Raw genomic sequence first — 144,179 nt, forward strand, 5'->3', positions numbered from 1 at the left:
TGCAAATGGCACTAAAATTGATGGTATTGTAAATAGAGAAGAAGGAAAGCCTTAGATTACAGGACGATATAGATGTGCTGGTGAGATAGGCGGAGCAGTGGCAAATGGAGTTTAATCCTGAAAAGCTGATGCATAGGAGGGCTAACAAGGCAAGTAAATATAAAATGGATGGTAGGACCCTGGGAAATAAAGGGTCAGAGGGACCTTGGTGTACTTGTCCATAGATCATTGAAGGCAGCAGCAAAGGTAGATAAGGTGGTTAGGAAGGCACATGGGATACTTGCCTTTTTTAGCCCACGCATAGAATATAAGAGCAGGGAAGTTATGACGGAGCTGTATAAAATATAAGTTAGGCCACAGTTAGGGTGCTGTGTACAGTTCTAGCCTTCACCTTATCTGAAGGATGTAATAGTACTGGAGCGATTGCAGAGGGGATTCACCAGGATGTTGCCTGTGCTGGAGTATTTCAGATATGAAGAGAGACTGAAAAGGCTCGGGTTGTTTTCCATAGAGCAGAGAAATCTGAGGGGGTACGTGATTGAGGTATACAATATTCTGAGGGCATTTATAGGTTAGATAGAAAGAAACGTATTCCTTCAGCTGAGGGATCAATAACCAGGGGGCATAGATTTAAAGTAAGGGGCAGGGAGTTTAGAGGGGATTTGAGGAAAATAATTTTAACTCAGAGGGTCGTTGGTGTCTGGAACGAACTGCCTGAAGATGTGGTAGAGGCAGGAACCCTCACGACATTTAGGAATTATGTAGATGAGCATTTGAAACGCCATAGCATACAATGGTCCGGGCCAAGTACTGGAAAGTGGGATTAGAATAGTTAGGTGCTTGATGGCCAGCAAAGACACGTTGGGCCAAAGGGCCTGTTTCCGTGCTGTATTACTCCATGGCTCTCTGATTGACCACTGCACAGTCCCTCTGGAGCCAAGGTCCTGTCTTGACATTGAGGTATACTCACCATTGTAGTGTGTGGCACTGCCACCATGCTATTTGGCAGAGATTGCAAACAGATCGAGCAACTCTAAACTGGGTATCCACGAGACGCTTTGTGCCATAGGCAACAGAAGCAACAGCAGAACTATATTCAGCCACAATGTGTAACTTCATGGCACGGCATATCCCCCACTCTACCATTACCATCAAGCCGTGGGATCAACCCTGGTACAATAAGAATGTAGGAGGGCTTTCCAGGAGCAGCACCAAGCATACCTTAAAATGAGGTGTCAGCCTGGTGAAGTTACAACACGGAACTACTTGCATGCCCAGCAGAGGAAGCAACATGTGATAGACAGAGTTAAACAATTCCACAACACACAGATCAGCTCCCAACCCGATGCCTTCCCCACCCGTATTGCCAACCATCCTGACTCCCAGGCCATCTCCAAAAGGATTGAAAAATCCAGCCTGTTGAATCAGGCAAGGCGTCCAGCCACATGACACACCAGATAAAATAACTTGTAGAGAAAACAGGTGAGTCCTTTGGTCGATGAACTCCATTTTCCCCATAGTTCATATAAAAATCCTCCTTCCCCCTCCCACAAGCTTTGTGTACGCTCTTAAACCTACAAGCTAACAGTTAAAAAATCATTTTTCATACTGTCCCCACTCACTTGCCTGGATGAGTGCAGGTCCAATAACACTGAAACAGATCTGCAGTCCTGCCGCATCCAGTCGCGAATGGTGGTGGACAAATGATCAACTAACAGGAGGAAGAGGTTCCACAAATATCCACATCCTCACTAATAGTGGAGCCCAGCACATCAGTGCAAAAGATAAGGCTGCAATATATACATCCATCTTCAGCCAGAAGTGCAGAGTGGAAGATCCATCTCGGCCTCCTGCTGAGGTCGCCAGCATCCCAGATGTCAGTCTTCAGCCAATCTTATTCACTCCACCTGATATCAAGAAATAGCTGAAGGCACTGGATACTGTAATTTCTCTGGACCCTGACAATATTCTGGCAATAGTACTGATAACTTGTGTTCTAGAGCTAGCCATACGCCGAACCAGGCTGTTGCATTACGGCTACAACATTGACATCTATCTGGCGATGTGGAAAGTTGCCCAGGTATGTCCTGTGCACAAAAAGCAGGACAAATCCAACCTGGCCAATTGCCACCTTATCAGGCTACTCTTGATCATCAGCAAAGAGATGGGAGGGTTGATCAATCGTGTTTTCAAGCAGCACTTGCTCAGCAATAATATGCTCACTGACGCTCAGTTTAGTTTCCGCCAGGGCCACTCTGCTCCTGATCTCATTACAGCCTTGGTCCAAACATGAGCAAAAGCGCTGAATGCTAGAGGTGAGGGGAGCGTGACTGCTCTTGACATCACGGCAACATTTGACTGAGCATGGCATTAAGAAACCCGAGCAAAACTGGAACCAAAGGACATCAGAGGGAAAGCTCTCCACTGGTTAGAGTATTACCGAGCACAAAGGAAGTTGGTTGTGGTTGTTGGAGGTCAATTATCTCAGCCCTAGGACATCAGTGCAGAAGTTCCTCAGGGCAGTGTGCTCGGCTCAACCATCTTCAGCTGCTTTATCAATACCATCCCTCCATTATAAGGTCAGAAGTGCGGATATTTGCTGCTGATTGCACAATGTTCAACCCCATTTGTGACTCATAATATACTGAAGCAGCCTGTGTTCATATGCAGCAAGACATGGAGAACATCAAGCCTTGTGCTAATGAGTTGCAAGTGACATTCGCACCAGACAAGTGCTGGTCCGTGACCATCTCAAACAAGAGGTAATCTAACCATTTCCCCTTGATGTTCACTGGTATTAGAATTGTTGAATCCCACACTATAAATACCCAGTGCGTAACCGTTGACCAGAAACTGAACTGGACCAGCCAGGTAAACACTGTGGCTACAGACACAAGTCTGCTGTTAAGGAATTCTGCCGCAAGTAACTCATATCCAGTCTCCCCAGTGCCTGTCCACCATCTGCAAGGCACATGTCAGAAGTATGATGGAATACTCGACACTTGCCTGGATGGGTGCTGTTCCAACAACACTCAAGAAGCTCGACACCATCCAGGAAAGCAGTCCGCTTGATTGGCACCCTATTCACAACCTCCAACATTCACTCCCTCCACCACCGACACACAGTGGAAGCAATGTGTATCAAGAACAAGGTACACTGTGGCAACACACCAAGCGCATAGCAAAGCCGCTACCCATATTACTTAGAAGAACAAGGGCAGCAGATGCATATGAACACCACCACCTTAATATTCCCCTCCAAGCCATTCACCATCCTGACTAAGAACAAGACCGTCGTTCCTTCAATGTCGCTGGATTAAAATTCTGGCACTCCCTTCCTTACAGCACTGTTGGGTGTAGCTACACCCCAAGGACTGCAGCAATTAAAGAAGGCAACTCACACCATCGCAAAGGCAATCAAGTATGGTCAATAAATGCTGGTCACGCCAGGGTCGCCCACTCCCCATGAATGAATAATAACAACAAAAAATCTCTCCTGCCCTCCGTCCGATCATACATCTAAATTTTATTTCTGCTTGCCGCCTTCTTTTCACTTTGTAAAAAAAACTATGACATTTCTAACCTTTTCCAGTTCTGATGAAAGGTCACAGACCTGAAATGCTAACTCTGTCTCCACAAATGCTGTCAGATCTGCTGAGTATTTCCAGCACTTTCTAATTTAAGGTCAGTGTTTATTAGGTTGCCTGAGTGTCACATTATTAACAGGGATCCCAGAAAATGACAGTGTTGGCAGAGAGATCCTCAGATCTCTACTTTCATACTGCATTCTCTTAAGTATTTGAAAAAGTCTGAGGAGATCTTGCATGTGTAACATAATTTATCTAGGTTCTTTGCTGAGTATCAATGCTGACTGCAATTTCCTTGGTTAGTGTGACCATTTCTCAGGATGTTCATGTGGAAGTGCCACTGTTTTCAGGATCGATTAGCTCCTCACAGAAACAAGAGATTGACCCAAATATCTTCAATCCCCACCATTCTGTGCGTGTGTTTCAAGTTTCTCTGACAACCAGTTGCTGTCAACACCCTTGGCTCATACTGAAATTGTCAGTCTGTGATATCTGCAAAACACACCTCAGGGGGACAAGTCTATCAGATTGGGAAAGTACCGGACACATCCTCAGAAACCAATGAGTGTGTGGCAGTGTTAAGGGGGATTTACCTCGTTTCAAATCATTTTTGTCTAGATTGACAATGCAGTTTGTGGAATTCTTTTATTAAATGTCCATTTCTGGGGAGTTTTTGTTTCATTCTATGTGAGATCTAGAGGAATTAATCATTTGAACATTTTCTACCTGTGATAACTCTATAGTGGCTGCTCAGCTGTGTTCATTTATTGATCTGTTTTAGTTCTTCAGACTCTTTTCATTACCCAGATTTACTTTCATTCCCAGAGAAATCAGGCTGACATTAAATGTTATTTATTGGGGCACAGTGGACAGTTTATTGAAGCAACTGTCTACCTTCAGATACCCTCTTTGAATTGAATCACAGCAAGTTAACTACTGACATTGACACAGGCTGCATTTACAGTGATCGGATCACAGCGAGTTAACACTTTACATTAACACAGGCTCAATCCTCCTGATTGTATTTGATTCTTAACAGTATTCCTGCTTCATTAACCTTTACAGGAAACAGCCTCAACATCTCATGGCATCTTCTATTTTAAATAAAAACCACAGCGAGAATTGATGCATTGGTTTATCTGACTTTGCTGTTTGATTTGGACTCAGAGTGATTTATCATGGCCTGTTGATATTGTGTGTTATACATTTGGAAATTGTACACAGATTACAGATATTCTGTGCTGTGATTCAGTTTTTGTGATAAGAGGTACGTTTATTTGCAGACACTAAGCTGTCAAATATTTCCAATGAATTAATGATATTGCCCAGAAATTCTTCCCCCGATACTTTGTCCTTTTGGATTTTAAACAACGTAATTTCAAATTCCGAGTTGAAATATGCTGCTGCAGTATCTTGACATTACAGAGCAGCAGGCAAGAAAAACGGAAGCAGAGAAATCACCACAACGCCAGGTGCTTCCTCTCATTTCAACAGAACAGAAAAACACGCAGTGGCTGTTCTGAGGCTTTGCAGACTGTGAGCTGCTTTTCACATATTTCGGCAATGGAAAGCCGTTCTTGACTCCAAGTGATCACCTTCCAGATAACAGATTCCTTTGTTTTGGAGGAAACACATCACATCCCTCCCTGCATAGTTCAACGATGGAGAATATTCACAACTTATGATGACCAGTCAGTGTCTCATTGTGTTCTGCGTCTCTCGACAGTCTCAATTAGAGATCACATTTCCTCAGATATTTGGCAGTTTTCCCAATAAAGCTGCACAGTCCTTATATGGAGTGCAGAAGTTTTGAGAGGAATGTCTCAGATACACTCTGCTGTTCTACAGTGGGCAAATACAGCAAAACTGAGCAGAAAAGCAGTGATTGCTGTATTGCTGGTAATGGTGGTAATGGTAATCGAGGTGACTGCCCTGGGCAACAAGTCAACATTTGACCAAGTGTGTGCCGAAGAAGATTACTTTCCTGATCCCATCATATTCCCATTTGCCACTCTCTCCGAAGTTATTTATCTATTGTGTGTATGTATTTACATTCAATTGCAACCTCACCACATTTCTCTATGACATCAACTTCTTTAAAAAGTCAAAATACTGCAGATGCTGGAAATCTAAATCATGAACTGAAAATGTTGGAACTACTTAGTAGGCGAGGCAGCATTTTGAGAAAGAGAATTTTCTTCAGAACAGGAAAGGTTTGTGCTGCAACAGTGTTTCAGTAAGGACAGAGGCTGGGAAAATGGGAACAGAGCAAGGAGATAAAGAGAGAAACTGTGATGGGGTGGAAGGCAGTAGTGATTAAATGAAGAACAGAATCATTACCAGAACCTGCTGTCAAAAACAAATGGGGGGCAGTAGTTCCCACGTGTTTATTTTTGAAGTTGATGCTGAGTCAGAAAAGTTGGAACAATGTCGGAGGCTGAGTACAGAGAGGTCAGCTGTGAGTGGGACAGCGAATTATAATGGCAAGTGAATGGAAGCTAAGGGACTTAAAGGAAGTACTCAGCAAAGTAATTGCAGAAGATATGCTTCATCTCCACGGTGTCGAGGACAATTGTTAAGAATTAATACATTGATTAAACAAAAAGAAAAATACAAATAAATCACTGTTTGTGGGCCTGACAGTTGAAGGAGAGAAGGTGAAAGGGCAGGTCATGCATCACCAACACTTGCATGGGGAGTTGACATTGGAAGAGTCGTGGGTGTTTTGAGTGAAGGAAGAGTGGGTCAAGCTGTACCTTCAGAATGCTGAAAATGGAGTAGCGGATGTCTGGTGGTAGCATTGTGGTGAAGTTGGCAGAAGTGATGGAGGATATTTCATTGAATGTAGAGTCTGGTGGAGTGAAAGTTGAGGGTAAGGGCAACTTCATTACAGTTAAGGAAGGATGGAAGGAATGATAGTGGAACTGGAATGGAGAGGTTCAAAGGCCCTTTCAGCCACCGTGGCAAAGAGCTAAATACACTTCATTCTGAAGCACACTTCTAACTGGAGAAGAGTAAAGGAGAAGGTGGAAAACAAGATCAACAACTTCTCATTTATGAGGTGTCCTTACATAGTTAAAATTTCCAAGTCATATTATCAAACACAATTTGATAGCGAGCAGCGTTAACAGATATTATGGCAGATGACCAAATGCTTCATCAAGGTGGTATGTTTTAAGCAGCATCTTAAAGGAGGAAAAAGATGTAGAGAGGCAGAGGTTTATGGAGAGAATTCCAGAATTTCGGATCTAGGCAGATGCAAATAAGACCACCAGCGGTGGAGCAATTAAATTTGGGAATGCTCAGGTATCCGGAATTGAAGGAGGACAAATATCTGATAGGGCTGAAAGAGATTACAGAGATAGGGAGAGAAGAGCTCATGGGGAGATTATAAAATAAACGTGGGAATTTCAATATTGTTAAGGTGCATGACTAGAAGCTAATGCGAGTGCAGAGGTGATGGATGGACGTCTCCTTGCGAGAGTTGTATATAGGCAGCAGAGGTTTGGATGTCCTCAGGATGACTGAGGATGCAAACAGGGAGGTTGGCCAGGAATGCATTGGAATACTCAAATCTGGAGGTGAAGATGGGGAATTAAATGCTGCACTCTCTGGATGAAAAATGAATTGTCAGTTCAAGGAAAAGAGAAAGGAGGGATTCATTACAAATTCCAAATCAAGCATATCATCTCAAACCAAATAGAAAGCAGAGTGTACAGGGAGAATTGGAAAAGAATACGAGAAGGACAAAGGGAAAGCATAGAAAAGATTAGCAGCTAACAGTAAAGGGGATCAGAAATCTTGTAAAACATATACAAGTAAAAATAAAGGAACGGTGCAGCCGATTATGGAGAAGCAAATAAATATTCCTGTCGAGGCAGAGGGCGTGACTGAGGTACAGAATGAGTAATTTGCAACTGCCTTCAAAGAAGAAGAGGCTGAAATTAATGTCCCAATCGAGGAGAGGGATGTAGATATCCTGCATAGGATAAAATAGATGGGAACGCGTTGCTAAACAGTTTGTCACTAAATGTCGACAACACCCCTGGTCCAGATGGGAAGCATTCTGGGAGATAAAGGAAGCTGGGTAGAGATAAGATCAGCCCTGACCACAATGTTTCAATCCTCCTTGTATACCGCAGTGGGGCCAAAGGACTGGAATTTGGCAAACGTTAGACTCCTTTTCAAAACGAGAGGAGAGGGTAAACCATGTGACTACACGCTAATCTGTCGAACCACAGTGAAAGTTGAGAGATCTACTAGAGGCCTTCATCAAGGACAAAATTAATTCTCACTTGCAGAAGCATGAGGTTAGATGAGAAAAACATCTCGGATTTGTTAAAGGCCAATCACGTGTAACTTAACTGATTGAGTTCTTTAATCAAGTCAGAGACTGAAGTAGGCCTTGTGTATTTGGGCATCCAAGGCTGACGAAGTACCTCATAACAGACTTATTCAGAAAATGGGAATGCATATTATTAAAGGGACGATGTCAGCTCGAGTAGTCGATTGGGTAAGAGATAGGACGTAGAGAACAGTGGTGAATGGATGCTCTTCTGACAGGCGAGAGTGGCTGTTGCCCGGGGGTTGGTTTTAAGACTGCTGTTTTTTCCTTCTGCATACAAATTACATAGACTTGGGTTTAGAATGTATAATTTTTACGTTTGTGGATGGTGAAAAACATGGCTCTGCATTAAATCGTGAATATTATAATAGCAGACTTCAGGGTAGACAGTCTGTTGAAATGGGCAGATCAACGGTAGATGCAACTTATTGTGGTCAAGTCAGAAGTGATGTTCATTGTGAAAACATCATGTCAATATAACATAAATAGTACCATTTTCAGGAGGTGCAAGAACAGAGGGACAGGGGAATGCATGTTCATAAATCTTTAAGGATTGCAGGGCAAGTAGAGAAGCTGATTGAGAAAGTGTACGAGATATTTGCTTTGAAAATGGGGTTATTGAATTCAAACATAACGGGCATCAAGCTACTACTTTATAGATCAATTGTTATGACTCAGCAGGCGTCCACTGTGCAATTCCAGGCATGAATACCTTGGAAGAACTTAAAGGCCCTGCAAAACGTACAGATGAGGATTGTCAAGAAGGCACCACGGGTGAGGGAATTCAATTCCATGGAGAGAATTCAGGAGCTTGGATTTTTCTTATTGGAGCAGGGAAAGTTCAGTGGGATAGAAACATAGAAAATAGGAGCAGGAGTAGACCATTCGGCCCTTCGAACTTGCTCCGCCATTCATTATGATCATGGCTGATCATCCAACTCAGTAACCTATTCCCGCTTTCGGCCCATGCCCTTTGAACCCTTTAGACCCAAGAGCTGTATCTCACTCCTTCTTGAAAACATACAATGTTTTGGCCACAACTGCTTTCTCTGCTAGCAAATTCCACAGGCTCACCACTCTCTGGGTGAAGAAATTTCTCCTTAACTCTGTCTTGAAAGGCTTACCTGCATCCTTAGACTGTGACCCCTGGTTCTGGAATCCCCCAACATCGGGAACATCCTTCCTGCATCTGCCCTGTCGAGTCCTGTTAGAATTTTGTAGGCGTCCATGAGATCCCCCCTCTCTCTTCTGAACTCCAGCGAATATAATCCTAACCGACTCAATCTCTCCTCATACGACAGTCCCGCCATCCCTGATCTAACAGAGTTCAAAATAATGAGGGGTCATGGTAGAGTAAGAATGCGGACATTATTTCCCATAATGACTACGTTTGGCATCAGGGATCATGGCCAGGATTTTACTGGCCCCCAGAGGCGAGATTGGAAGCCAGGAGGGGTGGGGAGGGGGCACAGGGAAAAGCGGTGTGTGGCAAGGGACTTGGCAGGATGGGGATCCCAGCGCCTCCCCATCGTCCAGTGATCCCAGAGGCAGGATAGGCCGACAACAGCCTTCTCGCCCAATGGCAGATTGAGGATCTTAAGTGGCCTATTAAGGGACAATTATGGGATCATTCCACCGCCGCTGGTATCTTACCAGCAGCGATGTCCTCCACCATTTGGGGAGGACACCTTGTAAAAGGAAGCATTCTCCCTGTGGCCTTGCGGGTGGGATGGGGCGTTGCCTCCTTCATGGCCAATGTGTGACGCACTGAGCACCCCCACCAGGAACCAGTTCATTCCCCGGCACCTCCCTCCTCCCGCACCACATGAAAACCACCCAGGCCCTCTCACCGGGGCCTTGCGTACTGGCTGTGGTGACCCTGCCTCACCTACCTCTTCTCTGCAGTTCCAGAGATGGGCCTGGGTCCAAGACCTTCTGGAGAACCGGCAGAATAACTAGAAAGGTAGTGAAGAGACATTTCTTCACACTGAGGCTTTTTTAGATCTGGAAAGCACGACCCGAAAGAGTGATGAATTCAGATTCCAGAGGAATTTATGAAGACAATGAAACAAGTGCTTGCAATGGAATAATTTGCAGGGTTACGAGAAAAAGCTACATATGTGACAACAAATTAGACAGCTCTTTCAAAGGGACGATTCTGACTAAAGTAGCCGAATGGCCTTTCCTGTGCATCTATGATTCTGTGATCTGGACGCCAGATCAGTGATTCATTTACTTTTCACACTGTCACACGTCATTATCCTCGCAGGATTGGCTGGTAGTTGGAACCTGGGTTCATTTTATCCATTAATGGTCACATTTCTTCTCATTGGTTTATTTTACCAGCTTGTAATTCACGGTTCATGCAAGTCAAAATTTATTGGTTATTTGGAAGGAAATATTGGTTTCTGTAGAAACTTCTCTCAAAGAATTAATTTCCACAACTGCCAGAGTATCAGAAGCTGCTGTAAGGAGCTCTTAGTGTCTGAGAACAGCGTTCGGTTAATGTTCTGTTCTCATCGCTGTACCCAGCGCCAGAACGATGATGCAAACCTTCCTGCCCCTGTCTCTGCTGCAGCTTTTGAACTGTAAGTTACAGATTATTGAATGCATTATGTTATTTACTGATACACTGATTATTATTACAAGATGTATATTATTAATCTAATTATCATCTTTAATACAGAACCCATTCAGGAGATGTAGAAAGTAAATAATGCTTTATACATTTTAATTTTCTTGTGTCGAGTTTAATGAAATATCAGCACTTCTTTATTGCCATCCACCAGCCGCTCGTACAGAGCAGACCGGCGTTGAAAATCTCATGGGTCGATTTAAGTAGGGGCTGTTAGAAAAAGAGCCACTTCGCTGTTAGAATAGAATATGTCAGTGTCTGAGATCAATTTACGGAAAACGGATCTATTTTATTTACAGTTGTCATTCATTGGGATGGGATGAAATGGATACTGTGTAATATAATGTGTAGTAGTTTCATTTGCTACAAACTTTGGATTGAATGTTTCAATATTAAGTCCTTTCAACTACAAATAGGAAGAAACCTCCATTTATATTAAAATACCTTGCGCTTATATAGCGCATTTTACGACGTCAGGACATCCCAAAGGGCTTTTCTGTCAATTCGATATTGTTTTGTAGTGTTGTCCATACTGTAATATAGGAAACGTGGCTGCTAATTTACACACAGCAAGCGCCGACAAACAGCAATGTGATAATGACCAGAATACAATTTTTGTGTGTCTGACATGTTGATTGAGGGATCAACATTCGCCAGAGCACTGGGGCTAATTCCCCTGCCCTTCCTCCAAATAGTGTACCTGAAAGGGCTGACGGAGCCTCGGTTTAACTTCTCCTCCGATGGAAAGCATTTGGGAAGTGCAGCACACGCTCAGTGCTGCATTGGAGTGGCAGCCTAGATTCTGTGCTCAAGTCTCTGGAATTAGACTTGAACCCACCCTCTCCTGACTCAGAGGCGAGAGTGCGAGCAATTGAGCTATTGCGAACAGTAATATTGTTTTGGTTACAGTAAACGAGTTTGGAATATTCTACATCTAATTAACAGGTATTTTAAATTCCCAGTTGAATTTGTGTCGAACACAAAGACTGCAGGAGTTTGTTTCATATTTCCCCCTGTGTTTCTTATACTGACACAGCCAGCTGGAATTGAAATTCTAATCTGATTATTTAAAGCGAGTCTGATAGAAGTCGAGCGCCGACTTTGTTTCAATCGGGTGCATCAGAGTCAGGTGTAAGTTATCTCACTGAGTGTAGATCACCAGTCAAAACTGCATCTACTGCCGCCATGAACCGCCACACACAATTCTGTCACAGATGTTTCTCAACACAAGTGTTGTCTGCTCTCCTAGTGATACAGTTCATGAAACTAAATATTTTAAAATAATTTGTTCAATGCTGAAGTGTTACCTTCAATCTATAATAACCACTCAACTGGAGGTGGAACCAATATTTTTCAATTCGTTTTCATGATTAGTACAATTATCAAGAGCACTCTGCAAAAAATGATGTTACGAAAACTTCGTGAATCGTTGGGGAATTTACTCTGTATTATTGATCAGTTGGTGATGATCTGCAAAATTAGTATCTTTTATATTAAATTAATTATTCTAATGCCTCCATTTTTTGTACAGTGCCTAAAGATAGTTAAGTTTTCCTAATCACATATTTTCACACAGTGTCATGTTGTGTTTAAAGAGTTAGCGATATTGTTCTTTTTGATTGTTCCGTTCTTTTTGATTGTTCCAACGGCTCGATATTTGTTGTTTTATTCCATTGATGATTCCATTCTGTTTCTCACTATTTCCCGTGTGTGTTTGGTTACATTTATTAATCTCTGTCTGTTACAAACTTTATTGGTTTACTGACAGGCCAGCTTAGTCCCAGTGTTATCAGATACTTTATGTGTTTAACGAATTGAATTTCCGTGAATATTGACTAATTGGATCGTAAAAGCCTGTTTTGTGGATTATTTAAAGAAATTTCTATTCAAGAAACATGAAAAGATAAACAATGAATTGCACATGACTCCCTGTATCCTTTTCTCCAATCGCTGGTTGCTCAGAATCATTTTTAAAAAGCAGGCATGCTTCATGACAAAAAACACTGTGATTCATTGCTATCATATGAAGCGAATATTGAAATAGTTTATCTCATTTGTAGAATTCACGTTGAATACGAATCTTGGGCTGTTGGTTTGATTGTACATTCCATCAATATTAAATAGGGAACAATTATCCATTCTTTCGCACTCAGAAAACATTGTTTTTATAATATCTTGCATCTGATTTACACGTCTTCTAAATTGCCAGGTGGCACATGTGCAAAACTTTGATTTAAATGCAAAATTGAAAACAAATACTGTGGCAATTTGTTGTATTTGGTCCTGTGCGGCTCTTGTAACAATGACACATCCCACCCGCCACCCACTTTTACCATCTTCTCTGTTCTTACTGAAACATCTAAATCCTGGAACCTGCAACATCCATTCCTGCCCCTGCTCTACCCATGTGTCCGAAATGGCCACTACATCGAGATCCGAGGTACCAACCCATGCTGCAAGCTCACCCACCTTATTCCGGATGCTCCCGGCGTTGAAGTAGACACACTTTAAACCAAGTTCTTGCTTGCCATTGCCCTCTTGCGTCCTTGTAACCTTATCCCTGACCTCACTACTCTCAACATCCTGTACACTGGAACTACAATTTAGGTTCCCATTCCCCTGCTGAATTAGTTTAAACCCCCCCCGAAGAGCACTAGCAAATCTCCCCTCAGGATATTGGTACCCCTCTGGTTCAGATGAAGACCATCCTGTTTGCAGAGGTCTCACCTACCCCAGAAAGAGCCCCAATTATCCAGGAAGCCAAAACCCTCCCTCCTACACCTTCCCTGCAGCCACGTATTCAACTCCTCTCTCTCTCCCTATTCCTCGTTTAAAAGCGAGGGAGATACCCCTCTATGCATAAAATGGAGGGAGCTTACCCTCTACATATAAAATGGAGGGAGATACCCTTCTACGTTCAAAATGGAGGGAGTTCCTCCTCGATATACAAAATGGAGAGAGATATTTCGCTACGTATAAAATGGAGGGAGTTACCGCTCTACATATGACGTGGAGGGTGATGCTCTTCTGTGTATGAAATGGCGCGGGATCACTGTTTTTATAACAAATGAAGGGGGCTTCCTCGCTATATATAAAATGGCGAGAGCTCCACCTGTAAAGATAAATTGAGGGGATCCCATTTCAAAACACTTTATTCCATTTTATACCAGAGACAGTGGCCAGGATAACATAAACCGAGGGATGGACAAATACTGTCTTAACATTGGGGTGAGGGGCAGAGAGAGTGAACCGGACAAAGGAGAGATATACAAGGTTAGGTGGGAATGTGAGCAGTGAGGAGGACTGAAATAGACTACAAAGGGAGATGGACGGAGACAGAGGGAGATGGATAGGGCCAGACAGCGACAAAGGGAGACAGGGTGAGAGAGAGAGCTCGAGGGGGAGAGATACAGAGTAAGAGGTAGAGGCAGAGAAAGTGAGACAGTAAGGGAGAGGCAGAGAGAGAGACAGAGAGAGAGAGAAATGGTGTGGGAGAGACACAGAGTCATGCACAGAGAGATAGAGGGAGAGAGAGAGAGAGAGAGACTTATATGTGTAAAATGGAGGGAGACCCTTGTCTGTAGAAAAAAATTGAGGGAGCTCACTTTCTACGTGTGAAATAGAGGGCGCTCCCCCTCTACATGTGAAATAGTGGGCAATCCCCCTCTACAAATTACATGCAGGGAGCTTCCCCTCTACATCTAACATGGAGGGAGCTCCCTCTCTCACTATAAAATGGAGGGTGTTCCCCTCTATATATAAAATGGAGGGTGTTCCCCTCTACATATAAAATGGAGGGTGCTGCCCCTCTACAGATAAAATAGAGGGCGCTTCCCCTCTACATATAAAATGGAGGGAGCTCCCTGTCTGCATCTAAAATGGAGGGCGTTCCCCCTCGACATATAAAATTGAAGGCGTTCCCTCTCTACATATGAAATGGAGGGCGCTCCCCCGTACATATGAACTGGAGGGCGCTCCCCCTCTGCACATAAAATGGAGGGCGCTCCACTCTCCATATAAAATGGAGGGAACTCCCCCTCTACATATAAAATGGAAGGCGCGGCCGCGCCTTCTCTGTCTTACTGTCTCAATGGCTTTCTCTGTCCTTCTCTCTCTCAATCTCTCTGTAATTCTCTGCGTGTCGTTCTCACTGGCTTTCTGTCTGTCGCTTTACTGCCTGCAATTTCTTTGTGTCTCTGCTCTTTCAATCCCCTTTTTCCCTCCTCTTTTTCTTTGGCTCTTTCTGTCCTTTCTCTATTTCTCACTCTCTCTGTCTTTTTTCTATTTCTCTGAATTTCTGTCTTTTCTCTCTTTCTGTCTTTTCTCTATTTCTCTGACTTCCTGTCTTTTCTCTATTACTGACTTTGTTTTTTTTTCTATTTGTCTGACTTTCTCTTTCTTTTCTGTTTCTCTGTCTCTTTCTGTCTTTTCTCTTTCTTTGCTTTTATTTCTGACTTTCATTTTCTCTTACTTTTGCTAACCCTAACCCCCACCCCCCAACAATTTATCCCCACCTCAATTTATATCCCCCCACAATTTATATCCCCTCTGCAATTTATTCACGACCGTGAATAACTCCCCAACCACCATATAAATACCCCTCGTCCACAGACCGCTATCTGATCTATCATGAAAAGTCATTGGCAAACAGGATTGAGGAAAATCCCAAGGCTTTTTAAACATATATAAAGAACAAGAGGGTAAGGGTAGGCCCACTCAAGGACAGAGATTGGAATCTATCTGTGGAGCCAGAGGAAATGAGCGTGGAGCGATATGAGTACTTTGCATCTGTATTCACCAAAGAGAAGGACTTGGTGGATGATGCGCCTAAGGAAGGGAGAGTCTCAGTCATCTCAGTACCAAAAAGGAGGTGATGTTGGGTGTCCTGCAATGTATTAAGGTAGATACGTCCCCAAGGGCTGGTGGGATCTACCCTAGAATACTGAGGGAGGCAAGGGAAGAAATTGCTGGGGCCTTGACAGAAATCTTTGCATCCTCATTGGCGACAGGTGAGCTCCCGGAGTACTGGAGAATAGCCAATGTTGTGCATTTGTTTAAGAAGGGTGGCAAGGGCAATCCAGGAAATTATAGGCCGGTGGGCCTTACATCAGTGGAAGGGAAACTATTAGAGAAGCTTATTCGGGACAGGATTTACTCCCATTTGGAAACAAACGAACTTATTAGCGCGAGACAGCATGGTTTAGTGAAGGGGTGGTCGTGTCTTACCAATTTGATTGAGCTTTTTGAGGAAGTGACGAAGATGATTGATGAAGGAAGGGCAGTGGATGTTATCTATATGGACTTTAGTAAAGCCTTTGACAAGGTCCCGCATGGTAGATTGGTGCAAAAGGTGAAGTCACACGGAATCAGAGGTGAGCTGGCAAGATGGATACAGAATTGGCTCGGTCACAGAAGACAGAGGGTATCAGTGGATGGGTGTTTTTCTGAATGGAGGGATGTGACCAGTGGTGTTCTGCAGGGATCAGTGCTGGAACCTTTGCTGTTTGTAGTATATATAAATGATTTGGAGGAAAATGTAGCTGGTCTAATTAGCAAGTTTGCGGACGACACAAAGGTTGGTGGAGTTGCGGATAATGATGAGGATTGTCAGAGGATACAGCAGGATATAGATCGGTTGGAGACTTGGGTGGAGAAATGGCAGATAGAGTTTAATCTGTAACAATTGTGAGGTAATGCATTTTAGAAGGTCTAATGCAGGTGGGAAGCATACAGTAAATGGCAGAACCCTGAGGAGTATTGACGGGCAGAGAGATCTGGGCGTACAGGTCCACAGGTCACTGAAAGTGGCAACGCAGGTGGATAAGGTACTCAAGAAGGCATACGGCATGCTTGCCTTCATCGGTCGGGGCATAGAGTATAAAAATTGGCCATCATGTTGCAACTGTACAGAACCTTAGTTGGGCCATACTTAGAACATTGCGTGCAATTCTGGTTGCCACACTACCAGAAGGACGCGGAGGCTTTGGAGAGGGTACAGAGGAGGTTTCCCAGGATGTTACCTGGTCTGGAGGTCATTAGTTATGAGGAGAGGTTGGAAAAACTCGGCTTGTTTTCAGTGGAACGACTGAGGTGGAGGGGCGACATGACAGAGGTTTACAAAGTTATGAGTGGCATGGACAGAGTGGATTGTCAGAAGCATTTTCCTAGGGTGGAAGAGTCAGTTACTAGGGGACACAGGTTTACGGTGCGAGGGGCAAAGTTTAGTGAGGATGCACGAGGCAAGTTTTTTACACAGAGGATGGTGTGTGCCTGGAACTTGCTGCCACTGGAGGTGGTGGATGCAGATACGATAGCGACGTTTAAGAGACATCTTGACAAATACATGAATAGGAAGGGAATAGAGGGATATGGGCCCAAGAAGTGCAAAAGGTGTTAGTTTAGGCAGGCATCAAGATCGGCGCAGGCTTGGAGGGCCGAATGGCCTGTTCCTGTGCTGTACTGGTCTTTGTTCTTTGTTCTTTGATATCCCCATGTCAACACACCTCCTTCTAATACCTTCCTCTGAAGAGACTCCCATCTAAATATCACTCCTTTGAACAGACTCCAATCTAATAACATTCGTGTGAACAGACTGCCATCTAAATACGCCTCCTGTGAACAGAATCCCATTTAAATACCCCCTGGAGCAGACCGCACTTTGAATAACCCCTGTGAACAGACTCTCATCTAAATACCCCCCAGGGTCAGACGCCCATCTAAATACCCCCAGGAACAGACTCCCATCTCAATACCCCCTGTGTACAGACTCCCAACTAAATACCCTACCTGTGACCAGACCCCCATCTGAGTACCAGCAGGAACAGACTCCCATTTAAATACCCCTCCTGGGAACAGACTCCCATTTAAATGCTCCTCCTGTGACCAGACCCCCATCGAATTAACCCCAGGAGCGGACCCTCATCTAAATACCCCTGCTGTGAATAGATCCCCATCTAATATCCCCAGGAACAGACCCCCATCTAATATCCCTCCTGTGAACACTGCTAACCACCATGTGAACAGCACCCCAAGTAATTTGCCCCAATCCCCCTGTGAACAGTCCCACATATAAACCCTCCTCATGAACGGACTAGAGAATCCCCACTGCCCCCTCCCATTTAAACCTGCAGAATCTCACTGCCCCTCCCATTTTAAACATGGAGAATCCCACTGCCCCTCCCATTTTAAACCTGGAGAATCCCTACTGCCCCCTCCCATATTAAACCTGGAGAATCCCACTGCCCATCCCATTTTCAACCTGGAGAATCCCCACTGCCCCCACTGAGAGAGAGAGAGAGAGAGAGAGAGAGAGATCCACACGCAAAAAGTTGGTAAACTGAATGTTGAAGGTTCACCGTTGCTGGGATCTTGCTGTGCAAAGCTTGCCTGCAGAATTCCCTGCATTGTAACAGTGACTGCATTTTAGATGTGAAGTCATTGTGTGTAAAGCTCTCCTGAAGGCCTGGAATTAAAGTCCTGAGCTTGGAACCGGTATAATTCCCAAATAATGCTGGTGTTTCGGGCAGTGCCGTCAATTTGAGGGTGAAATGAAATGTGCAGCAGCCATTTGAACTGAGAGTGACGTTCTGAGAGCGGATTTCTCTGTCTGTCTCTCTCTCTCTCTCCATCTGTCTCTCTGAATGAGAGTAACAGGAGAGAGAGAGACGCAGGAGAGTGAGGGAACATGGAGGGAATGGGAGGGGGAGAGGAGGGGTAGCCGGCTGTCATCTCACTGCTGCTTGTGGGATCTTGCTATGCACCATTAGCCTACAGCATTTCCAACATTACCGACCACTTTAAAAATTAATTCATTGAGTGTCAAATACTTCTGTGAATCAGCAATGAAATGGCTGAAATGTGACGGTTTATAAAGGCTTGTTCTCATTCCCGAATATTGCTGGTGTTTTTGGCTGTGGGCTGAATTTGATAGTGTAATGAAACGCCTGGGGGCCATTTGAATTCAGATTTTCAGGGATGGGAATGTGGATTTCTCTCTCTATCATTCTCCGGGAGAGGGGATGGTGGTCAGCAGTGTGTGTGTGTTTTTACAATGAGGCAGAAACAGATGTCGAGAGACACACAGTGAAATAGACAGACAGAGAGCAGGAAATGACAGGGTAAACACATCCAAACTTCCCAGTCTCTGGCTCTGTGTAGGGGGATGTGTTTGCAAGACGGGGAGTCACTGAGAGATTGTTTTATATCAGTGATTGAGAGAAAGAGCCCTGGGCTCTTGCTGTGTTTTATTTCTGTTAAAAAATGCTTTGCTTTGTTTGAATCATTTTTATTTCTCTTATTCCCAAGGAGAATCTTTCGCAAGCTGCAGCTGTGATGATGCAGAGGAAGAATCTTTTGTCCACGTGGAACGCTCAGACAAGAGCTTGAACCAGAGAGAAAAATAATAATAAATATATATGTGTCATTGTCAAATTCATTTCGAAATACAGAGAAGACGACTGTGTGTTTTCGGGGCTGATAGAAATGCTCAGTATTTCCAGCACGGTTTTTATTTCAGATTTCCAGCATCCACAGTATTTTGATTTTGTGTTTTCGGGGTCTGTGGATTTTTTACCACAAGGGAGGGGGCTGGAGGGTGCTCCGAAGGGAATAGTTTGGGAAGCGCTGCTCCAGAACAGTCAATGCAATCCTTTAGATTTCCCTCTCTCCATCTCTTGCTGCAACTTGAACCCTGCACCTTCCTCCTTGTTCCTAACTTCTGTTTCTTCACATCTTTAAATCTCTATCCCTGTATCTCACAACATCCGTTCTATCTCTGCCTCATTCTAGCGTCTCACAAGTTTCCATTTTCACTCTCTTTCTGTTACACTCTGCATCTTTATGTCTTCCAAATCCCAGAATCATTCCATCTCTGCTGCTCCTTTCCTGCAAAATTATGTCTGCAATTCCCCCATCCCCCTGTCTCGGGACACCCCTCTCTATTTTGTAAACGCATCTTACTTTGTACCACTGCCCCTCCACGTTTTTCTGACTCTGCATCTCTCTCTTTGTTGGTGATCTTTCTCAATATCAGCATCTCTCTGTATATGTCTCAATTTTTCTCTCTCTCTCCCTGCATCTCATTCTCCATCTCCCTTCCCATTTATTTCTTTATCTCTCTCTCTGTTCTGTCCTAATCCTGGGATCTGTTTGCTGTGTCTCTGTCCCTCTGTCTCGGGGTGGATTTGATCTCGCTGCCTTGGTGTTGTACAATGATTTGCACCATTGGCACCAAGTCCGAGTCCAGCCCAGTGTTTCTTTGCCTCTCTGTGTATCTGCTCCCGACTGTCTTTGCCTGTCTCCTTATGGCTCAAAGGGGAAAGGGACAGATCAGACATGATCTAACATCGTCCCTGTGACAGGCAGTGTGTGTGTGTTTGTGTGTGTCTCCCCCGGATTGATTTCCTGAAGCCAATGGGGTGAACAGGTGAAACACCTTTCTGCAGAGAGGGATGTGTCTGGCACTGGGATCTTCCTGTGCGTTAAAGGCGCAGAATGCCAGTTAGCCTCTGGAGAGCCTTGCTCTATGCCCAGCCCTGTGCTTGATCGGACAGGAGTTAATGTGCCAGGGGTCTGGGATCCAGTTGATGGAATTCCAGTGGCTTATCCAGACCAGGAATTAAAGTGAATGAACGATTGTCAGGAGATGGAGCCAAACACAGGAAAGTGATGGAGGTGGGAATAACATGGGGGGTGGGAAGGGGGCTGTTCATGGGGGAGATGTTACAGGGTGGGAATTTGTAGAGGGGGTTTTTTACAAGACAGGGAGGGTATTTATAAAGGGGGAGTGTTTACAGTGGAGGGCGGGGGAGAATTAGATTGGGTCAGTTGATGGGGGGTATTTAGATGGGCGTCTGTTCACAGGAGGGGGGTATTTAGAAGGGAGCTTGTTCCCGGGGGTATTTAGATCGAAGTCTGCTCTTGGTGTGGCATTTAGATGGGAGCCTGTTCACAGAGAGGGGGGTATTTTGATTGGGTTCTGTTCCTGGGGGGGGGGGTATTCAGATGGGAGTATGCTCCCGGGGGTATTTAAATGGAAGTCTGTTCCTGGGGGGGGTACTTAGATGGGAGTTTGTTCCTGGGGGGGGGGGTATTTAGATGTGAGTTTGTTCCTGGGGGTTATTTAGATTGTAGCCTGTTCCCGGGGGTATTTAGATGGTAGGCTGTTCCTGGGAGGCTATTTCATAGGGAGTTTGTTCCTGGAGGTCTATTCAGATGGGCGCCTGTTCTCAGGGGGTATTTAGATGAGGGTCTATTCCTGGGGGGTTATTTAGATGGGAGTTTCTTCCTGGGGGGTATTTAGATGGGAATTTGATCCCAGGGGGTACTTAGATGCGGATCTGTTCCCGGGGGTATTTAGATGGGTGTCTGTTTCGGGAGTGGGGGGTATTTAGATGGGATTCTGTTCCTGGGGCTATTTAGATGGGTGTCTGTTTGGGGGGGGGCGGGTATTTAGATTGGAGTTTGTCCCTGGGGTATTTAAATGGGAGTCTGTTCCTGGGGGGGGGGGGGGTTGTATTTAGATGGGAGTCTGTTTTTGGGGGTGGTTATATAGCTGAGAGTCTGTTCTGGGGGGGGGTTTAAGATGATTGTCTTGTAACTGGGGAAGGGGATAATTAGATGGTGGTCTTTTATAGTGACTGTATTAGATGGGTGTCATTTAACAGGGAGATATCAGATAGGGGGCTGCAGACGTGGATTATTTCGGTTGTAGGGGTCTGTGCAAGGGGGATGTCTTCGGGTGGGGAAATAATGCAGAGATAAAAATTTGGGTGGTGGATAAAAATTGCACGGGGAGCAAATTTTGCAGGGGAGATAAATTGGTGGGGAGAATTGTGGGGGGGGAGATAACTTGCGGGTGGTGATAAATTGCGGGGGGGATAAATTGTGGGGGGATATAAATTGCGGCGGGTATAAATTGCGGAGGGGGAAATGGGGTTAGAAAAAGAAAACGAGAGAAAAAGAAAGAGAGAAAAGATAGAAAGAGAAAGAGACAAAGAAAGAGAGAGAAAGAAGTGGAGAAAAGATGGAAAGAGCAAGAAAGAAGATAGACAGAGAGAAATAAAGAGAGAATGAAGAAAGAGACAAAGAATGGAGAGAAAAAGAATGAGAGAAAAGATAGAACCAGACAGAGAAATAGAGAAAAGACAGAAAGTCAGAAAAAGTGAGAAAAGACAGAAAGTCAGTGAAATAGAGAAAAGACACAATGTCAAAAATAGAGAAAAGACAGAAAGTCAGAGAAATAGAGAAAAGACAAGAAAGTCAAAAATAGAGAAAAGACAGAAAGTCAGAGAAAGAGAGAAAAGACAGAAAGCCAGGGAAGTCGAGAAAAGACAGAAAGTCAGAAATAGAGGAAAGACAGAAAGTAAGTGAAATAGTGAAAATGCAGAAAGTCAAAAATAGGGAAAAGACTGAAAGTCAGAGAAGTCGAGAAAAGACAGAAAGTCAGAAATAGAGAAAAGACAGTAAGTCAAAAATAGAGAAAGGGCAGAAAGTCAAAAATAGAGAAAAGACAGTAAGTCAGAAATAGAGAAAAGATCGAAAGTCAGAAATAGAGAAAAGACAGAAAGTCAGAAATAGAGAAGAGGCAGAAAGTCAGAAAGAGAGAAAAGACAGAAAGCCAGGGAAGTCGAGAAAAGAAAGAAAGTCAGAAATAGAGAAATGACAGAAAGTCATAAATGCAGAAATGACAGAAAGTCATAAATGCAGAAAAGACAGAAAGTCAGAAATATAGAAAAGACAAAGTCAGATAAATAGAGAAAAGACAAAGTCAGAAATAGAGTAGACAGAAAGTTAGAGAAATTGAGGAAAGGCAGAAAGAGACATAGAAAAGAGGAGGGAAAAAAGTGGAGGGAAAGAACTGTGACACAAAGTAATTGCAGGCAGCAACGAGACAGACAGAAAGCCAGTGAGAAAGGCACACAGAGAATCACAGAGAGATTTAGAGAGAGAAGGACACAGAAATCCATTGAGACAGAAAGACACACAATCACTCTGAGAGAAACAGAGAGATAGAGAGAAACACAAAGTGAGAGAGAGAGAGAGATGGAGGAACACAGAGGGAGAGAGAGAACCAGAGAGAGAGAAAAAATAACAGAAAGAGAGAGAAAAACAGAGAGCGAGAGAGAGAAACACACGGAGACACAACACAGAGAGAGAGAGAAACACAGGGAGAGAGAGAGAAAGAGAAAGAAACAGAGAGAGAGTGAGTTTGAGAGAGAGAGATTGAGGAACAGAGAGAGTGAGAGACAGAGAGAGAGAGAGAGAGAGAGAGAGAGAGAGAAACAGAGAGAGAGAGAGTAAAACAGAGAGAAATAGACAGAGAAATTGAGAAAGAGATTGAGAAAGAGATTGAAAGAGAGAGATTGAGAGAGAGAGAGATTGAGTAAGAGAGATTGAGAGAGAGAAATTGAGTCAAAAGGAGAGAGAAAGGCAGAGAGAGACAATAAAGATGTGGGACTCACCATCCCTCACGGTCTGCGCTCCATCGTTGGACTCGAACACATTCCTTCCATCAGTTCATCCATAGGGAAAAGATCCTGGAGAGGGAGATAGAGGTGGGAATTGGAGTCAAGGGTCAGGACAGTGAGAGGGGGATTCAGACTGGACTGTCTCTCACACACACACATTGTAATCAGCTTGCAATTCACCAGGGCACAGAGACACAGAGACTGAGACACAAAAACTCATCTTCAAAAACCAGCCACATGGAAAGAAAGAATGGAGGTTGATGTTGCCCTAATGTATCCCAGAACCTGTCACTCAAAACAGACAGTCCACCGAAAATACAGCTCATCCAACCAGCTCTCAGCTTCCTCCATCTGGACAATGCCTCCCAGGTTTGGAACTGTCCAAGGTGAGTCTCTGTGTAATCAGGGAGTGGGGGAGAGAGGGAAATTCCAAACATATCCCAAATGGACCATTCCAGACAGAAACCTTTATGTTTGTCTGTCTCTCTCACTCCCTCCCCCATAAACCTCATTAACAGAGCAGAAAACTTCTGTAATTTAAAACCTGGAGGAGCCGGTTTGGATAATGGCCATTTAACACGAATTGTATTAAATCTCTTTCACTATTCACCTCAAGTTAACAGAAAGTTTTGAAAATGACTGAAAATGTCTCACTGCAGTTACCTTCAAATTCTGAAAAAGTTTTTGTCGGAGAGGCCGGTTTGACTGCAGTCTAAATAAGCAGTTTTTATTCGGATTTTCAATTCCACTGTGTGACAAAGACTGAAATTGGAGCCAGGTTAATGATGTAGCCGAGAGAACTTTAGCAACTGGTGACATTTCACACAACAATTCTCACCTATATTTACAGTTATATTTCTCAGTGATTCTTTGTACTTTATTTGCTGCTGCTGTATTTATGCATTAGCCTGTATTCAATCAAAAAAACCTTCTTAACATTTACCAGTTTAATGCTACAAGGGTTTATAAAGCTGGAAAACCGACATTTAGCACAAATTGTATTAAAGATCTTCCACTTTTAACTTCCAGTTTATATTAAGCTTCGCGATACCGACCTCCACATTCTGACAAAGAGTTTTTGCTGCTGTAATAAAGTGTCACTTGTTTCCATTTGCTTCCTGACTGTTTCTATCCTCTGTTCTCCTTGGGGATTCAGAGATGATTTTTGTCCATCGCTTGTCCACATTCAGGAGGTTCCAGCTCCTCTGCAGCTGCTGTCCTGCAGAAACTAATTGTATTCAAAATCTTTCCCGCAGTTTCGAGACGGGAGGAGAGACAGTTTATGCTAGCAGAAGAGAGATACAAATGGTCAGGGAGTTGTTCTGGTCTGGAATTCACTGTCTGACATGTTTCTGAAAGCAGATTCAATATTAACTTACAAAAGACAATCGGATCAAAACTTCAATTGCACTGAATTATAGTAGAGAAGATACCAGCATAGAGAAGTGAGGGCGAGAGAGAGATGTCATAAAGTTCGTGATGAAGAATTCAATACAACTTATCTAGAGAGTTTTTATTTGTAAATGATTCAGTTTAATTTGATGCTGTTGTTTTATTTATGCATAGCCTTTAATCATAGAAAATAATTTTCCAAACACCAATCATTTTAATGTTACAAGTGCTTACATAGTAGAAAATAGGCATTTAACACAAACTGTATTGAAATCATTTTATTCAGCATCACAAGTTTACAGAAAGTAAATTCCTCAAACTTGTAAAAACTTTAAAATTCCCAGTAACACAGATTCTCCCAGCAGAAATGGCTCACCATCGCCATCTGCTGGTGTGCCTCGCTCACTGCAGTTACTGTGCACTCTCACCATCTCGATCTGCTGGTGTTCCTGTCTCACTGCAGTTTCTGTCCCGCTCTCACCATCTCTATCGACTGGTGTCCCTGTCTCACTGCAGTTACTGGCCACTTTCACCATCTCCATCTGCTGGTGTCCCTGTCTCACTGCAGTTACTGTCCCCTCTCAACATCTCCATCTGCTGGTGGCCCTGTCTCACTAAAATTACTGTCCCCCTCTCACCATCTCCATCTGCTGGTGGCATTGTCTCACTAAAATTACTGTCCCCCTCTCACCATCTCCATCTGCTGGTGCCCCTGTCTCACTGCAGTTACTGTCCCTCCCTCACCATCTCCATCTGCTGGTGCATCTGAAACACTGCAGTTACTGTCCCCTTCTCACCATCTCCATCTGCTGGTGCCCCAGTCACACTGCAGTTGCTGTCCCCTCTCACCATCTCCATCTGCTGATGTCCCTGTCTCACTGAAGTTAATGCCCCATTCTCACCATCTCCATCTGCTGGTGTCCCTGTCTCACAGCAGTTACTGACTTCCTCTCCATCTCCATCTGCTGGTGTCCCTGTTTCACTACAATTTTGCCCCCTCTCACCATCTCCATCTGCTGGTGTCCCTGGCGCACTGCGGTTGATGTTCCCGTCTCACCATCTCCATCTGCTGGTGCCCCTGTCTCAATGCAGTTACTGTCCCCCTCTCACCAGCTCCCTCTGCTGGTGCCCCTGACACACTTCAGTTACTGTCCCCCCCCCCTCACCATCTCCATCTGCTGGTGTCCCTGTCTCACTGCAGGTTTTGCCCCCTCCCACCATCTCCATCTGCTGTTGTCCCTGGCACACTGCAGTTACTATCCCCCTCTCACCACCTCACAATCGCTGCGATTTGCAGATTTGCCCACTGGCTGCCTTCGTTGACAACTCAACCACTAGGTGGCGCTGTACTAGCACATGCGCAAATGCAGCCTGTTGCGGCGAAACGTCTTGGACTGCCACGTTCAGGCAGCTGCCAGGACTAAAGATGGCGCCGGTAAAATAATCAAAGGCGGGTGGGGCGGAGGGGAGGAGGGTGGTGGAGCGGGGCGGGGGTGGGGTGTTGGTGGGGGGGCGAAATTGGATTTACTTCCAATGTTTGAAACCATTCAGCTCTTTCTGTGATTTCACTAATTTAACAATGAGATTGAAAGGGTATTTCACCGCCTTTTTCAGCTCCAGTCTGAATTTAGTCTGGGTCACAGTGTAAATACATGTGTTGGTGCAGGAACTGAGAATCTGCAGCATCTTTGATGTCTGATCTGTGATAAAGAGAGGGTTAGTGTCGGAGAAATAATACTGAATATCTACAATTCGCCTATAAATGACAAATACAACCCAGGTCACCCATAACAGTATAAAACTGCCGGATATACTGAACAGTAAAATAATTGATTTCCTGCGATTCTCCATCTCTGGGTCCTTGTGATTCTCTGCATTGCTATGGTGCCGGAATCCCCTGCGGACTTTACTGGAGAATAAAATTCGTCTGGCTGTCAGAACATTCAGCAGCAAAATCAGAAAGACCGGGACACAAGGGGTTAAAATGAGGTCAAACATTTGAAATGCCCCTCATATGGGGGAAGTAAAGAAGCTCAGTTTATAATCACAACCCATGGGAACATTATCAACAATGTAATGTTGTTCCAGTGTAAAGTACCAGGGGAGAGACTCTAAACAGCCCAGCACACTTACTGTTCCCACAACCACAGCTGCCGTTTTCTGGCTGCAATATTTTGCTTTCAGTTTCTTACAACAAATGGTCACAAATCGATCAAAGGTGAAAGTGACTGTGAGCCAAACAGAAACAATTGTGGATGCAGAACGCAGAACGGCATTGAGAATACACACAGGAGTAAAGTTCAGCAATGAATCTGCTAAATAAATGAAAGCAATCCATCCCAATATGGGATCAGTGATAACGACCAGGAAATCAGACACTGCCATTCCTAACAGGTAGACAGTGATACATTTGGAGAGACCGCACTTTCCTCGGGACAGGATCACAATCGCCACCAAGTTAACTGGAAGAGAGAGAAAAGGAAGCAGAGAATTTACTGATCAGACCTGGAGACAAAGCAGCAGTTTGACAGGATCAGGGCTGAAATTTCCAGCTTTGTTGCTGCATCTTGCAGTGAAAACTGATTCATTGACCTGGGCAGTGCTTTGACACAGTGAAATGTTTGAAAACACAATTATTAATAATGAATTGGAAATTGATACAGAAAGTGAAAAAAGTCAGCAGCGGATCTGCTGGAAGAACTGAATGAGGATACAGTGCCAGTGGGGAAATGAGAAAGGGGTTTTACAGAGATGGAACCCAATGGGTTAATTGGGAATTTCTCTCCAGACTGTTGGTTGGTAAGGTTTGTAGAGAGTGGGATGTGTAGCCAGTTTGTTGCTCTGGGTTCAGGGAACCGGAGGGAATGTTACCAAACGGGAAAAAACTGAAAACTGCATCGCTGAGTTAAGCATCAGCCATGATCTAGAATGGTGGAGCAGGCTAGAAGAGCTGAATGGCCTCCTCCATCTCATTTGCTCCTGTATTCCTATCAGGTTGGACGAGGCAGCTACAGGTGGAGCCAGTGAGTGAGATTGGGAGGGAGAGAAGGTCAAGGACATGTAGGAGCAGGAGGGGATACTGGAGCAGATAGTTTGGGAAAGTGAAAAAACTGAAGCAACGGATGAGGAGACTGAGGATTCAAAACAGTGAGAGGAGAGGCTGAGATTCACAAGGAGAGTCTGCAGAAGAGTGTTAGAGGAAATCGAATCGAAAGATCCCAGTAATACAACTCAATTCATACATTTAAACAATAATCCCTGTGGTTATTGGTGTTGGAGAACAGTTCATTGTTTATCCAATATAGTCAATATATTTAGTTTATACAATCAATTAAATATAAATTTTAATATATTTATGATATCAGCCTCGCTCTTTATTGAATTCAGCAGACACAGAGATTTTAAGATGCAGTATTTAAATACTGAATTACCATGCATAGAAATGCAGCAAGACCTGGGCAATATCCAGGCTTGGGCTGATAAGTCGCAAGTAACATTTGCGCCACACAAGTGCCAGGCAATGACCATCTCCAACAATAGAGAATCTAACCATCTCCCCTTGACATTCAACGGCATTACCATCGCCGAATCCCCATGAGCAACATCCTAGGAGCTACCATTGATCAGAAACTGCACTGGAGCCATATAAATACCGTGGCTACAAGAGCAGGTCAAAGGCCAGGAAACCTGAGGCGAGTAACACACCTCCTGACTCTTCAAAGCCTGTCCACCATCTACAAGGCACAAGTCAGGAGTGCGTTGGAGTAGTCTCTACTTGTCTGGATGGGTGCAGCTCCAGCAACACTCAAGAAGCTCGACACCATCCCGGTCAAAGCAGTCCGCTTAATTGGCACCCCATCTACAAACATTCACTCCCTCCACCACAGACGCACAGTGACAGCAGTGTGTACCATCTACCAGATGCACTGCAGAAACGCTCCAAGACTCCTTCAACAGCACCTTCCAAACCCGCGACCTCTACCACCTCGAAGGACAAGAGCAGCAGATGCATGGGAACATCACCACCTGCAAGTTCCCCTCCAAGTCACACACCATTCTGACTTGGAACCATATCGCCGTTCCTTCACTGTCGCATGGACAAAATCCTGGAACTCCCTTCCTAACAGCACTGTGGGTGTAACTACCCCAAATGGACTGCAGCGGTTCAAGAAGGCAGCTCACCACCATCTTCTCAAGAACAATTAATGATGGGCAACAAATGCTGGCATAGCCAGTGACGCCCACATCCCATGAATGAATTATAAAAACAGTGAAGAACGGATTCTATTCTGTTTCTCCAATCACTTAGTAAGGAATAGGAACTTTCCCCAAAATAAAATGAGGAGCTGACAGAAATCAACACAGAAGATCAGGTCCAACAGGAAAATGAGCACAATCTGACAACTTCAGCTCCCAGTTTCTCTCACTATTTGTTTTGGACATTCCAGCACTTGATGACAGAGAATTATTCACACTGCTGCTTCTTTCTCTTTCTCTTTACTTTGGCTTACCTCTTTCCCTTGGTTTCATTCTTCCTGCTCCTTTTCTCCTTCCCTATCTCTCTGGAGTACTTACAACCTGCAAACTGTTACTTAATGCTACTTTTCACAGACAGTTTATTCCTAACATTCTGCGCCTCTGTTCTTGTCACCAGCCCCAGGTTCAATGGTTCTATTCTCAGGGCCAGCTTGTTCAATGGTGAAACCTCTGTGAATAAGTTAATATATCTACGGAATACACAAGTCTCCACCTGTTCACCTGTACTCTTCACTTCATCTACAATGCATGGAATAAACAAGATCGAAAGCTTCTTCCTGACAAACCTCACAAACATTGAAATTCCTTCTCCTGGAATTATAAAGTAATCCGCTGGAATGTGGGATTGTTCAATTCATAAAACACCAACATCAGCGCTGCAGCTGATAATCTACAGATAAATGGAAAGACTCTTGATTCCAACTGATAGAGTGTAAACCAATAAAACATCACATTAGTACTTTCTATTTTACAATGTAGTCCAGTGACAGTGAAGGTCCACGGTGAAGCAGAGAAGGAGATGTGAAAGTGTCAGCACCAAACTCAGTTCAATAGCCAGACCTCCGATGCAGTGTCAGACACACACAGAATGAAATAATATTTGATAACATATATACAAATTGAAATCCCAGTTAAACTGAGCCATGTTATTGGGGAGGGATGACATTGTGCTGTCTCCTTGTAACACCGAGACTGTGAGATGTCTCATTATCAATCACTCAAAAAAAATCATAAAAATGTTCACGGACCGGTTAGATCCACATCATGAAACTGTTAAAAGCTCTTTGATGGTCTGATCTTGATCCTAGCCGAGATGCTTGATTTGAATACACTCAATATACACAGAATAATCCAGTAACAAAGCAACAGTTACCGAAACCACTATCATTAAAGACATAATACGCCTCCTGCAAGACTGAAAGTGTAGACAATGAGGAGATTCCATCAGTAAATTTCTGGAAAAGAAAAGGTGGCTGTGTAACACATACAGTGAGAAATAATACCGAGTACAGGAGCACAGTTAATATCGATTGACACCATGAAAAACTGAGATACAGGCTTACCAGGAATTCCAATTGCTGCAAGTACAGGATAGTAAATCAAGATGAACTGAATGATTACTGGATATCCCATTTCTGTGAGAAGCAGAGACTTCTGTTAGCCTGGAACCCACAGCTCCACCAGGCACTGTGAGCTGATCCATTCCAATGGGTCCTGATTTTCAGGGGATAAGTCTCCACTGACACGGTTATAGCCCTGATCATTGTTATTAGTTACACTCTCCTGAACAAACACATTATTTCAGCAGCTTTGACTCTGATGTAAATAATGTCAATGACATTTTCGAAGTAAGACCTGTCTCTGGAATAAAGCTGAAATCGGTACTCATTCGGGATAGATGCTACAATTATAAGTGGCAACATTTATATTTTCCATATTATTGTATTGACCTTGTTCACTCTCAGGTTTCTATTGTAAATGTAACTGATCTGTCTGCAGTTTGCACTGAATCCAGGGACAAAAGCAAACCCGTTTCACTCTGTTCCTGACTTTTCCCAGTTAAATGTGAATTTTGAGGAACCGATTCGAGACCATGTTCAGGGTTACAGCCTAGAAACTACTGTGGGTGACATTGGGAGACAGACACTGTTCACGGCCATTGCAGAGGCTGTCGCACGGTGATAATATCACTCGTCAAGGAATGCAGAGGCCCAAATTGATGGTCTGGGTAGAGGGGTTCAAATCTCACCATGACAGCTGCATAAAATAGAGAGAGCTTCCTCTGTACGTATAATGTGGAGGGAGCACTGTCTCTATGTATAAAGTGGAGGGAGCTCCCTCTCTATGTATTAAGTGGAGGGAGCTCCATCACGACGATTACTGTGGAATGACTTCCCTCTCAATGTATAATGTGGAGTGAGCACCCTCTCTACGTATTCAGTGGAGTGAGCTCCCTCTCTGCGCAAAACGTGGAGGGATCTCTCTCTATAAATATAAATTGGAGGGAGCTCCCGTTCTGTATATAAAGTGGAGGGAGCTGCCTCGCTATGTATAAAATGGAGCGAGCTCCCTCTGTGTATATAAAGTGGAGGGAGCTCCAGTTCTGTTTATAAAGTGGAGTGAGCTTCCTCGAAGTATAACTTGCAGGATGCTCCCTCTCTATGTGTAAAGTGGAGGGATCTCCCTCTCTATGTATAAAGTGGAGTGAGCACACTCTCTATGTATAAAGTGGAGGGAGCTCCCTCTCTATGTATAAAGTGGACCGAGCTCCCTCTCTATATATCAAGTGAAGGGAGCTCCCTCTCTATGTATAAAGTGGAGTGAGCTCCCTCTCTATGTATAAAGTGCAGCGAGCTCCCTCTCTATAATTAATGTGGAGGGAACTCCCTCTCTGTGCATGAAGTGGAGCCAGCTCCCTCTCCATATACAAAGTTGAGGGAGCACCCGCTCTATGTATAATGTGGAGGGAGGGAACTCGATGTACATAGTGGAGGGAGCTCCCTCTCTATGTATAAAGTGGAGGGAGCTCGCTCGATGTATAACGTGGATGGAGCTCCGTCTCGATATACAAAGTGGAGTGAGCTGCCTCTCAATGTATACAATGGAGTGGGTTCCTTCTCTATGTATATAAAGTGGTGGATTCTCCCTCTCTTTGTAAGAAGTGGACGGAGCTCCCTTTCTGTGCATAACGTGGAGGGAGATCCATCTCTATATATAAAGTTAAGGGAGCTCCCGCTATATGTATAAAGTGGAGCGAGCTCCCTCTCTCTCGATAAAGTGGAGCGAGCACCCTCTCTATATATAAAGTGGAGCGAGCACCCTCTCTATGCATAAAGTGGAGGGATCTCACTCTCTATGTATAAAGTGGAAGGAGCTCCCTCTCTTTGCAAACATTGAGAATGCTCCCTCTCTATGTATAAAGTGGAGGACGCTTCCTCACTGCGTATACTGTGGAGTGAGCTCCATCTCAATGTATACTGTGGAGTGAGCACCCGCTCTACGTATATAGTAGAGGGTGCTCCCTCTCTACGTGTAAAGGGGAGGGAGCCCTCTCTCTGTATATCAAGTGGAAGGAGCTCCCGTTCTGTATATAAAGTGGAGGGAGCTCCCGTTCAGCATAAAAAGTGGAGGGAGCTCCCGTTCTGTATATAAAGTGTAGGGAGCTTCCTCGATGTATAATTTGGAGGATGATCCCCCTCTATGTGAAATGTGGAGGCACTTCCTCTCCATGTATTAAGTGGAGGGAGCTCCCTCTCTATGTGTAAAGTGGAGGGAGCTCCCTCTCCACATATCAAGTGGAGGGAGCTCCCGCTATTTGTATAAAGTGGAGGGAGCTCCCTCTGTATGTATATAAAGTGGAGGGATCTCCCTCTCTATGTATAAAGTAGAGGGAGCTCCCCCTCTTTGCATAAAGGGGAGGGAGCTCCCTCGATGTATAAAGTGGAGGGAGCTCCCTATCTATTAATAAAGTGGAGCGAGCTCCCTCGAAGCATAAAGTGCAGGGAGTTCCCTCTCTATGTATAAAGTGGAGGGAGCACCCTCTCTATGTGTGAAATGGTGGGAGCCCCCTCTCTATGTTTTAAGTGGAGCGAGCTCCCTCTCTGTGCATAAAGTGGAGGGAGCTCCCTCTCTATATATAGAGTGGTGGGAGCCCCCTCTCTCTGTTTAAAGTGGAGCGAGCTCCCTCTCTATATATAAAGTGGAGCGAGCTCCCTCACTCTGCATAAAGTGGAGGGAGTGCCCTCTCTATATATAAAGTGGAGGGAGCTCCCTCACTCTGCATAAAGTGGAGCGAGCTCCCTCACTCTGCATAAAGTGGAGGGAGTGCCCTCTCTATATATAAAGTGGAGCAATCATTTCTGTGTCAATGACATTTTCTGAGTCAGAACTCTCTGGGGAATTCACCTGAAATCTGTACTCATACAGGGATGGATGCTACAATTATGAGTAGCGTCATTTGCATTTTTCATATTATTGTATTGGCCTTGCTCATTCTTGGCGTTTCTGTTGTAAATGTACCTGATCTGTCTGCAGTGGACACTGAATCCAGGGACAAAAGCAATCCCATCTCATTCTGTTCCTGCATTTTCCAAGTTAAAATGTGAACTTTGAGGAACCGAATCGAGACCATGTTTTGGTTACAGCCTGGAACGTTTTGGTTACAGCCCAGAAACTACTGTGGCTAATATTAGGGGCACATAGTGTCCACGTCTATTGGGGAGGCAGTAACGTAGTGATAATATCATGGCGCTTGTAATCTAGTGGCCCAACCTAATGTCCTGGGGACAGGGAGACATCGAGTGACAGGGTGACTGACAGAGAAAGAAGGCCAAACCAGTGTTTTACACAGGTCTGGCATAGCCCCCTTGCTTTTGTACTCTCTGTCTCTATTTATAAACCCCAGGACTCTTTCTACCTCTTAACCACTTTCTCAAGCTGCCCTGCCACCTTCAGTGATGTGTGTATAAATGCCCTTGGGTATGTGGCACTCTACCCCATCATCTTAAATCGTTAATAAATACAGCAAAACTGAGACACACACGGACTTTGCACTCGTAGACAGGTTTTTAAATTCCAGATTTATGTTTTTTTTAGAAGGAACAGAATTCAAATTCACAACAGCCCGGTGTGGGATTTGAACTCCTGCTTTTTCAATCATCAGTTCAGGCCTTCAAATTAAAACCCATAAAAAGAGATTCATTTTCCTACTGCTGTTGTCTGACTGTCTCAGGTTTTGTATATTTCTCCCTTCTCCTCTTCTCCCATGTGTCTGAACTCTTTGACGATTATCAGACATTGGTAAACTACTTTATGTGGTGTCCTGCAAATACCTTCAATTCTGTGTATCTGCAAGGGACACAATTAAAATTCTCCTCTTATTGTATCAACCAAAACCTGCAGGTCCATTCAAACACCCCTATTTCCTGTCTCTGCAAAGATAGTTCACACTTCCACAATGCAGGAATGTCTGAATGGAAACAGCTTTTGACACATTTCCCAACACGTTTACTAACACTTTTCAGGATGAAGCTAAATTCATCTGACAAGATTGCAAACCCCAAATTGAATCTTTAAGATATGAAAAGTGTCGCAAATGAAATCCCAGATCTCTCTGTCCCTGCACCCATTTTAACATTGTAACATTTAGTTTAAATCGCTTCTCCTCAGCCCTCCTTCCAAAATGCATGATTTTCCATTCCTCAGCATTGAAGTTAACCTGCCATGTGTCTGACCATTTCACCAGACTGCCTCTATCCTCCTGAAGTCTACTACTATTCAATTCCCTGTTTATCACACTGCAGATGGCACAATGTTGAAGTTATGCCCTGTAAACCCAAGTCCAAGTCATTAATGTAGATCAAAAAGATCAGTGGTCCGAATCCAAAGCCCTGGGGAATACACCTGAACAACAATGTGCACTGTATACAGTGAGTACAAAAGCAGGGAGGTTATGCTGAACATTTATAAAGCTCTGGTTGGGTGACAGAGAGGGAGAGACTGGGATTCAGAGGGTAACAGAGAGGGAGAGACTGGGATTCAGAGAGTTACACAGAGGGAGAGACTGGGATTCAGAGGCTAACAGCGAGGGAGAGACTGGGATTCAGAGGGCAACGGAGAGGGAGAGACAGGGATTCAGAGGGTAACACAGAGTGAGAGACTGGGATTCTGATGTTAAAGGAGAGGGAGAGAGTACCAGCGAGAAAGAGGGAGAGATTGGGATGGAGAGTGTTGGTCAGTGTTCCTGCAAAGCTCTGTGCAGCAGCCTGGAAGGTATGACACAGTGAGAGATTGGGATTGAGAGGGTACATAGGGAGATAGATATAGACAGAGAAGAGGAGAGAGATAAACATGGAGGGAGTAGTAGAGAGCGGAACTAGTGATTGAGTGAGTAAGAGAGGGGGGAAGACAGAGATGGAGAGAGATCACCAATAAGAGTAGTCTTTGATGGTTTGGTGCTCAACGCAATTCGATTACAGAAGGCATCACACAGGTCTTGCAGCTGTGGGGCAGCAACCAGTCTGCTCAGGACTCATATCAGCAACTACAGCAGGCAACAGGAACCACACACTGGTTGCCGGAATTTATCAGCGACAGGAAGCAAGAGGAATCTGCCACCTTTCAAATTCAGGATTTCTTTTCATGAGATGCAGGTTTCCTTTACAGAGAGAGGTCATTTTCTCCAGCCTTCCAGGCAGGTCAGATTTAAATGCCTGGTCTTTGTCCAATTCACTGATTTTTATAAGTTCAAAGAGAAATTAAAAAGCCTTTGTGAGCTGATCACGTGACCAGACCGTCTTTCCTGTCATTCAAAGTGTTGCTCTTAGAGGTCAGAACCCCTTGCTGTTTCCTTGAACCTGCTTGCTTTTCCTATTTTTGTGTGCAAATTCATCATCTAAAATTCCAGCTATTTGCAGGTGTCCAAGTCCACTGAAAATTCTTTTTTCAGTTTTTAAAACACACAGAATTTGAAGTTTTTATTGCAAAAATAAAACCTATCTTAACACCTCTGCCCTTGGTGAAATGAAACGCCATTCTTGAATGCATTTCATTGCAATGTCAAAACAGAAGATGAAAACCTTTTAAACATTTGTTTGCACTCATGCCCCTAACTCACTCGACTGGTAGTTAATACAATTTTGCTTTGTACCGTTGAACCATAGAACAATTATGGCAAGAAGGAGGCCATTCAGCCCATGCTGTCTGTGATGGCCGAAGAAACTAGCCGCCCAATTTAATCCCACCGTCCGACACCTGGTCCATAGCCTTGCAGGTTACAGAACTTCAGGTGCATTACCAGGTACCTTATTAAAATAATTGAGGGTTTCTGCCTCTGCCACCATTCCTGCTAACGAATTCCAGACACCCACTACCCTCTGGGTGTAAAGGGTTTTCCTAATTTCCCTTCCAATTCTTCTACCAATCGCCTTAAACCTGTGCCCACTGGTAATTGACCTCTCCGCTAGGGGAGCCAGGTTCTTCCTGTCTAATCTATCTAGGCGCCTCATAATTTTGTACACCTCAATTAAGTCACCTCTCAGCCTCCTGTGTGTTAAGGAAAACAACCCTAGCCTATCCAATCTTTATTCATAACTGAAACTTTCACGCCCTGGCAACAGTCTTGTTAAACTCCTCCATAGTCTCTCCAGAGCAATAATGTCCTTTTTGCAATGCGGTGACCACAACTGTACACATTACTCCAGCTGTGGCCCAACTAGCATTTTATACGGTTCCAGCATTACATCCCAGCTTTTGTATTCTATACCACGGCAAATGAAGGAAAGAATTCCATATGTCTTCTTCACCACTCTATCTACCTGTCCTGCCAGCTTCAGGGATCTGTGAACATGCACTCTAAAGTGTCTCACTTCTTCTACCCTTCTTTTTCTCAAAATGGAGACGTGTGACCAGTGGTGTTCCACAGGGATCCGTGCTGGGACCACTGTTGTTTGTGATATACGTTAATGATTTGGAGGAAAGTATAGGTGGACTGATTAGCAAGTTTGCAGACGACACTAAGATTGGTGGAGTAGCAGATAGTGAAGGGGACTGTAAGAGAATACAGGAGAATATAGATAGATTGGAGAGTTGGGCAGAGAAATGGCAGATGGAGTTCAATCAGGGCAAATGCGAGGTGATGCATTTTGGAAGATCCAATTCAAGAGTGAACTATACAGTAAATGGAAAAGTCCTGGGGAAAATTGATGTCCAGAGAGATTTGGGTGTTCAGGTCCACTGTTCCCTGAAGGTGGCAACGCAGGTAAATAGAGTGGTCAAGAAGGCATACGGCATGCTTTCCTTCATCGGACGGGGTATTGAGTACAAGAGTTGGCAGGTCATGTTACAGTTGGAGAGAACTTTGGTTCGGCCACATTTGGAATACTGCGTGCAGTTCTGGTCGCCACATTACCAAAAGGATGTGGATGCTTTGGAGAGGGTGCAGAGGAGGTTCACCAGGATGTTGCGTGGTTTGGAGGGCGCTAGCTATGAAGAGAGGTTGAGTCGATTAGGATTATTTTCATTAGAAAGACGGAGGTTGAGGGGGGACCTGATTGAGGTGTACAAAATCATGAGAGGTATAGACAGGGTGGATAGCAAGAGGCTTTTTCCCAGAGTGGCGGATTCAATTACTAGAGGACACGAGTTCAAAGTGAAAGGGGAAAAGTTTAGGGGGGGGATATGCATGGAAAGTTCTTTACGCAGAGGGTGGTGGGTGCCTGGAACGCGTTGCCAGTGGAGGTGGTAGTTGCGGGCACGATGGCGTCTTTTAAGATGTATCTAGACAGATACATGAATGGGCAGGAAGTAAAGAGATACAGACCCTTAGAAAATAGGCGACATGTTTAGATAGAGGATCTGGATCAGCGCAGGCTTGGAGGGCCGAAGGGCCTGTTCCTGTGCTGTAATTTTCTTTGTTCTTTGTTCTCAATATTCTCCCCTTTTATTGTGTATTCCCTCACTTTATTTGCCCTCCCCAAAAGCATTACCTCACACTTCTCTGGACTGAATTCCATTTGCCACTTTTCTGCCCACTCAACCAAACCATGGATATCTTTCTGGAGTCCACTGCTATCCTTTTCACTATCAAGTGCACAGCCAATTTTTATGTCATTGACAAATTTATCAATCATGCCTCCTACATTTATGTCCAAATCATTAATATATGCCACAGAAAGCAAGGGACCCATCAGTGCGCCCTGTGGAACAGCAGTGGAAACAGCAATCCTTTCGCAAAAACATTCGTCGACAGAGAGATGCGGGAGGGAGAGAGAGAGAGATTAGGGGAGGGAGAGAGAGATATATGGGGATGGAAAGAGATAAATGGTTGGGAGGGAGAGAGACAGAGATGGGGGAAGGAGAGAGAGAGAAATGCCACGAGAGTTTCACCAAATGATTGTACAGGTTTTATTCCTTTCGAATTGGTTTACGGACATGTGATGAGGGGTCCTCTAAAACTAATGAAAGACAGGTTCTTAGAACAAAGGAGTTAATCTTCGATACTAGACTATGTATCTGTGTTCCGGGAAGGGCTCACTAAAGCTTAAAATATGGCTCAGGAACACCTCAAAGCATCCCAAACCACTATGAAACATGGTCAGACAAGAATACAAAGAACCAAACATTTCAACCAGAGGATGAAGTATTAGCATTATTAACTTCACAGGGTGAACTATTAAAAGTATGGTCCATATAAAGTGGTCAAAAGAGTGGGTAAAGTAAATTATTTGATTGACACCACAGATCGGTGGAAAGGAAATCAGCTGTGTCAGATCAAAATGTGAAAGCAATATCATCGCAGTCTCCCCTGTCATTCAAATTGTTGCTCTTAGGAAGTCAAAATCCCTTGCTGTTTCTTTGAAATTGCTTGTTTTTCCTACCCTTGTATGCAAAGTCAACATCCAAAAATTCCCGCTCTTTGCAGGTGTCCAAGTCCACTGAAAATCCTTTTTTCTGTTTTTAAAACACATCGAATACGAAGATTTTAGTACAAAAATAAAGCCTCTTGTAATACTACTCTCTGTTTCATGTCAGCTAGTCAATCTTCTATGCATGCCAAAACGTTACCCCCTACGCATGAAGTTGTTATTTTCCACAATAAACTTTGATGTGGCACCTCATGAAATGCCTTCTGGAAGTCTAAGTCCAGTGCATCCACCAGTTTCCCTTTATCCACAGTACGTTACTTCTTCAAAGTACTCCAATAAATTAGTTAAGCATGATTTCCCTTTAATAAAACCAAACTGACTCTGTCTGGCTACCTTGATTTTTTCTAAGTGCCCTGCTATAACGTCTTTCAAAATTGCTTCCAACATTTTCCCTATGACAGATGTTAAGCTAACTCGCCTGTCGTTTCCTGCTTTCTGTCTCCCTCACTTTTTGAGTATATGAGTTACATTGGCTATTTTCCAGTCTCATGAAATCTTCCACAATTCGAGGGAATTTTGGAAAATTAAAACTAACGCATCAACTATCTCGCCAGCCACTTCTTTTAAGACCCGAGGATGAAGTCCATTAGAGCCCGAGGACTTGGCATCCAGCAGCTCTAACAATTGGCTCAGTACTACATTCCTGGTCATTGTAATTTTCTTGAGTTCCCCCCTTCCTTCCATTTCCTGATTTAGAGCTATTTCTGGGATGTTACTTGTATCCATTATAGTGCAGACCGATGCAAAATACCAGTTCAATTCATCTGCCATCTCCTTATTTTCCCTTATTAATTCCCCAGACTCACTTACTATTGGACCAATACTCACTTTATTAAATTCGTTTTTTTTAAAATATCTATAGAAATTCTTTCAATCTGTTTTTATATTTCTAGCCATTATTCTCTTGTGCTCCAACTTTTCCCTCCTCATTACTCTTTTAATCGTTCTTTGCTCCTTTTTATATTCTGCCCAATCTTCAGGCCTGCCATCTATCTTTGTGCAACTATATGCTTTCTCATTAAGTTTGATACCATCTTTAACCTTTTTAGTTAACCACAGATAGTGGGTCCTCCCCTTGGAATTTTTCTTCCTTATTGGAATGTATCTATTCTGTGTATTCTGGAATATTCCCTTAAATGTCTGCCACTGCATCTCTATTGATCTATCCGTTAACATACTTTGCTAGTTGACTTTTACCAGCTCTGCTTTCATGTCTTGATAATTACCCTTATTTAAGTTTCAGACCCACTCTTTTCTCCCTCAAACTGAATGTAAAATTCAACCATATTATGATTGTTGCTGCCTAGGGGCGTCTTCACTATTCCGACATTAATTAATCCTATCTCGTTGCACAGTACCAGGTCTGGTATAGCCTGCTCTCTGGTTGGCTCCAGAACATGCTGCTCTCAGAAACTATCCTGAAAACATTTTATGCACTCTTTATCTTGGCTACATTTGCCAATCTAATTTTCCCGTTTATATGCAGATTAAAATCCCCAATGATTATCGCTGCACCTTTCTGACAAAAGCACCCATTATTTATTCCTTAATATCTATCATGTGCTTACGATTAGGGGGCCTGTATATCACTTCCACATGTGACTTCTTGCCTTTATCATTTCTCATTTCAATCCAAATCACTTCTCCATCCTGGTTTCCTGAACTTAAGTCATCCCTTTCTATTGTGTTAATACCATCGTTAATTGACAGAGCCACACCTCCACCTTTTCCCACCTTCCTTTTCCTTCCTAAATGTCATATACCTTTCAATATTCAGGTCCCAATCAATGGCATCCTGCAGCCATGTTTCTATCAGATGGTACTTATTTATTTCTATTTGCGCCATCTGTTTATCTGTTTTGTTTTGAATGCGACATGCATTCAGATACAGGGCCTTTAGTTTTGTCCTTTTATTATTTTTGTAACCTCTAGTCTGTCTGCTGATTTACTCTTCGATTTGTACTCACTGTCCCTTCCTGTCTTGGTGTGTATTTATCTTTTCCCATTTTCATAACTTTATCTCTGGCCTTGTCTCAACTGTTTGATTAACTGCATCTACCTAAATTTGATCCCTTGCTTCAAACCCTCGCTACTTCTCCAGTTTTGTGGCGAGCTAGAACACTGGTCCAAGCACAGTTCAGATGTTGACCGTCCCAACGGTATAACCCCCACTTTCACTAGTACTGGTGCCACTGCCTCACAAACCGAAACCCACTTATACCACGCGAGTCTTTGAGCCACAGATTCATTTCTCTAATCTGATTTGCCCTACTTCAATTTCCACGTGGCTCCGGTAATAATCCAGAGATTATTAACTTTGCCGTTCTGCTTCTTAATTTGGTGCCTAGCTCCACATACTGACTATGCAGAACCTCTTTCCTTGTCCTCCCTATGCCATTGGTACCTACATGGACCATGAAGGCAGGATCATCCCCATCCCATTGTAAGTTCCTCTCTAGCCCCAAGCAGATGTCCTGCACCCTGGCACGAGGCAGGCAACACAGCCTTCTGGACTCTCGCAGTTTGCTGCAGAGAACAGTGTCATTCCCCCTCACTATACTGTCTCCTACTACCACTACATTCTTTTTTCTCCCCCCACTTGAACTGTTTCCTGTGCCATGGTACCACAGTCAGTCTGTTCATCCACACGATAGCCCTCGCTCTTGTCCATGCAAGCCACAAGAACATCAAACTTGCTGCTCAATTGCAAGGGCTGAAGCTCTTCCACTCCCACCTTCTCGATCCCCTTCCCTGCTTCATTCGCAGTCACACCCTCCTGACCCTGACCAGTGATCAAAACAAAAGACCCTGTCCTAAGGGGTGTGACTACCTTCTGGAACAAAGTGTTCAGCTAACTTACCCCGTCCCTGATGCATCATAGTATCTACAGCTCCGGCTCAAACTCAACTACTCTGAGCCGAGGCTCCTCAAGCAAAAGACACTTACCCCAGACATGGTTGCCATGGATTGCCGTGGCATTCCGGAGCTTCCACATACTATATCCGTGACTCATAACCTTTCCTGCCATCATTATTGTGTTACTTTAATTTATTTTTTCTCAATTAATTTATCGTTCCCCTCCTTTCCGAACTCCCTTCTTCACACTCTGTGCCCTCCAGCAGTATTCAGTGCAGACCAGGAAGATTCCAGATTCAATTTGCATTCTGTGCTATGTTAGTTAATCTCAGCTGGCATGTTGGTGGGATTACCACAATTGGCCTCACCTACTCTTTAACAAGGGAGAGGTAAATGATCATGGCCCTTGCTCCTGATTGCTCTCTGATGTTTGTATGACACGAGTTTGGATTCGGTCGGGTTGCTGATCTCTCTCTTGCTTCCCCCTCTGCTCTCGGTGCGGTCAGTTAGGCTGCGAGCATTCACTGTCCTGGCTCAAACACAAATGGCTGCTTTGGAGAAGTGCCTCAAAGCGACAGGTACATGGAACCGTGCCACAGAAGGGGTTAACTTTTAAAAGAACACAGAACATAGAACATTACAGCGCAGTACAGGCCCTACAGCCCTCGATGTTGCGCCGACCTGTGTAACCTTCTGTCCTACACTATTCCATTTTCATCCATATGTCTATCCAATGACCACTTCAATGCCCTAAAAGTTGGCGAGTCTACTACTGTTGCAGGCAGGGCGTTCCACGCCCCAACTACTCTCTGTGTAAAGAAACTACATCTGACATCTGTCCTATATCTATCACCCCTCAACTTAAAGCTATGTCCCCTCGTGTTTGCCATCACCATCCGAGGAATAAGGCTCTCACTATCCACCCTGTCCAACCCTCTGATTATCTTATAAGTCTCTATTAAGTCACCTCTTCTCCTCCTTCTCTCCAACGAAAACAACCTCAAGTCACTCAGCCTTTCCTCGTAAGACCTTTCCTCCATACCAGGCAACATCCTGGTAAATCACCTCTGCACCTTTTCCAAAGCTTCCACATCCTTCCGATAATGCGGTGACCAGAACTGCACGCAATACTCCAGGTGCGGCCGCACCAGAGTTCTGTACAGCTGCAGCATGACCTCGTGGCTCCTAAACTCGATCCCCCTACTAATAATAGGTAACACACCATATGCCTTCTTAACAGCTCTATTAACCTGGGTGGCAACTTTCAGGGATTTATGTACCTGGACACCAAGATCTCTCTGCTCATCAACACTACCAAGAATCTTCCCATTAGCCCTGTATTCTGCAATCCTGTTACTCCTTCTGAAGTGAATCACCTCACACTTCTCCGCATTAAACTCCATTTGCCATCTCTCAACCTGGCTCTGCAGCCTATCTGTGTCCCTCTGTTAACTACAACATCCTTCGGAACTATCCAAAACTCCACCGACCTTAGTGTCATCCGCAAATTTACTAATCCACCCTTCTACACATTCATTCAGGTCATTTATAAAAATGACAAACAGCAGTGGCCCCAAAACAGATCCTTGCGGTACACCACTAGAAACTATACTCCAGGATGAACATTTACCATCAACCACCACCCTCTGTCTTATTTCAGCTGGCCAATTTCTGATCGAAAGCACGAATTCACCTTCAATCCCATACTTCTGTATTTTCTGCAATAGCCTACCGTGGGGAACTTTATCGACCGCCTTACTAAAATCCATATAGACCACATCCACGGCTTTACCCTCATCCACCTGTTTGGTCACCTTGTCAAAAAACTCAATAAGGTTTGTGAGCCATTACCTACCCTTCACAAAACCGTGCTGACTATCTCGAATGAACTTATTCTTTTCAAGATGATTATAAATCCTATCTCTAATAACCTTTTCCAACATTTTACCCACAACCGAAGTAAGGCTCACAGGTCTATAATTACCAGGGCTGTCTCTATTCTCCTTCTTGAACAAGGGGACAACATTTGCTATCCTCCAGTCTTCCGGCACTATTACTGTCGACAATGACGACTTAAAAATCACGGACAAAGGCTCTGCAATCCCCTCACTGGCTTCCCAGAGAATCCTAGGATAAATCCCATCTGGCCCAGGGGACTTATCTATTTTCACTTTTTCCAAAATTGCTAACACCTCCTCCTTGTGAACCTCAATCCCATCTAGCCTAGTAGTCTGTATCCCAGTATTCTCCTCGACAACATTTTCTTTCTCCACTGTAAATACTGACGAAAAATATTCATTTAACACTTCCCCTATCTCCTCCGATTCCACACACAACTTTCCACTACTATCCTTGATTGGCCCTAACCTATCTCTAGTCATTCTTTTATTCCTGATATACCTATAGAAAGCCTTAGGGTTTTCCTTGATCCTATCCGCCAATGTCTTCTCGTGTCCTCTCCTTGCTCTTCTTAGCTCTCCCTTTAGATCCTTCCTGGCTAGCTTGTAACTCTCAAGCGCCCTAACTGAGCCTTCACGTCTCATCCTAACATAAGCCTTCTTCTTCCTTTTGACAAGCTCTTCAACTTCTTTAGTAAACCACGGCTCCCTCGCTCGACAACTTCCTCCCTGCCTGACAGGTACATACTTATCAAGGACACGCAGTAGCTGCTCCTTGAATAAGCTCCACATTTCGATTGTGCCCATCCCCTGCAGTTTCCTTCCCCATCCTATGCATCCTAAATTTTGCCTAATCGCATCATAATTTCCTTTCCCCCAGCTATAATTCTTGCCCTGCGGTATATACCTGTCCCTGCCCATATCTCAGGTAAACCTAACCGAATTGTGATCACTATCACCAAAGTGCTCACCAACTTCTAAATCTCACACTTGGCCAGGTTCATTACCCAGTACCAAATCAAATGTGGCATCGCCCCTGGTTGGCTTGTGTACATACTGTGTCAGGAAACCCTCCTGCACACACTGGACAAAAACAGACCCATCTAAAGTACTCGAACTGTGGTATTTCCAGTCAATATTTGGAAAGTTAAAGTCCCCCATAACCACTACCCTGTTACTCTCGCTCCTGTCAAGAATCATCTTAGCTATCCTTTCCTCTACATCTCTGGAACTATTTGGAGGTCTATAGAATACTCCCAGCAGGGTGACCTCTCCTCTCCTGTTTCTAACCTCGGCCCATGCTACCTCAGTAGACGAGTCCTCAAACGTCCTTTCTGCCGCCATAATACTCTCCTTGATTAACAATGCCACACCGCCCCCCCCCCCCCTCTTTTACCATCTTCTCTCTTCTTAGTGAAACATCTAAATCCCGGAACCCGCAACATCCATTCCTGTCCCAGCTCTACCCATGTCTCTGAAATGGCCACAACATCGAGATCCCAGGTACCAACCCATGCTGCAAGCTCACCCACCTTATTCCAGATGCTCCTGGCGTTGAAGTAGACTCATTTTAAACCAAGCTCTTGCTTGCCAGTGCCCTCTTGTGTCCTTATAACCTTATCCCTGACCTCACCACTCTCAAGATCCTGCACACTGGAACTACAATTTAGGTTCCCATCCCCCTGCTGAATTTGTTTAAACCACCCCGCAGAGCACTAGCAAATCTCCACCCCAGGATATTGGTACCCTTCTCGTTCAGGTGAAGACCATCCTGTTTGTAGAGGTCCCACCTACCCCAGAAAGAGCCCCAATTATCCAGGAAACCAAAACCCTCCCTCCTACACCATCCCTGCAGCCACGTGTTCAACTCCTCTCTCTCCCTATTCCTCACTTCGCTAGCACGTGGCACGGGCAACAACCCAGAGATAACAACTCTGTTTGTTCTCGCTCTAAGCTTCCACCCTAGCTCCCTGAATTTCTACCTTAACTCACCATCTGTCTTCCTACCTATGTCGTTGGTGCCTATGTGTACCACGACTTGGGGCTGCTCCCCCTCCCCCTTGAGGATCCCAAAAACACGATCCGAGACATCACGTACCCTGGCACCTGGGAGGCAACACACCAACCGTGAGTCTCTCTCGTTCCCACAAAACCTCCTATCTGTTACCCTGACTATGGTGTCCCCAATGAATAATGCTCTGCTCCTCTTACCCCTTCCCTTCTGAGCAACAGGGACAGACTCTGCACCAGAGACCTGTATCCCATTGCCTACCCCTGGTAAGTCGTCTCCCCCAACAGTATCCAAAACGGTATACCTGTTGTTGAGGGAAACGGCCACAGGGGATCCCTGCACTGCCTGCTGGTTCCCTCTCCTTCCCCTGACGGTAACCCATCTACCTTCTTCTTTTACCTGAGGTGTGACTGCCTCCCGATAACTCCTCTCAATAATCCCCTCCGCCTCCCGAATGATCCGAAGTTCCTCCAGCTCCAGCTCCAGTTCCATAACGCGGTCCTCGAGGAGCTGGAGCTGGGTGCACTTCCCGCAGATGCAGTCAGCAGGGACACCCTTGGCTCAATGTGGCTCATTCTGCAGGAGGAACATTCAACTGCCTTAACCTCCATTCCCACTATTCTAAATTCCCAAGTTTTTAACCAATCACACGATAAAACAAGAAGAGAAATAGAAAAAGCCTTACCTTACCTACACACAACCGAGTCCTTTTTTTGGTAAGAGGAGGAGGACGGGTGGGAGACACTACAAGAGTAGTGTCTCGGGTTCAGAAACAGCCGAAATATATAGGTTTCTACTTACCCATCAGTCCCTGCTCCACCGAAGCTCCCGATGAAATTGACTTCCCAGCTGTTCCCTCCTCGCTCGCAATGCCTGTGCTCCTGGAAAAGCTGCACAACAAAAAAGAGAGTGGAGGGAGGAAAATGGGCAGGAACGGAAGAAAAAATAATCTATTATCAAAGTTTTGAACCGGATATCTTCTGCTTTGGAAAATGACTTCCCTGCATTAGAAGTTTGTATGACAACGAAAAGTCACCTTCATGTTACTGGTACAGGCAGAATAATCGTGATAAACAGCTGGCATCATGTTGGGATTGTCCGCCTCCTCGTTACCCCACCCCTCCATCCCAACCCACACTTACCCCTCCACCAAACGCATGCTGCTCTCCATCCCCAACTGATTCTGCTAACGGTAATGCACCTCCAGTTTTCTTAGAATCATACAGCGCAGGAAGAGGGGAATTGGCTGTGCACTTGAAAAGGAAAAACCTGCAGGGCTACGGGGAAAGAATAGGGAATTAGACTAATTGGTTATTTCTCTCAAAATGCTGGCACTGCTCCGATGGGCCTCTTCTTGCACTGTTTGATTCTAAGAAAACTGGAGGTGCATTACCTTTAGCGGAGTCATGTGGGGATGGAGAGCAGCAAGGGCTTGGTGGTGGGGTAAGGATGGTTTGGGGGTGGGGGCAGGGCGGGAGCCAGGAGGCGGACAACAGCATCAAATAAATCTCAACAATCATTTACAAATAAAAACTCTCTAAATAAGTTGTGTTGAGTTCTTCATCACTAACGTTATGACATCTCTCTCGCTCTCACTTCTCTCTCTGTGCTGGTATCTTCTCCACTCTAACTCAGAGTAATTGAAGTTTTGATCAGATTGTCTTTTGAAAGTTAATATTGAATCTGCTTTCAGAAACCTTTCAGACCAGAACAACTCCCTGCCTATTTGTTTCTCCCCTCTGCTACTGGAAACAGTCTCTCCTCACGTCTCCAAACTGCGGGAACGATTTTGAATACAATGAATTTCTGCAGGACAGCAGCTGCAGAGGAGCTGGAACCTGCTGAATGTGGACAAGCGATGAACAAAAATATTCTCTGAATCCCCCAGGAGAGCAGAGGAAAGAAACATTCAGGAAGCAAATGGAAACACGTGACTCTTTTTTGCAGCAGCAAAAAACTCTTTGTCAGAATGTAGAGGTCGTTATCGCTGAGCTTTATATAAGCTGATGGTGAAAAGTGGAAAATCTTTAATACAATTTGTATTAAATTTCCGTTTCACAGCTTTATACACTGGTGAATGTTAAGATGTTTTTTTGGATTGAGTACAGGATAATGCATAAATACAGCAGCAGCAAATTAAGTACAAAGGATCACTGAGAAATATAACTGTAAATATAGGTGAGAATTGTTGTGTGAAATGTCACCAGTTGTTAAAATTTTCTTGGCTGCATCATTAACCTGGATCTAATTTCAGTCTTTGTCACACAGTGGAATTGAAAATCTGAATAAAAACCGCCTGTTTCTACTGCAGTCAAACAGGCCTCTCCAGCAAAAACTCAGAATTTCAAGATAACTGTAGTGAGTCATTTTCTGAACTTTCTGTTAACTGATAAAAAATGATTAAAACACTAATTAACTAATTAGTAAGTAGAGTAAATAAACCAGAGGGAGGACATTACTGTATTTAGTTCGCATTCAGTATTTATTGTAGAAATCTAGCACGAGGGACCATATAGTTAAGTGTATCATAATTTACTAAGGATTTAATAAGTATTCATTTATTTTATATTAATTAACTAATTAGTGCTAGAAATGACTGTTAGAGGGGTGAAGTGCTTCACCTGTGAGATGTGGGAGGTCCGTGACGCTTCCAGCGTTCCGGCCGACCACATCTGCAGGAAGTGTACCCAGATGCAGCTCCTCACAGACCGCATGGATCGGTTGGAGCGGCAACTGGATGCACTTCGGAGCATGCATGTGGCATAAAGTGTCATAGACACGAGTTTTAGAGAAATGGTTACACCCAAGATGCAGGCAGAGAGATGGGTGACCGCGAGAAGGGGCACGCAGTCAGTGCAGGAATCTCCTGTGGCTATACCCCTCTCTAACAAGTATACAGTTTTGGATACTGTTGGGGGGATGGCCGATCAGGGGAAAACAACAGCAGCAGCCAGAGCAGTGGCACCACGGCTGGCACTGTTGTTCAGCAGGGAGGGACAAAGCGCAGAAGAGCAATAATTATAGGGGACTCTATAGTCAGGGGCACAGATAGGCGCTTCTGTGGGCGTGAAAGAGACTCCCGGATGGTATGTTACCTCTCTGGTGCCAGGGTCAAGGATGCTTATGAACGGACAGGGGGCATTCTGAAGGAGGAGGGTGAACAGCCAGAGGTTGTGGTACACATCTGTACCAATGACATAGGCAGGAAGAGTGATGAGGTCCTGCAGGGGGAGTTTAGGGACTTCGGAGTAAGTTAAAAAAAAATCAGGACCTCCAGGCATGTAATTTCTGTATTCCTCCCTGTGCCACGTGCCAGTGAGGCTAGAAATAGGAAGATACTGCAGCTAAACACGTGGCTGAGCAGCTGGTGTAGAATGGAGGGTTTCAGATATATGGACCATTGGGCTCTCTTCAGGGACAGATGGGACCTGTACAAGAAGGACGGGTTGCATCTAAACTGGAAGGGCACTAATATCCTGGCTGCAAGGTTTGATGGCGTCACTCGGGAGGGTTTAAACTAGTGTGGCAGGGCGGTGGGAACCAGAGCGGTAGGACAGCTAGTCAAATAAATGAGGAGGACATCGTAAATAAGGCCAGTAGGACTAAGAGAAAGAGCAGGCAGGGAGATGTTGCTCAGCACAGCGGGACTGGTGGTCTGAAGTGCATTTGTTTCAATGCGAGATGTATAACAGGGAAGGCAGATGAACTTAGAGCTTGGATTAGTACTTGGAAATATGATGTTGTTGCTAGTACAGAGACTTGGTTGAGGGAAGGGCAGGATTGGCAGCGAAATGTTCCAGGCTTTGCAAGCTTCAGGCGGGATAGAGGGGGATGTAAAAGGGGTGGGGGAGGTGCATTGCTGGTTAAGGAGAATATCACAGCTGTACTGCCAGAGGACACCTCAGAGGGGTGATGCAACGAGGCAATACGGGTGGAGCTCAGGAGTAGGAAGGGTGCAGTCACGATGTTAGGTGTTTACTGCAGGCCTCCCAACAGCCAGCTGGAGGCAGAAGAGCAAACATGCAGACAGATTTTGGAAAGATGTAAAGGTAACAGGGTTGTGGTGGTGGATGATTTTAACTTCCCCAATATTGACTGGGACTCACTTAGTGCTAGGGGCTTGGATGGGGCAGTATTTGTGAGGAGCATCCAGGAGGGCTTCTTGAAACATTACGTAGATAGTCCAACTAGGGATGGGGCCCTTCTGGACCTGGTATTGGGGAATGAGCCTGGCCAGGTGTTCGAAGTTTCAGTGGGGGAGCATTTCGGGAGCAGTGACCATAATTCCATAAGTTTTAAGGTACTTGTGGATAAGGATAAGAGTAGTCCTCGGGTGAAGGTGTTAAATTGGGGGAAGGCTAATGATAACAATATTGGGCAGGAACTGAAGAGTTTAGATTGGGGGCGGCTGTTTGAGGGTAAATCAACATCAGACATGTGGGATTCTTTTAAGCGTCAGCTGATTGGAATCCAGGACCAGCATGTTCCTGTGAGGAAGAAAGACAAGTTTGGCAAGTTTCGGGATGCTTGGATAACACGGGATATTGTGAGCCTAGTCAAAAAGCAAAAGCAAGCATTTGTCAGGGCTGGAAGGCTAGGATCAGATGAATCACTTGAGGAATATAAAGACAGCAGGAAGGAAATTAAGCAAGGAATGAGGAGGGCGAAAAGGGGTCATGAAAAGTCATTGGCAAACAGGATTAAGGAAAATCCCAAGGCTTTTAATACGCATATAAAGAGCAAGAGGGTAACCAGGGAAAGGGTTGGCCCCCTTAAGGACAGAGATGGGAATCTATGCGTGGAGCCAGAGGAAATGGACGAGGTGCTAAATGAGTACTTTGCATCATTATTCACCAAAGAGAAGAACTTGGTGGATGATGAGCCAAGGGAAGGGTGTGCAGATAGTCTCAGTCATCTCATTATCAAAAAGGTGGAGGTGTCGGGTGTCTTGCAAAGCATTAAGGTAGATACGTCCCCAGGACCTGATGGGATCTACCCTAGAATACTGAGGGAGGCAAGGGGAGAAATTGCTCGGGCTTTGACAGAAATCTTTGCATCCTCATTTGCTATAGGTGAGGTCCCAGAGGACTGGAGAATAGCCAACGTTGTGCCTTTGTTTAAGAAGGGTGGTAAGGATAATCCAGGAAATTATAGGCCGGTGAGCCTTTGCTCAGTGGTAGGGAAACTATTGGAGAGGATTATTCGGGACGGGATTTACTCTCATTTGGAAACAAACGAACGTTTTGACGAGAGACAGCATGGTTTAGTGAAGGGAAGGTCATGTCTTACTAATTTGATTGAGTTTTTTGAGGATGTGACGAAGATGATTGATGAATGAAGGACAGTGGATGTTACCTATATGGACTTTAGTAACGCCTTTGACAAGTTCCCGCATGGCAGATTGGTACAAAATGTGAAGTCACACGAGATCGGAGGTGAGCTGGCATGATGGATACAGAACTGCCTCGGTCATAGAAGACAGAGTGTATCAGTGGATGGGTGCTTTTCTGAATGGAAGGATGTGACTAGTGGTGTTCTGCAGGGATCAGTGCTGGGACCTTTGCTGTTTGTAGTCGATATAAATGATTTGGAGGAAAATGTAGCTGGTCTGATGAGTACGTTTGTAGACGACACAAAGGTTGTTGGATTTGCGGATAATGATGAGGATTGTCGGAGGATACAGCAGGATATTGATCGGTTGGAGACTTGGGCGGAGAAGTGGAAGATGGAGTTTAATCTAGACAAATGTGAGGTAATTCATTTCTGAAGGTCTAATGCAGGAGGGATGTATACAGTAAATGGCAGAACCCGTAGGAGTATTGACAGGCAGAGAGATATGGGAGTACAGGTCCACAGGTCACTGAAAGTGGCAACGCAGGTGGATAAGGTAGTCAAGAAAGAATACAGCATGCTTGCCTTCATTGGTCAGGGCACAGAGTATAAAAATTGGCAAGTTATGTTGCGGCTGTACAGAACCTTAGTTCGGCCACACTGAGAACATTGCATGCAATTCTGGTTGCCACACTACCAGAAGGCTTTGGAGAGGGTACAGAGGAGTTTACCAGGATGTTGCCTGGTCTGGAGGGCATTAGCTATGAGGAGAGGCGGAGGTGGAGGGGCGACATGATAGAGGTTTACAATGTTACGAGCGGCAAGGACAGAGTGGATAGTCAGAAGCTTTTTCCCAGGGTGGAAGTGTCAGTTACTAGGGGACATCGGCTTAAGGTGCGAGGGGCAAACTTTAGAGGGGATGTGCGAAGCAAATGTTTTACACAGAGGGTGGTGAGTGCCTGGAACTTGCTGTCAGGGGAGGTGGTAGAAGCGGATACGATAGCGACGTTTAAGAGGCATCTTAAATATATGAATATATATTTAACAATAGGAGCGGAATAGAGGGATATGGGCCCCGGAAGTGCAGAAGGTGTTAGTTCAGGCAGGCACCAAGATTGGCGCACGCTTGGAGGGCCGAATGGCCTGTTCCTGTGCTGTACTGTTCTTTGTTCTTTGTTCTTTGTTCTTGGAGATGAATAGTGAAAGACATTTAATACAATTAGTGTTAATTGGCCGTTATCCAAACCGGCCCCTCCAGGTTTTAAATAACAGCAGCTTTTCCGCTCTGTTAGTAAGGTTTTTGGGAGAGAGTGAGAGAGACAGACAGACTGCCAGGTTTCTGTCCGGAATGGTCCATTTTGGATATGGTTGGAATATCCCTCTCTCCCCCACTCCCTGTTTGCGCAGAGCCTCACCTTGGACAGTCCTATACCTGGGAGGCAGTGTCCAGATGGAGGAAGCTGAGAGCTGGTTGGGTGAACTGTATTTTCGGTGGACTGTCTGTTTTGAGTGAGAGGTTCTGAGATATATGAGGACAGCATCAGCCTCCATTCATTCTTTCCATGCAGCTGGTTTGTGAAGGTGAGCTTCTGTGTCGCAGTCTCTGTGCCCAGGTAAATTTCAAGCTGATTGCAGTGTGTGTCTGTGATAGAGAGTCCAGTCTGAATCCACCTCTCTCTGTCCCAGTCCTGACCCTTTTCTCCAATTCCCACCGCAATCTCCCACTCCAGGATCCTTTCCCCGTGGACGAGCTGATGGAGGGAAGGTGTTAGAGTCCACCGATTGAGTGCAGACCGTGTGGGATGGTGAGGATTACATCTTTATTGTCTCTCTCTCTGCCTTTCTCTCTCCTTCTGACTCAATCTCTCGCCCTCAATCTCTGTGTCTATTTCTCTTTGTTTCTCTCTCAATCTCTTTCTCAATCTCTCTCTCTCTCTGATTTTCTCTCTATCTACAGTTCTTTTTCTCTGTTCCTCAATCTCTCTCTCTGTCTCTCTCTGTGTTTCTCTCTCTCTCTCTGTTTTCTCTCGCTCTCTCTCTGTTTTTTTCTGTCTCTCTGTTTCTCTCTCTCTGTGTTTCCTTCTCTCTGTGTTTGTCTCTCTCTTTCTCTCTCTCTGTGTTTCTCTGTCTTTCTCCCTCTCTGTGTTTCTATATCTCTGTTTTTTTTATCTCTCTCTCTCTGTTTTTCTTCCCTCTCCCGCTGTGTTCCTTCATCACTCTCTCTCTCTTTTTTTTAGATTAGAGATACAGCACTGAAACAGTCCCTTCGGCCCACCGAGTCTGTGCCTACCATCAACCACCCATTTATACGAATCCTACACTAATCCCATATTCCTAGCAAACATCCACACCTGTCCCTATATTTCCCTACCACCTACCTATACTAGTGACAATTTATAATGGCCAATTTACCTATCAACCTGCAAGTCTTTTGGCTTGTGGGAGGAAACCGGAGCACCCGGAGAAAACCCACGCAGACACAGGGAGAACTTGCAAACTTCACACAGGCAGTACCGGGAATCGAACCCTGGTCCCTGGAGCTGTGAGGCTGCGGTGCTAGCCACTGCGCCACTGTGCCGCCCTACTTTGTGTTTCTCTCCCGCAATTTATCCCTCCCCCCGCAAATTATCCACCAACCCCCCGCAATTTATATCCCCCCATCCCGCCCACCGCCGCAATGTTTCCCCCCCCGGAAAAACATCCTCCCCTTGTACAGACCTCCCCAATCTAAATTCTGCTCGTCTGCAGAGCCCTATCTGATATCTCCTGTTAACTGACCCCCATCTAATACCCTCACTATGAACTGACTCCCATCTAATTATTGCCTTCCCCCTATTACAAGGCAACCCATCTAAATACACCCCCGGGAAAAAAAACTCCCATCTAAATACGCTCCCAGGAACAGACTCCCATCTAAATATCCCCCTGGAACAAATCCCCATCTAAATACCCCCCGTGAACAGACTTCCATCTAAATGCACCCCCCCCCCGGAACAAACTCCCATCTAAATAAGCCCCAGGAACAGAGTCCCATCTAATTACCCTCCGTGAACAAACTCCCATCCAAATATCCCCCGTGAACAGACTCCCATCTAAATACCCTCCCGGGAACAAACTCCCATCTAAATACCCTCCGGGAACAGACTCAGATCTGAATACCACCCCCCCCCCCCCCCGAGGAACAACTCCCATCTAAATACAACCCCCACCCCCGGAACAGACCCCCATCTAAATACCCCCAGGAACAGACTCCCATCGAAATAACCTCCCCTCCGGAATAAACACCCATCTAAATGCCGCCCCCCCAGGAACAGATTCTCATCTAAACAACCCCAGGAACAAACTCCCATCTAAATACCCCCAGGAACAAACTCCCATATAAATACCCCACCCCAGGAACAAACTCCCATCTAAATACCCCCCCCAGGAACAAGTTCCCATCTAAATACCCCCGTGAACAAACTCCCAGCTCGACACCCCCAGGGAATAACTCCCATCTGAATAACCGCCCAGGAACAAACGCCCATTTAAATACCCCCCGGGAAGAAACTCCCATCTAAACACCCCCCTGGAACAAACTCCCATCTGAATAACCCCCAGGAACAAGCTCCCATCTAAATACCCACCCCACCCCCCCAGGATCAAACTCTCATCTAAATACACCCCCAGGAACAAACACCCATCTAAATACCTCCCGGGAACAAACTCCCATCGAAAAACACCCCCCCAGGAACAAACTCCCATCTAAATACCCTCCCAATAACACAAAAATAGGCAGCAATGTAAGCAGTGTAGCTGGAGGCATCAAGTTACAAAGAGATATTAATGTCTTAAATAAATGGGCAAAACTATGGCAGATAGATTTCAATGTCAGTAAAAAAAAAGAGTAGAACAGAATACTTTATAAATGGTGAAAAACTACAAACACTGGAAGTCGAAAGAGACTTGAGGGTCCATGTCCATTTGAGTGCAGTGTAGATGTACCAGAATGATAACTGGACTCCAAGGGTTAAATTACGAGGTGATATTGCACAAACTAGGGATGTATTCCCTGGAATGCAGGAGGATCAAGGTGATTTGCTCAAAGATGTTGAGATTTTAAGGGGAACCGTGCCTACAAATGCCAGCTCCATACTCACATTCCCTTTTTGATCCCGAATACTTTATCCTTAGTTATCCTCTTGTTCTTCATGTATTGAGAAAACATCTTTGTGTTTTCCTTGATTTTTCTTGGGAATATTATTTTCTGACTGTCTCTTTGCTTTCCTAATTTGCTTTTTAATTTCACCACTGCATTTTCTTCACTCCTCCTGCTTCCTAATGTGTGGTGACCAGAACTGGATGCAATATTCTAGTTGTGGCCGAACCAGAGCTTTGCAAAGGTTCAGCATAACTTCCGTGATTTTGTGCTCAACACCTCTATTTATGAAGCCAGGATTCCATTGGCTTTACTGACTACTCTCTCAATATGGCCTGCCGCCTTCAAAGATGTATGTACATGTACACTCAGGTCCCTCTGTCCCTGCACACTCTCGAGAACTGTGCCATTACGTCTATACTGCCTCTCCCAATCACTTCTGCCAAAATACAATAGGTCACATTTCACTGTATTAAATTCCATCTGCCACTTGCCTGCCCATTCTGCTCAACTATCTATGTCCTGTTGCAGTCGATTGGTACCACCCTCACTCTTTGCATCTCCTCCAAGTTTGAAATCATCGCTAAATATTGAAAATTTACTCAAACACTAAAACATTCCAAAATGCGAGGTTCACAAATTTAACACAAGTTTCCTTTTCTGAGTCTCGCTGGTCTGTTCTGATTTTCTGTTGGGTGGCATCAGATTGTGTTTTGTGTTCTGACCTGAACCCAAAAACGTATAACTCAGAGGCAGGATTATTACCCACGGAGCCACAGCTGTCTCCAATGTTCCCAGAAAATTCAATTGTTGCGCAGGGCCTGTTATTTTGTCGTGTGTTGTGCCTTTAAATCTTTGAAGAATCTTTGAAGACGGCTTTCTAAATAAAGGCTTAGAGTATAAAAGCAAGGAGGTTATGATGAAGCTTTAGAAAGCACTGGTTCATCCTCAACTAATATTGTGTCCAATTCTGGACAAGGTACTTTAGGAAGGATATGGGGGCATTAGAGAGGGTGCAGAAAAGATTCACGAGCAAGGTTCCAGGGATGAGGGACTTCAGTTACGTGGATAGATTGGAGAAGCTGGGGTTGTTCTCCACAGAGAAGAGAAACTGAGATTAGATTTGATGGAGGTGTTTAAAATCATGAGGGGTCTGGACAGAGTAGATTTCGGAGTAGAAATACAACACATAGGACATTCCAGACGCATTTCTGTTCAGTGCTTACTTGTACAAGTAAATTGACAATTTAATATTGTTAACTTACTGAACCCTTGTGTTCCCAGAAAGATAAAGCTAGCAAATTCAACAGTGTCCACTTTGACTTCACCCCATCGTGTCTTATGTACATTCTCACAGGACGGCAGGTATAACTGTTGTCATAGTATTCAGCTGAAAATTGATCAGTTACATTATGATTTCAGTCATTTCAATCCATATTTGCAGTACACACGGTACCTCACTGTTGTAATAAAGTCATATAGTATCTATTCATCCCACTGGGGCAAAATTTCACTGGCTCAACATTCTCACCAAACACTAAAACATTCCACAATACAAAGCTCACAAATTCAACACAAGTATCCTTTTCTGAGTCTCGCTGGTCTGTTCTGAATCTCTGAGGGATTACTGATGCTTATCCTCCACATGAGCAGTCGTCCTCATCCCGTGTGTCTGTCCTGCTCCCAAACCCGATATCTGCTTACATTAAGGCAAGTGATGCAGGAGCGTCTCAGTGACTGAAGCAGGTGAGTCTTGAGCCTGAGCCGGGCACAGTGAGTAACCCGGGTTAATCCGGCACTCCAGGGAATGTTTAAACGGAGCTGTACTCCGTACCTAACCCATGCTGTACCTTCTCTGAGATTGTTCGATGGGGCAGTGCAGGTGTGGAGAGTTATTCCTGAACCACTTTAAATATGGAGAAGTTATTCTTTCAAGTACATATTCAAGAGATTGTTTTAAATGTGGTGAGGGTTTCTGCCTCGACCATCGTTTAGAGTCATAGAGCCACAGAGAGATACAGCACTGAAACAGGCCCTTCGGCCCACTCAGTCTGTGCAGGCCATCACCCACCCATTTTATAATAATCCTTTCAGGCAGTGAGTTGCAGACACCCACCAGCCACTGGGTGAAGAAACTATTGATGTGCTTCGTTCAGTTAAGTTTGATGTCAATGTTTCCCCAGGATGTTGATGCTGGGGGATTCAGCGACAGGATAATGCGTCGAATGCCAAGGGGAGGTGGTTGGATTCTCTCTTTTTGCAGATGGTCATTGCCTGGCACTTGTGTGACGTGAATGTTACTTGTCACTGGTCGGCCCTAGCCTGAATGTTGTCCAGGTCTTGTGCTTGTGGCGATGGATTGTTTCATTATCTGAGGCAAAGTACCTATGGATGCTGTAAATCTAGAAACCATCGAGCTGAATCACTAACTCTATTTCTCCCTCCACAGATGCTGCCTGACCTGTTCAGTATTTCCAGCATTTCCTGCTGGGATTTCATTATCTGAGGAGGTGTCAATGGAGTTGAACACTGTGCAATCATCAGTGAACATCCCCTCTTCTGACCTTGCGATGAAGGGCAGGTCATTGAGGAAGCAGCTGCAGATGCTTGGGCTGAGGACACTACCCTGAGGAACTCCTGCAGTGATGTCCTGGGACTGAGATGATTAACCTCAAACAAACACAACCATCTTCCTTCGTGCTCGGTATGACTCCAAACAGCGGATTCCTACTGGCTTCATTTTTACTCGAGCTCCTCGATGCCACACTCAGTCAAACGCTGCCTTGATGTTAAGGTCAGTCTCTCTTCCCAGTAGCAGACAGGAGTGAATCGTTCCCTTTGACCCGTTGTGTACTGAACATGCTATGTTCAGGGCGGCACAGTGGCGCAGTGGTTAGCACTGCAGCCTCACAGCTCCAGGGACCCGGGTTCGATTCTGGGTACTGCCTGTGTGGAGTTTGCAAGTTCTCCCTGTGTCTGCGTGGGTTTTCTCCGGGTGCTCCGGTTTCCTCCCACAAGCCAAAAGACTTGCAGGTTGATAGGTAAATTGGCCATTATAAATTGTCACTAGTATAGGTAGGTGGTAGGGAAATATAGGGACAGGTGGGGATGTTTGGTAGGAATATGGGATTAGTGTAGGATTAGTATAAATGGGTGGTTGATGTTCGGCACAGACTCGGTGGGCCGAAGGGCCTGTTTCAGTGCTGTATCTCTAATCTAAATCTAATCTATGCTTCTTCACAGCCCGATACAGGACTGTACACAGCCGATTAATGTAGCCCATCAAACACTCCGAGAGCAGGTTCAGCACAGCTTCGGAACAGAGTACAGTTCCTTCAACATTCTAACCAAACTTCCTCCCTCCGTCTCTCCCTCTGCTATCTCTGACACTAGGAGTGAGACAGAGGGAGAGAGGGTTAGATATGCAGACAGAGAGAGGGCTGCGGAGAGGGACAGCGTTGGCGAGAGGGATTGTTGGGGTGGATTGAAAGGGAGAATGCAAGATATATTAATTTGATATAATCCTTCACTGCTGTGTGCACAGACATATAGGAGATAGGTACGGAGAGTGAAACATCAGGAGAGACTCAGAGGAAATATCCTCCATTTTAAACATCCATCAAGCTATTCTACTGTGGGAGCCATCACCCCACCATGATATAGGTTGTGGAAATTTTGAAATCTATGTCCCTGCTTATGAACCTCTGTGCTCAGGGAAATAAGTCCTTCCTACCCAATCTATCGACGCCCCTCATAATTTTATACACCTCAACTCAATTTCCCCTCAGCCTCCTCTGTTCCAAAAAAACAACCCCCAGCCTGTCCAATCATTCCTTTGGATTTCTTTGCAGTTTTGGAACGCTGTTCTGCAAATAGGAATTCATGCTGGCTTAATTGTTAATTTTTTAATCTGTGATTGATAGATTCTTGTTAACCAAAGGGATTAAGAGATATGGGACAAAAGTGGGATATATGGCATTAGTTAGATCACAGATCAGCCCTGATCTCATTGAATGCTGGAACAGGGTTGAGGGGTTGAATTGCCTCCTCATTTTCCTATGTCCGATGTTAAATATCCTTCTTTCACTCCCAGTCATCATGCCTGGCTCGCTGTCGTTCTCTCTGTCTTTCTCTCTCTGTTTCGGACAGTGTAGAGTGAGGTTCACTCTGTATCCACCCCATGATGTTCCTGCCCTGGGAGTCGTCTTTGCTTATGCTGCGTTTCATACGGTCTCAGTTTGTACAGCACAACGCCATTTCTCTGTTTATAATATAATGGGCCCTGCCTTTCCTCTGTATCTAACCCCATGCTGCCCCTGCCCTGGGAGTGTGTGATGGGACAGTGCAGAGGGAAACTTACTGTGTGTCTAACCTCACACTATTCTTGGCTTGGGAGTGTAAATTGGGACAGTGTAGATGGAGCTTCACTCTGAATCCCTGGAATTTGGAAGGTTAAGGGGTGATTTGATCAAAGTTTCCAGAATAATAAGGGAAAGTGACAGCATGGAATGTCCAACATTGGATTCAAGGACTCTTTGTGAAACAGAGAGTAACAATTCGCACTGGCTGCGGAGTCTAGAACTTGTGGGCATATTCTAAAAATCTAAACATAGTCCAAAACCAATCAGGAGTGAAATGAAGAAACGCTTCAACACACCAGGTGTGGTATCAGTTTGGAACTCTCTTCCACAAGCAGTAATTACTGCTGAAACACTTGTTAATTTTTAAATCTGAGATTGATAGATTTTTTTTTGTTAAAGGTATGAAGAGAGATAGGGCCAACACGGGTTGATGGAGTTCGATCGCAGATCAGCCATGATCGTTTTGAATGACAGAACAGGGTTGAGGGGCCAAATGGCCTCCTCCTCTTCCAATGTCCTCCGACAAATATCCTGCTATCAATCTCTGTGTCTCGGTCACCCTCTCGGTTTGTGTCTCCCTCTTTGTTTCTCTTTCCGTCTGTCTGTCTCTCTCTCTCCCGCTTCTCTCAGAACATCTTTAGAAATCCACAAACATCAGTCAGCCATTTTAGGTTTGTTCACGGTGGCCATTTTATGTTACCACAGCACTGGGACATTTATTTCAGAGACTGATTCCTCACTAATGTACTGTTAGCGCTTTAAACGTGACAGAGACACAGACATGGAGACACTGAGACACACAGAACCAGAAAGGAGTGAATCAGTCCCTTGTACCCATTGTGAACTGTATGTATACAGGCGCTGACACTGTATTAAATTCATTCCTAGGATCTGGGCATCACTGACAAGACAAGCATTTATTGTCTGATTTCCCTGAGAATGTGGTGATGAGCTGCTCCCCTCATCGACCCGCCTAGTTACCCCCACAAAAAATACAGTCAAGCTAGTCTGACACGATCTTCACTTAACAAATCCATGCTGACTATGCTTGATTAATCTGCATCTTTCTAAATGACCATGACTACTATTTATCAGAATTAATCCCAATTATTTGCCCTCCACTAGGGTTAGGCTGAGTGGCGGTATTACTGTCTATCCTTTTCTCCCTTTTTAATCAATGGTACCACGTTAGCAGTCCTCCAGTCCTTTCCTTCTTTAATTCTCACTGGTCTCTCCATCTCTCTCACACTCCCTCTCTTTGTCTCACTCTCCTTCCTTCTCTGTCTATCTCTCTCTCTCTCTCTGTCTTTCTCTCTCTGACTCTCCCTATCTGTTTCTCTCTATCTCCCTCCCTCTCTGTTTCTGTCTCTCTCTCTCTCTCTGTCTCTCCCTCTCTCTTTCTTTGCCTCTGTACATTACTCTGTGTCTCTCTAACGCCAACTCTCCCTCTCTCTCTGTCTCTCCATCTCTCTCCCTTTTGCTCTCTCTCTGTGTCTCTCTGTTTGTCTCTGTCTCTTCCTCTATCACTGTCTCTCTCTATCTCTGCCTCTGTCTGTGATTCTCTCCCCTCTCTCAATCTCTTTTGCTCTCTCTTTGCAGTGCCCCACTAGTCACAGCTTGCCAACCTGAAAATGACCCATTTAGTCCTACCCTCTGTTTCCTGTCAATTAACCAGTTCTCAATCCATGCCAGTATATACCCCCCAATCCCATGTGCTCTAATTTTGATTACTAATCTCTTGTGTGGGACCTTAACAAAAGCTTTTTGAAAATCTATATCTACCACATCCACCGGTTCCCCCTTATCTATTTCGCTAGTTAATCCTCAAAACACTCCAACAGCTTTGTTAAGGATGATTTCCCTTTCATAAATCCATGTTTACTCTGCCCAATCCGACCATTATTTTGCAAGTGTCCGGTAATCACATCTTTTATTATTGATTCGAGCATTTTACCTTTGACTGATGTTAGACGAACAGGTCCGTAGTACCCTATTTTCTCTCTCCCTCCTTTTGTAAATAGTGGGGTTCCATTTGCTACCTTCCAGTCTGCAGGAACCATTCCAGAGTCTATCGAATTTTCAAGGATGACCAGCAATGCATCAACTATCTCTACAGCCACCTCTTTCAACACTCTGGGATGTAGATCATCAGGTCCAGGGGATTTATTTACTTTAAGTCCCATTCATTAGTCTAGTACTTCTTTTTACTGATATTTATATTTTGCAGTTCGTCATTTACACTAGATCCTTGATTCTCCATTATTTCTGGGAGGTTTTTCGTATTTTCCTCTGTGAAGACAGACACAAAGTATTTGTTTAGTTTCTCTGTCATTGTCCTGTGATGAGAGGCTGAGTAAATTGGACCTGTATTCTCTGGAGTTTAGAAGAATGAGCGGTGATCGCATTGAAACATATCAGATTCTAAAGGGACTGGATAGGGTCGACACTGAGAGTTTATTTCCGCTGGTCGGGAACTGAAAGTCTCCCTTATCCCTTCCTAACCAGCTTATCCACCTGTCCTGTCAGCCTCAGGAATCAGTGAACATTCACTCCTCTGTTCACAGACACAGAGATAATGTTGGAGACGGTCACGTTGTTAGGTTAGATCGAAAGGGCAAATGTCAAATATAATCATAGTTTCATGGAATCCTGCATACACAGACGTGCAAGAAATAGGCATAGAGTGTGAAATATCAGGAGAGAAGGAAAATATAGATGACGAGAGGGTAACAGTGAGAAAGGGAGAGAAAGGCGTGGAGAGAGAAGTGGAGAGCGACTCTTACTGGTAATCTCTCTCCATCTCCGTCTTCCCCTCTCTCTTACTCACACAATCACTAGTTCCCCTTTCTGCGACTATCTCCATGTTTATCAAATTCCTCTTCTCTCTCTATCTCTATGTCACTCTCTACTCTCTCTATCCCAATCTCCCGCTGTGTCATACCTTACAGTCTACTGCACTCAGATTTGCAGGAACACTGACCGACACTCTCCATCCCAATCTTTTCCCCTTTCTCATTGGTACTGTCTCCCCATTGCTATCCTTCCCTCTCTCTGTTATACTCTCTCTATATCTATCCCTGTCTCTCTGACTGTTACTCTCTCCATCTGGATGGAGGAAAAGAAAGAGAGGCACATATAGAGTCAGCTTTACTCTGTATCTAATCCCACACTGTACCTGCCCTGGGAGTGTCTGATAGAACAGAGAAGACAGAGCTTTACTCAATAGCTCACTAATACCTTGGCAGCATTTGATGGGACATTGTAGATGGAGCTTTACTCTGCATCCCTGGAATTTAGAAGGTTAAGGGGTGATCTGATCAAAGTTTAAAGTGGTGGATGGGGTGCCAATCAAGTAGGCTGCTTTGTCCTAAATGGTGTCGAGCATCTGGTGCTGCATTCATCTCGGCAAGTGGAGAGACACCATTACACACCTGACTCGTGTCTTGCAGGTGGTGGAAAGGCTTTGGGGAATCAGGGGGAGAGTCACTTGTATCCACAGTATTGATGTGATTTATTCAGTTCAGTTCCTGATCAATGTCTCCCCAGGATGTTGATTCTGGGGGATTCAGCGATGGGATAATGCTTTGAAGGCCAAGGGGCGGTGGTTGGATTCTCTCTTGCTGCAGATGCTCATTGCCTGTCTGTGTGTTTCTTTTTTATATGTCTGTGTTCTTCAGTGCTCTGGGACCAATTTTCTCATGGGGACGTCATAATGGTGCCTCATAATTGACCAGTTAGCAAAATGAATGCTCAGGGAATGAACGGGACAGGGACAGAGTAGATACGACATTGGATAAGGGACAGAACACAGAGAGTAGTGGTGAATGGTTGGTTCAGACTGGAGGACGGTACCTATGACTGACATAATCTTATACACTTCTATTCAATCTCCCCTCAATCTGCTTTGTTATAAGGAGACAAAACCCAGCTTTTCCAACCTAACTATGTAGCTAAAATCCCTCATCTCTGGAACCATTCTGGTAAATCTCCTCTGCACCCTCTCAAGGACCCGCACCTCCTTCCTAAAGTGTGGTGACCAGAACTGGACACAATTCTCCTGTTGGGGCCTAATTAGAGCTTTATAAATGTTCAGCATAACCTCCCTGCTTTTTAACTCACTGTATACAGTGTACATTGTGGGACTGCGATATTCCCCAGGGGTTTGGATTGGGACCACTGATCTTTTTGATATATATTAATGACTTGGACTTGAGCTTACAGGGCATAACTTCAACATTGTGCCATCTGCAATGCAATAAACAGGGAAGGGAATAGTAGTAGACTTCAGGAGGATAGAGGCAGTCTGGTGAACTGGTCAGACACATGGCAGGTTAACTTCAATGCTGAGAAATGTAAAATGATGCATTTTGGAAGGAAGGCTGAGGAGACGTGACATTAAGGAAATTGTACAATGTTAAAATGGGTGCCAGGACACAGAGATCTGGGATTGCATTTGTGTCACTTTTTATATCTGAAAGATTCAATTTGGGGCTTGGAATCTTGTCAGTTGAATTTAGTTTCATCCTGAAAAGTGTTAGTAAACGTGTTGGAACATGTGTCAAAAGCTGTTTCCATTCAGACATTCCTGCATTGTGGAAGTGTGAGCTATCTTTGCAGAGACAGGAAATAGGGATGTTTGAATGGACCTGCAGCTTTTGGTTGATGCAATAAGGTGAGAATTTTAATTGTGTCCCTTGCAGATACACAGAATTGAAGGTATTTACAGAACACCACAAAGATTTCAGACACATGGAAGAAGAGGAGAAGGGAACAATATACAAAACCCGAGATGGTCAGACAACAGCAGTAGGAAAATGAATCTCTTTTTATGGGTTTTATTTTGAAGGCCTGAGCTGATGATTGAAAATCCAGGAGTTCAAATCCCACACTGGGCTGTTGTGCATTTGAATTCTGTTATTTTCTTAAAAGAAAGACTTGGGGGGTGGGGGTTTCCATGTCCATTTGAGTGCAGTGTAGATTTACCAGTATGATAACTGGACTCCAAGGGTTAAATTACGTGGTGATATTACACAAACTAGGGATGTATTCCCTGGGATTAAGGAGGATCAAGGTGATTTGATCAAAGTTGTTGTGATTTTAAGGGGAACCGTGCCCACAAATCCCACCTCCATACTCACATTCCCTTTTTGATCCCTAATACTCTATCCTTAGTTATCCTCTTGTTCTTCATGTATTTATCAAACATCTGTGTGTTTTCCTTGATTTCACTTGGGAATATTATTTTCTGGCTATCTCTTTGCTTTCCTAATTTGCTTTTTAATTGCACCCCTGCACTTTATTCACTCCTCTCGGCATTCTGTGGCATTGCGCTCTCGGTATCTGACATAAGCTTCCCTGTTGTGCCTTCTCCCACCCGGTTTGATCCTTGACATCCAAAGGGCTCTAGATTTGGGAGTCTCGCCCTGTTTGTATTTGTGTGAAAATATTTGTTCTCAACCGTAACTAACTCTCACTGCTCTGACATTCATTTACCTTCAGGTAGCTGTTTCCAGTCCACTTTGCTTCACCCTCCCCTCCCTGAAACTACCATCTTCTCTGATCCCCTGAAGGACCCTCACATCCTTCCTCCTGTGTGGTGACCAGAACTGGATGCTATATTCTTGTTGTGGCCTAACCAGAGCTTTGTAAAGGTTCAGCATAACTTCCGTGATTTTGTGCTCAACACCTCTATTTCTGAAGCCCAGGATCCCATTGGCTTGACTGTATACTTCCTCAATATGTCCTGCCACCGTCAAAGATGTATTTACTTGTACCCCCAGGTCCCTCTGTCCCTGAACACTCTCTAGAACTGTGCCATTAAGTCTATATTTTCTCTCCCAATCACTTCTGCCAAAATACAGTCCCTCACATCTCCCAGTATTAAATTCCAACTGCCAGTTGCCTGTCCATTCTGCTCAACTATCTCTGTCCTGTTGCAGTCGATTGGTATCATCCTCACTCTTTGCATCTCCTCCAAGTTTGAGATCATCAGTAAATATTAAAAATTTACTCAAACACTAAAACATTCCAAAGTGCGAGGATCACAAATTTAACACAAGTTTCCTTTGTTGAGTCTGGCTGGTCTGTTCTGATTTTCTGTTGGGTGGCATCTGCCTAGGTTTTGTGTTCTGACCGGGTTATCATTAGGGGTCGAGTTAAATCACAGACAAAATAAACACTTCACCTTTCTGCCCCGAAATGAACAGCAACATTTGTGGCTATTTTATGTTTGTATTCGGGCAATATAGACAGCAAAGTATGTTATATGATGGGATGCTGCAAATCAATTTACACTAGTACGTTAGGACAAACAACTTCAAAACAATTATTCACAAGTCTCATCCAACTTAACAGCAGATTCGACCCGATAAGGTAATAAATGCCAACACTCTTGAGTTTGTTGGAGTACCTTAAGCTTTACTCTGTATGGATTTCAGAAATTACACATGCACTCCAAGATTGAAGATTACACGTTGGTTAGGTTATATAGAATCCCAGTAAAATAGCACTAAAATCCGAGTGAATATTCCTGGAAAAATCAATGCTGCAAATGTTCCCCACAGACTCTCACCTTGTCTGTGTCTTTAATATCACCAAGTTCCCACTGATCGATGACCAGGAGGGATCTTCTTCCAATAGCTGGCCTGGCTATCCGGACTGCAGTGTCAGATAAAGGAAAGGGACCCCCTTATATCCGGGACTGACCCTCACTCTCCCCTCGTGCACCATGTCACTGGGCTCAGTGTTAGGGTCTTTCCCTGCATGATCAATCACTGTGTGTGATCTATATCTTTACTGCCTGGATCACCCCACACACACACATTGCATTTGCTTCTACATTCCAAGCCTCACCCGTACCTTATTTCTTGTCATTAAAAGACTCCGTATTATTATCCATATCCTGCCTTCTTGTAATTCCAGGTCTTTGGTCATTTACTGTCCATATCTTGTCCTAGGAATGCAGCACATAGGACATTCCAGACCCATTTCTGTTGAGTGTTTATTTGTACAAGTGAACTGACCATTTAATATTTTTAACTACTTAACCCTTGTGTTCCCACAAAGATCAAGTTAGCAAATTCAACAAAGCCAATTTGACTTCATCACATAGTGTCTGATGTACAGTCTCACAGGTTAGCAGGTATAACTGACCAGTGTTGCACTGCAGGGATCGGTGCTGCGACCCTTGCTGTTAATAGTGTACATTAATGATTTAGATGTGAATATAGGAGGCATGATCATTAAGTTTGCAGATGACACGAAAGTTGGTGGTGTCGTAAATAGTGAGGAGGAAAGCTTTGGATTGCAGAGCGATATAGATGGGCTGGTAGGATGGGTGGAGCAGTGGCAAATGGTATTTAATCCTGATAATTGTGAGGTGATGCACTTTGGGAGGACTAACAAGGCAAGGGAATAAACAATGGATAATAGGACCCTCGGAAGTACAGACGGTCAGAGAGACCTTGGTGTACATGTCCATAGATCACTGAACGCAGCAGCAAAGATAGATAGGGTGGTTAGGAAGGCGTATAGGATACTTGCCTTTATTAGCCGAGGCATAGAATATAAGAGCAGGGAAGTTATGATGGAGCTGTATAAACCAGCTGGAATACTGTGGACAGTTCTGGGCACCACACTATAGGAAGGATGTGATTGCACTGGAGAGGGTGCAGAGGAGATTCACCAGGATGCTGCCTGGGCTGGAGCATTTCAGCTATGAATTGAGACTGGATAGGCTAGTGTTGTTTTCCTTACAGCAGAGAAGGCTGAGGGGAGACCTGATTGAGGTGCACAAAATTATGAGGGGACTTGATAGGTTAGATAGGAACAAACGTTTTCCCTTAGCGGATGGGTCAATAAAAGGCGTGCATAGATTTAAGGTAAGGGTCAGGAGGTTTAGAGGGGATTTGAGGAAAATATTCTTCACCCAGAGGGTGGTTGGCAACTGCAACACACTGCCTGAAGAGGTGGTAGAGGCTGGAACCATCAAAACAGTTAAGAAGTATTTAGATGAGCAATTGAAATGTAATTACATACAAGGCGACGGGCCAAGTGCTGTAAAATGGGACTAGAATAGGTAGCTGTTTGATGGCCAGCACTGACACGATGGGCCGACGGGCCTGTTTCTGTGCTGTATAATACTATGACTCCATGACTCTAACTGTCGTCATAGTATTCAGCAGAAAATTGATCAGTTACATTGTTATTTCAGTCATTGCAGTCCATATTTACAGTGCACACGGTACCTTACTGTTGTAATAAAGTCATATAATATCGATTCATCCCACTGGGGCAAGATTTCACTGGCTAAGATGCTCACCCAACACCAAAACATTCCACAATACAAGGCTCACAAATTCAACACAAGTTTCCTTTTCTGAGTCTTGCTCGTCTGTTCTGATTCTCTGAGGATTACTGATGCTTATCCCCCACATGAGCAGTCGTCCTAATCCCGTGTGCTTGTCCTGCTCCCAAACCCGGCATCTGCTTAGATTAATGCAAGTGATAGAGGAGCGTCTCAGTGACTGAAGCAGGTGAGTCTTGAGGCTGAGCCGGGCACAGTGAGTGACCCGGGTTAATCTGACACTCCAGGGAGCTCCCTCAACGTTCTCATAGAGAGGGTACTCCATCCACTTTACACATAGTGAGTGAGCTCCCTCCACTTTCTGAACAGACAGGGTGCTCCCTCCAATTTATACAGAGAGAGGGAGCTCCCTCCACTTTTTCATAGTGAGTGAGCTCCCTCCATTTTATACATAGAGAGGGAGCTCCCTCCACTTTATACATAGAGAGGAAGCTCCCTCCACTTTATACATAGCGAGGAAGCTCCCTCCACTTTCTACGTAGAGAAGGAGCTCCCTCCACTTTATTCATACAGAGGGTGCCACTTCCACTTTATATACAGAGAGAGGGAGCTCGTTCCAATTCCTATATCGAGAGGGAGCTCCCTCCAATTTATAAGTAGAGATGCAGCTCCCTCCACTTTATACACATAGAGAGAGCTCCCTCCACTTTGTAAGTAGAGTCAGAGTTCCATCCACTTCATACATCGAGAGCAAGCTCCCTCCACTTTATTCATAGAGAGGGACCTTCCTGCGCTTTATATAGAGAGAGAGAGAGCTCCCTCCACTTTCTACGCAGAGAGGGAGTTCCCTCCAATTTATACAAAGAGAGGGACCTCCCTCCACTTTATACATAGAGAGGGAGCTCCCTCCACTTTATACAGAGAGATGGAGCTCCCTCCAGTTTATACAGAGAGCGGGAGCTCCCTCCACTTTATACATAGAGAGGGAGCTTGCTCCACTTTATACAGAGAGAGGGAGCTTCCTCCAATTTAAACATAGAGACAGAGCTCCCTCCATTTTATTTAGAGAGAGGGTGCTCCATCCACTTAATGCATAGAGGGGGAGCTCCCTTCACTTTACACACAGAGACAGAGCTCCATCGACTTTATACATGGAGACAGAGCTCCTTCCACTTTATATTTCGAGAGGGTGCTCCCTCCACGTTATACATGGAGAGGGTGCTGCCTCCACTTTATACATAGAGAGGGAGCTCCCTGCACTTTATACATAGAGAGGGAGCTCCCTCCCCTTGATACAGAGAGAGGGAGCTCCCTCCACTTTATACAGAGATTGGGAGCTCCCTCCACTTTATACATAGAGAGGGACCTCCCTCCACTTTATACAGAGAGACGGAGCTCCCCCCACTTTATACAGAGAGAGGGAGCTCCCTCCACTTTATACAGAGAGAGGGTGCTCCCTCCTTTTTATGCATATAGAGGGAAATCCCTCCTCTTTATACATAGAGAGGGTGTACATATTATACTCGGCTCTGTCTCTGGTATAAAAATAGTTTTTTAAAACATTTTTAAATGGGATTCCCTCCATTTTAATTGTACAGGTGGCACTCCCAACATTTTGTATACAGAGAGGGAGCCCCCTCCATTTGTTAGATAGACAGGGATCTCCCTCCATTTTATACACAGAAGGGCACATCCCTCAACGTTATATGTAGAGGTGTATCTCCCTCCAAATTATACACAGAAGGGCATCTCCCTCCAACTTATATGTATAGAGGTATATCCCTCCATTTTATACGTAGGGAGGTGTCTCCCTCCACTTTATACAAGAGGGGGAGATCCCTCCATTTTATGCTTTGAGGAGTATCTCCCTTCATTGTATACGTAGAGGGGTATATCCCTCCATTTTATATGTTGAGGGGGAGCTTCCTCCAGTTTATATGGAGCGTTGTAGGTGCTGCATTCATCCGATCAAGTCGAGAGATACCATCACACACCTGACTTGTATCTTGTAGGTGGTGTAAATGCTTTGGGGAGTCAGGGGGTGTGTCACTTGTAGCCACAGTTTTGATGTGATTTCTTCAGTTCCGTTCCTGGTCAATGTTTCCCCAGGATGTTGATGCTGGGCGATTCAGCGGTGGGATAATGCTTTGAATGCCAAGGGAAGTTTGTTGGATTATCTCTTGTTGCAGTTGCTTATTGCCTGTCTGTGTGTCTTTTATGTGTGTGTGTGTTTTTCTGTGCTCTGGGACCAATTTCCTCATGGGGACGTCATAATGGTGCCTCATATTCGCAAAATAAATGCTCATGGAATGAACGGGACAGGGACAGAGTGGATACAACATTGGCTTAGGGACAGAACACCGAGAGTAATGGTGAATGGTAGGTTCAGACTGGAGGACGGTATCTTTGCCTGACAGAATATTATACACTTCTATTCAATCTCCCCTCAATCTGCTTTCTGCTAAGGAGACCAAACCCAACTTTCCAACCTAACCTTGTAGCTAAACTCCCTCATCCCTGAAACCATTCTGGTAAACCTCTGCACCCTCTCAATGTCCCTCACCTCATTCCTAAAGTGTGGTGACCAGAACTGGACACAATCCTCCAGTTGAGGCCTAACCAGAGCTTTATAAATGTTCAGCATACCCTCCCTTTGTACTCACTGTATACAGAGCACATTGTGGTACAGGGGTATTTCCCAGGGCTTTGAATTAGGACCACTGATCTTTTTGATATATATTAATGACTTGGACTTGGGTTTACAGGGCATAACTTCAACATTGTGTCATCTGCAATGTAATAAACAGGGAACGGAACAGTAGCAGACTTCAGGAGGATGGAAGCAGTCGGGTGAAATGGTCAGACACATGGCAGGTTAACCTCAATGCTGAGAAATGTAAAATGATGCATTTTGGAAGGAAGGCTGAGGAGAAGCGATATAAAGGAAATGGTACAATGTTAAAATGGGTGCCAGTGCAAATCACACCAACAACTATTACGATAAAAAAAGAGATGGACGCTTAAATAAAGCAGCACTGAAGTCGACGATGTTTCCACACGTTGACTCTGGATGATATGAAGGCACTTCACAGCTATCCTTAGGTATAAACTGTGTTGACATGGTTACTGGTTTGTGCTGTCATAGCCAGACCATTGTGAGGTCAGCTGCACAATGTGCAGGACCTAAACTTATTGCATTTAAATATAAACATTGGTAGCAAAGAAATGAAATATACTTGAACAGTTATATGCTGTGAAGTTGATGGAATATTTCACCTTTCATCACCGATTGCATTTGACAGAGCACCTGTGCCAATGTTCAGTTAGAGAACCCTATGTTTTACTAGATAATGACATTTAATATGACCAAGAGTTTTGATACAATTGCCAAAAGCAAACATGAGGGATTGAGTGGAAATTACCTCTTTTGCCGCCGAGACATAAATATGTATTGGAATATGTCCCATGTTAGTGTGTCAATTTAAATATCTTACAAAGTAGTTTGACTGGAGAGGCTAGGATTGTTCTTCTTTGGTGGGTTTTGATGGAGTAAATAATGATGCGAAACAGATGGCACAGAGGTAAGTTAATTGGCAAAAATTCTGGGGTGTAGGGGCCGGGTTGCAGTGGGCATGAAGGAGAATGAGAATTTTTTGAACAAACGTTTCAGGTTATGATCTGGAATCTACTGTCCAAGATTGGCGGGAGCCGATTCAGTCATAACATTGAAAGGGGAATTGGCTGTACGCTTGAAAAGGAAAAATCTGCAGGTCTACGGGGAAAGAACAGGGAATTAGACCAATTGGCTATTTCGCACAAAAAGCTGGCAATGTTCCGATGGGCCGAATGTCCTCTTCCTGCTCTGTATGATTCCAACAAAACTGGAGGTGCATTACCTTTAGGTGAGTCATGTTTGGATGGAGAGCAGCGAGCGCTTGGTGGTGGGGTCAGGGTGGGTTGTGGGTGGGAGTGGGGGGGGGGGGGGCTGAGGAGGAGGACAATCCCAACATGATGCCAGCTGTTTATTACGATTATTCTACCTGTACCAGTAACATGAAGGTGACTTTTAATTGTCATACAAACGTCTACTGTAGGGAAGTCATTTTCAAAAGGAGAAGAAATCCGTTTCAACACTTTGATGATAGATTATTTATCTTCCATTCCTGCCCATTTTCCTCCCTCCACTCAAAGAAAGGAATAACTCCTTCTGTGACACGGTTCCATGTACCTAGAGCTTTGAGGCACTTCTCCAAAGCAGCCATTTTCGTTTGAGCCAGAACAGTGAATGCTCGCAGCCTAACTGACCACACTGAGAGCAGAGGGGAGAAGCAAGACAAAGATCACCAACCCAACTGACACCAAACTCGTGGCATACACACACATGGATGTTACTAAATAGCAATCAGGAGCAAGGGCCATGATCATTTTGCTCACCCTAATTAAAGAGTAGGTGAAACCAATTATGGCAATCCCACCACCATGCCAGCTAAGATTAACTAACATAGCACAGAATGCAAATTGAATCTGGAACCTTCCTGAAGTGAAGAGTGTAGGTGGACAGGTGGTGACTTGAGTGTTCTGTAGATACTTTAAATTATTCACAGAAGTTTCACAGTTGAACAAACTGACTTTGAACAGGTGCTCCGGTTTCCTCCCACAAGCCAAAAGACTTGTAGGTTGATAGGTAAATTGGCCATTATAAATTGTCACTAGTAGAGGTAGGTGGTAGGGAAATATAGGGACAGATGGGGATGTTTGGTAGGAATATGGGATTAGTGTAGGATTAGTATAAATGGGTGGTTGATGGTCGGCACAGACTCGGTGGGCCGAAGGGCCTGTTTCAGTGCTGCATCTCTAATCTAATCTAATCTAATTTATTTCCCAGATTCATTCCTGATAATTACTCCGGTGTGTTCTCCCATTGTCGTTCTGCTTTCTGCAGCCACAGTTGTTTCTGGCTGGCTCACAGTCACTTTCACCTTTGATCGATCTGTGGCCATTTGTTGTGAGAAAGTGAGAACAAAACATTGCAGCGAGAAAACGGCGGCTGTGGTTGTCGGAACAGTGAGTGTGCTGGGCTGTTCAGAGTCTCTCACCTGGTACTTTACATTAGAACAATTTACATTATTGATAATGTTCCCATGGGTTGTGTTAATAAACTGAGCTTCGATACCTCCCCCATATGAGGGGCAGTTGATTTTTAACCCCTTGTGGCCCGGTCTTTGTGATCTTACTGCTCAATGTTCTGACTGTCAGACAGATTTTATATTATATTTTTTATATTTGGAGATACAGAACTGAAACAGGCCCTTCGGCCCACCGAGACTGTGCCTCCCATCAACCACCCATTTATACTAATCCTACAGTAATCCCATATTTCTACCAAATCCCCACCTGTCCCTCTATTCCCCTACCACATACCTAGGGGCAATTTATAATGCCCAATTTACCTATCAACATGCTGGTCTTTGGTGGTGGGAGGAAACAGGAGTACCCGGCGTAAACCCACGCAGACACAGGGAGAACTTGCAAACTCCACACAGGCAGCACCCAGAATTGAACCCGGGTCATTGGAGCTCTGAGGCTGCGGTGCTAACCACTGCACCAGTGTGCCGTCCAATTCTCCAGTCGAGTCCGCAGGGAATTCCGGCGCCTCAGCAATGGAGAAAATCACAAGGAACCAAAGATGGAAAATCACAGGAAATCAATTAATTTAATCTTCAGTATATCTGGCTGTTTTATTCTGTTATGTATGACCCGGGTTGTGGTTATCCTTTATTGGCGAATCGCAAGCATTCAGGATTATTCCTCCTACACTGACCCTATCCTTATCACATATCACACATCAAAGATGGTGCAGCGTCTCGGTTCCTGCACCAACACATGTATTTACACTGTGACACAGACTAAATTCAGACAGGAGCTGAAGAAGGCGGTCAAATACCGTCTCAATCTCATTGTTAAATGAATCAAATCACAGAACGAGCTGAAGGATTTCAAACACTGTAATGGTGAGAGGGGGCGGTAACTGTAGTGAGACAGGGGCACCAGCAGATGGAGATGTTGCGTGGGGGACAGGAACTGCAGTGAGACAGATACACCAGCAGATACAGATGCTGAGAGGGGGCAATAACCGCAGTGTGACAGGGACACCAGCAGATGGAGATGCTGAGAGAACACATTAACTGCAGTGAGACAGAGACACCAGCAGATGGAGATGGTGCGAGCGGGACGTTAACTGCAGTGAGACAGGAACACCAGCAGAGGAAGATGGGGAGAGAGGCCCAGTAAGTGCAGTGAGACAAGGACACCAGCAAATGGAGATGGTGAGAGGGGAACAGTAACTGCAGTGAGACAGGGACACTATCAGAGAGAGATGGTGAGAGTGGGCAGTAACTGCAGTGAGACAGGAACTCCAGCAGATGGAGATGGTGAGAGGGGGAGCAGTAACTGCAGTGAGACAGAGAAAGAGGAAGAGTTTCAGCTAGTTGGATCATTGGGATCTCTTCTGGTGCAGAGTTGACCTGTACAAGAAGGGCGGGTTACATACAAACAGTAGGTGGACCAGAACCCTTCCGGGGAGGTTTGCCTTTTCTACTCGGGAGGGATGAAACTCATCATACAGGGGGGTGGGACACAATGTAGTAGTCTCTCCAATGAGATAATTGAGGCAAATGCAGAGGTTAAAGCAAGCAAGTCCAGTAGGCAGGCCGGGCGGGGACAGAAGAGGGAGCGTGGAAGGCCTGGTAGGCTAAACTGCATTTACTTTACTGCAAGATGTCTTGCAGGTAAGGCAGATGAATTCAGAGCATGCATCGGTACTTTGGATTGTGATATTATAGCTATTACAGAAACGTTCTTGATGGATTGGCAGGACTGGCAGCTCAATGTTCCGGGATACCCATCTTTCTGGCGTGACAGAGGTGAGGTAAGAGAGGAGGGCGAGTTTCACTATTGATTAGGGTGGACATCACGGCAGTACTCAGCGAGGATATCCCTGGGGCAATATCCAGCGAGGCCATATGGGTAGAACTTAGCAACAATAAAGGGGTGATCACTTTGATGGGATTGTACTATCGGCTCCACAATAGTCAGAGGGTATTGGAGGAGCATATATTTAGGGAAATCAGAGATAGGTGTAGGAATTATAGGGTCTTAATTGTAGGTGATTTTAACTTCTCTAATATTGACTGGGACTGCCTTCGTGCTCAGGGATCAGATGGGGAAGAATTTGTTAAGTGTGTCCGGATAGTTTTCTGTAGGAGTTACACTCGAACTCCTCTGAGGAAATACGGATGGGCAGGTGGTTGATGTGTCAGTGGGGGAGCACTTTGGTACCAGTGACCATAACTCTATCAGCTTCAAGAAAGTTAAGGAAAAGGAAAGGACTGGTCCTCAGGTTGAATTCCTAAATTGGAGTAAGGCTAATTTCGATGGCATCAGACAGGAACTCTCAAACGTTGAATGGGAGAGGCAGTTTACATGTACAAAGGGACGTCTGGCAAGTGGGAGGCTTTTAAAAGTGAGATCGGAGGAATTCAGTGCCGGCATGTTCTGTTGGATGGAAGAGCAAGGCTGGCAAGTTTAGAGAAACGTAGTTGATGAGGGATATTGAGGGCCTGTTTCGGACAGAGAAGGAGACATATGTCAGGTATAGGCAGCTGGGATCAAGTGAGTCCCTCGACGAGTATAGGGGATGCAGGACTACACTTAAGAAGGAAATTAGGAGGGCGAAAAGGGGCCATGAGATTTCCCTGGCAGATAAGATAAAAGCGAATCCTAAAAGATTCTATAAGTATGTTAATAGTAAAAGGGTAGCTAGGGAGAGAGTAGGTCCTCTCAAGAATCAGTGTGGCAATCAATGCGTGGAGCCACGGGAAATGGGCGAGATCTTAAATGAACATTTCTCGTCCATATTTACCATGGAGAAGGTCATGGAAGCTAGTGAGATGAAAGGATATCCTGGAGCATATCAACATTACAAAGGAGGAGGTGTTGGAGGCTTTGAAGCGCATTAAGAACAAGAACAAAGAAGAGTACAGCTCAGGAACAGGCCATTAGGCACACCAAGCCTTCGCCGATCTTGAAACCTGCCTAAGCTAACACCTTCTGCACTTCCGGGGCCCATATCCCTCTATTCCCTTCCTAATCATATATTTGTCAAGATGTCTCTTAAACGTCGCTATCGTATCTGCTTCCACCACCTCCCCTGGCAGCAAGTTCCAGGCACTCACCACTCTCTGTGTAAAAAACTTGCCTCAAACATCCCCTCTAAACTTTGCCCCTCGCATCTTGAACCTATGTCCCCTAGTAACTGACTCTTCCACCCTGGGAAAATACTTCTGACTATCCACTCTGTCCATGCCGCTCTTAACTTTGTAAATCTCTATCGTGTCACCCCTCCACCTCCGTCCTTCCAGTGAAAACAATCCGAATTTTTCCAACCTCTCCTCATAGTTAATACCCACCAGACCAGGCAACATCCTGGTAAACATCTCCAAAGCCCCCACGTCCTTCTGGTAGTGTGACGACCAGAATTGCACGCAATATTCTAAGTGTGGCCGAACTAAGTTTCTGTGTAGCTGCAACATGATTTACCAATTTGTATACTCTATGCCCCGACTGATGAAAGCAAGTATGCCGTATACCTTCTTGACTACCTTATCCACCTGCTTTGCCACTTTCAGTGACCTGTGGACCTGTACGCTCAGATCTCTCTGCCTGTCAATACTCCTAAGGGTTCTGCCATTTACTGTATACATCCCACCTGCATTAGTCCTTCCAAAATGCATTACCTCACATTTGTCCGGATTAAACTCCATCTGCCATTTCTCCACCCAAGTCTCCAACCGATCTATATCCTGCTGTATCCTCTGACAATCCTCATCATTATCCGCAACTCCACCAACCGTTGTGTCGTCCGCAAACTTACTCATCAGACCAGCTACATTTTCCTCCAAATCATTTATATATACTACAAAAAGCAAAGGTCCCAGCACTGATCCCTGCGGAACACCACTAGTCACATCCCTCCATTCAGAAAAATCACCCATCCACTGTTACCCTCTGTCTTCTGTGACTGAGCCAGTTCTGTATCCATCCTGCCAGCTCACCCCTAATCCCGTGTGACTTCACCTTTTGCACCAGCCGACCATGCGGACCTTGTAAAAGGCTTTACTAAAGTCCATATAGACAGCATCCACCGCACTTCCCTCATCAATCATCATCGTCACTGCCTCAAAAAACTCAATCAAATTAGTAAGACACCACCTCCCCTTTACAAAACCATGCTGTCTCTCACGAATAAGTTAGTTTGTTTCCAAATGGGAGTAAATCCTATCCCGAACCATCCTCTCCAATAGTTTCCCTGCCACTGAAATAAGGCTCACGGGTCTATAATTTCCAGGATTATCCTTACCACCCTTCTTAAACAAAGGAACAACATTGGCTAAGGTGGACAATCCCCTGGGCCTGACCAGGTGTATCCTAGGACGCTCTGGGAAGCAATGGAGGAGATTGCTGGAGCCCTTGCAGAGCTTTTTGTATCATCGTTAACCACGGGTGAGGTACCCAAAGTCTGGAGGATAGCTAATGTTGTGCCTTTATTTAAGGAGCGCAGCAGGGATAAGCCAGGGAACTACAGGCCAGAGAGCCTTACATCAGTGGTGGGAGTGTTATTGGAAGAGATTCTGAGAGACAGGATTTATATGCATTTGGAAAGGCATGGTGTGATTAGGAACAGTCAGCATGGCTTTGTGCGTGGGAAATCATGTCTCACGAATTTGGTGGAGTTTTTCGAGGAGGTGACCAAGAGGATTGACGAGCGCAGGGCAATGGACGTTGTCTATATGAACTTTAGCAAGACTTTTGACAAAGTCCCACACTGTAGGCTGGTCCAGGAAATTCAAACACATGGGATACTTGGTGAGCTAGCAAATTGGGTACAAACTTGCCTTGGTGATAGGATGCAGAGAGTGGTAGTGGAGCGTTGTTTTTCAGATTGGAGGCTGGTGACCAGTGGTTTGCTGCAGGGATCGGATTTGGGTCCTCTGTTGTTTGTCATATATATTAATGACTTGGATGTGAATGTAAAGGGCATGATTAGTAAGTTTTCAGATGACCAGAAAATTGGTCGTATAGTGGCCAGTGAAATAGGTTTTCTGATGTTACAACAGGATATAGATCAACTGGGGAAGTGGCCAAGGGAGTGGTAAATGGAATTTATCGCACACAAGAGTGAAGTGATGCATTTTGGGAAATTAAACCAGGGCCGGACATATGCAGTGAATGACAGGGCCCTGGAGAGTGTTGTTGAGCAGAAAGACCTTGGGGTGCAAGTCCATAGTTCCTTGCAAGTGGCAACACAGTTAGACAGGGTGGTGAAGTACGCGTATGGCATGCTTGCCTTCATCGGCCGGGGCACTGAGTACTAGAGTTGGGATGTCATGTTACAGTTGCACATAACGTTGGTTAGGCCACATTTTGAATACTGTGTGCAGTTCTGATCGCCGCACTACAGGAAAGATGTGATTAAGCTAGAGAGGGTGCAGAAAAGGGTCACAAGGATGTTGCCTAGGTTGGAGGGCTTGAGTTCAAAGAGAGATTGAATGGGCTGTGCGTGTCTTCCCTGGAGTGAAGAAGGCAGAGAGGGGGCATGATAGAGGTATACAAAATTATGAGAGGCATAGATAGGCTGGATATCCACAGCCTGTTTCCCATTGTAGGGGTGACTAAAACTAGAAGGCATCGATTTAAGGTGAGAGGGAGGAGGTTTAAAAAGGAACAAATGGGTAAATTTGTCACACGAAGAATAGTGGGAATCTGGAATGAGCTGCCTGAGGAGGTGGTGGAGGCAGTAACAGTAGCGACATTTAAGAGGCATCTGGACAGGTACTTGAATGAGCAAGGCATAGAGGGATATGGAATTGATGCAGGCAGGTGGGATTAGTACAGATAGGCATCATGGTCGGCATGGATGCGGAGGGCCAAATGGTCTATTTCGATGCTGTACGACTCTATGACTCTAAAATGGGAGTAGGGGGGTGTGGGGGGTGATTCTCCAGGTTTAACATGGGAGCGGTAGAGGATTCTCCATTCCGTTCATTGCGGTTTTAGATGTTGTCCTGTTCACGGTGAGGGTGGGGGTCTAATTACATGGGGGTCTGTTCACAGGAGGGGTATTGGGATGACGGACTGTTCCCAGTAAGTGTCAGTCAGCAGAGGGATATCAGATAAGGATCTGAAGCTATGGTGGTCTCTTCACGGGGTGGGGGGAGTGTTTTCCAGTCGGGGAAATATTACAGTGTCAACGAATTGCTGGGAGCAAATAATTAGCCTGGGGGAGAATTTTCTGAGGGCGGGCAATATTTGCAGGGGGTGGGGGTGAGAAAAATACTTGCCAGGTGAGGGGGTAGACAAAGAAAGAGAGAGAATGCAGAGAACGAAAAAAATGGAGAAAGAAGAGAAAGAGATAAAGAAAGACTGAGAAAGTCAGAAAGAAAGAGATTGAGAGAGAGAGAGAGATTGAGCGAGAGAGACTGAGGCAGAAGGAGGGAGAAAGGCAGAGAGAAACAATAAAGATGTGTTCCTCACCATCCAACACAGTCTGCACTCCATCGTTGGACTCGAACATCTTCCCTCTGTCAGCTCGCCCATGGAGAAATGATCCTGAGCAGGGGCATTGAGGTGGGAATAGGAGAAAAGGATCAGGACATGGACAGAGAGAGGGGGATTCAGACTAGACTCTCTCACTCATACACACTGTATTCAGCTCCAATTCACCTGGGCACTGAGACTGAGACACAGAAATTCACCTTCACAGACCAGCCGCATGGAAAGAAAGAATGGAGGCTGATGTTGTCCTAATATATCCCAGAACCTGTCACTCAAAGTTGCCAGTCCACCCAAAATACAGCTCATCCAACCATCTCTCAGCATCCTCCATCTGGACACTCCCTCCCAGGTATGGTACAGTCCATTGTCAGTCGCTGTGTAAACTGGGAATGGGGGAGAGAGGGATATTCCAACCATATCCCAAATGGACCGTCCCTGACAGAAACCTTTGTGTGTGTGTGTGTGTCGCTCTTTCCCCCTCCCCAAAAACTCATTAACAGTGCAGAAAAGCTATTGTTATTTTAAAACCTGGAGGGGCCGGTTTGGATAATGGCCATTGAACAAAAATTGTATTCAATGTTTTTCACTTTTCACCTCCACTTTACAGAAAGTTCAGATAATGACTGAAAATGTCTCACTGCAGTTACCTTGAAATTCTGGTAACGTGTTTTTGCTGGAGAGGCCGGTTTGACTGCAATATAAACAGACAGTTTTTATTCGGATTTTCAATTCCACGGTGTGACAGAGCGTGAAACTAGAGCCAGGTTAATGATGCAGCCAAGTGAACATATGCAACTGGTGACATTTAACACAACAATTCTCACCCATACTTAGAGTTATATTTGTCAATTATTGTTTGTAGTTTATTTGACGCTGCTGTATTTTTGCATTCCCCTGTCATCATTGGAAAAAAAAACTTTCTTAACATTTACCACTTTAATGTTACAAGGTTTTACAAAGCTGCAAAATGGCCATTTACGAAAGATCTGCCACTTTTCAACTCCAGACCCGATACCAGCATAGAAAGACAGGTGAGAGAGAAAGGGATGTCATCACATTATTGATGAAGAACTCAACACAACTTATTTGGAAAATTTTTATTTATAAATGTTTGTCTGTCTTTTATTTTATGCTGTTTTTTAAAATTTATGCATTGACTTTCATCACGAACAATAATTTTCCAAACATGAGCGAGTTTAATTTTACAAGTGTTCACATAGTTGGAAAATAGCCATTTTAGGCAAATTGCATTGAAATTCTTTTACTAAGCATCTCAAGTTTACAGAAAGTAAATTCCTCAAACTTGTGAAAACCATCAAACTCAGTAACCCTGTCTCACTGCAGTTACTGCTCCCTCTCTCCATCTCCATCTGCTGGTGTCACCGTCTCACTGCAGTTACTGCCCCCTCTCACCATCTCCATCTGGCGGTGTCCCTATGTCACTGCAGTTACTGTTCCCTCTCACCATCTCCATCTGCTGGTGCCCCTGTCTCACTGCATTTACTGTCCCACTATCACCATCTCCATTTGCTGGTGTCCCTGTCTCACTGAAATTACTGTCCCCCTCTCACCAACTCCATCTGCTGGTGTCCCTGTCTCACTGCAGTTACTGCACACCCCTCACCCGCTCCATCTGCTGGTGTCCGTGACAAACTGCACTAACTGACCCCTGCTCATATACTCCATCTGCTGGTGGCCCTGTCTCTCACAGCAATTACTGTCCCCCACTCACCATCGCCATCTGCTGGTGTCCCTGTCTCACTGCAGTTACTGCTCCCTCACCATCGCCGCCTGCTGGTGTCCCTGTCTCACTGCACTTACTGACACCCTCACGATCTCCATCTGCTCGCGTCCCTGTCACACTGCAGTTACTGACCCCCTCACCATCTTCATCTGCTGGTGCCCTTGTCTTACTGCAGTTACTGCCCCCCACCATCACCATTCCAGTGTTTGAAATCATTCAGCTCTTTCTATGATTTCACCAATTTAACAATGAGATTGAAAGGGTATTTCACCGCCTTCTTAACCTCCTGTCTGAATTTCGTCTGGGTCACAGTGTAAATACATGTTTTGGTGCATGAACTGAGAAGCTGCAGCATTTCTGATGTGTGATTTATGATATAGAAAGGGTCAGTGTAAGAGGAATGATATTGAATATCTGCAATTCGCCTATAAATGATAAACACAATCAGTGTCATCCATAACAGTATAAAACTGGCGGATATACTGAAAAGTAAAATGATTGATTTTCTGCGATTCTCCATCTCAGGGTCCTTGTGATTCTCTCCATTGCTGTGGTGCCGCAATCCCCTGCGGACATTACTGGAGAATAAAATCCGTCTGATCGTCAGAACATTAAGGAGCAAAATCAGAAAAACCGGGACACAAGGGGTTAAAATAAGTTGAATCAATTCAAATGCCCCCCATATGGTGGACGTATAGAAGCTCAGTTTATAATCACAACCCATGGGAAGATTCTCAACAATGTAATCTTGTTCCCATGTAAAGTACCAGGGTAGAGACTCTAAACATCCCAGCACACTCACTGTTCCCACAACCACAGCCGCCGTTTTCTCACTGCAATATTTTGTTTTTAGCTTCTCACAACAAATGGCCACAAATCGATCAAAGGTGAAAGCGACTGTGAGCCAGACAGAAACATCTATGGATGCACAAAGCAGAGTGTTAATGAGAGAACACACAGGAGTAATAAAGAGGAATGAATCTGGGAAATAAATTAAAGCAATTGCAGTCAATATGGGACCAGTGATAACGACCAGGAAATCAGACACTGCCATTCCCACCAGGTAGACAGTGATACATTTGGAGAGACCGCACTTTCCTCGGGACAGGATCACAATCGCCACCAAGTTAACTGGAAAAGAGAGAAAAGGAAGCAGAGAAGTTACTGATCAGACCTGGAGACAAAACAACAGTTTGACAGCATCTGGGCTGAAATTTCCAACTTTGTTGCTGCATGGAGGAGTGAAAACTGATTCATTGACCTGGGCAGTGCTTTTCCACACTGAAATGTTTGAAAATACAATTATTAATAATGAATTGGGAAATTGATGCAGAAAGTGAATAATGTGAGCACCGGATCGATTGCAAGTACTGAGTGAGGATGCAGTGCTGTGGAGAAATGCGAAGGGCTTTTCCACAGATGTAATCCAATGGGTTAATTGTGAAGGTTTTCTCCAGACTGTTGTTTGGGAAGGTTTGGGGAGAGCGGAAAGTATAGCTGGTTTGTTGTTCTGGGGGCGGGGAACCGACAGGGACTGTTACCAAATGGGAAAAACACTGAAAGCTGCATTGCTGAGTATGAGAATCAGCCATGATCTAGAATGGCAGAGCAGGCTCGAGGACTGAATGTCCTCTTTCTGCTCCTATGTTCCTAACAGGTTGGACAAGGCAGCTGGAGGTGAAGCCAGTGAGTGAGATTGGGAGAGAGAGAAGGAAAAAGACATGTTGGAGCAGTGGGGGAGACTGGAGCAGATGATTTGGGAAAGTGAATAAACTGAAGCAATGAATGAGGAGACTGAAGATTCAATGCAGTGAGAGGAGAGTCTGAGATTCACAGGGAGAGACTGCAGCATAGTGTTAGAGGAAATGTAATCCATAGATCCCAGTAATACAACTCAATGCATACATTCAAACAATAATCCCTGTGGTTATTGGTGTTGCAGAACAGTTCATTGCTTTTTGAATTTCGTCAATGTATTTAATTTGTACAGGCTATTAAATATCAATTTGAACATATTTCTGATATCAGCCTCGCTCCTTATTGAATTCAGCAGTCAGAGAGATTTTAAAGTGCAGTATTTAAATAATGAATTACCATCAGTGAAGAACGGATTCTATTCTGTTTATTCAGTCACTAAGTAAGGAATGGGAACTTTCTACAAATGAAAACGTGGACCTGACAGAAATCAATACAGAGGATCAAGTCCAACAGGAAAATGAACATAATCTGACAACAGAAACTTCGACTCACAGTTTCTCTCGCTAATTGTTCTGGACATTCCAGCACTTTATGATGGTGAATTATTCACACTGCTGCTTTTCTCTCTATGTTTTTCCTTCTCCTTCTCTCTTTCCCTCGGTTCCGTTCTCTCTGCTCCTTTTCTCCCTCCCTGTCTGTCTGGAGTACTCACACCCTGCAACCTTATATTTAATGCTACTTTTCGCACAAGACTTATTCCTAACATTTTGCGCCTGTGTTCTGTTCACAAGCCCCAGGCTCAATGATTCTATTTTCAGAGTCAGTTTGTTCAATGGTGAAAACCTTGTGAATAATTTAATGCATCTACAGAACACCCAAGTCTCCACACGTACATCTACACTCTTCACTTCATCGACAATGCCTGAAATAAACAAGATAAAAAGCTTCTTCCAGACAAAACTCACAATTATTGAAATTCCTTCTCCTGGAATTACAAAGTAAAACTGTTAGAATGTGGGATTGTTTAATTAATAAAACACGAACATCAGCGCTGCAGCTGATAATCTGCAGGTAAATGGAAAGGCTCTTGATACCAACTGATAGTGTGTAAACCAACAAATCATCACATCAATGCTTTCTATTTTACAATGTAGTCCAGTGACAGTGAAGGCTCCACAGTAAAGAAGAGTAGGAGATGCGAAAGTGTCAGCAGTAAACTCAGTTCAGTAGCCAGACCTCTGAAGCAACGTCAGACACAGACATAGAGAAATACAATTTGATAACAGTGATAACCAATACATACATTGAAATCTCCGCTAAACTGAACCATGTTATTGGGGAGGGAAGACATTGCGCTGTCTCCTTTTAACATTGAGACCATGTGATGTCTCACTACCAATCAAAGAAAAAAATGTTCATAAAAATATTCCAGGACCGGTTACATCCACATCATGGAACTGTTAAACGCTCCTGATGATCTGATTTTTGACCCTAACCGAGATTCCGAATTTGAATGCAGTCAATACACAGAATAATCCAATAACAATGCCACAGTTACTGAAACCAATACCATCAAAGACATAATACAACTCCTGCAAGACTGAAAGAATAGACAATGAGGAGTTTCCATCAGCGAACTGCTGGAAAAGAACAGGTGGCTGAGTAACACACACAGTGAGAAATAATACGGAGTGCAGCAGCACAGCTAACATCGATTTGCACCATTAACAGGTGAGATACTGGCTTACCAGGAACTCCAATTGCTGTAATTACTGGATAGTAAATTCTTGCTATCTGATATATTACTGGATGTCCCATTTCTGTGAGAAGCAGAGACGTCTGTTAGCCTGGAATCCACAGCTCCAGCAGGCACTCTGAGCTGATCCATTCCAATGTGTCCTGATTTATACAGGGGATAAGTCTCCACTTATCATTACTATTAGTTACTCTCACCTGAACAAACACATGACATCAGCAGCTTTGAAAGTGATGTAAATAATGTGGTGGATAAAACACAATCATTTCAATGTCAATGACATTTTCTTTGTAAGACCTCTCTCGGGAATAAACCTGAAATCTGTACTCATTCGGGATAGATGCTACAATTATGAATGGCGTCATGAACATTTTCCATATTATTGTCTTGATCTTGTTCACTCCTGACGTTTCTATTGTAAATGTAACTGATCTGTCTGCAGTGGCCACTGAATCCAGGAACAAAAGCGATCCCGTGTTTCTGCCTTTTCCCAGTTAAGATGCGAACTCTGAGTCTCTGATTCAGGACCATGTTCAGGGCGACAAGCTAACAACTACTGTGGGTGATATTAGGTGACAGACACTGTCCACGTCCATTAGGAAGGCAGTCGCAGAGTGATATTATCACTGGGTTAGGAATCTAGACCCCAACCTAATGGTCTGGGGACAGTGGCTCAAATGCCAGCATGACAGCTGTATAAAATGAAGTGAGCTCCCACTCAATGTATAAAGCGGAGGGAGCTTCCTCTCGACGTATGAAATGGCGAGAGCACCCATTCCGTGTATAAAATGGAGAGAGCTCCCTCTCCATCTATTAAATGGAGGAAGCTCTCCCGCTATGTCTAAAGTGATGGTGAGGGAGAGAGAGCGAGCAATCGGATTCTGGACAGAGAGAAGGAGAGAGAGAGAGAGAGAGCCAGGGTGAGGGAGAAAGAGAGAGAGAATGATAGAGACAGGATGAAGGAGAGAGAGAGAATGATAGAGACAGGATGAAGGAGAGAGTGAGAGAGAGAAAGAGAGAGGCATGATGGGGAAGGTAGACAGAGAGAGACTGGGTGAGGGAGAGACAGAGACACAGTCAGAGTGAGCGAGAGACATGGTGAGGAGGAAAGAGGGAGAAAGAGAAAGACGGTGAGGGTGAGAGACAGAGAGAGGGAGAAGAATGGAGACAGAGAGAGGGGGGAAAGAAAGTCAGGCTGAATGAGAGAGAGAGTCGGTGAGGGCGAGAGAGAGACGCACACACATAGTGACGGAGAGGGAGGGAGGGACAGGGTGAGGGGAAAGAGGGAGAAAGAGAAAGACAGGTTGAGAGAGAGACACACAGAGACAGAGACAGATACAGAGAGACAGAGTGGAGGAGAGAGAGACGGTGAGAAACAGAAAGAAAGACAGGGTGGGGCAGAGAGAGAGAGAGAGACAGGGTGAGAGAGAGAGATAGAAAGAGACAGGGTGAGAGTGAGAAGTGGAGAAAGAAAAAGTCAGGGTAAGGAAGTGAAAGAGAGAAAGACTGGGTGAGTGAGAGGGAGAGAGAGAGACTGGGAGAGGGCGAAGGAGACAGAGAGAGAGAGACAGGTTGAGGGGTGAGGGAGAGAGAGAGGGTGAGGGAGAGAGGCAGGGGTTGAGCGAGGAAGAGGGAAAGACAGCGTGAGGAAGAGAGAGAAACACGGTGACGGAGAGAGACAGAAAGAGAGAGCGAGAGGGTGAGGGAGACAGAGAGAGACCGAGACGGGCTGAGGGAGAGAGGGAGTCAGATAGGGTAAGGAAGATAGAAAGAGTGAGGCAGGGTGATGCAGCGAGAGAGGATGGGGATACAGAGAGATAGGATGAGGGGAGAGAGAGAGCGAGAGAGAGAGAGTCAGGATGAGGGAGAGAGCTACAGAATGTGAGAGCCAGGGTGAGGAAACGAAAGAGAGGGTGAGAGACAGCGTGAGAGAGCGAGAGAGCGTGACAGGGTGAGGGAGGGAGAGAAAGACTGGCAGGGTGTGGGAGGGAGAGAGAAAAAGCGGGAGGGAGAGCGAGAGAGACAGGGTGAGGGAGAGAGAGAAAGAGTGAGAGGATGTGGGAGAGAGAGAGAGAGAAAGAGAGAGAGAGAGGTTGTGTGTGAGAGAGAGAGGGTGAGGGAGAGGGTGGAAGAGAAAAACACAGGGTGAGGATTTTAGAGAGAAAGAGAGATAAGGTGAGGTAGTGAAAGAGTGAAGAAGTGAGAGAAGGTGAGTGGCAGAGCGTGAGAGGGTGAGTGAGAGTGAGAGAGAGAGGGTAGGGGAGCTAGAGAGAGTGAGACAAAGTGATAGTGAGAGGGGGCAGTGTGAGGGAGAGAGACAGAGAGGAAGAAAGAGAGAGAGGGTGGGAAAGAGAGAGAGAAAGAGAGAGAGAGAGGGTGAGGGTGGGAGAGAGAGGCACAGGGTGAGGGAGAGAGAGGGAAAGTGAGAAACAGGGTGATGACGCGGGAGAGTTGGGGAGAGACAGCGTGAGAGAGAATGAGATAACGGGAGAAACAGTTTGAGGGAGAGAGATAGAGTAAGAGAGATAGGGTGAGGAAGCTGGAGAGAGGAGAGAGACAGGGTGATGGAGAGAGACAGAGACAGTGTAAGGTTGCTAGAGAGAGAGAGAGAGACAGGGTGAGAAGCAGAGAGAGAGACAGGGTGAGGGAGAGAGAGAGAGAGAGGGAGAGACAGGGTTAGGGGAAATTTTGCCCCTGTGGGATTGATTGATACTATATGTCCTTATTACAACAGTAAGGTACTGTGCACACTGTAAATATGGACTGAAATTACTGAAATAACAATGTAACTGTTCAATTTTCTGCTGAATCTTATGACTACAGTTATACCTGCCATCCTGTAAGAAAGTAAATTAGTCACGATGCTAGGAAGTCAAAGCGGACCCTGCTAAATTTCATAGCTTGAACTTAGTATGCCCACAAGGGTTAAATAAGTTAAAATATTAAATGGCCAATTCATTTGTACAAGTAAACACTCAACACAAATGGCCATGGAATGTCCTATGTGCTGCATTCCGACTCCGACATCTACTCTGTCCGGACTCCTCATGATTTTGAACACCTATATCAAATCTAATCTCACTTTCTCTTCTCTATGGAGAACAACCCCAGCTTCTCCAATCCATCTGCATAACGGAAATCTCTCATCCCTGGAAACGTTCTCGTGAATCTTTTCTGCACCCTCTCCAATGGCCCCACATCCTTCCGAAAGTACGATGTCCAGAATTTAACACAACACCAGTTGAGGATGAACAAGTGATTTATAAAGTTTCACCATAACCTCCTTGCTTTTATACTCTAAGCCTCTATTTATAAAGCCTGCGATCCCTTATGCCTTTTAACCACCTTCGTAACTACCCCTGCCACCGTCCATTTGTGCACAGATAACCCCAGGTCTCTCTGTCCCTGCACCGAAATTCTTATGTTCTTAGGTTCTCATGACAGAGAGGGACAGGACAGGGAGGCCCAGAAAGAAGGAGTGGGAGAGAGAGCAAACAAGCAGGAAGCACGTTTGGGAAAACCACCACCTGCAAGATTCCCTTCAAGTCACACACCATCCTGACTTTGAACTAAATCGGCGTTCCTTCACTGTCGCTGAGTCAGAATCCAGGTGCTCGCTTGCTAACAACACTGTGGGTCGACCTAACCCACATGGACTGCAGTGGTTCAAGAAGAAGGCTCACCACCAGCTTCTCAAGGGCGATTAGGGATGGGCAATAAATGCTTGCTAAGCCAGTAACACATACATCCAACAAATGAATAAAGAAAATTATAAAAAATGACACTGAGTGACTTCAGGAGATATTAGACTAGACGACCAAATACAAGAGGTTGCTTTGAGGGAACATCTTCAAAGAGGAAAGAGAGTTAGTGAGACGGAGAGGTTTAGGAAATGAATTCCAGAGTTAGGGCCTTGGCAGCTTGAAGGCCCAGTCAACAATGGTGGAACGATTCAAATTGGGAATGCTCAAGAGGCCAGACTGGCAGGAGCGCAGATATTGGAGGATTGTGGAGCTGGAGGACATTGAAGATTAGATTAGATTAGATTAGAGATACAGCACTGAAACAGGCCCTTCGGCCCACCGAGTCTGTGCCGAACATCAACCACCCATTTTATACTAATCCTACACTAATCCCATATTCCCAACAAACATCCCCACCTATCCCTATATTTCCCTACCACCTACCTATACTAGTGACAATTTATAATGGCCAATTTACCTATCAACCTGCAAGTCTTTTGGCTTGTGGGAGGAAACCGGAGCACCCGGAGAAAACCCACGCAGACACAGGGAGAACTTGCAAACTCCACACAGACAGTACCCGGAATCGAACCCGGGTTCTTGGAGCTGTGAGGCTGCGGTGCTAACCACTGCGCCACTGTGGATCATTTGTGGAAGACAGTTCCAAGCTTCTACCACCCTTTGTGTGCAGAAGTGTTAATAAATTTCACCCTTGAAAGGGCTTCAGAGTAATGTTCGATTTTTCGACTGCGCCCTCGTCCGAGTCTCGCCCAACCAGTGAGAATAGTTCCTCTCTATCTACCCCATCCAATTCCAGTATTATCTTGTAAATTGTGATCAATTCACCCCTTACCCTTCGAAATACCATAGACACAGAGCAAAGCTCCGTCTAAACTGCCCCTTCCAATGCAGCCGAGCGAGTACAGCCTGGAGTTATCTACAGAGTAAATCTCTGTCTTCTATGGCCTATCAAACACTCCCAGCACAGGTACAGTTTGGGTTAGATACAGAGTAAAGCTTTCTCTTTATATGCCTCTATTTCTCCTGCTCCATCCAGATGGAGAGAGTAACAGTGAGAAAGACAGGGATATATATAACGAGAGAATAATATAGAAAGCGAAGGTTAGAAAGGGGAGAGAGTACCAGAAAGAGGAAAAGATTGGGATGGCGATTGCCATTCAGTGTTCCTGCAAAGCTGTGTGCGGCAGCCTGAAAGGTACCACGCAGGTCCTGTTCTGCGATAAATAATACACGTCTGCAAAGTTTCTTAAAAATTTAAACGGACTGTGCATGAAAAAAATAACTGACCATGCACAGCAACCAAATGTTCCGGGAATATTGGAGCCAGCTGTGGCTCAGTGGGTAATAATCCTGCTTCTGAGTTATACGTTTGTGGGTTCAGGTCAGAAAACAAAATCTAGGCTGATGCCACGCAACAGAAAATGAGAACAGACCAGCGAGACTTGGAAAAGGAAACTTGCATTAAATTTGTGAGCCTCGCATTTTGGAATGTTTCAGTGTTTGAGTAAATTTTTATATTTGCTGAAGATCCCAAACTTGGAGGAGATGCAAAGAGTGAGGATGATACCAATCGATTGCAACAGGACATAGATAGGCGACAGGTTTAGATAGAGGATGTGGATCGGCGTAGGCTTGGAGGGCCGAAGGGCCTGTTCCTGTGCTGTAATTTTCTTTGTTCTTTGTTCTTTGAGCAGAATGGGCAGACAAGTGGCAGATGGAATTTAATACAGAGAAATGTGAGGTGCTGTATTTTGGCAGAAGTGATTGCGAGAGGCGATATAGACTTAATGGCACAGTTCTGGAGAGTGTGCAGCGACAGAAGGGCCTGAGGGTACATGTACATACATCTTTCAAGATGGCACGACATATTGATAGAATGTTCAGCAAAACACGTGGCATCTTAGGCTTCATAAATAGCGGTGTTGGGTACAAAAGCAGGGAAGCTATGCTGAACCTTTATAAAGCTCTAGTTAGGCCATAACTGTGTCACCACACTTTAGGAAGGATGTGAGGGTTCTTCAGGGGCATTAGAGGAGATGGTAGTTCCAGGGATGTGGGATTTTAGCAAAGTGGATTGGAAACAGCTACTTGAATGAAAATGAGTATCAGAGCAGTGAGAGTTATTGAGGATTGAGAACAAATATGTTCAAACAAAGACAAACAGGGTGGGACTCCCAAATTTAGAGCACCTTTGATGTCAAGGAGAAAACAGGGTAGGCTAAGGCACAAAAGGGAAGCGTATGTCAGATACCAAGAGCTCAATACCACAGTAAGCCGAGAGGAGTGAAGAAAGTGCAGGGGTGAAATTAAAAAAGTAAATTAGGAAAGCAAAGAGATGGCTAGAAAAATATTACCAAGTAAAATCAAGGAAATCGCAAAGAGCAAGTGGATAACTAAGGATAGAGTACTACAGACCAAATAGGGAAAGTGTGTTTGGAGGTGGGAGATGTGGGCATGTTTCTTAATGAATATTTTGTGCCTTTATTCATAAAAGATTGGGAACGATGCAGATATTGTAGTTAAGGAGGAGGTGTGTGAAATATTGAATGGGATAGACAGAATGAGAGGGGAAATATTAGATGTTTGGCATCTTTGAAATAGGATAAATGGTCAGGCCTGGATGCATTGGCATCAATTCAGAGAAGGTTCACTGGGCTGATTCCTGGGATGGAGGGTTTGTCTTATCAGGAATGGTTGAACAGGTTGGGACTATACTCATTGGAGTTTAGAAGAATGAGAAGTGATCTTATTGAAACATACAAGATTCTGAGGAGACTTTACATGGTGGATGCTGGGAGGATGTCCCCCCTTGTGGCAGAGTCGAGAACTATGGAGCAGAGTTTAAAAATAAAGGGTCTCCCATTTATGACAAAAATGAGGAGGAATTTATTTCTCTCAGTGGGTGGTTTGACTTCGGAATTCTCTTCCCCAGAGAACAGTGGAGGTTGGGCCATTGAATATATTCAAGGCTGAGTGAGACCGATTTATAATCGACAAGGGAGTCAAGAGTTATGGGGCGGAGGTGGGGGGTGCAGAGAGGAAAGTGGAGTTAAGGCCACAATCAGATCAGTCATGATCGTATTGAATGGCAGAACAGGCTCGAGGGGCTGAATGGCATACTCCTGCTCCTATTTCTTATGATCTTGTGCATAAAATGGAGAGTGTTCTCTTCACTTTTTAAAACACTTTTATAGCAGATGGCCAGCCCATATGCAATACAAATAGGGACGAGGTCTAGTTCAGACCTAACGAATGCATTGATAACTGTTTAAAAGTTATTGAAAATACAGAATTCTTAATATGCATTCACTGGAACAATTTTAGGCCAGTACGTAGCAAGGCCAACACAGATGGGTCAGTTTTACACTTAGTTTTGAGGCATAATGAAGGGCCGGTGGAAGGTGATTTGGAAAAGCTGGACTGGGAAAAGCTAATTGAAGGTACATCAGTGTCAGAGCAGAGAGAGTGAATCATTTCACCTTGGGGCATTTATTATTCCAGATTTAGCTTTTTTTTATTTTCAGTGAAGTTGAAATTCACAAGAGCCCAATACGGGATTTGAGCTCGGGCTTTTTCAGTCATTGGCACAGGTTTTCTGATTACAAACTGCAAAAGACATTCCCCTTCCTCCTGTTGTTGTCTGACTGTATCATATTGCCCCCAATCCTATTCTTTCATGTGTCTAAGACTGTGATTTCAATCAGACAATGGTAAACCACTTCATTCTCTCAGGACATCGGCTTAAAGACCTTCAGGGACACAATCCACAATCTAATTCACACCCTAATCAAGCAACCAAAATCTTCAACTCCTTTCAAACATCCCAATATCCTGTCCCTGCACAGATAACTGACAGTTCCACAATGCAGGAATGTCCGAATGAGAAACCACATTTACCTGGCACAATCCAAGCTCCAAATTGAATCATTAAGATATAGAAAATACCACAGAAATGTGACTTGTTCCTTGTAACAGTGAGACTGAAACATTTCCGGGTACTATTCAGCCAAGAAGGATTCTGAGAAAAGCCAGAATCGGTATTGAAAGAGAAAGAGAGTGAGTGAAATGGGGAGAGCGAAAGAGAGAGAGAGAGAGAGACACTGTTAGCTCCTGTATGTGTAAGGTCTCTCTGTTCCTGCACCCATTTTAACATTGTACCATTTAGTGTATTTGTCTCTCCCAGTCTTCCCTCCAAAATCCATCACTTCACATTTCTCAGCATTGAGTTAACCTGCCATGTGTCCGTCCAATTCAGCAGACTGACAATAGCTTCCTGAAATCTGCTACTATTCTATTCCCTCTTGACGACATTTTCAACGTTTTGTGTCATCTGCAAACTTTGAAGTTCTGCTCTGTAAACCGAAGTCACATCATTCATAAACATCAAAAAGAGCAGTGGTGCCAATGTAAACCTCTGGGTGACACCACCCTACACCCTCCACCCAGTCTGAAACAACCGTTCACCACTACTCTCTGTGTTCTGTCTCTTCCCCAATGTCGTAACCCCTCTGTCACTGTCCCTTTAATCACAGGAGCGACAATATTGCGAAAGAGTCAGGAAAGAGGGGCCGATGCAGGCGTTGTGGTTAAGGGTCAATGAGGAGTGTGAAATATTGGATGTTTTAAACAGAGTAGAATGATACCTGGACTCCAAGGGTTAAGCTAACAGTGATAATCACAAACCAGAGGAAACAGTTTTTAAACGTGATCTCGGACAGTCCGCTGTGAACTCACCAAATCACAGACTGCTCCAGCACAGCAAGAGGCCAGTCACCCATCGTGCCCGTGTGGGCTCAATGAAGTTCTCCCTGGTGCCCTGGACAATATTTATAACACAACCAAAGTCACTAAAATAAGGCTCTGCTCAATATCTTATTGCTATTTGTGGAATCTTGCAGTGCACAATTGGATGTACCACTGTACATCTCTATACAGTCTGAGAAACAACCGTTCACAACTATTCTCTGCTTTCTGTGTCTTGGTCAGTATTAGACACAGAGTAAAGCTCCCTCTGCATTGTCCCCATCAAACACTCACCAGACAGGTATAGTACAGGGTTAGATACAGAGTAAATCTCCCTCTGCACTGTCCCATAAAACACTCACGGGGCAGGTACAGCACGGGGGTTATATTCAGAGTAAAGTTCCCTCTCCATTGTCTCCATCAAACATTCCCAGGGCATTTGCAGCAGAGGTTGGATGCAAAGTAACGTTCCAACCACCAATGCCAGCCTCACTCTTCCTCTTTCTCTTTCTCCTCATCTCTCACTACTTGCGCTCTTTCTCCCTTTTCTCATCCGCAGAGCAAGACGTAGAGATTGAGATAGTGTACAGAGGGAGATAGATTTAAAGAGAGAAAAGGGGAGAGATAGACTTGGAAAGTGAGTAATAGAGAGACGAAAATGGGTTTCAGAGAGTGCAAGAGGGGATGAGAGAGATAAAGGTGGAGACAGATTACTAAGGCAGAGATTACCAGAGATTACCTCTCTCTTCGTGCCTATCATTCTTTTCCTATTTGTTACCCTCTCCATCTGTGTTCTCCCTCTACCTCGATGTTTCATACTCCATGTCTCTCTCTCGTATGTCTTGCCTACTGCAGTGAAGGATTACATCAAATTGTTATGATTGCTTTTTCAATCTAACCGAACAATCTCTCTGTCTGGGAACAGAGGGACCTTGGACTAAATGTCCACTGATTCCTGAGGTAATAGGACAGGTGGATTTTGTCTTCTGACGTTGTCTTTTCTCCATTTCATTGACTTTCTGTCTTTTCACGACTTCTCTGACTTTATGTTTTCTCTATTTCTCTTTCTCTTTCTACCTTTTCTCTCTTTTTTCTCTCTTTCTTTGTTTCTTTCCATCGTCTCTCTTTCTAACATTACTCTTTCTTTTTCTCTCTCTTTCTTTGTCTCTTTCTATTTGTTCTCCCTTTTTCTCTCTCCTTCTTTGCCTCTTTCTATCTTGTCTCTATTTCTTTGCCTCTTTCTTTCTTTTCTCTCTTTATTTGTCTCTTTCTGTCTTCTCTCTTTCTCTCCTTTCTCGCTCTTTCTCTATCTTTCCTACTTTTTCTTTTTCGCGTTCTATTCCTAACTCTATCACCCCCCGCAATTTATTCCCCCCGCAATTTATCTCCCCTCAAATTTCCCCCCCCCCGCAATTTATTCCACCCCCCGCAATTCCCCCCCCCCGCTATTTCCCCCTGCAATTCATGCACTCACGCAATTTATACCCCCCAGTAATTTATAAACCCCAGCAATTTATATTCCCCCCGCAATTTATATTTCCCCCTCAATTTCACCCCCCCGCAATTTATACCCCCCCCAATTTATACCCCTGCAATTTATACACCAGCAATTTATACCGCCACAAAATATCCCCCACGCAAATTTCCGCACCACACAAAATTTCCCCCCCCATATATTTCCTCACATCACAAAATTCCCCCCCCTGGAAATTTTTACCCCTTCAAAATTTCCCCCCGTGCAAACTTTTTACCTCACAAAATGTCCCCCCTCCGCAAAATTTTCCCCTGCAAACTTGCCCCCCTGCAAATTTTTTATCCCACAACATTTCCTCGTCCCGGAATTTTTCTGCCGCAAAATTTCCCTGGCAAATTTCCCCCACGCAATATTTGCCCCTTGCAAATTTCCCATTGCAAATGTTTTTCTTCACTGCCAAATTCCACCCCCACCGCAAATTTTCTGCCCTGCAATTTTATCCACCACATAAACGTTTTTCCCTGCAATATGTTTCCCTCCTGGTAACCGTCCCTCCCTTGTACAGACACTCCCCCACTAAATAATCCTTGTCTGCAGACCGCTGTATTATATCCTCTGTTAACTGACCCCCATCTAATACCTTCACGATGAAAATACTCCCATTTAATTATCCCCTCTCTCCTGTTACAATTCAACCCATATTAATGCCCCCCTGTTAAAAGACAACCCATCTAAATACTCCCACCGAGGAACAGACTCACATCGAAATGGCCCCTGGGAACAGACTCCCTTCTGAATACCCCCCAGGACCTGGCTCCCATCTCAATAACCCCCTGGGAACAGGCTCCCATCTAAATACCCCCCAGGGAACATGCTCCCATCCAAAATAAACCTAGGAACAGGCTTCCATCTAAATACCTCCCGGGAACAGACACCCAGCTAAATAAAACCTGTTAAAATACCCCCATCTAAATACCACCCGTGAATAAACCCCCATCTAAATACCCCCCGGGGAACAGTCACCCAATTGAATACCTCCCCCCCCCACACGGTAACAGATTCCCACCTAAATATTACCCCCAAGGAACAGATTCTCACCTGAATACCTCCACCCGCTCCCCCACCCCCCCGCACGGTAACAGAGTTCCATTTAAATAATCCCCCCAGGAACAGACTCCCATCTAATTACCCCCTGGCAGCAGACTCCCATCTAAATACGCCCCCCCCCGGGAACAGGCTCCCATTTAATTACCCCCCGGGAACAGGCTTCCATCTAAATACCACTGGGAGCAGACTACCATGAAATTACCCACCGATCCCCCACCCCGCGAATAGGCTCCCAACTAAATACACACCGGGAACAGGCTCCCATGTAGTACCACCCGCCCCCAACCCCGCCCGGTACTACACTCCCATCTAAGTACTCCCCCGAGGTACAGCCTGCCATCTAAATACCCCCTGGGAGCAGAGTCTGATGTAATTGCCCCGCCCCCCACGGGAACAACTCCCACCTAAATACCGCCCCCCGGGGACAGACTCCCATCTAAATACCCTGGGAACAGACTCCCAGCTAATTACACACTGTTAAAAGACCCCCACCTAAATACCCACCATGAACATACTCCCATTTAAATACCCTCCAGGAACAGAATCCCATCTAAATACCCCCTTGGAACAGTCTCATATCTAAATATCTCCCCAGCCCGGGAACAGGCTCCCATCTAATTACCCACCCGGGAACAGGTTCTCTCCTAAATACCCCACCGTGAACAGACTCCCATCTAAATATCCCCCCTCCTGTTAAAAGACAACACATCAAAACACTGCCCGCCCCCCCAGGAACAGACTCCCATCTAAATAACCTCTGGGAGCAGATTCCCATCTAAATACCTCGCCCAGGGAACAGGCTCCCATCTAAATACCCTCTGTTAATAGACCCCCATCTAAGTATCCACAGTGAACTGACTCCCATCAAATACCCCAGGAACAGACCCCAATCTAAATACCCCCCACCCCCCGGCACAGATTCCCATCTAAATTCCCCCCGGGAACAGGTTCACATCTAAATACCCCCTGTTAAAATACCCCCATCCAAATAACCCCTGTTAAAAGACCCCCCTCTAAATACCTCCCATGAACAGACTCCCATCTAATTCACCCCTCGGGAACAGGCTACCATATAAATACGCCATGGGAGCGAACTCCCATCTAACTGCCCCCTGGGAGCAGTCTCCCTTCTAAATACCCACCCAGGAACAGACTCCCGTCTATATACCACCCCCCGTTAAAACACAACCCATCTAATTACTCCCCGCCACCCCCCCCCCCCCCCCGCAGTAGAGACTCCCATCTAAATACCCCCTGGGAGCATATTCCCATCTAAATACCATCCCGGGAAAAAACTCACAGCTAAATACCCCCTGTTAAAAGACCCCCACCCAAAAAGCTCCACCCCCCAGGAATAGGCGGCACAGTGGCGCAGTGGTTAGCACCGCAGCCTCACAGCTCCAGGGACCCGGGTTCAATTCCTGGTACTGTCTGTGTGGAGTTTGCAAGTTCTCCCTGGGTCTGCGTGGGTTTTCTCTGGGTGCTCCGGTTTCCTCCCACAAGCCAAAAGACTTGCAGGTTGATAGGTAAATTGGCCATTATAAATTGTCACTAGTATAGGTAGGTGGAAGGGAAATATAGGAACAGGTGGGGATGTTTGGTAGGAATATGGGATTAATGTAGGATTAGTCTAAATGGGTGGTTGATGTTCGGCACAGACTCGGTGGGCCGAAGGGCCTGTTTCAGTGCTGTATCTCTAATCTAATCTAATCTAAATACTCCCTGTTAAAATACCCCCATCTAAATACCCCCAGTGAACAGACTCCCATCTAAATTCCCCCCGAGTGCAGACTCCCATCTCAATACCCACCTGTGAACAGACTCCCGTCTAAATACCCACTTGTTAAAAGATCCCAATCTAAATACACCCCGGAAACATGTTCCCAGCTAAATACTCCACTGTTAAAAGACCCCCCATCTAAATACTCCCTGGGAACAGGCCCACATCTAAATACCCCCGGAACAGACTCCCAGCTGAATTCCCCCTGTTGAAAGACCCCCGTCTAACCCCCACCCCACCCAGGAACAGGCTCCCATCTAAATAACCCGCTGGGATCAAACTCCCAGCTAAATACCCCCTGTTAAAAGACCCCCATCCAAATAACGCACACCCCCAAGGAACAGGCTCCCATCTAAATTCCCCCTGTTAAAATACCCCCAGCTAAATACCCCCAGTGAATGGAGTCCCATCCAAATTCCCCCCGGGAGCTAACTCCTATTTAAATACCCCCCTATTAAAAGACCCCCATCCAAATATCCCCCGGGAAAAGGGTCCCATCTAAATACACACCCCACCCCTGGGAACAGACCCCAATCTGATACCCCCTGCTAACTGACCCCAATCTAATTTTCCTCCTGCCCTCCCACGATAAAAACTCCCCCTTTCTAAATACCCTTCCTGTCCTGTAAATGCCTCCCCTCTACTAATTTCCACCCTGCATCATCTCCCCCGTGAACAGGCACCCCCCGCCAGCCTCCCTGTGTAACTCCCATCCCAGTCAACACTCCCCCGTCCGCCCCCCGTGTATTACCAACCTCCATCATTTTCCTGGGTTTGGCTCCGTCTTCCAACAGTCTTTAATTCACTTTAATTCCTGGTCTGGATCAGCCACTGGAATTCCATCAACGGGCTCCCAGGGCCCTGGCACATTTAACTTGTGCATAGCCAACAGCAGGGCCGGGCAAAGAGCAATGACGCCGTCCCCCACCCCCCAGAGGCGAACAGCATTCTGAGCATTTAATGCACAGTAAAATCCCAGCACAGCCACATCCCTCTCTGTGGAAAGGTGTTTCACCTCTTCTCCCCATCAGCTTCAGGGAATCAAACAGAGCGAGACACACACACACAGACACACACTGACTGGCACAGGGACGGGAGGAGGTCATTCAGCTCTTTGATCCTGTCCCATCCATGTTAGATCATGGCTGACTTGTCCCTTCCTCCATTGAGCCACAAGGAGACAGGTAGAGACAGTCGGGGAGCAGATACACAGAGAGGCAAAGAAACACTGGGCTGGACTTGGACTTATTGTCAATGGTGCAAACCAGGGTGGAGGGCAGGAGGGTGGTTGTGAATCGGCTGCCCGTTCAGCATCTCTCCCCTGTTTTTACATCAATGGGAGCAAAACTGGGGAGAGATGGAAAGCAGGATCCCAGTTCACAATCACCCTGTACAACACCAAGGCAGCGAGTTCAAATCCAACCCCAGACAGAGGGACCAAGACACAGAAAACAAATCCCGAGATTAGGAAAGAACAGAGAGAGAGATAAATAAATGGAAAGGGAGATGGTGAATGACATGCAGGGAGTCCGAAACCAGTGAGAGAGAAACTGACAAGAGAGCTCAGAAATACCGAGAAGGGCAGAGACAGAGACAGTGAGAGGGTGAGAAATGGAGACATACACAGAGAGATGTAGATATGGAGAAAGATTCCTGACAAAGCGAGAGATGCAGCGACAGAAAGACGTGGAGGAGCAGTGATACAAAGTAAGATGTGTTTACAGAATAGAGAGGGGTGTCCCGGGAAAGGGGGAAGGGGAAATGCAGAGATAACCTTGCAGGAAAGGAAGAGCAGAGATGGAAAGATTCGGGGATTTGGACGAGAGTGAGAGAAGAAATGGATGTAGTGTTTGGAGTAGATTATAGAGATAGGGAGGGCTTTAGGGGCTGCAGGATCTTACAGAAATTGGTAGGATTGTCGGGGCTTCAAGAAGTTGCAGAGATATGGAGAGTGTCGGGGTTGGAAGAGTTTTCAGAGATATAGAGAGTTGTAGGATCTTGAGGGAATTCCAGAGCTCAGGGTCTCAGCAACTTACAGAGATAGGGACTGTTTCAGGGTTGGATGAGATTACAGACAAAGGGACCGCTGTGGAAGTGGACGAGAATACAGAGATAGGGAGGGTTCTAGTAGTGGAGGAGATTACAGACATAGGGAGGGTTGTAGGAGCGAAGGAGTTTACAGGGATACGAAGGGCAGTAGCGCAGGTTTTGATTAAAGATTTCTCAGATATGAAAGGAATTATTAAGAATTGTGTGGACATTAGCCTTTTTCCTGCAGTTGTTAGATTCAAGGGCAGACCTTTACAGTCGAAGGCAGGCCATTGATGATGGAAGATCGGAAACAGTGCATCACATTGAGAATATTGCTTGTGTGGAACTCTCTCCCATGAAAATAAACATCAGGAAATACTGGAGTTTAATGAATAATTTTAAACCTGCGGTGGATAGATTTTTTTTCTCGCCAAGTGGTTTGAGGAATATGAACTCTGAGGTTGATTATGGAGTTCAGATTCAGATCTGCTATGATGTCACTGAATGGCAGTTCAAACTTGAGGGCTGAATGGCCTCCAGCTAATTATTTGTATACCAAGAGTAGGAACACTAAACTGAGCAGATTGTATCCCGTTATTTTGTGCAAGGAATGATGAACAATCATTTTTTTGGATGTACTTGCAGCCTCACTGTAGATTTTTCTGCTACCTACGATTATCAAATTAACACCAACATCCTCTCCTCCTTTTGTCCCCTCATTCTCTTCTCCACAACATCTTTTCCACAAGAAGTCAGTTCCTACTGCCACAGGACTCACACTGGATTGTGTGTGTGTGTGTGGGGGGGGGGGGGGGGGTTGTGTGCGTGTGTATTTATGTGTGTGTGTGTATATATATGTGAGTGTTTGTGTGTGTGAATGTGCGTGTGCTTTGATTTTATACTTTAATGGGCTGTGGGCGTGGCTAGCTAGGCCAGCAATTATTGCCCGTGTCGAATTTTTCGTGAGAATGACATGGTGAGTTTTAGTTAGTATGTGTGTGTGTGTGTGTGTGAGTGTGTGTGTGTTTGAGATAGTGTTTATGAATGTGACTGCGCATTTGTACTTGTGCGTATGTCACATTGAGCGGAGTTTGGGGTAAATGTGTTCACCCATGTGGCTCCTAAAAATGTTATTAGTTTAAAAACTTTCAGTTTTCTTTCATTCATTGGGAATGGTTAGTATTTTAATCAGGTCCATTTGAAGTTCATTTCTTTTTTTTTGTCTTTGCCTCTTGCAAAGATGGCGGCCGCTGACGGGCAACAGGACAGGCCACGGCCGTTATTCTTGGCAAAGAGAATCCGGGAAGAGACAGGAATGCGCCAAAATTATCCGGCTTCTCCAGCAGCGCCGGAAGGAATTTGTGGCTTTCTAGCTGCAGCAAGCAGTTTATTTTATTTGTTTAAAATAGTTATGAAAGAAAATATGTTTCGTTTCTTTCTGGCAATTCCTTGGATTCCCTCATCCAAGTGGCCCAGTCTTCACCTGAGAAAAAAAAAGACAGAGCTTGGTGGCATGCTATTCTATCATGGAAGGCTGTACAACTGAGCCAGATCCTGGAACTCACTCAATCGCAGCAACTGTGGGAGCTCCATTGCCAGTGGGAACAGCAGCTGGTTCAAGACAGAAGGACGGGCATCATCTTCTCAAGGGACAATTAAGCATCAGCAATTAATGCTGGCGTTGCTAATGGGAAGAACATGCTGTGAATCAATCTGCACAGAAAATATTTTGGAAACAGATTTGTTCTTTCATAGAGTGGCAAATGACACTGCAGTATGTACTTATGATCTGTGAGTAAGTAAGTGTGGTTTATGAATGGGTTAATGTGCGATCTCAATCTAACAGTGCCACTGAATGTTAGCGGGAGGGTGAATAATGTCCATATTCTCCATTGTCCCAGCTCATCTGTGGTGGAAACCATCAGCCATGCCTTTGTTATCTAAAACTTGATAAATCAAATACTCTCCTGACTGGCCTCCCTATTTCCACTCTACATATAGTTCAGTATATCCAACTCCCTGCTGTCCCACCTCTTAACTCGGATGAGGTCCCGTTCACCCATCCGCCTCGTGTTTGCTTACCGACATTCGAACCTGATTCGAACCAACAACATGATTTTAAAAAAAGAAATATTCATCCTTGTGTTCAGATCCTTCCATGACCTCATCCCCATCTCTGTAACCTCGTCAGGCTCCACACCTCTCCCTCTGTCTGCATATCCTACACAAGCGCCAGGAATATTCCCCAACTGTTTCACCTCCTGCAACCCCTATTTCTGTCGCTATTGCTGAAACCTCTTCCAGCCCGACAACCCGCCCTATCCCTGTATCCCCCTGCAGCCCTGAAACTCACCCTATCTGCGCAACCACCTCGAGCCAGTACAACGCCCCTTATCTCGGTAAAATCCTCCAACACTCCAGCCCGTCCAATCTCTCTAACTTCCTCAAGCCCCTACAATCCTCCCTATCCCTTTAATATTTACAAACCCTACAACTGTCCCAATCTCTGTTTCCTAATCGAGCCCATCACCCCGCCTATCTGGAGAGAGAGAGAGAGGGAGAGAGAGAGAGAGATCTGCTGTTAGCATGGCCACCAGGTAGCGAGTTGTGCAGGTGGAGAGGCCGTATTTTCCCCGAGCCAGGATCACAATCGCCACTAAATTAACTGGAAGAGAGACAAGGGAATAATGACTGAAAATTAATGATTAACATTTTACAGACAGTAAGGGCAGGACTTTATCACCTCAGATAGGTGAGTTGCTGGCGTGTTGGAGGTTAAAATTTTAAAAATCTCAACTCCAAGCACAACCCACTCTGACCCGTCCATTTCTGGTTTTAATGAAGCTGGGACAGGGGACGGGCAGACCCACGTTCCAAGGAGGCAGGGTGGCAATTGGAATACTTTACTGATGCTGGAAATTTCTGATTTTATGTGTTTGACAGGTTTAACTCTGGCCGGCCCGCTTTCCCTGCTATCATAGGGAACATAGGGAACCCCATGTGCCAAGAAAGCCGGGTTTGGCCATTCTAACCGACCCCCACCAGAACTGGACGCTGAACCTCAAGATTAGACCCGCCCTTCCAGGATCAGAATTCCCTCCAGGATTGGGACCCTCTCTCTTGATCAGACCATACGTCGTATACAACATACTCTCCACGACCCATTCTTCCCTGGCCTGAGATCACACTTCAGGATAGGAGTCCCCTCCCCTGCTTTCAGGATTGGCAACCGAGTGATCGGAAATTTCAAGACTCTTCCTCGCTCCAGAGTTAACCTTTGGAGACCCCAATGTCAGGCAGCTCCTCCCGTACCCCGGGGTCAGTATTTGAACAACCCTGGTCCGAAGATCAGGTCTAGACTCCTTCCTGCCCAATTGGAAGCAAAGCCTGTTAGTGTGACATCAGGCGGTGTACCTGTCAAGGATTAAACATTTAGGGTATGCAGTTAAAACTCTAGAACACCTATCCTCACCTGTGACATTCACTCTTTAATATCTATACCAAAGTAAAAACAAAATATTTACACTGCTGTAAATCAGATTGAAAATAGGACAATATTGAAGAGGAATATGTGTTGTAGTGCCAGTAAGCTAGTAATCAGGAGGAACAGGCTAATGCCCCGGGGACACGTATACAAATCCCAACATGGCAGTTAGTTGAATTCAGATTCAATTTAATTAATACAGTCAGCAAATCAACAAAAAGCAGGAATTGAAGGTTAGTCTCAGTAATGGTGACACCAGCATTTTTATTGTCAAAAATTATCTGCTTCACTAATGTCCTGTCGGGAAGGAAATCTGCCATGCTTACTTGTCCTGGACTACAGATGACTCCAGTCCAAGCGCAATCTAGTTGACTCTTAGCTTCCCTCTGAACTGATCTGGCAAACAACTCAGTTGTCAAGGGAAATAAGGGATGGCCAATCAATGCTGGCCTTACCAGCAGCACACTCATCCCGTGGAAGAATTAAAGAAAACACTCAGCAGGGCAAACAACATCTGTGGATACAGCAAGGGAGTTAACGATTCAATCTGATAGGTTTTCTCCAGTACTGGCCGATATTAGAGATTAACAGTTTTAAAGCAATGATAGAGTCTGTGAAAAGTCGAGTATGGGAGTGGAAAGAACAACGGCGAAGGTCAGTGATCAGTTGGAGGGCAGGAATGATACAATGGCAAAAAAAAAGATATGGCGAATGGGACAAAGGAAAAGGAAACGATTAAAACGTGGGTGCCTTAAATGGTTACAGCAGATTGCAGGAGGAGGGAGGAACCTCGAAAATCTGGCAAAGACGAGCCAGAAAAAGTGACTCAGAATGGTGGATCAACCCAGCAGCTGTTTATTAATAGAGAATCCCTACATCACCTTCACTCTGACTGACTCTGGTGTAACCATCCCTCAATAACAGTACAGGCTGTCCGAGAACGTGTTTATTATCTGAATATTTTAATCTCAGTATTGAACTCGAGATGCGATAAAACACCTATTCGAACTTGAGCTGCAGTGGAAGAGGATGGGGGGCGGGGGTGGGGGGGGTGGGGTGGGGGTCAGCTGTCGAGAGGTCAGAGTGGAGGAGGGTGTAGAATTAAAGTGATAAGTGACTGGAAGCTCAGGGATACACTTGCAGACTGAACGGAGGAGTCATGCAATGCAATCATCCAATCTGCATTGGCTCCTGTCCCAATGTCGAGTAGATTTCACCATGTGTACTGAATACTATTACTAAATGGTAAATAGTACAGCACATTGTTTCACCGGGAAGGATTGTGTGGGGCCCTGGATACCTCTTGCATGGGAATGTGACAGGGAAAATGATCAGATATTGTGGGTAATTGAGGAGTGGACCAGGGTGCAGGGAACAGGGTGGTAGAATTGGAGCGAAATATATGTTTAGTGCTGGACTTATCCGGATATGGTGGAAATGTTGGAGGATGGTGTGTTCATTGCGGAGGCGAGTGGGGAGGAAAGTGAGGGCAAGGGGAACATTGTAATGGCTTTGGCTGGGAGGGGAATGGGTGAAGGCAGTAACACGGAAAATAGGATAAACATGATGAAAGGTCCTATTAACCACAGTGGAGGGTAATCCTTGGATGACGAATAATGACGACATTTCTGAAGCACTGGTGTGAAAGGTAACATCCTCGGAACAGATGGAATAGAGATCGAGAAATTGGGAGAATGGCACAGAGTCTTTCGAGGAAGTAGGATGGGAGCAAAGGTAATCAAGGTAGCTGTGGGAGTTAGTGGGATTATTGTAGATATTCGTGGATAGGCAATCCATGAAATAGAGGCAGTATGGTCGAGGAAGGAAAGGGAAGTGTCAGAGACGGCTATGAGAAGCCCAGGGACGGATGGGATTGTGAGAAAAATTTGCGGAAATGTTCCAGTTCAAGGCAAAGGAAGTAAAAAGGCAGGAGTACAGTCAGCAAACTAACGGGAAAAATGTGAAGGAAGGGAACAAAGAATGGTCGCCATATTCTAAGCAAATGAAGCACAGCTGAACACTTAAAGTCTTCCAGAGACATTATTTGAGTGTGTAATATCCCATTGTTTACACCCGAGGTCCACACACCATTAATTTACGGCAGAGTTCCTGCACAGGGGACAGGATCACAAAACGGGGTTGGTTTTGATTCCCATGCCAGAGTCATTGACAACGAGTGGAGTCCCAGTGGAAATGGTGAGCGAATGACACAAAACCAATCAATTTCAAATGGGACCCTCGGAATCTACCAGCAAAAGATGCTGGAAGGAAACGAGGTGGGAATCGGGCTCATTGTGCTGGAGCCTGTTCTCCTCCCGAGGTCGGGTTTTATTGCGCGGGTTTGGAGAATCCAGGCAGAATCAGGATTGCAGGTTCTGATTCTCCCGGGAGCTGGATAGGCCAAATGATGCCTTCACACCCAGAGGCCAACTGAGGTCCTTGAGTGGCCTATTAACGGGGCTACAGCTTCACAGGACTGCAACTAATATCCTCACAGGGAGATTGGACAGCGCTGCTGGGGAGTGTTTAAACAATCTTGTCAGTGGGATGGGAACCGGAGGCATAGCTCAAATTGGAAGAAACTAGAGCTTAAAACATGATGCAGAAAAGTAGACAACAGAGCATTAGAAGGTAGGCGAAACAAAGGTAAGCCTCAACTAGTTTTTGAATGCAGAATAATATTAAGAAACCAAGGTTAAGGGCACACTACCTGAATGCTAGCAGCATTCGAAAGAAGGTAGGTTATTTAAAGGCACAGATAGAGGTAAATGGGGATGATCGCATTGTCATTAGTGGCTATCTTGTGACCAAGACCGGGGACTGAAGATTCAAAGAGATTCAACATTTGGAAAGGAAAGGAAAGCAGGCAAAGGAGGTGGTTTAGCGCTGATAATATGGGATGGGATTAGTATATTAGTAAGGGATGATCTCAGATCGTAAAAACAAAATGTGGTGTTTGGGTGGAGCTGCGAAACAGAAAGGGGCAGCAAAAATTGGTAGAAGTTGCTTATAGACCAACAGGCAGTCGTGACAGTGTGGGTCAAGGTGTTAATCAGGAGATTAGAAATATGTAGCATGGGTAATGCAGTGATCATGGGTGACTTCAATCTGCAGATAGACAGGGTTAATCTAATGAACACTAATGCTGTCGTTGGACTGTTAGGAATGGTTTTCTAGAGCAATATGTTGTGGAACAGACCAGAGAACAGGCTATTTTATATCTAGTATTAGGTAACCATAAAGGGCTAATTAATAATTTTGTTGGTAAAAATGCTTCCACGATGAATGACCATATATGACAGAATTTTACTTAATGTTTGAAAGTGAGTTAGTTCACCTTGAAGCCAGGGTGTTAATTTTGAACAAAGGAAATTATGAAGCTATGAGGGGCAAATTGGCTGCCGTGGTTTGGGAAAATACATTAAAAGGTCTGACAGTACAAACGCAATGGATAGTCTTCAAAGAAATATTTCATAGTTTATAGCAACCGTATATTCCTTCAAGGTTCAAAAAAAACCAAATGTAAAGGCAGTCAACAGTGGCTAACAAAGGAAGTTAATGGTTGTATAAGATTAAACTAAAATGCCTGTAAAGTTGCCAGAAATAGTAGTAAACCAGTGGGATGGGAAGATTCGAGAATACATAAAAGTAGGAACAAAAACTAATAAAGAGAGACGGAATCGAATATGAATATAATAGTCAAAAAACAAACAAAGTAATGCACTGCAAAAGCTTCTATATCCATAAAAAGGAAACGTTTGTCTCAGTCAAATGTGGGTCCATTGCAGGCCGTGTCAGCCACATTTATCATTGGAACAAAGAAATTGCAGAGAAGCTAAATGATTTCTTTGTGCCTTTCTTCACTGAGGAAGATATAAGAAAGTTCCCAAAATTAGAGATCCAAGGGACTCGGGAGAAATGGAATATGATGAAAATTAGTCTGAGTATGACGGCTGTATTGCAGAAATGAATGGGGCTGAAGGTTCCTGCATATTTGAAGGTCGCAAATTTCACAACACTATTTTCGAAGGGAGGGAGACAGAAAACAGGGAACTACAGACCTGTTAGCCTTACATCAGCAGTTAGGGAAAATATAAAAATCTATTGTACAGGATGTGATAAATGGAGACTCGGATAATAATTATCTGATTGGGCATGGTCAACATGGTTTCATGAATGGGAAATCATGTTTGATGAGCCGGTTGGAGCTTTTTGAACAGTTTATCAGCAGAATTGAGAAATGGGAGTAGGTGGACCTGGTATACTTGAATTTTCCGAAGGCTTTTGTAAACGTTCCCCACAGCAGATTGATAGCAAAATTAAAGCACGTGGAATAGGAGGCAATATATTGACATGGATTAAGGATTAGTTAACAGGCTGAAAACAGAGTCGGAATAAACGTGTCATTGGCATTGGCAGGCTCCCATTGGCAGGCTGCAAATAGTGAAGTACCATCGGGATCAGTACTCGGGCTCCAGCTGTTCACAATGAATCTTAATGATTTGGATGTGGGGCCAAATGTAATATTTTCAAGTGGGTGGATGACACAAAACTAGGTGTGAATATGCTTTGTGAGGAATATGCTAATTGGCTTGAAGGGGATTTGATCCGACCTGCAGAGTGGGCAAGAAATTGGCAGATAGAATATAATGTGGAAAACTGTGACGTTCTCCATTTTGGCAGGAGCAGCAGATGTGCAGAGTTTATCTTCAATGGCAACAGATTAGAAAGTGCAGACGTACAAAGGGACCTCCATATGTTTGTCAATAAGTCACTGAAAGCTAACATGCAGATGCATCACGCAATTAAGAAGGCTAATTGCATTTTCGCCTTTATCACAAGAGGATTTGAGTGCAGGAATAGTGAAGTCTTGCTTCAATTGTATAGAACCTTGGTTAGACAGCACCAATATTATTGTGTGCAGTTTGGTCCACTTACCCGAGGAAGGATCATATTGCCATAGGGGGAGTGCAACGAAGGTTTACCAGACTTGTTCCCAGGATGGCGGGACTGTCCAATGAAGAGTAATTGCAGAAACTGGGCGTGTATTCTCTCGAGTTTCGAAGAATGAGAGGTGATCTCATTCAAACCTAAAAAAATACATAAAGGGACAGACAGGGTAGTTGCAAGTAATGTTTTTTTTTCCCCGGGGTGGGGATTCTAGAACCAGGAGACACAATTTCAAAATAAGAAGGACATCATTTAGGAGATAGATGAGTCGAAATTCCTTTACTCAGAAGGTTGTGAATCTTTGGAATTTCCTGCCTTGGAGGGCTGTGGAACCTTGGTCATTGAGTATGTTTGAAGCAGAAATTGTGGGATTTCGAAATACGAATGACATAAGGAGATATAGGGATAGTGTGTAAAAAAGGCGTTGAAGTGCATTATCTGCCATGATCGTACTGAATGGTGGGGAAGGCTCGAAGGGCCGAATGGCCTACTGCTGCTCTTCTGTTTCTCGTACCGGTAGTGGCCACCGCTCCCGGTGGTGCTGCCGTTACTTCTGAGCTGCCAGCCCTGTGATTATGCAACCCACGGCCCTATAAAGCCTTTAATGGGATGGGGATCCCGTCTCGTTAAACTTTACACTAAAAGGCAGGAGGGTCGGTCCTGGGGGCGGCGGCGGGGGAGCGGGAGGAGTGAGGGGTGACATTTCAGGCCGACTCCGGGAATCCTACCTCCTGCACAGGACCCAGCCCATCGCGTCTGTCAGGAATGATCCCATCCACTGAGTTTAAGGACAGCTCGCATTTACTGGGCTTCGGAGCAGACAGGACAAACTGACATGGACAAACATGGAAATGGATTTCAGGAGCACATCTGTGATCTCAGAAGATAGGAAGTCTCATGTGTTTTGGGGACACTCAGGGCAACATGAGCCAGTGAATGAGGATTCAGAGCCTGAAGAAGGGGAAGCGAGGTCTCTGAGGGGAAGAAATAACTGTTCAATAATAGTGAATACATTCCAATCAAATAAATCTCGCAACATTTAAGGTAGAAAGTAGTAAATATTCGATAAAGTAATCAAAGAGTGGGAAAAGTCTATGGTTCGGATTCTTTGTGTCCACACATACTGAAAAGATAGGGAAGAAGCACAAGAGGCATTATTATCGGCTCGTTAATAATCATCAGGTCAGGAAATAGTCTCAGAGGACTGGTGGACAGTTAATGTGGCTGTTATATTTCACTCGTAAGGCAGAGCATGTCCAAATAACTATATAACAGGAAGCGTCAGTGGCACAGAGGTTTCTGGAATCCCTTTTCCGAGATGTAACGGATAAACACCTGGAAACACCTGACTAAAGAAGAGCACATATTCCAAAATGAAGGTCATACTTGACCAACCTTATTGGATTTTTGAATAATGTCAGAAAGTTTAGATACATGTAATACAGTTGATGGAATGGCCTATAATTTTCGAAAGGTCTTCAATAAGGGACCATGTATCAGACTGATGACGAATCACAGAGCAAATGAATTTAGGGGACAAGTAGCAGAATGGACATCAATCTGACTACAAAAACAGAAAACAGGGAATAAGGGTTAAAGGTATTTTGTCAAATTGGCAGAAGTTGGGAAGTGGTTTTCCACAAAGGTCAGGGCAGCGAATACTGTCCTTCAACATTTAAATAAACCATACGGATGTGGGAAGCAGAAGCACAATTTCACAGTTTGCAGCCAAGTCCAAATTCAGAGTGCCGTTAATACCGAGTAAGAATGCAACCAAATACCTAAAAACATTATTAATAAGAAATGATAAAGTTGCACAAAGGGCATTTAAATGCCGAATTATTTTGAGGAGTGCAAAGTGTGAGCTGCTTAATTTTGTTCTGATAAATAAGCATCTCAAATAATGCTTGGACGACAAGAGTCTGAATGGGGTCAAAGGGGAAAGAGGTTCAGGGGACAGATTCTCAAATCATTTAAAGTAGCAACACATGTTACCGGGCCCGTAAAATACAAAACAATCACAGGAGCTCAATTCCAGAGGATTGGAATTTAAAAAAAAAAACAAAGAGCTGATAGAATAGAACCAAGGTTTTACAAAACTTGGCGTACTGTGTGTTATTCTAGTCTCCATGTTACAAAAAGCATACTGATGCACTCGAGATGGTGCAATTATTTTTAATCAGATAATACCAGAGCTGAGTGAAGTGCACTGTTTATTTCACCATTCATATTTTACGAAGTTATTATTTACCTCCCTTGGTCTGATCTCTGTATTATGAACACCGGATATGTATGTTCATTAGCTGTAGATATTTCCTCACAGGGACACAACTCACTGAACCAAGGACAGAGATTGGTACAGGTTACATCTGGTGAGATTCTGAAACTGAGATACGAACTGATCCGTCAAATCTTAATCTGTTATAGCAGTGGACGATTCATCAAACACAGCCCAATATTTATCCTGTGCCATTAATAGGCTTCAGCACACGTGACCCACGGCTTCGCAGGACTATGTTGGGTGAAGGTATTAATCAGCAGTAAAATAAATAGTGTTTACAGTAACTATACTCAGCTTGTGAGTAATTCATTATTACAGTATTAGAATACTGTATCAGTGCTGACCCGCGGTGAAATTGCCAGTAAATAGTTAGCGTCTGTTTCAGCCAGAACAGTTCAAAAGGAAACGGAGAAATATCAATACATTTAAATTTATACATGGATTAGAAGACCTCAGTAAAAATCTTCCGCTTGGCAATCAATTCGCAAGACCCAAAGGTATCTCAATAGAGAGATCTATCATCTGAAACAAAGATTTCAAAATAGAAACGGATTGGACAATTGCAGTCATTACAGTAAAACATGCTCACTGGGATCAGGTGTTCCACTCTAGTTCATGACCAACACTCCGCACAATTCCACAATGACAGATACTCCCAATAGTACATGAACACTGGAGTCATATGTTTCGCTCCTGTTAGTGACCCACACTCAGTACAATTCTGCAGTGACAGATGGTCCCAATAATACCTTCTTTTAAAGATTTGGTTTCAGTGATATCTAAGTTAACATTGCAGGATTTTCCACTAAATGCAATAACTTGACAATTCAGAGAGCCTATCAGTTACAATCAGAGCTTTATTATCAGTTAAGGGATTACAATAAAACCGCAGCGATAATGCAGGATATTTGACATAATAAAATGATATCAGTGATCGGGTGTCTGGATATCGCTGCCCACGAGATCACCAAATAACATTCTTTATCAGAGAAGAAATATAGACCAGTTCACACACAGTTTTACACAAGTTCAATGATAATAATCACTTACCAGGAACACCAATGATGGCAAGGATCAGGCAATATATTTTCCTGATACTGATCAGTGTTTCAAGCATTTTCTGTATGAAATGATCTGTCCCTTTGTTCTGCAGGCAATCTCTCTATATTAAACTCTGAGGTGATACATTCCCAGAGCCTATAATTTATACCCTGCGGGATCTCCACGGGGAAATTGAAATTGCAACTTTTAAAAAAAATTGAACAAACAGATTACGACATCGAGTTCCATCCCTATTCTAATAAAATACATATGTTTCTGAAGTTGAACTGGAAAACTGCTAAGAATGGACTATTCTAATCACATCAATTAACTCATGGAAATTAGAAGCTTATTCTCCCAGCAATGAGGTTGTTCTTTCAAACATCATCTATTATTTCTCTCGTCTCATGTTGTTTCAGTGATGTCCTTCACTCGACTGTGACCATTCAGCAATTTAACACCCAATGTGTGGAGGTTTCCCTCAGGGCTGCTCTACTTCACTGTGGATTGTGGATGTCCCCTTTAACTTTGTGGAGAATCTCTCTCAAAGCTGTTTTTCTTCATTGTGGGATATGGCTGCTTCTTTAACTGTGGACTTTCAATTAAGTGATTAAAATAGTTATTTGTGACTATGCATTGCAGAATTGAACTAATGCAGCATCTCATCCTTCATTACCAATACAGCCCCACATCCTTTTCCTTTTTCCTATCCTTCCTAAATGGTAAATACATTGAAATTTCAGTTCACAGCTTTGGTCAGCTGCAGCCACATGTCCGTTAAAGAACATCCTTGGTAATTGATGTACCATCAATTCATAGATTCTACCTTAATGCGAATGCTATATGCAGTCGACAGAGTGCCTTACATTTGACCTTTTATAACTTGTTTCCCCATATTTTGACCCGATTTGATGCTGCCCTTTGTTTCTGCTGCCTTGCACTTTCGCTTATTTCCTTTGTTACTACAATTACCAGCTTCATTTTCTCCTATCTGAAATCCCTCTCAGGTTCCCATCCTCTGCCATGCTAGTGTTAAACCTTGCCTGCATCAACAGCAAATCGTCCTGCGAGAATATTGGTCTCAGTGCTGCTGAGGTATAATCCATCCTTCTTGTCGAGTTTCCACCTGCCCAGAACGAGTACTGATGCCTCAAGAATCTAAAGTCCTCCCACCTGAACCACCTTTCGAGCCACACCTTCATTTGCTCCACACTCCTATTTCTTTACTCACCAGCATGCAGCACTGGGAGTAATCATGAACTTACTCCTTTTGAAGTCTTGCTTTTTAATAGCTTTCCTATCTCCCTAAAATCTGTTTCCAGGTCTTCACTCCTCTTTCTATCTGTCGTTCGTAGAGATGTGGTCCATGAACTCTGGCTGTTCACCCACCCTGAAGTTGCACAGTGATATCCTTGATGCTGTCGCCAGGGAGACAACATACCATCCTGGAGTCACATCTATGGTCGCAGACATGCCTGTCTCTTCACCTAATTATTGAATCCCCTACAACTTCCACTGTTCCACCTCTCTTCCTCCTGTCCTGTGCAGCTGAGCTGTCGTGGTTTCACGGACTTAGCTGTGGTTGTAAAACCTTGAGGAACCATCATCTTAACCTGTATGCAAAGTGGGAAATCTATCAGTGACCGAGATCGACTCAGCGAACACCTGGACTATCTGCCTGGTCCTCCTAGTCTCTCTGGTGGTCACCCATCCCCTCTCTGCCTGCACTCTCTTCACCTACATTGTGAACGCATCTCTAAACATGCTATCTAAATGGTTCTCAGCCTCACGGATGCGAAACAGTGTCTCCTGCCATCGCACAGGTTCAAAACCCAGGAGATCACTTTCTGTAGCTGGTGACACTCCCTGAACATGTGGTCGTCTATGCAACTGGAAGCGTCCAGAAACAGTACCCTCCATTTTAAACATCCAACATGCTATGCCACTGTGGGAGCCATCGCACCCTCATGACAGGGACACCAGCAGATGAAGGTGGTGAGAGGAGGGACTGTAAATGCAGTGAGACAGGGACACCAAAAGATGGAGATGATGAGAGGGGTGACAGTAGCTGCGGTGAGACAGGGGCACCAGCAGTAAGAGATGGTGAGAGAGGGACAGTAACTGCAGCGATCGAGGGACACCAGCAGACGGAGATGGTGGGAGGAGGGACAGTAACTGTAGTGAGACAGGGACAACAGCAGATGGTGATGGTGAGAGCGGAAACAGTATCTGCAGTGAGATACGGACAACAGCAGATGCAGATGATGAGAGGGGCGACAATAGCTGCAGTGAGACAGGGACACCAGCAGATGGAGATGGTGAGAGAGGGACCGTAACTGCAATGAGACATAGACACCAGCAGATGGAGATGGTGAGCGGGGACAGCAACTGCAGTGAGACAGGGGCACCAGCAGATGGAGATGGTGAGGCGGGGGGGACAGTAACTGCAGTGATACAGGGACACAGCAGATGGAGATGGTGAGAGGGGGGACAACAACTGCAGTGAGACAGGGACACCGGCAGATGGAGATTGTGAGAGGGGGCAGTAACTGCAATGAGTCAGGAACACCAGCACATGGCGATGATGGGCCATTGCTGATGGGACATTCAGTGTTCCTGAGAGCCTGAAAGTTTCAAAAGGTTTGAGAAGTTTAGTTTCTGAAAACTAGAGATGCTGAATAAAATGATTTCAATACAATTGTTGTTAAATGCCTATTTTCCTACTATGTAACATTAAACTGGTTTCTATTTCGAAAATTATTGTGAGTGATTAAAGATAATTCATAAATAAAAAAACAACATGAAATAAAACTCAACAACAATTTACACAAATAAAGATGCTCCTAATAAGTTGTGTTGAATTCTTCATCACTAACGTTATGACATCTCTCTTTCGCTCTCACTTGTCTCTCTATGCTGGTATCTTCTGTACTATAACTCAGAGTAATTGAAGTTTTGATCCGATTGTCTTTTGTATTTTAACATGGCATCTGCTTTCCGAACCTGTCAGACAGTGAATACCAGACCAGAACAACTCCCTGAATATTTTATTCACCCTCTGTTAATGTAAACAATCTCTCCTCTTGTCCCCAAACCAAGGGAAATATTTTGAATCCAATTATTTTCTCCAGGACAGCAGCTGCAGAGGAGCTGGAACCTCCTGAATGTGGACAAGCGATGAACAAAAATCATTTCTGAATCCCCCAGGACAGCAGAGGAAAGAAAAAGTCAGCAAGCAAATGGAAACAAGTGACACTTTATTACAGCAGTAAAAATTCTTTGTCAGAATGTGCAGGTGTTATCGCTGAGCTTTATACAAACTGGAGGTGAAAAGCGAAGATATTTCATACAATGTTGTGATAAATGTCCATTTCCCAACTTTGTAACCCCTTGTGACATTAAAGTTGTAACTGTTAAGAAGGTTTTTTCGATTGATTACAGGCTAATGCATAAATACAGCAGCATCAGATATATTACAAAGAATCATTGACAAATATAACTGTAAATATGGGTCAGAACTGTTGTGTGAAATGTCATCAGATGTGAAGGTTCTCTTGGCTGCTTCATTAACCTGACTCTACTTTCAGTCTTTATCACACAGTGAAATTGAAAATTCGAATAAAAACTGCCTGTTAAAAACTGCAGTCAAACTGGCCTCTCCAGCAAAAAAGCACTGCCAGAATTTCAAGGTAACTGCAGTGAGACATTTTCAGTCGTTTTCTGAACGTTCTGTTAACTGAAGGTGAATAGTGAAAGACATCTAATGCAATTAGTGTTAAATAGTCATGAAGCAAACCCTCCAGGTTTTAGATTACAGCAGCTTTTCTGCTCTGTTAATGAGATTTTTGGGGGAGAGAGAGACAGAGAGACATGCAGACAGGTTTCTGTCTGGAATGGTCCATTTGTGATACGGCTGGAATATCCCTCTTTCCCCCTTTCCCTGTTTGCAAAGAGACTCACCTTGGAATGTCCCAAACATGGGAGGCAGTGTACAGAAGGAGGAAGCTGACAGCTGGTTGGATGAGCTGTATTTTGGAAGGAGTGTCTATTCTGAGTGACAGGTTCTGGGAATTATTCGGACAACATCAGCCTCCATTCTTTCTTTCCATGCAGCTGCTTTGTGAAAGTGAGTTCCTGTGTCTCAGTCTCTGTACCCAGGTGAATTGCAAGCTGATTACAGTGTGTGTGTGTGTGTGTGTGTGTGTGTGTGTGTGTGTGTGTGTGTGTGTGTGTGTGTGTGTGTGTGTGTGTGTGTGTGTGTGTGTATGTGAGAGAGAGAGAGAGAGTTCAGTCTAAATCCCCCTCTCTCTGCCCCAGTCCTGACCCTTTTCTCCAATTCCCAACCCGATGCCCCTCTCCAGGATATTTTCCCCATGGACAAGCTGATGGAAGGAAGGTGCTGGAGTCCAACGATGGAGCCCATACCATGTGGGATAGTGAGTATCACGTCTTTATTGTCTCTCTGTGCCTTTCTCCGTCCTTCTGACTCAGTCTCTCTCACTCAATCTCTCTCTCTCTCTCTCTCTCTTTCTCTCCCGGTTTCTCAGTCTCTGTTTCTCGCTATCAGTCTCTGTTTATCTCTCTACCTCTGTTTCTCTCCTTCTCTGTGTGCCTCCATCTCTCTCTGTCCCTCCCTCTCTCACGTTGTGTTTCTCTCTGAGTGATTGTGTGTCTTTCTGTCTCAATAGCTTTCTCTGTCCTCCCCTCTCACAACCTCTCTGTGATTCTCTGTGTCCCTTTCTCACTGGCTTTCTGTCTGTCTCTTTGCTGCCTGCAATTTATTTTTCTCTCTGTTCTTTCCCTCCACTTTTTGCCTCCTCTTTTTCTCTGGCTCTTTCTGTCCTTTCTCTATTCCTCTGACTTTCTATCTTTCTCTATTTCCCTGACTTTCTGTCTTTTCTCTACTCCTCCCTCTGTTTTTTTTCACTATTTCTCTGACTTTCTGTCTTTTCTCTATTTCTGAGTTTCTGTCTTTTCTCTCTTTTTGACTTTGTCTTTTCTTTAATTGTCTGACGTTCTCCCTTTTTTCTGCTTCTCTGTCTCTGTCATTTCTCTCTTTATTTTTCTCTCTTTCTTATTCTCTTTCTGTCTTCTTTATTTCTCTGTCTCCCTCCGTCTTGTCTCTATTTCTCTGTCTGGCTCTGCCATTCTCTATTTCTGAATTTCTGTCGTTTCTATATTTCTGACTTTGTCTTGTCTCTATTTGCCTGACATTCTCTCTCTTTTCTGTTCCTCTGTCTCTATCTGTCTTTCCCCTCTTTCTTTTTCTCTCTCTTTCTTTATCTCTCTTTCTGTCTTTTCTCTTTCTTTATCACTGTTTCTGATTTTCATTTTCTCTTTCTTTTCCTAACCCTAACACCCCGCCATTAGTATCGCCCCGCAATTTATATCCCGTCCCGCAATTTATCCCCCCCGCAATTTATCCCACCCCGCAATTTATATCCTGCCCGAAATGTATCCCCGCACAATTTATGTCCCCCCACAATTTATATCTCCCACGCAATTTTTATATCCCCCCACAATTCATACCCCTGGCAATTTACATTCCACCCCCCACAATTTATATCCCCCTGCAATTTATATCCCCTTGCAATTAATCCCCCCACAATTTATCCCCCCCCCGCAATTTGTTTACCCCCACAATTATATCCCCCTGTAATTTATTCACATCTGCAAATAGCGCCCCCCACCCACCACGTAAATACCCCTGGTCTACAGAACCCTACATGATATCCCCATGCTAAGCGACGCCCATCTAATACCCTTATTGTGAACAGACTCCCATCTAATACCCTTCATGCGAACAGACTCTCAACTGAATACACCTCCTGTGAACAGACTCCCATCTAAGTATCCCCAGGAACAGACGCCCATCTACACACCCCTCCTGTGAACAGACTCCCATCTAAATCCACCCTGTGTAGAGACTCGCATCCAATGCCCTTCCTGTGACCAGGCCCCCATCTAAGTACCAGGAACAGACTCACATTTAAATATCCCTCCTGTGACCAGACCCCCATTTAATTACCCACAGAAACAGAACCCCATCCAATAACCCTCCTGTGACCAGACCCCTCAATCTAAAGTACACCAGGAACAGACCCCCATCTAATACTCCTCCTGTGAACATCACCCCAAGTAATTAACCCCCATCCACCCTGTGAAGAGTCCCACATATAACCACCTCCCATCACACTCCCTTCCCCCCACCTCATGAACGGACTGGAGAATACTCACTGCCCCCTCCCATTTTAAAGCTGGAGAATGCCTACTGCCCCATCCCATTTTAAACCTGGCAAATCCACAACGCCACCTCCCATTTTCAACCTGGAGAATCCCCACTGCCCCTCACATTTTAAACCTGGAGAATCATCCCCCTCCCAATTTAAACCTGGAGACTCCCCACTGCCCAATCCCATTTTAAACCTGGCGAATCCTCCCCCTCCCTCCTATTTTTAACATAACGTATTCTCTCTTTGATTATTCCCCTCTAATTCTCCCCCCTGCCCCCACTGTAAACACTCCCCCCTTTCTTAATACGCTCTTTGTCCTGTAAAAGCCCCCACTCTACTAATTCCCCTCCTGTTTCATCTCTCCCGTGAACAGCCCGCACCTCACCACCCCCAACCCCTGTATTATTACAACCTCCATCACTTTCCTGGGTGTAGCTCTGATTCCCGGCAATCTTTAATTCACATTGATTCCTGGTCTGGATAAGCCACTGGAATTCCATCAGCTGAACAATTAACAAAGAACATAGAAAAGTACAGCACAGGAACAGGCCCTTCGGCCCTCCAAGCCTGCCCCGATCCAGATCCTCTATCTAAACATGTCACTTATTTTATAAGGGTCTTTATCTCTTTGCTTCCTGTCCATTCATGTATCTGTCCAGATACATCTTAAAATACGCTATCATGTCCACGTCTACCACTTCCGCTGGCAACGTGTTCCAGGTACCCACCACCCTCTGCGTAAAGAACTTTCCACGCATATCCCCCCTAAACTTTTCCCCTCTCACTTTGAACTCGTGACCCCTAGTAATTGAATCTCCCACTCTGGGAAAAAGCTTCTTGCTATCAACCCTGTCTATACCTCTCATGATTTTGTACACCTCAATCAGGTCACCCCTCAACCTTCGTCTTTCTAATGAAAATAATCCTAATCTACTCAACCTCTCTTCATTGCTAGCGACCTCCATACCAGGCAACATCCTGGTGAACCTCCTTTGCACCCTCTCCAAAGCATCTACATCCTTCTGGTAATGTGGCGACCAGAACTTCACGCAGTATTTAATATGTGGCCGAACCAAAGTCTGATACAACTGTAACATGACCTGCCAGCTCTTGTACTCAATACCCCATCCGATGAAGGAAAGCATGCCGTATGCCTTCTTGACCACTCTATTGATCTGCGCTGCCACCTTCAGGGAACAATGGAGCTGAACACCCAAATCTCTCTGTCCATCAATTTTCCACAGGACTTTTCCAGACCCCAGGGCATTGAACTGCTGTCCGGCCAAACACAAAGCCGGGCATAGAGCAAGGACAGCCAGAAGCTAACTGGCATTCTGAGCCTTTAACACGCAGCAACCTCCCAGCCCAGACACTTCCCTCGCTGCAGAAAGGTGCTTCACCTGTTCTCCCCATCGGCGTCAGGAAATCAAACAGAGGGAGACACGCACTAACGCATATACTGGCTGGCACAGGGACGGGAGGAGGCTATTCAGCCCTTTGAGCCTGTCCCACCTATGTTAGATCATGGTTGATCTGTCCCTTGCCCCATTGAGCCACAAGAATGCAGGCAGAGACTGTCGGGGAGCAGGTACACAGAGCGTCAAAGAAACATTGGGCTAGACTTGGTCCTGGTGCCAATTGCGCAAAGGAGGGTGGAAGGGAAGAGGGTTGTGAATCGGCTGCCCGTTCTGCACCTCTACCTTGTTTTTACTTCAATGGGAGCAAAACTGGGGAGAGGTGGGAAGCAGGATCCCGGTTCACAATCACCCTGCACAACATCAAGGCAGCGAGTTCAAATCCACCCCCAGGTAGAGAGGCAAAGATACAGAAAACAGATGCCGGGATTAGGACAGAACAGAGAGAGAGAAAAATAAATGGAAAGTGAGATGGAGAATGAGATGCAGGGAGTCACAAAGCAGTGAGAGAGAAACTGAGAACAGAGGGTCATAAATATCGAGAAAGGCAGAGAGAGAGAGAGAAAAAAGGAGACATACACAGAGAGATGACGATATTGAGAAAGTTCCCAGACAAAGAGAGATGCAAAGACAGAAAGATGTGGAGGAGCAGAGATACAAAGTAAGATGTGTTTACAGAATAGAGAGGGGTGTCCCAGGATGGGGGAAATGCAGAGATAATCTTGCAGGAAAGGAGGAGCAGAGGTGGAAAGATTCAGCGATTTGGGGGTGAGTGAGAGAAGAAATGGACTGAGAGAGACAGATGAAGAAGCAGAACGTCGCAGAAAGAGAGTGACAATGGAAACCTGTGAGACTCCAGAGAGGGGCAGAGGTAGAAAGGATGGTGATAGATACAGAGATAGAAATTTAGAGATGTGAAGAAACAGAGCTCGGAACACGGAGGAAGGTACAGGGAACAAGTTGCAGCGAGAGAGGGAAATCTACAGGATTACATTGACTGTTCTGGAGCAGCGCTTCCCAATCTATTTCCTTCGGAGACCCTCCAACCCCATCCCTTGTGGTAAAAAAATCCACAGACCCTCTGAGAACACAAAATACAAATACTGTGGATGTTGTAAATCTGAAATAAAAACCGTGCTGGAAATACTGAGCATTTTATTTAGAGATACAGCACTGAAACAGGCCCTTCGGCCCACCGAGTATGTGATGCCCAACAGCCACCCATTTGTACTAACCCGACAGTAATCCCATACTGCCTGCCACCTACCTGCACTCGGGGCAATTTACAACGGCCAATATTTACCAGTCACCTGCAAGTCTTCAGCTGTGGTAGGAAACCGCAGCACCCGGCAAGAATCCACGCAGTCACAGGGAGAACTTGCAAACACCACACAGGCAACACCCAGAATCGAACCCAAGTCGCTGGAGCTGTGAAGTTACAATGCCAGCCATGGCGCCACTGTGCCGCCCCACTACTTTCTTCTTCTGTTAGCCCCGAAAACACACTGTCTTCTTTTATGTATCTAGAAATGAATTTGACGATGACACATATATATTTATTATTTCACTCTTTGGCTAAAGCTGTTGTCTGAGGATTCCACGTATCCAAAAGGTTCTCCATCTGCATCATCACAGCTGCAGCATCCGAAAAAATTCTCCTTGGGAATAAGAGAAATAAAATTGATTCAAACAAAGCAAAGCATTTTTGAACTGAACTAACGCACAGCAAGAGCCCAGTGCTCTTTCACTCACTCACTGACATCAAACAATCTCTCAGTGACTCCCCATCTTACAAGCACATCCCCGACACCGAGCCAGAGACTGGGAAGTGGGAATGTGTTTACCATGTCATTACCTGTTCTCTCTCTCTCTCTCTCTTTCTCTGTGTGTCTCTCTACATCTGTTTCTGCCTCATTGTGAAAACACACAAGCACAGCTGATGACCACCCGGTCTCCTGTCGAAGGATAGAGAGAGAAATTCATATTCCCATCCCTGAAAATCTGAAATCAAATGGCCCCCAGGCTTTTCATTTCACTGTCAAATTCATCCCACATCTGAAAACAACAGCATTATTTGGGAATGATAACAAGCCTTTACAAACCTTCGCATTTGAGCAATTTAATTGCTGAGTCACAGAAGCATTTGACAATCAAATGAATTAATTTTTAAGTGGCCGTCACTGTTGCAGTGTTGGAACTGCTGTCGGCCATTGGTGCACAGCAAGATCCCACAAGAAACAGTGTGATAACAGCCGGATACCCCTCTCTCCCCGCTCTGATTCCCTCCATGTTTCCTTCACTCCCTTGCGTCTCTCTCGCGTCTGTTACTCTCATTCAGACAGACAGATGGAGAGAGAGAGAAAAATCTACTCTCAGAACTACACTCTCAATTCAAATGGCTGCTGCTTATTTCATTTCACCCTCAAAATCATGGCACTCCCCAAAATACCGGCATTATTCGGGAATTATACCGGCTTGAAGCTCAGGACTTGAATTCCAGGCTTTCAAGGGAGCTTTATGCACAATGAATTCACGTCTAAAATGCAGTCACTGTTACTATGCAGGGAATTGTGCAGGCAAGCTGTGAACAACAAGATCCCAGGAATGGTGATACTTCAAAATTCAGTCTACCAAGATTTTGAGTGCTGATTGCTTTCTCTCTTTCTCTCACACTCTGTCTTTCTCCATCTTTCTCTGCCTTCCCTCCCTCACCCACACTCTGTCTGTCTCTCTCTGTTTGCGTTTAAACTGCCACCTCCAGCTGTTTCTCACTCAGCCTCTTTTTCTCTCCTTCTGTTTCTGCCTCATATTTAATGTAGGAATTGATGCACAGCAGGATCCCACAATGTGATTATCGCCAGATATCCCATCACAGTCCTCAGAAAATGCTAAAATCCGTCTTTAAAATTATTACAAGCCTTTATACAGCTTCACCTTCAGCTCTTGCAATTGTCTAAGAGCGAAGTCCAAAGTACGGAAAGTCCTCATCAGAGAACTCCTCTTTGCTGACGATGCTGCTTTAACATCTCACACTGAAGAATGCCTGCAGAGTCTCATCGACAGGTTTGCGTCTGCCTGCAATGAATTTGGCCTAACCATCAGCCTCAAGAAAACGAACATCATGGGGCAGGATGTCAGAAATGCTCCATCCATCAATATTGGCGACCACGCTCTGGAAGTGGTTCAAGAGTTCACCTACCTAGGCTCAACTATCACCAGTAACCTGTCTCTAGATGCAGAAATCAACAAGCGCATGGGTAAGGCTTCCACTGCTATGTTCAGACTGGCCAAGAGAGTGTGGGAAAATGGCGCACTGACACGGAACACAAAAGTCCGAGTGTATCAGGCCTGTGTCCTCAGTACCTTGCTCTACGGCAGCGAGGCCTGGACAACGTATGCCAGCCAAGAGCGACGTCTCAATTCATTCCATCTTCGCTGCCTTCGGAGAATACTTGGCATCAGGTGGCAGGACTATATCTCCAACACAGAAGTCCTTGAAGCGGCCAACATCCCCAGCTTATACACACTACTGAGTCAGCGGCGCTTGAGATGGCTTGGCCATGTGAGCCGCATGGAAGATGGCAGGATCCCCAAAGACACATTGTACAGCGAGCTCGCCACTGGTATCAGACCCACCGGCCGTCCATGTCTCCGTTATAAAGACGTCTGCAAACGCGACATGAAATCGTGTGACATTGATCACAAGTCGTGGGAGTCAGTTGCCAGCATTCGCCAGAGCTGGCGGGCAGCCATAAAGACAGGGCTAAATTGTGGCGAGTCGAAGAGACTTAGTAGTTGGCAGGAAAAAAGACAGAGGCGCAAGGGGAGAGCCAACTGTGCAACAGCCCCAACAAACAAATTTCTCTGCAGCACCTGTGGAAGAGCCTGTCACTCCAGAATTGGCCTTTATAGCCACTCCAGGCGCTGCTTCACAAACCACTGACCACCTCCAGGCGCGTATCCATTGTCTCTCGAGATAAGGAGGCCCAAAAGAACCTTCAGCTCTTGCAATTGTTGTAAATTTCGTGTAAAAACACAGTGAAATCCACACTCAGAGCCTCAGGAAGCTGAATTTTAAAGTGTCCTCATTGTTGTCATTTAGGAAATGCTTCAGCGTACGTGATGCACAGCATAATCCCACAAGCAGCAATGTGACAATAGCCAGATTTCAGTCCCCAAAAAGGGAGAAACACATTCTTTAAACTGGCAACAAGCTGCTGAATCTGCCTCACCATTTCAAATAAGGACAAATCACATGGCAGTGTATGGCATGTTTTTTATTATTTATTAAAGGTTTAAATGGAGAAGGCTCGTGTGAAACAGAAGCAGAGAAGAGAAAGCATGGTACGAGATAGAGACACAGGGAAAGAATGTGGAGACAGAGAGAAAGCGAACCTCAGAACTACAGTGATAGCAATAATATATTGCCATGTGCCAATCAGCGCCCTCAATTCATCATCCGTACAGGTCCCACCTTTGCAGAAACAGACCCAGTGTTCAAGGAAACTAAAGCCCTCCCTCCTGTACCATTTACTCAGCCATGCATTAATCTGCTCTATCCTCCTGTTCCTCTACTCACTAGCGCGTTGCACCGGGAGTACAAAGAACAAAGAACAAAGAAAATTACAGCACAGGAACAGGCCCTTCGGCCCTCCAAGCCGACGCCGCTCCAAATCCTCCCTCCAAACCTGTCGCCTATTTTCTAAGGGTCTGTATCTCTTTACTTCCTGCCCATTCATGTATCTGTCTAGATACATCTGAAAAGACGCTATCGTGCCCGCGTCCACCACCTCCACTGGCAATGCGTTCCATGCACCCACCACCCTCTGTGAAAAGAACTTTCCACGCATTTCCCCCCTAAACGTTTCCCCTTTCACTTTGAACTCGTGTCCCCTTGTAATTGAATCCCCCACTCTGGGAAAAAGCTTTTTGCTATCCACCCTGTCTGTACCTCTCATGATTTTGTTCACCTCAATCAGGTCCCCCCTCAACCTCCGTCTTTCTAATGAAAATAATCCTAATCTACTCAACCTCTCTTCATAGCTCGCTCCCTCCATACCAGGCAACATCCTGGTGAACCTCCTCTGCACCCTCTCCAAAGCATGCACATCCTTTTGGTAATGTGGCGACCAGAACTGCACGCAGTATTCCAAATGTGGCCGAACCAAAGTCCTATACAACTGTAACATGACCTGCCAACTCTGGTACTCAATACCCCGTCCGATGAAGGAAAGAATGCCGTATGCCTTCTTGACCACTCTATTGACCTGCGTTACCACCTTCAGGGAACAATGGACCTGAACACCTCTGTACATCAATTTATCCCAGAACGTTTCCATTTACTGTATAGTTCACTCTTGAATTGGATCTTCCAAAATGCATCACCTCGCATTTGCCCTGATTGAACTCCATCTGCCATTTCTCTGCCCAACTCTCCAGTCTATCTATATTCTGCTGTATTCTCTGACAGTCCCCTTCACTATCTGCTACTCCACCAATCTTAGTGTCGTCTGCAAACTTGCTAATCAGACCACCTATACTTTCCTCCAAATCATTTATGTATATCACAAACAACAGTGGTCCCAGCACGGATCCCTGTGGAACACCACTGGCCACACGTCTCCATTTTGAGAAACTCCCTTCCACTGCTACTCTCTGTCTCCTGTTGCCCAGCCAGTTCTTTATCCATCTAGCTAGTACACCCTGGCCCCCATGCGCCTTCACCTTCTCCATCAGCCTACCATGGGGAACCTTATCAAACGCCTTACTGAAGTCCATGTATGCGACTTCTACAGCCCTTCCCTCATCAATCAACTTTGTCACTTCTTCAAAGAATTCTTTTAAGTTAGTAAGACATGACCTTCCCTGCACAAAACCATGTTGCCTATCACAGATAAGCCCATTTTCTTCCAAATGGGAATAGATCCTATCCCTCAGTATCTTCTCCAGCAGCTTGCCTGCCACTGACGTCAGGCTCACCGGTCTATAATTACCTGCATTATCCCTGCTACCCTTCTTAAACAAGGGGACAACATTAGCAATTCTCCAGTCCTCCGGGACCTCACCCGTGTTTAAGGATGTTGCAAAGATATCTGTTGAGGCCCCAACTATTTCCTCTCTCGCTTCCCACAGTAACCTGGGATAGATCCCATCCGGACCTGGGGACTTGTCCACCTTAATGCATTTTAGAATACCCAACACTTCCTCCCTCCTTATGCCGACTTGACCTAGAGTAATCAAACATCTGTCCCTAACCTCAACATCCAGAGATGAGCCCGTTTGAAGTCTTGCTTTTTAATCTGCTACCTCGCACCCGAAATACTTGTTGCAGGACCTCATCCCTCTTTCTACCTATATCGTTGGTACCAATGAGTACCACATCCTCTGAATGTTCACGCTCCTCCTTCAGAATGTCATGCAACCGTTCCATGATATCTTTGACCCGAGCACCAAGCAGGCAACATACCAGCCTGGAATCACGTTTGCAGCCACATTAACGCCTGTCTGTAATCCTTACGATAAAATCCCCTATTACTATAGTTCCCCAATCCTTTCCCTCCCCTGCTGTGTGGTTGATCTACCCGTGGTGCCACCCTCTTAGCTCTTGCTGCGTTCCCCTGAGAAGCTATCTCCCCCAACAGTGTCCAAAGCGGAATATAGATATGGAGCTGGACCAAGGGGTCTCCTGCACTACCTGCCTGGTTCTTCTACTCTGCTTGGCGGTCACTCATTTCCTTTCTGCATGAGCAGTCCTTACCTGCGGTGTGACTACCTCCATGTATGTGCATTCCACGATGATCTCAGCCTCGCAGATACTTCTCAGCCCGCTGTAGATACAAAACGTGGATTTCGAGTAGCTGCAGCTGGAGATACGTTCTGGACACATGCTCGCCCTGGACATTGGAATTGTCCCTGACGTCACACATTACACAGGAGGCGCACACCATGTTGTCGAGCTGCCCTGTCATGACTTACTCTTAATTTATCCCCTTTAATTTCCCAAAACACCCTCTGTGAAAAGAACTTTCCACGCATTTCCCCCCTAAACGTTTCCCCTTTCACTTTGAACTCGTGTCCCCTTGTAATTGAATCCCCCACTCTGGGAAAGAGCTTCTTGCTATCCACCCTGTCTATACCTCTCATGATTTTGTACACCTCAATCAGGACCCCCCTCAAAATCCGCCTTTCTAATGAAAATAATTCTAATCTACTCAACCCCTCTTCAAAGCTAGCGCCCTCCATACCAGGCAACATTCTGGTGAACCTCCACTGCATCCTCTCCAAAGCATCCACATCCTTTTGGTAATGTGGCAACCAGAACTGCACGCAATATTCCAAATGTGGCCGAACCAAAGTCCTATACAACTGTAACATGACCTGCCAACTCTTGTACTCAATACCCCGTCCGATGAAGGAAAGCATGCCGTATGCCTTCTTGACCACTCAATTTAGCTGCGTTGCCACCTTCAGGGAACAATGGACCTGAACATCCAAGTCGCTCTGTACATCAATTTTCCCCAGGCCTTATCCATTTACTGTATAGTTCACTCTTGAATTGGATCTTCCAAAATGCATCACCTCGCATTTACCCTGATTGAACTCCATCTGCCATTTCTCTGCCCAACTCTCCAATCTATCTATATTCTGCTGTACTCTCTGACAGTCCCCTTCACTATCTGCTACTCCACCAATCTTATTGTCGTCTGCAAACTTGCTAATCAGACCACCTATACTTTCCTCCAAATCATTTATGTATATCACAAACAACAGTGGTCCCAGCACGGATCCCTGTGGAACACCACTGGCCACAGGTCTCCATTTTGAGAAACTCCCTTCCACTGCTACTCTCTGTCTCCTGTTGCCCAGCCAGTTCTTTCTCCATCTAGCTGGTACACCCCGGATCCCATGCTACTTCACTTTCTCCATCAGCCCACCATGGGGAACCTTATCAAACGCCTTACTGAAGTCCATGTACATGACATCTACAGTCCTTCACTCATCAATCAACTTTGTCGCTTCCTCAAAGAATTCTATTAAGTTGGTAAGACATGACCTTCCCTGCACAAAACCATGTTGCCTATCACTGATAAGTCCATTTTCTTCCAAATGGGAATGGATCCTATCCCTCAGTATCTTCTCCAGCAGCTTCCCTGCCACTGACGTCAGGCTCACCGGTCTATAATTACCTGGATGTTCCCTGCTACCCTTCTTAAACAAGGGGACAACATTAGCAATTCTCCAGTAATCCGGGACCTCACCCGTGTTTAACGATGCTGCAAATATATCTGTTAAGGCCCCAGCTATTTCCTCTCTCGCTTCCCTCAATAACCTTGGATAGATCCCATCCGGACCTGGGGACTTGTCCACCTTAATGCCTTTTAGAATACCCAACACTCCTCCCTCCTGATGCGGACTTGACCTAGAGTAATCAAACATCTGTCCCTAACCTCAACATCCGTCAAGTCACTCTCCTCGGTGAATACCGATGCAAAGTACTCGTTTAGAAGCTCACCCATTTTCTCTGACTCCACGCATAACTTTCCTCCTTTGTCCTTGAGTGGGCCAATCCTTTCGCCAGTTACCCTCTTGCTCCTTATATATGAATAAAAGGCTTTGCGATTTTCCTTAACTCTGTTTGCATAAAGAGACTTCATGACCCCTTTTAGCCCTCTTAATTCCTCATTTCAGATTGGTCCTACATTCCCGATATTGTTCCAAAGCTTCGTCTTTCTTCAGCCGCCTAGACCTTATGGATGCTTCCTTTTTCCTCTTAGCTAGTCTCACAACTTCACCTGTCATCCATGGTTCCCTAATCTTGCCATTTCTATCCCTCATTTTCACAGGAACATGTCTCTCCTGCACGCTAATCAACCTCTCTTTAAAAGCCTCCCACATATCAAATGTGGATTTACCTTCAAACAGCTGCTCCCAATTTACATTCCCCAGCTCCTGCCGAATTTTGGTATAGTTGGCCTTCCCCCAATTTAGCACTCTTCCTTTAGGACCACTCTCATCTTTGTCCATGAGTATTCCAAAACTTACGGAATTGTGATCACTATTCCCAAAGTTGTCCCCTGCTGAAACTTTAACCACCTGGCCGGGCTCATTCCCCAACACCAGGTCCTGCATGGCCCCTTCCCCAGTTGGACTATTTACATACTGCTCTAGAAAACCCTCCTGGATGCTCCTTACAAATTCTGCTCCATCTAGACCTCTAACACTAAGCAAATCCCAATCAATGTTGGGAAAATTAAAATCTCCTGTCACCTCCACCCTGTTGCTCCTACATCTTTACATAACCTGTTTCCATATTTGTACTTCTATCTCACGCTCGCTGTTGGGAGGTCTGTAGTACAGCCCCAACATTGTTACTGCATCCTTCCTATTTCTTAGTTCTGCCCATATTGCCTCACTGCTCGAGTCCTCCATAGTTCCCTCCTTCAGCACAGCTGTGATATCCTCTTTGACCAGTAATGCACCTCCTGAACCCCTTTTACTTCCCTCTCTATCCCGACTGAAGCATCGATATCCTTGGATATTTAGTTGCCAATCATGCCCTTCCCTCAACCAAGTCTCAGTAATAGGAATTCGTAAATGAAAAATTAGTCTAAACTAGCCTTGAATATATTCAATGACCCAGACTCTACTGACTTCTGTGTAAGTGAATTATAAATGCAATGGAACTTTCAAGAGAAGGAATTCCTCCTCATCACTGTCTTAATTGGGAGACCGCTTATTCCTAAACGGTGGAGAATGTGCTGAGCTCAGGGCCGGGCAGGGCACCAATGTACCACACATCTCGGCTTCGACTGAGGTAGCAAGGTGAAGGCAGTTCCTTCTTGTTCCTTGGATGTGGGTATTGCTGGCGAGGCTGGGATTTGTTATCCATCTTCAGTTTCTCTTGGGAACGTGGTGGAGAGTCACCTTCTTGAAACGCTGGACTCATCTCCTTTAGGTTCACCCGCAGTACAATTAAAAAGGAAGATCCAGGATTTTTACCCAGCAATAGTGAAGAAATGACGATGTCGTTCCAACTCAGGATGTCTGTGGCTTGGAGGGAGCATTCAGGTGTTCATATTTCCATGTGTCTGCCGCCCTTATCCTTTTAGGTGTTAGTGGTCTCATGCTTGAAAGGAGCTGTCTAAATAAATTTATTAACCTCCTGCAGTGTGATGTTATATCTGCTGCACACGGCAGCCACTGTGTGCTGGTGGTGGAAGGCGTTAAGTGTTACATTGGTGCATCGGATGTGCATCAAGCAAGCCCATTTGCATGGATCCTGCTGAAGGCGCTTGAGATTTTGTGGCGGCGGCACAGATCCAGGAAAGTGGAGTGTATTCCATTATTCCTGACGTATGCCTTGTAGATTGCGGATGTAAAAATCAGTGAGTTATTTGTTGCATATTTCCCAGCGTCTGATCTTCTCTGGAGCAACGATATTTATCTGGCTGGCCGAGTTAACTTTCTGATCAAAGGAACCGCCTATGAGATTAATAATGTGGTAATTGGGGAGTGAACACGACGATGAATATCAAGGGGAGGTGGTTAGATTCTCTCTTGTTGGACAAGGCCATTTCATGGCAAACGTGTGATGCGATTTTTAATTGCCTTTTAGCAGCCGAAATCTGATGCAAACAATGCAAAAAATGCAGATTTTTTTGTGGAATGCCCCAAGGTCCGATACACAGCATCATCACTATCCATATTGTGTTCTCCCCATTAAGAAGACAGTTTCAGTTTGTCTGTCATCCATCCAGAGTAAATTTCATCTCATCCTGGCCTCAATCTTTGACCGAATAATTGAAAGAGGCAAATGACAGGGTAGATGAGGGAAGTATATTTTTTGTTTGTTTTTTCGAGATACAGCACTGAAACAGGCCCTTCTGCCCATCAAGTCTGTGCCGACCAACAACCACCAATTTATACTAACCCAACAGTAATCTCATATTCGCTACCGATACTCGGGTCAATTTGCAATGGCCAATTTACCTATCACCTGCAAGTCTTTTGGATGTGGGAGGAAACCGGAGCACCCAGCAAAAACCCACGCAGACACAGGGAGAGCCCGGGTCTCTGGAGCAGTGAGGATGCGGTGCTAAACACTGCGCCACTGTGCCGCCCAAAAACTGTCGTTGGTCTATTTGTTGAAACAGGCCACAAGCTTCTGGATTGGCTCTAATAATTTCGAAAAGATACATTGTAATGATCAGGAGAACATGGAAAATACGCAGTATTTTGTCATATATGGACAAGAGGAGGGGTCATTGGATCTGATACAGGCTCTTCAATTCCCCATCAATGCTTAGTTACATGTTTTAAAGGGGAGAACACAATATGGATAGTGAAGAGGCTGTGTATCGGACCTTGGGGCATTCAAGGCTTAATCTTGGGAATTAGATGAACCATCTCTGCCCAGACATGGAGAGAAATCGTAGTAACAAGGGGGAATGCAGAATGGGTGTGCGGGGGCTGGGGCTAATGGGAGGGCCAACCTTGCCTTCTTGTTATAAAAACAAGAAATGCTGGAACCACTCAGCAGGTCTGGCAGCATCTGTGGAAAGAGAAGCAGAGTTAACGTTTCGGGTCAGTGCCCCTCCTTCGGAACTTGCCTTCTTGTTGATGGAACTGTAGCTCGAGTGTCCAGTTGGTAGGTGAGGGAGGAAGCTGTTAGCAGCACATCACTTACTAAGAGTTCTGGAAGTGATTGCTTCACTGAGCCTGGGGAATAGCAGACTGGTCCCACTGTGTCTACATCACTGAGACTGTGAGAAAGTCGACTGGCTGCACTGTGTTGATATCACTGAGACGGGGTGAGTGCAGACTGGCCACACTATGTCTGCATCACTGAGCCTGACGGAGAGAAGAGCCGCCCCACTGTGTCTGGATGACTGAGTCTGAGGGACAGCAGACCGGACCCACTTTGTCTACATCACTGAACATGGGGGAGAGCAGACGGCCTCTACTGTGGCTGTATCACTGAGCCTGGGGAGAGTAGACCAACTCCACTGGGTCTGTATCACTGAGACTGGGGGAGACCAGACCGACCCCAATGTGTCTGTATCAGTGAGTCTTGGGGAGAGCAGACGGGCGCCATTGTGTCTGTACCACTGAACCTGTTGGAGAGCAGTCCAGCCGCACTGTGTCTGCATCACTGAGACTGGGGCACAGCAGACTGGACTCATTGTGCTGGTATGAGGGAGCTTGGGGGACAGCAGATAGGCCCCCTCTGTTTCTGTACCACTGAAGCTGGGGTAAGGCAGACCAGCCCCACTATGTCTGGATCACTGAGCCTGACAGAGAGAAGACACGTCCCACTCTGTGTCACTGAGCCTGGGGGCGGGCAGATTGACCCTGCTGTGTCTGTGTCACTGAGCCTGGTGGTAAAGCGGACGGCCCCATCAGCGTCTGCATCACTGAGCCTGTGAGGAGGGCTGACTGGCCCCACTGTGCCTGTATCGGGGAGCCTGTTGTAGAGCAGACCGGACCCACTGTGCTCTGGATCACTGATCCTGGGGTAGAACAGACCCGTCCCAATGTGTCTGTATCACTAAGACGGTGGAGAGAAGACCAGCCCCAATTTGTCTGCATCAGTGAACATGGGGTCGAGCAGATTTGCCCCACTGTGTCTGTATCGCTGAGCCTTGGTGAGCGCAGAGCGTCCCCACTGTGTCTGCATCACTGAGCCTGGGGAGAGTAGACCAACTCCATTGGGTCTGTATCACTGAGAATGGGGGAGACCAGACCGGCCCCAAGGTGTCTGTGTCAGTGAGTCTTGGGGAGAGCTGGTCAGCCCCACTGTGTCTGTATCACTGAGCCTGACGGTAGAGAATACCCACCCCACTCTGTGTCACTGAGCCTGGGGGAGAGAAGTCTGGCTCGACTATGTCGATGTCACTGTGCCTGGTGCAGAGCAGACCGGACCCACTGTGCTCTGTGTCACTGATCCTGGGGGAGAACAGACCCGCCCCACCGTGACTGTATCACTGATACTGGGGTAGAGCAGACAATCCCCGCGGTGACAGTATCATTGAGACTGGGTGAGAGCAGACTGGACTCACTGTGGCTGTATCACTGAGCCTGTGGGGAAACGTTCTGTTCCACTCTGTCTGTATTGCTGATCCAGGGGAGAGATGACTGGCTCCAATGAGTGAGGGGAGAGCAGAATGACCCCACTCTGTATGTATCACTGAGCCAGAGGGAGCGCAGACCTGCCCTACTCTGTATGTATCACTGAGCCAGAGGGAGAGGAGACTGGCCTCACGGTGTCTATATGACTAAGCTTGGGGGAGAGCAGACCGGCTTTATTATGTCTGTGATACTGCGCCTGGGGGAGAACAGCGTTACCGCACTTTGTCTGCCTCACTGACCCTGGTGGAGAGTAGCCTGGACCCACTGTATCTTTATCACTGAGCCTGGTGGAGAGCGGACAGGCCACACGGTGTCTGCATCACTGATCCTGGGGTACAACGAACAAGGAACAAAGAACAGTACAGAACAGGAACAGGCCATTCGTCCCTCCAATTCTGCGCAGATCTTGATGACTGTCTAAACTAAAACGTTCTGCACATCCGGGGTCCATATCCCTCTATTCCCATCCTATTCATGTATTTTTCAAGATGGCTCTTAAACGTTGCTATCGTACCTGCTTCCACCACCCCCCGGCAGCAAATTCCAGGCACTCCTCAGCCTCTGTGTAAAGAACTTGCCTCGCACATCCCCTCTAACCTTTGCCCCTCGCACCTTAAACATATGTCCTCAAGTAACTGACCCTTCTATCCTGGGAAAATAGCTTCTGACTATCCACTCTGTCCATGCCACCCATAAGGGGCGGCACAGTGGCGCAGTGGTTCGCACCACAGCCTCACAGCTCCAGGGACCCGGGTTCGATTCCGGGTACTGCCTGTGTGGAGTTTGCAAGTTCTCCCTGTGTCTGCGTGGGTTTTCTCCGCGTGCTCCGGTTTCCTCCCACAAGCCAAAAGACTTGCAGGTTGATAGGTTAATTGGCCGTGATAAATTGTCACTGGTATAGGTAGGTGGTCGGGATATCAGGACAGGTGGGGATGTTTGGTAGGAATATGGGATTAGTGTAGGATTAGTATAAATGGCCGAAGGGCCTGTTTCAGTGCTGTATCTCTAATCTAATCTAACTTTGTAAACCTCCATCATGTCGCCCCTCCACCTCCGTCGTTCCAGTGAAAACAATCTGAGTTTCTCCTACCTCTCCTCATAGCAAATGCCCTCCAGACCAGGCAACATCCTGGTAAACCTCTTCTGTACCCTCTACAAAGCCTCGCATCCTTCTGGCAGTGTGGCGACCAGAATGGTGCACAATACTCTAAGTGTGGCCTAACTAAGGTTCTGTACAGCTGCAGCATGACTTGCCAATTTGTATACTCGATGCCCCAACCGATGAAGGCAAGCATGCCGTATGCCTTCTTCACGACCTTATCCACCTTCCAGTGATCTGTGGACCTGTAGGCCCAGATCTCTCTGCTTGTCAATGCTCCTCAGAGTTCTGCCATTTACTGTATACGTCTCACCTGTATTAGATCTTCCAAAATGGATTACCTCACATTTTTCCGGATTAAACTCCATCTGCCATTTCACTGCCCAAATCTCCGACCAATCTACATCCTGCTGTATCCTCTGACAATCCTTGTCACTATCCGCAAATCTACCAACCTTTGTGTCATCCGTAAACGTATTAATCAGACCAGCTACATTTTCCTCCAAATATTTTATGTACACTGCAAACAGCAAAGGTCCCAGCACTGATCCCTGCGGAACACCACTAGTCACAGCCCTCCATTCAGAAAAGCACCCTTCCACTGCTACCCTCTGCCTTCTATGACCGAGACAGTTCTGTATCCATCTTGCCAGCTCACTATCGGTCCCGTGTGATTTCACCTTTTGTACCAGTCTGCCATGAGGAGCCTTGTCAAAGGCTTTACTGAAGTCCATGTAGAAAACATCCACTGCCCTTCCTTCAACAATCATCTTCATCACTCCATCAGAAAACTCGATCAAGTTAGAGAGGCCCCTTCACAGAACCATGCTGCCTCTCGCTAATTAGTCCATTTGTTTCCAAATGGGAGTAAATCGCATCCCGAGGAATCCTCTCCAATAATTTCCATACCACGGACGTAAGGCTCACTGGCCTGTAATTTCCTGGATTATCCTTGCTGACCTTCTTAAACAAAGGAATAACATTGGCTATTCTCCAGTCCTCTGGGACCTCACCGGTAGCCATTGAGGATGCAAAGATTTCTGTCAAGGCCTCAGCAATTTCTTCCCTTTGATCCCTCAGTATTCTGTGGTAGATCCCATCAGGCCCTTGGGACTTATCTACCTTAATGTTTTACAGGACTGCCAACACCTCCTCCTTTTTGATATCGACATGACCCAGACTATCTACACTCCCTTCCCTGGACTCATCATCCAGCAAGTCCTTCTATTCAGTGAATAGTGATGCAAAGTATTCATTTAGTACTTCGCCCATTCCCTCTCGCTCCACGCATAGATTCTCTCCACTGTCCTTGAGTGAGCCAACCCTTTCCCTGGATACCCTCTTGCTCTTTATATACGTATAAACTTCTTGGGATTCTCCTTAATCCTGTTTGCCAATGACTTTTTCATTACCCCTTTTAGCCTTCCTGACTCCTTGCTTAAGTTGATTCCTACTTTCTTTGTATTACGCAAGGGCTTCGTCTGTTCCCAGCCTTCTAGCACTTATGAATGATTCCTTTTCCTTTTTGACGAGGCTCACAATATCCCTCGTTATCCAAAGGTCCTGAGACTTGCCAAACCTATCCTTCATCCTCACAGGAACATGCCGCTTCTGGATTCTAATCGACTGACGTTTGAAAGACTCCCACATGTCAAATGTTGATTTGCCCTCAAACAGCCGCCCCCAATCTAAATTCTTCGGTTCCTGCCTAATATTGTCATGATTAGCCTTCCCCGAATTTAGCACCTTAACCCGAGGACGACCCTTATCCTTGTCCACAAGTACATTAAAACTTACGGAATTATGGTCTCTGTTCTCGAAATGCTCACCGACTGAAACTTCGACCACCTAGCCGGTTTCATTCCCCAATACCAGGTTGAGTACGGCCTCTTCCCTCGTTGGACTATCTACATATTGTTTCAAGTAGCCCTCCTGGATGTTCCTTGCAAATTCTGCCCCATCCAAGCACCTCGCACCAATTGCGTCCCAGTCAATATAGGGGAAGTTATAATCACTCACCACAACAACCCTGTTGCTTTTACATCTTTCCAAAATCTGTCTACATATCTGCTACTCTACCTCCCGCTGGCTGTTGGGAGGCCCGTAGTTAAGCGCCAACATTGTGACTGCACCCTTCCTATTCCTGAGCTCTCCCCATATTACCTCGCTGCATGATCCTTCCGAGGTGTCCTCCCGCAGTACAGCTGTAATATACACCTTTACCAGTAATGCAACTCTCCCACACCTTTTACATGCCCCTCTATCCCACCTGAAGCATCTAAATCCCGGAACGTTTCACTGCGAATCCTGTCCTTCCCTCAACCAAGTCTCTGTAATAGCAACAACATCATCGTTCCAAGTAATAATCCAAGCTCTAAGTTCATCTGCCTTACCTGCTATACTTCTCGCATTGAAACAAATGCACTTCAGACTTCCAGTCCCGCTGTGCTCAGCAACATCTCCCTGCCTGCTATTCCTCTCAGTCATACTGGCCTTATTCACTAGTTCTCCTTCAGTGATTTCACCTGCTGACCTACTGCTCTGGTTCCCACCCCCTTGCCACACGACTTTAAACCCTGCCGAGTGAAGCTAGCAAACCTTTCAGCCAGGATATTTGTGCCCCTCCAGTTTAGATGCAACCCGTCCTTCTTGTACAGGTCCCACCTGTCCCGGAGGAGATTCCAATCATCCAGATATCCGAAACGCTCCCTCCTACACCACCTGTTTCGCCACGTTTTTAGATGCACTATCCTCCTATTTCTAGCCTCACTGGCACGTAGCACAGTGAGTAATCCCGAGATTACAACGCTATAGGTCCTGTCTTTTAACTTACTTCCTAACTCCCTGAACTCCCCCTGCGCGACCTCATCACTCTTCCTGCCTATGTCGTTCGCACCAATGAGTACCACACTACTGACTGTTCACCCTCCCACTTCAGACTGCCCTTGCCCGTTCAGAGAAATCCTTTACACTAGCACCAGGGAGGCAACATAATATCCTGGAGTCTTTCACGCCCACAGAAGCGCCTATCTGTGCCCCTGACTATAGAGTCCCCTATAACGATTGCTCTTCTGCGCTTTGTGCCTCCCCGCTGAACAACAGAGCCAGCCATGGTCCCATTGCTCTGACTGCAGCTATTGTTTTCGCCTGATATGCCATCCCCCGGAACCATAACCAAAACGGCATACTTATTAGAGAGGCGGATAGCCATAGGGGATTCCTGTACTGACTGCCTGCCCCTTCTAGCCGTCACTCATCTATCTGCCTGCACCTTGGATTTAACCACGTCTCTAACACTCCTGTCTATGGTGCTTTTCGCCACCTGCATGCTCCTCAGTGCATCCAATTGCTGCTCCAGCCGATCAATGCGGTCCATGAGGAGCTGCAACTGGGTACACTTCCTGCTGGTATAGTTTCCGGAACGCTGAAGCATCACGGACCTCCCACATTAAACACTTTACCCTCTAACTGACATTACTAGCACTAATTAATAGATTAATTTAAAATAAATACTTATTAAATCCTTACTAAATTAAGTTACAATTAACTATATGGTCCCGAGCGCTAGATTTCTACTATAAATATTAAATGCTAAGTACAGTAATCAACTACCTCCGGTTTAGTTATTCCTCCACTTATTAATTAATTAGTTAATTAGCGTTAATTAGTTTATCAATGTTTTATTTTCAAATTCAGTGCAGATTCCATACCAGCCAAGCAGGTCACAGCTCTCCTCTGACGTCGCTGTTGTTGTCCGCTCTGCTCCCAGAAGGTAAGATGTTTTTTTTTAAACAAAACAGTGCTTTCTTTTTAAACCTGACGGCCGGTAGTTTTTTATTAAACTGGTATCCCTGTGGATTTTTTAAATTATTATTTTGCCGTGTGCCTGTGTATAAAAGGAGTAGTTTATATTTTTTTCTAAAACTTCGGGTATGTGTTCTGCTATTGTATTATGTTAAAACACCTGCTTAACACTTTCATAGACTTGGACACTGGTTTCACTGATGCTCCCCCTGTTATTTGTTCAGAAAACTAACAATGTGACCTGACATGCCCTGATTTCCCACACTGAAAACATATCAGACGTACCCTTACTGGTATAACTCCTGGTTTCCATCTTTTAAAAATTGGAGCCTGATCCGGTTTTCCTTCCCTATTCTTATTTTTATATTACTTTCCCCTGAATTCCTCTGCTGACGTGTCTCTGCTGCTGGTCTCTGCTCTCTTTTTAAACACCTCTCCACCAATGACTCTCTGCTGTTGCGTCTCTGCATGACGTTGCCGCATCCTTTCAAAACTCTCTCCAGATGTGATCTGCTGCTGTGCCTCTGCTGGTGATTCCCACACACTTTATAAACTCCTCTCTCTATATTTACTTTGCTGCTTTCTTTCTGTGTATCCCTAAAGGATCTGTGCCGGGGCCTCAACTATTCACTCTATTCTTTAACGATTCAGATGATGGGAGAGAAATCCAAATATTCAAATCTGATGACACATGGTTTTATGACATGCATGTAGCATTTGTCGGGTTTCTAAGTGATTGTTCTGAGGGTGAGGGTGAGAATACATGGTCACATGCGTTACACAGAACATAAGAACATCGGAAAAAAGAGCAGGATCAGGCCATTCTGCCCCTCGAGCTTGCTGAACCATTCAATAAGATCATGGCAGATCTAATGTTTGTCTCAACTCCATTTTCCTGTCTGCCTGAATTAACTCTTGACTCCCTTGTAGATCAAATAATTGCCAAAGGGCCTGTTTCTGTGCTGTATGACTCTAAAGATGTAACTCGGCCTTGAATGTATGCAATGTTCCAGCCTCCACTGCTGTCTGGTGTAGACAATTCCAAAGAGAAATGATCCTCTGTGGGAAAAAAATCCTCCTCGTCTCTGTTTTACATGGGAGACACCTGATTCTGAAACTGTGCCCGATCGTTCTCGATTTCCCCACGAGGGGTAACATTCTATCAGTATAGACCTTGTCAAAACCTTTCAAAATCTTGTATGTTTCAATGAGATCATCTATAATTCCAGTAAAATCCAATTAGTATCGTTACAGCCTGCTCAACCTTTCTTCAAAAGACAACCCTTCATCCCAGGAATCAGCGTGGTGAGCCTTCTCTGAACTGCCTCCAATGAATTTATACCTGGCCTTAAGTAAAGAGAATAAAACTGTAGGCAGTAGTCGAGATGCCGTCTCACCAACACAATCAAAGCAAGACTGTCCTGCGTTTTAAACTCTAGACCCCTTGCAATAAACACCAACATTCCATTTGCCTTCCTAATTCCTTGTTGTACCTGCTTGCTAACCTTTCCTCATTCATGTACAAAAACAGCTAGATCCCTCTGTCCCGCAGAGTTTTGCATTCTCTCTCCTTTTAAATTAAATTCTACTTTGTCTTCTTCCTTCGAAACAGGATAACCTTAAATTTTACCACATTATACTCAATCTGCCAATGTTTTTCCCACTCACATAACCTGTCTAAATCCCTTTGAAGACTCTTTGTGTCCCCCAAAATATCTTGATTTTGCAACTATCTTTATATTGTCCACGAATTTGGCTACAATACAATCGTTCCCGTCGTCCATGTTATTAATAATAACTGAATAGTTAGTTTTGACTGGCGTTATTGCTGAGGCATTTGGCATCGTTGCCAGCCATAGCTAACAAGACCCACATTCCAGCTGGGCAGTCACTGAATTTGACAGCCACTGCCAACGTACTATGAAGGCGGCATTGCATATTCAGAGATTGGTTAGCAAAGCATATGTAATCTTGGGCTTACTAAATACAGGCATTGAGTACAAAGACAGGGTGGTTATGCTGAATCGTTATGAAGGTCACGTTTGGCCCCATCTGGAGTGTTGCATCCAGTTCTGGTACCGAAACGTTGGGAAGGATGAGACGGTCCCTGAGAGGGTGCAGAGGAGATTTACCAGAATGGTTCCAAACAGGAGGCACTTCAGTGAAAATGTTTGGTTGGAGAAGCTCGGTTGTTCTCCTTGGAACAAAGGCGATTAATGGAAAGATTTGATAGCATGGTATAAGATTCTAAGAGATTTAGATAAAGTAGCCAAACAAAATCTATTCCCATTAGCTGTTGGTGCAAGGACGAGAGGACGGAGATGGACTGTTTTCAGCAAGAGATGCAGCGGGGACGTGAGGAAGACCTTTATAATAATGCGAATGATGATCATCTAGACCTCCCTCCACATGAGGGTGCTGGAAGCAGATAGGATCAGTGATTTCCAAAGGAAATTGGATGGGAACTTGGGACAAACAAATGCACAGGGCCAGAGGAATCAAGCAGGAGAGATGGGACTGATTGGAGCACTCTGTGGAGAGCCGGCATGAAATCAATGGCCAAATGGCCTCCTTTGCTGCCAGAAATGACTATATTAATGAAGGAAAAGACAAATTGAGGAGGCTTTTATGTTGCATTTGTTCATCGGATGTGGGTGTCGCTGGTGAGGCCAGCATTTATTGCCCATCCCTAATTGCCCTTGAGAAGGGGGTGGTGAGGTGCCTTCTTGAACCGTTGCAGTGCTTGCGAGGTAGGTGCGCCAAAAGTGCTATAAGGAAGCGTGTTCCAGGATTCTGGCCTCGGGTCAGTGAAATAATGGCAATATAGTTCCAATTCAGTACGGTGTTTGTCTTGGGAGGGGAACGTGCAGGTGGTGGTTGTCTTCCCATGCATCTCCGGGCCCTCAAGAAATTCTACACCATCAAGGACAAAGCAGCCTGCTTGATTGGCATGCCATTCACAAACGTTTACTCCCTCCACCACCGATGCACAGCGGCAGCATTGTGTACCATCCACAAGGTGCACTGCAGCAACGCACCAGGGCTCCTGAGACAGCACCTTCCAACTCCGCGACCTCAATCACCCAGAAGAACAAGGGCATTAGATGCATGAGTATACCACCAACTGCAATTCCCCTCCAATTATATTGCCGTTCTATCACTGCTACTGGATAAAAATCCTGCGACGCACTTCCGAACAGCACTCTGCATCTTCCAACCCCACATTGACTATAGCGGCAGAAGGCAGCTCACCAACACCATTGCAAGTGCAATTATGGATGGGAAATAGATGCCAGCGTTGCGAACGACACCTAGATCCCATGAACGAATAAAACATGAATCAATACACGGATGGGTATCTCACACCCACAGGCTGATGCAATTGGGGATGTGCTGTCAATCTCATCGTGCCTCACTGCCCCGGCCGTGCCCAAACGGCTCACCCCCTCCCCCACTCCCCGCTCGTCCACGTCCAGGCCCACTTGCTGATTCAACTCTCTCTCAATGAGCGGGACGAGGAATTATACAAGGAGAGGAGGTTGTTGTTAAGGCAGTTTGCTTTTATTGGCTTTCATGGTGCAGTGGCGCTCGATGAATCAGAAGTCGCAGCGAGGGGGTGGGGGTGCTAACATGGCTGAACGGGTGGGGATGGGGGCAGGGGAGCTGTTTGCTGCAATTGAAGGATTCATGAGTTGAAAACAGCGAGAGTTTGGGCGGTCAGGGCGTCCAGCCTCATCAGTTCTTTGTTCCAACAGCACTGCATCCCGTGATGGCACATGGCATGAATTCCAACCTCTTCACTTTGACAAGCACCTCTGCAGCACACGGCATTCAACATCAGACAGGTATAATTATCGTCTGCAAGAGACCAGAGATAATCCATTTACTGGTCGATGTGTTGGCAGAAGCGGTTATTAATTGTATGTTAAGCGTATTTAGTTGTAAACAAGCAATTGAGAAATAAATGGGACTCAGCCGAGCCCCTTTAAATAGGAACACACTGAAGCTCTGGCTGCTGGATTAGGAGGTACATGCATGCAATGTGTATCTCTGTACATAAACAAAAGTGTGTAAAGGTTGCTCTCCAGTTCAATCCTTCATCATCTACTGGATGCGGGGTGGCGACGGGAGTGCGGCGGTGGAGCACAGACACAAGTCAGCCAGCTCTCTAGAAGAACAACTCACTGAGTCCCACTCCTCAAGCCTTTCCCCATGGCCCTGCAATTTTCTTTTCCCTTCTGATAGTAACTCAATTCCCTTTTGAAAGCCATGATTGGATTTACATCCAACACACTCTCAGGCAGTATATTCAGCATCATAACAACATTTATTCTCGTGCTGTTATTGCTTCTGTTGTCGATTACCTGAAGCACAGCCCTCTTGTTCTCGACCCTACCACCAATGGGAACAGTTTGTTGCTGTCTGCTCTTTCAAGACCCCGCCTAATTTTGAATACATCTAACAAATCTTGCTCAACTGTCTCTTCTCCAACTTTCACCAAGCGGGCAACACAGTGGCGCAGTGGTTAGCACCACAGCATCACAGCTCCGGCATCGTGTGTTCAGTTCTGGCTGCTGTCTGTGTGGAGTGTGCAAGTTCTCCCTGTGATCAGGTGGGTTTCCGCTGGTCAGCCGCAAACCAGGTGGTCTGGTTTCCACCCACAGCCAAAGACTTGCAGGTTGGTAAGTAAATTGATCGTTGTAAATTGGTGGGGATGTGGTAGGAATATGGGGTTAATGTAAGGTTAGCATGGGTGAGTAGCTGTTGGTTGGCACAGACACAGTAGGCCGAATGGCCTGTTTCAGTGCTGTACCAACAAATAAATAAACAACCCCAGGCTCTCCGATGTGTAGATGCAACCAAAATCCCTCATCCCTAGAACCCTTCTTCTCAGACTTTTCTGCACCCACTCTAAAACCTTGACATCTTTTCAAAAGTGCGCTGCCTAGAATTGGATGCAATACTCTAACTGTGGCCGAACCAATGTTTTACAAAGGTTTATCATATTACATAAAACTACAGATTAACTATGGTACAGAATTAAGCCAATCAGTCCAGGAGGTCATTTCCGACATTGGTGCTCCATACAACGGCTCCGAAAGAATACAGGAACAAAAGCACATGAGCTCATTCGCCACCGCCCCTCCCCCACCTCCCAACAAAGGCTGTGAATTGTTGGAATTCTCTATAACAGAGGCTTATGGGTATTCCATATATTTCAGACAGAGATTAATAGATTTTTGATTTGTCAATAAATCGAGAGATCTTTGGAGTGAACGGGGAAGTTGAGCTGATAAAGTTCTGCCATGAAGAATGAAGCAGACTGGAGGGGCCGAATGGTCTATTGCTGCCCTATTTTATAGGTGCTTATGTAATCCTCCATTCCTTTCTCCGTCATGTTTTCTCAGTCTCCCATCAAATGCATCGAGCCTATTCACCTCAACCAATCCCTGTGGTAGCGAATTCCAAATTTTTCCAACTCCCCTGATAAAGAATGTTCCTCTGAATTTCCGATTTGGTTTATTGTCAATGATCTTGTAATGCTGAACGCTAGTTTTGCACGTCTTCACTAGTGAACACATTTCTCTTGGCATCCACGCTATCAAAACCTTTCATAATTTTGAAGACCTCCATTAGATGACCAGCCAGCCTTCACTTTCGATGAGAAAATAACCCTATTCAATCCTTTCCTGATAGGCTTACCCACGCATTTCCGGGATATTTTTTGATTATTATTCATTCATGGGATATGGGCATCACTGGCTATGCCAGCATTTATTGCCCTTGAGAAGGTGGTGGTGAGCTGCCTTCTTGAATTGCTGCTGTCCATGTGAAGTAGGTACACCCACAGTGCTGTCAGGAAGGGAGTTCTAGGAGTTTGACCCAGCGACAGTGAAGGAACGGCGATATAGTTCCGAGTCAGGAAGGCATGCGACTGGGAGGGGAACTTGCAGGTGCTGGTGTTCCCATGCATTTGCTGCCCCTTTCCTTCCAGTTGGTAGAGGTCGCGGGTTTGGAAGTTTCCGTCAAAGGAGCTTTGGTGCATTGCAGCAGTGCATCTTGTAGATGATACACACTGGTGCCACTATGCGTCTGTGGTGGAGGGAGTGAATGCTTGTAGATGGGATGCCAACCAAGCGAGCTGATTGTCCTGGATGGCGTCGAACATCTTGAGTGTTGTTGGAGATGAGCCCATCCAGGCAAGTGGAGAGTATTCCATCACACTCCTGACGTGTGCCTTGCAGATGGTGGACAGGCTTTGGGGAGTCAGGAGTGAGTTACTCGCCTCAGGAGTCCTGGCCTCTGACCTGCTTTTGCAGCCATGGTATTTAAATGGCTAAACCCAGTTCAGTTTCTGGTCAATGGTAGCCCCTAGGAAATTGATAGTGGGGGATTCAGCCATGGTAAGTAATGTCATTGAATGTCAAGGGTAGATGGTTAGATTCACTCTTGTTGGAGATGGTCAATGCCTGGAACTTGTGTGGTGTGAATGTAAGTTGCCACTTATCAGCCCAAGCCTGGATATTGTTATGGTCTTTTTGCATTTCGACAGGACTGCTTCTGTATCTGAGGAGTCACGAATGGTGCTGAACATTGTGCACTCATCGGCGACCATCCCCACTTCTGACCTCATGATTGAAGGAAGGTAATTGATGAAGCAGCTGAAGATGGTTGGGCCGAGGACACTACCCTGAGGAACTCCTGCAGTGCTGTCCTGGAGCTCAGATGTTTGACCTTCAACAACCACAACCATCTTAATTTGCGCTAGGTGTGACTCCAGCCAGCACAGGGCTTTCTCCCGATTCCCATTGACCTCAGATTTCCTAACGCTCCTTGATGCCAAACTCGGTCAAATGCTGCCTTGATGTCAAGGCCAGTCACTCGCACCTCACCTCTCGAGTTCAGTTCTTTTTTCCATGTTTGAATCAAGGCTGTAATGAGATCAGGAGCGAAGTGGCCCTGGTGGAACCCAAACTGAGCGTCACTAAGCAGGTTATTGCTAAGCAAGTGCTGCTTGATGGCACTGTTGATGACTCTTTCCATCACTTTATTGATGATCGAGAGTAGGCTGATGGGGCGATAATTGGCCGGGCAGGACTTGTCCTGATTTTTGTGTACAGGACATAGCTCTCCAACTTTGCACATTGCAGGGTAGATGCCAGTGTTGCAGCTGTACTGGAACGGATTGGCTAGGTGCGCAGCAAGTTCTGCAGCACAGATATTCAGTACTATTGCCAGAATACTGTCAGAGTCCATAGCCTTTTCAGTATCCAGTGCCGTTAATCGTTTCTTGACATCATGCGGAGTGAAATCGGCTGAACTCTGGCATATGTGATGCTGGGGACTTCAGGAGAAGACCAGCTTCTATCATGAACTCGGCACTTCTGGCTGAAGATTGCTGCAAATGCTTCAGCCTTATCGTTCTCACTGATGTGCTGGCCTCCGCCATCATTGCGAATGGGGATATTTGTGAAGCCACCTCCTCCAGTTAGTTGTTGAATTGTCTACCACCATTTATGGCAGGATGTGGCAGGACTACAGAGCTCAGCTCTGATCCGTTGGTCATGGGATCGCTCAGCTCTGTCTATCACATGCTGCTTATGCAATTTGTCATGCAGATAGTCCTGTGTTGTAGCTTCCCCAGGTACCTCATTTTGAGGTATGCCTGATGCTGCTCCTGGTATGCCCTCCTGCACTCTTCATTGACCTAAGGTTTGTTTCCAGGCTTGATGGTAATGGTAGAGTT

The sequence above is a fragment of the Heterodontus francisci genome, unplaced genomic scaffold (assembly GCF_036365525.1).
Source record: "Heterodontus francisci isolate sHetFra1 unplaced genomic scaffold, sHetFra1.hap1 HAP1_SCAFFOLD_64, whole genome shotgun sequence".
NCBI lineage: Eukaryota > Metazoa > Chordata > Chondrichthyes > Heterodontiformes > Heterodontidae > Heterodontus > Heterodontus francisci.